Here is a 144179-nt window from a genome sequence, read left to right as displayed (position 1 = left end):
GGTGATACCTGTTGAGGTGAAGACAAGGTAGGAAGATCTTCAGGGGCTTAGTGTTAGGTTTATTTAAGGGGGGTTTGGGTTAGATTAGGGGTATGTGGGTGGTGGGTTGTAATGTTGGGGGGGGGTATTGTATGTTTTTTTTTACAGGCAAAAGAGCTGATTTTCTTGGGGCATGCCCCGCAAAGGGCCCTGTTCAGGGCTGGTAAGGTAAAAGAGCTTTTAAATTTATTAATTTAGAATAGGGTAGGGAATTTTTTTATTTTGGGGGTCTTTGTTATTTTATTAGGGGGCTTAGAGTAGGTGTAATTAGTTTAAAATTGTTGTAATATTTTTCTTATGTTTGTAAATATTTTTTTATTTTTTGTAACTTAGTTCTGTTTTATTTTTTGTACTTTAGTTAGTTTATGTAATTGTAGTTATTTGTAGAAATTGTATTTAATTAATTTATTGATAGTGTAGTGTTAGGTTTTATTGTAGGTAATTGTAGGTATTTTATTTAATTAATTTATTGATAGGGTAGTGTTAGGTTTAATTATAACTTAGGTTAGGACTTATTTTACAGGTAATTTTGTTATTATTTTAACTAGGTAACTATTAAATAGTTCTTAACTATTTAATAGCTATTGTACCTGGTTAAAATAATTACAAAGTTGCCTGTAAAATAAATATTAATCCTAAAATAGCTACAATGTAATTATAATTTATATTGTAGCTAAATTAGGATTTATTTTACAGGTAAGTATTTAGCTTTAAATAGGAATAATTTATTTAATAAGAGTTAATTAATTTCGTTAGATTTAAATTATATTTAACTTAGGGGGGTTTTAGTATTAGGGTTAGACTTAGCTTTAGGGGTTAATACATTTATTAGAATAGCGGCGAGATTCGGTCATCAGATTAGGGGTTAATAATTGAAGTTAGGTGTCGGCGATGTTAGGGAGGGCAGATTAGGGGTTAATACTATTTATTATAGGGTTAGTGAGGCGGATTAGGGGTTAATAACTTTATTATAGTAGCGCTCAGGTCCGCTCGGCAGATTAGGGGTTAATAAGTGTAGGCAGGTGTCGGCGACGTTGAGGGGGGCAGATTAGGGGTTAATAAATATAAAAGAGGGGTCGGCGGTGTTAGGGGCAGCAGATTAGGGGTACATAAGGATAACGTAGGTGGCGGCGCTTTGCGGTCGGCAGATTAGGGGTTAATTATTGTAGGTAGCTGGCGGCGACGTTGTGGGGGGCAGGTTAGGGGTTAATAAATATAATACAGGGGTCGGCGGGGTTAGGGGCAGCAGATTAGGGGTACATAAGTATAACGTAGGTGGCGGTCGGCAGATTAGGGGTTAAAAAAATTTGATCGAGTTGCGGCGATGTGGGGGGGCCTCAGTTTAGGGGTACATAGGTAGTTTATGGGTGTTAGTGTACTTTAGGGTACAGTAGTTAAGAGCTTTATGAACCAGCGTTAGCCCATAAAGCTCTTAACTCCTGCTTTTTTCCTGCGGCTGGAGTTTTGTCGTTAGAGTTCTAACGCTCACTTCAGCCACGACTCTAAATACCGGAGTTAGAAAGATCCCATTGAAAAGATAGGATACGCAAATGGCGTAGGGGGATCTGCGGTATGGAAAAGTCGCGGCTGAAAAGTGAGCGTTAGACCCTATTTTGAGTGACTCCAAATACCGGCGGTAGCCTAAAACCAGCGTTAGGAGCCTCTAACGCTGGTTTTCACGGCTAACGCCAAACTCTAAATCTAGGCCTAAGTGTATGACGAGCTCTTGCTGCCAGCATACTGTGTATGCAAGTAGAGTGGACTTTGTTGTCCCCTCTAACAAACCCCTAGCTAACTAGAGAGTGCCAGTGGGGAGTGATTTTGTGATACATAGTTTTTCAAATGGGGTGGGAGTTCGCAATAAGTCTTCTTTGTGGGGGGAATTTTGTATAAGGTGGTATAATTGCACGTATTTGAGTCACAAGGAGTCATTTCCCCCTGCTATGTCTGCTAACTCTTGTCTTTGTTTTAGTTTGCCGTTACTGGTCAGCGTTATAAACTGTACCAGTTCTCCAGTATTAAGTGTGAAAGGTTCTAACCCTCCCAAGAACTCAGCATTATATGATATAGGAGCCAGAGGGGCACTCTAGATGATATGCAATTATGTGTATCTCTCAGGCTATCCAAGCTGTTGAATATGTGGGAGTATAAATGTAATGTTTTCGCAATATTTGGTGTCACCGCTGGGCTTACCCAACATAACGCCCCCAAAGAGGGACTCCTTAAGATATGTGTGTCTATAGTTGTCCATGCTTTATGTCCTGCTTCCCTATGTCACTCTAAGATTTGTTGAAGAGTAACTGCCTTGTAATATTTCTCTATTTGTGGTACCCCCAATCCTCCCTCTCCCAATGGTCTGTAGATAGTTGTTTTATTTACTCTGGGTTTGATTTTGCCGCAAATGAATGAATTTATAGCCAATTGTGCTTTAACTAAATATGTTTTAGGTAGGTGAATTGGGACTGTTTGTAGAAGGTACAATAGCTAGTCATTTTAATGGCCTGTATACGACCCCACCAAGTTAGTGGTTTGTCTTTCCATTTTTGGAGATCACTATTCAATTTATTCAGAATAGGAATATAATTATATTGTTAAAGTAGGAAGGGTGAGGGTGTCAAGTCAACGCCTAAATAGCTAAGCTTTTGTTGTTGGATTCGATATGGGCATATTGATTTAAATAGGCCAAACTGTTCAATGTCCATGTTGATATTGAGGATTTCAGATTTTTGGGGATTTATCAGGAAATTTGATTATTTGTTGAATCGTGTGAACTCTGTTAAAAGGTGTGGAAGCGAAAAATTTGGAGATGTCATGGAAACCAGAACATCATCCGCATAAAGTGTAAGCTTATGTTTCTATTCTCCCTAATGTGCACTGCTAAGGTTTCTATTGATAACACAAAAAACAAAGGGGACAAAGGGCACCCCTGTCTTGTTCCATTATATAGCCAAAAGTTATTAGACAAAATGCCGTTAGCTTTGACCCAAGCTGAAGGATTACTATATACACTGAGAATTATTTTTACCATTAGATTCCCAAAACCAAATCTATCAAGGCATGCCCTGAGGAACCCCTAGTCCAGACGATCAGATGCTTTTTCGACATCTGTAGAATTAGATATCAGAACTGTGGGCTCCCCAGTCCTCCTAGCCTGTTCTATTAAATGCAGTGTTCTTATAGTGTTATCTTGCGCCTCCCGATTAGGCACGAACCCCGACTGATCCACGTGAATTTGTTTAGGAAGGATGGAATTTATTCATTTGGATAGAATCTTCGTGAAATATTTTACATAAAATGGGTGTTGGGTCTTTTCCCTTTTTTGGGAGTACTGTGATGTATGCTTACAATGATTGTATGGGCCAGCCAGTACTGGTATTAATCGCTTGGAACATAGTAGTAAGGAGTGGGGCCAGTATATGCTTAAATTGCTTATAATAGGCATTAGAGAACCCATCTGGGCCTAGGCTTTTGTGTAATGGCAATTTATCAATGGCGGACAGTACTTCGTATCATTATAGGATCCTCTATCGCTTTAGCAATGTCAGATGGTATTGTTAGGAGATCTATTTCACTAAGATATGTGGATATTATATCGGGATCCATCGCCGTCTCAGGCTGTGGAAGATTATACAGTTTTTTATAATAGGTTCTAAATTTATCAACTATGCCTCGAGAATCCTGTATAGAATTCCCTGTAGGATCTTTTGCTTTATGTATGTAAGTGTTAGTTCTTTTTGCCTGCAATAACTTTGCCAACATTGTTCCCGCCTTATTAGATTCTGCAAAATATAGTTTCCTAAGAAGGAACGCTCTATCCTGTGCTTCTTTATAAATAACGTGATTAAGATTTCCCCTAGCAATTTGGAGCTGTATACTAAGTTTTGAGTCACGCGGGTTTTGTTTATGTAATGAATTTACTAATTGTAGTTGTTTAGCAGCTGTTATATATTGTGTTATGTATTGTTTCTTTAGAATAGCTTTCTGTTTAATAAATCCCACCCCACAAAATTGCCTTATGCACTTCCCATATTATTGTGGGAGAAGATTGATCACATGTATTAAGACTAAAGTATTCCCATAAAGTAGTCATGAACTTTTCCAATATTGTTTTTTTTTTTTAAGAAGAGTCTCATCCAGTCTCCACACACAAGGAGAAGGCGTCCGATCTGTCCAATTTAATTTAGCGTCGACTGAAGCATGATCGGACCAGCTTATTGCTTCAATATCCATATCGGCCACTAAACTATAAATAAGTTGATCTACGAAAACGTAGTCAATACGTAAATAATTTTGATGTGGGCAGGAGTAATTTTTTTTTTTTTTTTACAAGGGTGTTTTGTTCGCCATTAGGGACAATTTGCATGGATTCTCACATATTTTATGGATTGTGGTGAGTGGGACTGAGCCCCTACCTATAGAACAGTCTATCTTTGGCTCTAATGCCACATTTAAATCCCCCGCTAATATCAAAGCTCCTTTTTGAACTTCCAGTATTCTATTAGTGAGAGATTGGTAGAATTTAGATTGTTTTGTCTGTGGAGCATAGACATTTACTAATGTGGTCAATCTATTATGTAGAGTGCCCACCAAGATAAGCCACCTCCCCTCCATATCTTCTAATCTTTGGTGTAACTGGAACTGTGTTGTTCTACTAAATATAATTCCGATACCATTTTGTTTTTTCACGTGTGGGAGGCAAAATAACCTATTGGGTAATCCTTGTAATGAAATTGGGGTGAGTTATTCCTAGGAAAATGGGTTTCCTGAATAAATATTATATTGCCCTCCTTTTTTTTTTAAGCTAGATAATGCCACTCATATTTTGGTTGGTGAGTTCAACCGTTTAACATTTTGTCTAATTATTTTTAGCTGGAGACTACAATCTAATTGTGTGTGTAAAGCTGCATTGACCCACCTGATAAGAGATAGGAAAAAGAATACAAAAGATGAGAGGAGGAATAGAGCCTGGACTTTTACTGCATCAGTAGGACTTCTGTAACAATAAGCAACAAGAAAACAATATTAACAAAAATTACAACAAACAAACAAACATTCAAAAACAATTGAAGCATTTTATGCATGTTAAATATTTCAGTGGAAACGGGATAATCCCATTTGAGAGAGGGTCGTATCTCTCATTAATGCATGGTAAGCAACCTAGCAATTCTTATACAATCCTATTAGGTTAACAAGTAAACCTGTTATACATACTTCATTTACTCTCTCATTTGAACTAATTTGATTGATTTTCCCAAGGTAAGATAATCATACCTTTTTTAACTATAGGTATTTATCTAAAACCAACATACCATTCCTTTTTAATGATAGGAAATACAGACTTAACCTTACCTTTCCAGTCCTTTTTGTATATTGATATACCACAGACTATTGAAAGAAAAGTCAAGTGGGTTCTGTTACTTCTCAAGGTGTTGAGGTTATAGCAGTAGGCTCTTTGTTTTTTCTCTTCCTAGCGACCTTATTCCAACTAGAGCAAAATTGCCTTTGCCCATCCTCCAGCGGATCTCTGATATCTTCGTTTGACTCCATAAGCTTGGGGAGTGCAAGGCACAGAATGCCCAATGATGAGCAATATTGATCAATATCTTCTGGAGAATTGTATATGGCCATAACATTTCCTTTAGCAACCCTTAAACTAAATGGGAACCCCCATCTATATTAAATTCCCAGTTCCTGGAGAGGAGTAGTAAGAAATTTGGCTTTTCTACGTTTGCTTAGAGTCATAGGACTAAGGTCTGCAAAGAAGGATATTGAGCTCCCCTCAAAAGATATAGGATGTTTCTTCCTGGCTGCTGATAAGAGATTTTGTTTATCCTTATAGCTGGAAAACTTTAGGATGATATCGCGGGGTGGAGCTTGGTCATTAGGAACAGGCCTGAGGGCCCTATGATATCTATCCATAAGGAATTCATTCTCCTCCTCGCCTCCTGAGATATAATTGAAAAGTCTTTGCAGATATGGAAGAAGCTGGGCACTTGTCACATTTTCAGGGATACCTATCAGCCTTATATTTTGTCGACATCCCCTATTATCAAGATCTTCCACTTGGTTCTGCAATAGTTGTATTTGATTTTGATGAAGTAAAGATTGCCTGGCGTGTAGGTCTAAATATTTATTGGTTTGTTCTGCATCTTCCTCCAGGAGTTCAATCCTATTACGAATCTTGTTTATATCCTTTTTAACCTCTGCCAGGCTGGATTGAATGAGCTGGCTCACTTGATTAATGAGGGATGAGAAATCCTCATTAGATAGTAGTGTTTTTAAGTCTGCTCTAGTAAGTTGAGCTTGATCCTCATATTCTTCAGTTATATCTGTGTCTTCATTTACATTGCTAACCACAACTTGCAACACTCCCTGAGCAGGGTCCACATTCTTAAAATAATTGTGTAATTTGGTGTTGGGTGTATTAGCACCCTTTTGTGGCGTATCTGCCCTAGGGAGCCTTCTGGATGCCATTTCTGACTGATGATGTTGCCCTATTTGTGCTCTATTCAAATCTGAACCGCTGCTGATGTGATATGCTTTGTACTATTACATATAACAAGCTTCCCTGTCTTTTATAGGGATCAACAGTAAGGAGTCCTATATTATTACAAACAGATGTCTCCAAATATTGTACACTCTTTGGTGCTTCTGCTATTGCTTCTATTATATGTGAGACTTCTGATTAGGGGCTTGTATCATTTGCATTGACAATAATGAAATGAAATGTCTCCCTTTACATGCTTCTATAAACAGAGCACCAGATCTCTTTCAGGTATGGCTGGTCATCAGGCCTTTTATAAAAAATAGTGTACTAGTTATATTATATGCTACTTCAATATCTCAGAACAAACAAACTTGTGTCACATTTTACAGGGAGTGCAGAATTATTAGGCAAATGAGTATTTTGACCACATCATCCCCTTTATGCATGTTGTCTTACTCCAAGCTGTATAGGCTCGAAAGCCTACTACCAATTAAGCATATTAGGTGATGTGCATCTCTGTAATGAGAAGGGGTGTGGTCCAATGACATCAACACCCTATATCAGTTGTGCATAATTATTAGGCAACTTCCTTTCCTTTGGCAAAATGGGTCAAAAGAAGGACTTGACAGGCTCAGAAAAGTCAAAAATAGTGAGATATCTTGCAGAGGGATGCAGCACTCTTAAAATTGCAAAGCTTCTGAAGCGTGATCATCGAACAATCAAGTGTTTCATTCAAAATAGTCAACAGGGTGGCAAGAAGCGTGTGGAAAAACCAAGGCGCAAAATAACTGCCCATGAACTGAGAAAAGTCAAGCATGCAGCTGCCAAGATGCCACTTGCCACCAGTTTGGCCATATTTCAGAGCTGCAACATCACTGGAGTGCCCAAAAGCACAAGGTGTGCAATACTCAGAGACATGGCCAAGGTAAGAAAGGCTGAAAGGCGACCACCACTGAACAAGACACACAAGCTGAAACGTCAAGACTGGGCCAAGAAATATCTCAAGACTGATTTTTCTAAAGTTTTATGGACTGATGAAATGAGAGTGAGTCTTGATGGGCCAGATGGATGGGCCCGTGGCTGGATTGGTAAAGGGCAGAGAGCTCCAGTCCGACTCAGACGCCAGCAAGGTGGAGGTGGAGTACTGGTTTGGGCTGGTATCATCAAAGATGAGCTTGTGGGGCCTTTTCGGGTTGAGGATGGAGTCAAGCTCAACTCCCAGTCCTACTGCCAGTTTCTGGAAGACACCTTCTTCAAGCAGTGGTACAGGAAGAAGTCTGCATCCTTCAAGAAAAACATGATTTTCATGCAGGACAATGCTCCATCACACGCGTCCAAGTACTCCACAGCGTGGCTGGCAAGAAAGGGTATAAAAGAAGAAAATCTAATGACATGGCCTCTTTGTTCACCTGATCTGAACCCCATTGAGAACCTGTGGTCCATCATCAAATGTGAGATTTACAAGGAGGGAAAACAGTACACCTCTCTGAACAGTGTCTGGGAGGCTGTGGTTGCTGCTGCACGCAATGTTGATGGTGAACAGATCAAAACACTGACAGAATCCATGGATGCAGGCTTTTGAGTGTCCTTGCAAAGAAAGGTGGCTATATTGGTCACTGATTTGTTTTTGTTTTCTTTTTGAATATCAGAAATGTATATTTGTGAATGTTGAGATGTTATATTGGTTTCACTGGTAAAAATAAATAATTGAAATGGGTATATATTTGTTTTTTGTTAAGTTGCCTAATAATTATGCACAGTAATAGTCACCTGCACACACAGATATCCCCCTAAAATAGCTATAACTAAAACCAAACTAAAAACTACTTCCAAAACTATTCAGCTTTGATATTAATGAGTTTTTTGGGTTCATTGAGAACATGGTTGTTGTTCAATAATAAAATTAATCCTCAAAAATACAACTTGCCTAATAATTCTGCACTCCCTGTATAGTGCCCAGCATGCCTCCTCCAGGTCAGCGTGATTGTCGCTATATTTGCGGTCCCGTGTCATATAGTGTACATATGGGGACCTGCTATAATACACTGCTTATTTCTCTTATTTTAATGTTAGTATTGAAAGACCCTCACCTGATCTTCTTGTCTGTGTCAATTTTCGCGCCGGGAGTTCATAAATCTAAGATGGTGCTGCTCCGTCTCTCTCCCCGGCCCTTCCCAAATTAGCAATATTGCACACAGTAGGCATCCAGCTCATTAGCGAGTCTCAGGCAAGTCCAGAGCTACCCCCAGGTATCCAAACCTCTTGCAGAGAAAGTTCACCTAATTTTCGTCAATTTTAAAGCATTTTTGGTTGCTTAATGCACGGAGCTCTCTTTCATGCGACCATTGCTCTTGTCGGTCGGCTCCGACCCCCCCCCCCCCATCATTCATTTTTTTAACCAATTTCCTCTAATTCTATTTCTTGAATTATTTGCTTTAAACTAGCAAAATATGAGTCTCTGTCCTTATAAAAAAAATTCAGATTATCCTAACTTTGTAATGGAAAAATCTAGATTTTATTAACGAGACATAGACGAGTATTTTCCCACCTCTCGAATATGTCCCGCCCTATTATATATAATTTATTTTTTATTTTATATGGCTTACATTTTTATATATTTTTCAGCACCAGTTCCTGCAAACCCAGGATTTTAAGAATTCCAAAGTTAAAGTGACATCATCTTCTAAGTTATAGATTTAAAGTCCTTCTTCTGCTAGCTTTTCTTCATCTTCAAGAATGGATTCTCAGTTTCAACTCAAGTTTTCCATCATCCTGGTTGTGTTATTCAGTTTATTTGCTTCTTGTTCGGACTTTTGTTTTCTCTTCATTCCTACCTTCTTTTGTCTTCTCGCAACAAAGATCAAAGAGGACGTTTTATAGTGGTTTGGACATTTATAACCTTTGATGTTATGCCATTGGTCACCTTATATCTGACCATTTATACTGTATTGTGATTGGTTATGCTTTTTTCTGTTATTACCTATGGCCTAGATTTAGAGTTTTGTCAGTAAAGACCCGCGTAGCTAACGTCGCTTTTTTTCCCAGCGCACCCTTAAGACAACGCTGTTATTTAGAGTTGTCTGAAGGGCTGCGTTAGGGTACAAAAAGGGTGCGTTGAGCCTAATGTACCGCCACTTCAACCCTCAATACCAGGGTTGCTTACGGTAGCGGTAAACTGGCAAAACGTGCTCGTGCACGATTCCCCCATAGGAAACAATGGGGCAGTTTGGGATGAAAAAAAAACTAACACCTGCAAAAAAGCAGTGTTCAGCTCCCAACGCAGCCCCATTTTTTCCTATGGGGAAACACTTTCTAAGTCTACACCTAACATCCTAACATAAACCCCGAGTCTAAACACCCCTAACCTTACACTTATTAACCTCTAATCTGCCGCCCCGCTATCGCTGACACCTGCATTATATTATTAACCCCTAATCTGCCGCTCCGTACACCGCCGCAACCTACATTATACCTATGTACCCCTAATCTGCTGCCCCTAACATCGCCGACCCCTATATTATATTTATTAACCCCTAATCTGCCCCCCCAACATCGCCGCTACCTTGCCTACACTTATTAACCCCAAATCTGCCGACCGGACCTCGCCGCTACTCTAATAAAGGTATTAACCCCTAAACCGCCACACTCCCGCCTCGCAAACCCTATAATAAATATTATTAACCCCTAATCTGCCCTCCCTAACATCTTCGCCACCTAACTTCAAGTATTAACCCCTAATCTGCCCACCCGACCTCGCCACAACTCTAATAAATGTATTAACCCTTAAAGCTAAGTCTAACCCTAACACCCCCCTAAGTTAAATATAATTTTAATATAACAAAATAAATTACATCTTATTAACTAAAGTATTCCTATTTAAAACTAAATACTTACCTGTAAAATAAACCCTAATATAGCTACAATATAACGAATAATTATATTGTAGCTGTTTTCGGATTTATATTTATTTTACAGGCAACTTTGTATTTATTTTATCTAGGTACAATAGCTATTAAATAGTTATTAACTATTTAATAGCTACCTAGTTAAAATAATTACAAAATTACCTGTAAAATAAATCCTAACCTAAGTTACAATTAAACCTAACACTACACTATCAATAAATTAATTAAATAAATTACCTACAATTACATACAATTGAATAAAATAAATTAAATTACAAAAAAAACCACTAAATTACAAAAAATAAAAAAAGATTTTTTACCAGCCCTTAAAAGGGCTTTTTGCGGGGCATGCCCCAAAGTAATCAGCTCTTTTGCCTGTAAAAAAAAACACAATACCACCCCCAACATTACAACCCACCACCCACATACCCCTACTCTAACCTAAACCCCCCTTAAATAAACCTAACACTACCCCCCTGAAGATCTCCCTACCTTGAGTCGTGTTCACCCAGCCGGGCACCGATGGACCAAAAGAGGACATCCGGAGTGGCAGAAGTCTTCATCCTATCCGGGCAGAAGAGGACATCCGGACCGGCAGACATCTTCATCCAAGCGGCATCTTCTATCTTCATCCATCCGGAGCAGAGCCATCTTCTTCCATCCAACGCGGATCCATCCTTCTTCCTCGATGCCTACTTGCCGAATGAAGGTTCCTTTAAATGACGTCATCCAAGATGGCGTCCCTCAAATTTCGATTGGCTGATAGGATTCTATCAGCCAATCGGAATTAAGGTAGGAAAAATCTGATTGGCTGATTGAATAAGCCAATCAGATTCAAGTTCAATCGGATTGGCTGATCCAATCAGCCAATCCGATTGATCTCGCATTCTATTGAGCTTGCATTCTATTGGCTCGCATTCTATCTTGGATGACGTCACTTAAAGGAACCTTCATTCGTCGGGTAGTTGTCGGGGAAGGAGGATGTTCCGCGCCGGAGGTCTTGAAGATGGAGCCACTCCTCGTCGGATGGATGAAGATAGAAGATGCCGCTTGGATGAAGATGTCTGCTGGTCCGGATGTCCTCTTCTGCCCGGATAGGATGAAGACTTCTGCCGCTCCGGATGTCCTCTTTTGGTCCATCGGTGCCCGGCTGGGTGAACACGGCTCAAGGTAGGGAGATCTTCAGGGGGGTAGTGTTAGGTTTATTTAAGGGTGGTTTGGGTTAGAGTAGGGGTATGTGGGTGGTGGGTTGTAATGTTGGGGGGTGGTATTGTGGGGTTTTTTTACAGGCAAAAGATTAACCTCTAATTACTTTGGGGCATGCCCCGCAGAAAGCCCTTTTAAGGGCTGGTAATAGAGTTGTTAACTCTTGTAATTTAGATTGGGGTAGGGAATTTTTGTTATTTTGGGGGGCTTTGTTATTTTATTAGGGGGCTTAGAGTAGGTGTAATTAGCTTAAAATTCTTGTAATCTTTTTTTATTTTTTGTAATTTAGTGTTTGTTTTTTTGTAATTTAGTTTAGTTTATTTAATTGTAGGTAATTGTAGGTAATTTATTTAATTTATTTAATGGTCGTGTAGTGTTAGGTTTAATTGTAACTTACACAGTATCCAAAACTTCCGGGCTTCACAGAGGAACAGGAAGAAGCAAGCAGCCAGGGTAACGTTTGTAGTAATAAAAAAGCTATTCTTTATTGGAAACAGGTAAAAACAACAAGAGCCTCAGCTCCACATAGGCAATCCAGGGTCTCTGGCGACAACTGCAGACATGTTTCGTGTGGCTCCTCCACACTTGATCACTGCTGTATGTTGTCGTTTCAGAGGCCTACTTATAACAGTTAAAAATCAATTATACAATTAATTACTTAAAAAAACATATTAACCCTATCATGCCTTTATATACATAGGTGAATATACACTGTAGAAGGGGCAAAAAGGGACACACAATAAAATACAATATAATATATTATACTTAATGTTAGTCTCACCTTTCTGTAATTGGTGAACATTTATCAGTATTTAAATGCATATTATTAATGCTGAATTCTTTGGAGTTATAAATATCTGCTACAACATAAGGACCTGGCACTGTCGTTTTAATTCATTACTTATGAATTATCTGGCTACCAGTGAAGAGATATATATGTTTATACATTTATATATTAATTAATTAAATGCTGTATTATTCCCATATATTAATTGTGTTGTACCCCAATTAAATCTATGTCTATTTGGAGATTTCAAATGAATAAATTCACATCACTTTCTTTGTTTATGCCAGTCGGGGAACTAGTGTGCAATAAGAAGATCCATTTCGCTTCTTTATAATCAAGTTTGTAAATTCTATCACCTCCTCTTTTATGTGGGGGGACAAAGTCTATAGCCTGAATAAAAAGAGAGGTGTCTCCAGAATGGACTGTTTTAAAATGTCTTGATACTGGGGTAAAAATATCAGGGTCCTCTATATCTCTGACATGTTCAAGGGCTTGTTTCCTTACAAGTGTATCAGAAATTACACATTTTCATACTGTTGAAAGCTATTCTGGTAACACGGACTGTACACTGATAAAGCTGGTGAAAATTGCACCTAATAAAATTGGAGTAACAGATTATAAAAATGTCAGAACCCACACAAGGATTCGTATTTAAAGACCTGGAAGCTACATTACAGGGCTATGATCAGGAGGTGGACAATATATTATTAGAAAATGAGAACTCATTAGATGGCCTTTTCTTTCAAATGGATAAACTCAAAAGAAAGGACATTAAATTAGATTTGGACATAAAGACTTTCCTAATGTATAAACGACAGAAAAGGATCCCAAGAGGGTTAAGAATAAAGAAATTCCCCTCATTTTTTGTAACAGATGTGGACTTTATTAAAAAATGGAACTTGATATTGGATGCATGTTCCTTTGCACTAATAGACCTGCTAGTAGAATATAAGAAACAGCAAAGGAGAGAGTCCATCGATCACATTAAAACTGTGCAAAGAGATTTACAAGTTTTTCAGATAGACAAAGATTTTAAAACCTATGATAAGAAATTTGAAGATAACATGGCAAAGTTTACTAGGGAACTTTGGGCTTTCAAAAAACAGAAACTAGCCAGGGACAAAAGGGATTATGAATTTGATAAGGTCTATAGGTGGCAAAGTGCTGGGAGAGGTCAACGTCATATTAGTATGCATCAGAAAAGTAAGATGGATGCCCAATCAAAGAAAAACAAAAAAGTGCAGTTCGCAGAGACAGAATATGACGTTGACACCTCCGAGCAGGACTCAAGTGAGGAAGTAATGGAATTGGAAGGGATGTCAGTATTGGATGCACCACCAGAAGTTAGTGAAAGCATGTCAAAAAACGAGTCACGCACAGGGACAAAACCTACAAGAAAAAAACCAGAAGGGGTAGTAGGGGGAGAAACAAGCAGAAGGGGGGGCAGAGGAAGGTATCAGACACGAAACCAAATAAAGAAATATGCGTAAAAAACGTTGTAAATTTATCCAAATATGACTTAACAACAACAGAGGTAGAGGTACTGGGCCTAGGTTTAGGCTTCGCTCCCACAGCACATTTTGACCTGTTCAGCACCGTCCATGATGTAAATAAATTTGTAAGAAAATTAACTCTCAAGAATCATTTTTCAGACTCAAAGGATGGTGCTGATCAGGCCGACTTGGCACCCCCTCAGGTACCACCTATTAATAATAAAAACCAACTCCCCTTTAATGAACAATGCCTAATCTTAGACTTAACAACAATGCTAAATGAGAACTTAATGGAAGATGAAACCAGAATGACACCACCTATCTTTATACCAAGTATGAAAAAAGTACCTTTTACCCTGTTAATAGCAGAAGTAAATGTATAGATGTATTTCAGCGCACAGTTGAAAACAAATTAAAAGTTTTGTCAGAGAGTGTTACAAAAAGCAAAGGCTCCAAAGATAGACATAACTTGACTTTTGAACAACATGAGGCCCTAAAATAACTGGGGAATAACACAAACATTGTAATAAAAGAATCAGACAAGGGAGGAAATGTAGTGATCATGGATCGAGACTACTATGTCTCAGAGGCCCACAGACAGCTACATGATGAGGATGTATATGCTAAATTAACTTTTAACCCGACGAATAAATTTAAATTACAATTAGCTGACATCCTCACATTAGGTAGACAAGCTGGAGCCTTCAAAGAGTCATATTTTGATACACTACTTCCCTCAACTCCGTATACACCAATCTTTTATTTTGTTCCCAAATTACATAAGGACAGTAAAACCCCCCCAGGACGTCCTATCATATCGGGAGTGGGATCACTCCTTGAACCTCTATCAGAATTGGTTGATACATATCTCCAGCCACTGGTAGGAGAGCTAATGAGCTATGTTCAAGATTCTACACAGATATTGAATCAAATGAAAGACCTCCAGTGGCAGGACACATACCGTTTCATTACCATAGATGTTACATCTTTGTATACATCTATCCCACACCACCAGGGGTTAGCTGCTATATCATATTTCCTCAATAATCACTCTAATTATTCAGAGGATATTAAATATTTTTTGCTAACAGCGGTTGAATTTCTGCTTACTCACAATTTTTTTATGTTCGAGGGGGGCTGCTATCTCCAGAGGCATGGGACAGCCATGGGGGCTAAATTTGCCCCCTCCTATGCCAACCTTTTCATGGGTTGGTGGGAGGCTGCCCACGTCTATGGAGATGGCAACCCCCTTAAGGAACATATTATCTACTATGGAAGATATATAGATGACCTTCTGGTGGTGTGGGATGGAGATGTAGAGACAATGAATCAATTTATAAATAACATTAATACAAATAACATGAATTTAAAATTTACATACGATCAAAGTACAACCAAAATAGTATTTTTGGATTTAGAATTGCAGGCTGATACAAATACAAACATTGTCAATACCACCTTGTATAGGAAACCCATGGGGGGCAACACTATTCTAAATTTTAAATCAAGCCATCCTGGGCACGTTAAAAAAGCAATACCCATGGGACAGTATATATGGACAAAAAGGACCTGCTCAAACACTCAAATATATGAGGAGCAGAGCAACATATTGGACCAGAGACTTCTAAATAGGGGGTACCCAGAGAGTTTGCTCAGAAAGACCAAAGAGGAGGTAGACTCTATACCAAGAGATAACCTCTTAAGATATAAAAAAGTATCTGCTTAACAAAAGTCAGTAAGTGAAAACAAAATTGTGTTCAGTACTCCATATAGCCTTGAATATAATAAAATCTGTAACATCATAAGGGAATGTCTTCCCGTTTTAACCACAGATTCAAATTTAGAAAAAATAGCAACACAAGGTTGCAAATTTGTAGCTAGAAAAAGTAAGACCATTGGGAATATGATAGCTCCCTCAGATTTGCCGATTGATAGAAAGACAACATGGTTACCAAACAGACTTGGTTTTCATAAATGCAAAGCTGCACGATGTAAAACTTGTAATCATGTAACGGAGGGTACTACCTTTACTTCAACAGTAACCAAACGTATATATGACATCAGATATAGACTAAATTGTAAATCCACCCATGTAATTTACTTACTCACCTGTAGGGGGTGCCAAATCCAATATGTGAGTAAAACGAAACGTTTTCTAAGAGATAGAGCCCTTGAACATGTCAGAGATATAGAGGACCCTGATATTTTTACCCCAGTATCAAGACATTTTAAAACAGTCCATTCTGGAGAAGCCTCTCTTTTTATTCAGGCTATAGACTTTGTCCCCCCACATAAAAGAGGAGGTGATAGAATTTACAAACTTGATTATAAAGAAGCGAAATGGATCTTCTTATTGCACACTAGTTCCCCGACTGGCATAAACAAAGAAAGTGATGTGAATTTATTCATTTGAAATCTCCAAATAGACATAGATTTAATTGGGGTACAACACAATTAATATATGGGAATAATACAGCATTTAATTAATTAATTAATATATAAATGTATAAACATATATATCTCTTCACTGGTAGCCAGATAATTCATAAGTAATGAATTAAAACGACAGTGCCAAGTCCTTATGTTGTAGCAGATATTTATAACTCCAAAGAATTCAGCATTAATAATATGCATTTAAATACTGATAAATGTTCACCAATTACAGAAAGGTGAGACTAACATTAAGTATAATATATTATATTGTATTTTATTGTGTGTCCCTTTTTGCCCCTTCTACAGTGTATATTCACCTATGTATATAAAGGCATGATAGGGTTAATATGTTTTTTAAGTAATTAATTGTATAATTGATTTTTAACTGGTATAAGTAGGCCTCTGAAACGACAACATACAGCAGTGATCAAGTGTGGAGGAGCCACACGTAACATGTCTGCAGTTGTCGCCAGAGACCCTGGATTGCCTATGTGGAGCTGAGGCTCTTGTTGTTTTTACCTGTTTCCAATAAAGAATAGCTTTTTTATTACTACAAACGTTACCCTGGCTGCTTGCTTCTTCCTGTTCCTCTGTGAAGCCCGGAAGTTTTGGATACTGTGCAGCATTTGGTTAAGCGTCCTGGACATAGGTGCTTTCTCTGGGCTCCAGACGACGGAAGTAGAGATACTAGGAGAAGTTCTCATGCTGAAGACACGCTGCTACAGGTCACGGATTTCCCCGGTTAGGTAAGCGCCACTTTTCCGCTTCTCTGTTAATTGTAACTTAGGTTAGGATTTATTTTACAGGTAATTTTGTAATTATTTTAACTAGGTAGCTATTAAATAGTAAATAACTATTTAATAGCTATTGTATCTAGTTAAAATAAATACAAAGTTGCCTGTAAAATAAATATAAATCCTAAAATAGCTACAATATAATTATTCGTTATATTGTAGCTATATTAGGGTTTATTTTACAGGTAAGTATTTAGTTTTAAATAGGAATACTTTAGTTAATAAGATTTAATTTATTTCGTTAGAATAAAATTATATTTAACTTAGGGGGGTGTTAGGGTTAAACTTAGCTTTAGGGGTTAATACATTTATAAGAGTAGCAGCGAGGTCCGGTGGACAGATTAGGGATTAATACTTGAAGTTAGGTGGCGGCGATGTTAGGGAGGGCAGATTAGGGGTTAATACTATTTATTATAGGGTTTGCGAGGCGGGAGTGTGGCGGTTTAGGGGTTAATAACTTTATTAGAGTAGTGGCGAGGTCCGGTCGGCAGATTAGGGGTTAATAAGTGTAGGTAGGTAGCGGCGACTTTGGGGGGGGCAGATTAGGGGTTAATAAATATTATGTAGGTGTCGGCAATGTTAGGGGCAGCAGATTAGGGGTTCATAGGGATAATGTAGGTGGCAGCGGTGTGCAGTCGGCAGATTAGGGGTTAAAAAAAAATATTATAGTGGCGGTGATGTGGAGGGACCTCGGTTTAGGGGTACATAGGTAGTTTATGGGTGTTAGTGTACTTTAGAGCACAGTAGTTAAGAGCTTTATCAAATGGCGTTAGCTGTTAGCTGACTTTTTTCTGCGGCTGGAGTCATGTCGGTAGAGGGTCTACTGCTCACTTCAGCCAAGACTCTAAATACCGGCGTTAGGAAGATCCCATTGAAAAGATAGGATACGCAATTGGCGTAAGGGGATCTGCGGTATGGAAAAGTCGCGGCTTGAAAGTGAGTGTTAGACCCTTTCCTGGCTGACTCTAAATACCAGTGGGCGGCCAAAAGCAGTGTTAGGACCCCTTAACGCTGCTTTTGATGGCTAACGCAGAACTCTAAATCTAGGCGTATATTTTTCTTATGTTTATCTATTGCTTTTAAGTGCTGTCCAGAGCAATAAAGAATAAGATTAGCAAAATACTCATCTCTGTATCTTTAATAAAATCTAGATTTTTCCATCACAAAGTTAGGATAAACAGAATTTCCACCAGTGTCTGTCTAGGGTTAGTAAATCTAGCCCAATTATATAATAAGACTATAGCGAGTGCCAGAATCAAATGGAGACTAGTGCGCATAAAATCCAACCTTATAATATGTGTATGTCTAAATTGTATTCTTTTCTTAATTCCAACACTACTACTGAAATATTTTGTGAGAAAGTGATCAAGTTGATTCGGGAGCTCCACCTTGCTTCAGATGGACAGCTGCCCATATTTAATGAGAATGGAATAAGGAAGGCTCTTAAAGAAATGAAAGCTATATTTGAGCAGAACCAAGCTAAAGTTAATTAAGCAAAAACTGAAGGATAGTTACTTGTAGTCTGCTTAAAAATTGGTGATGTGTTGTTGCATATTTATATGACCAATAACCAAGAATCCATGCATTCTGGTTGGAATATGGCAGTGTTCTTCCAAATGCCTTGAACTTCCATTTATATGTAGAAGACACAGACTGGTTCAACTAGTCATTGCCTACATACATGTGATCGTTGGGGGTGAGGAAGATTTAGCTATAACTCAAGACATGAAGGGGCCGATTTATCAAGGGCCGAATGGTCCCTGATGCCCTTTTTTCTTCACGATCCTTCAGGCTCGCTGGAAACAGCAGTTATGAAGCAGCGATCTTAAGACCGCTGCTCTATAACTGGTCCGCTGCCTCTGAGACTGCGGTCTGCAATCCGCCCGATCCTATATGATTGGGTTGATTGACACCCCCTGGTAGCAGCTTATTTTTTTACATTAAAATAATGTAAATAATGTAAATAATAATATTGACCGCGAATCTGCAGGGGGCGGCATTGCACAAGCAGTTCACCAGAACTGCTTGTGCAATGTTAAATGCAGAAAGCTTAGGCTGTCAGCATTCAGCAATGTCTGTCGGACATGATACGCTGCAGCATATCATGTCGAACAGACAATGATAAATCGGACCGAAGCCTCCTAAAAGCTTTTTCACATATGTGTGTTGCTTAAGGGACTATGTTGGGTTTGAAATTGATCAGGGTACAACAATCCCTCTAAAGAAAAACAGCAAGCATTTTTGCAAAGGTGGAAATGTGAACAGTTAATCAGACAAGGAATTCTGGAGCACATATTTTCATAAAACATTGAAAAACTTGAACCTGTTTTTGACTGAAAATCATAAAATAAAATGCCCTTAAATGTTTTATTCATATTAATGATTGTATATATTTATATCTATTCTAAATATATATTTGTATCATATTTCTCCTGTATTCTTTTTTGAAAATAAAAGTACCATATTGAGGGTGTAAAAACTAAATCTTGACCCTAATATTTAAGTCCCTCAATAGCACTGTTTCCCTTATATCTTGTACTTTGGGGCCAAATTATCAAGCTCTGCATGAAGCCTGATCCCCCTATTTCTGCGCAAACCTTCAGGCTCGCCAGAAACAGTAGTTATGAAGCAGCGGTCTTAAGATTGTTGCTCCATAACTTGTCCGCCTGCTCTGAGGCTGTGGACATCAATCGGACTGATTGACACCCCCTGCTAGCGGCCTGCAGGGGGCGGCATTGCACAAGCAGTTTACCAGAATTTATCGATGTGTGGTGGATATGATACGCTACATCTTATCATGTCCGTCTGCACTTTAGTAAATCGGCCCCTTTGTCTCCAGATACTCTCTCTTCCAATTTGCTCTTCTCATGACTTCCTCCTTTTTTGTTACCTCCTCCCATTCCCTTCTACATAACCTCTCCTTAATGGCCCCTATTTTGTGGAACTCCACAAGACTCTCCCCTAGTTTGGAAGGTTTCAAGCGCTTCTTAAAAACTCTTTTGTTCCAGGATGCATGCAATGTACACTAAGAAAAAACATTTCTTACCTCAATTATCTTCTACCCTTACCCCTATACTCACATTTTCAACCTCTCCCTCAGCACTGGTATAGTTCCCTCATCTCTAAAACATGCACTGGTCACACTTATCCTTAAAAAACCTTCTCTCGATCCAACCTACCCATCCAACTACCGCCCTATTTCCCTACTCCATCTTGCCTTAAAGCTTCTGAAAAGCTAGTACATGCATGCCTATCCCATTTCCTTACATTACACTCACTCCTTGACCCACTGCAATCGGGATTTCGCCCCCATCACTACACAGAGACAGCAATCGTTAAGGTTACCAAAGACCTACTCACAGCAAAATCCAAAGGCCGCTTCTCTCTGCTTATCCTCCTTGATCTGTCTATCGCCTTTGATACTGTTGACCACCCTCTTTTGCTCCAAACCCTCCAATCCTTCGGCATGTGTGACACAGCCCTCACGTGGTTCTCTTCCTACCTGTCTAACTGGTACCTTTACTGTAGCCTTCTCTGGGGCTTCCTCTGCCCTGTTACCACTTTCTGTTGGGGTACCACAAGGCTCTGTCCTCGGTCTCCTTCTCTTCTTTATCTACAAGTCATCATTAGGTTCCCTAATAAAGTCCCAGGGGTTTCAAAATCATTTGTATGCCAAAGACACTCAAATCTACATCTCTGCTCAGACCTATGTCCTTCCTTGCTAACCCGTGTCACTAACTGTCTTTCTCACATCTCTTCCTGGATGTTCTCTCACTACCTTAAGCTAAATCTCTCCAAAACTGAGCTCCTTATTTTCCCGCCGTCTAAAATCTCTACCCCCATATCTCTATAACTGTCGACAACTCCATCATTACCCCTATCCCGCATGCCTGATGTCTTGGGGTCACACTTGACTCAGATCTTTCTTTGGCTCCTCACATTCAGGCCTTGGCTAAATCCTGCCGCTTCCACCTTAAAAACATCTCTAAAATTAAACATTTCCTTACACAAGACACAAAAAAGATCTTAATCCACTCTATTATCCTTTCCTGCCTTGACTATTGCACCTCCGTCCTCTCTGGTCTCCCTAGCTGCCGTCTAGCTCCTTTACAATCCTCTGCCAGGCTCATCTTCCTTACACGTCACTCTTCATCTGCTGCACCTCTCTGCCAATCCCTTCACTGGCTTCCTCTTGCCTCCAGGATTAAACACAAAATTCTGACTCTGACATACAAAGCCCTCAACTGCACTGCTCCCCTCTATATCTTTGACCTTGTCTCAAGATACTCTCCCTCTGGTCCCCTTCACTCACAACCTTCTACTCTCCTCCTCTCTTGTTACCTCCTCACATTTCCATTTACAGGACTTCTCCAGACTGGCTACCATCTTGTGGATCCCTCTGCCTCACTCCACAAGACTCTAGTTTTTGAAAGCTTTGAACTGTTTTTGAAGCACTCCCTTAAGACTCTTCTGTTCAGGGATAAATACAACCCACACTAACCTTTCCTATACCACTTCCTCTCCTCCATTGCTATCCACCATGAACCTCCTTAGATTGTAAGCCTAAGAGCCCAACTGCTTGCAGATCACATTCACAAGAGCTGACTGAAACTGTGTGACTCTAGGCAGGGCCCTCTACCCATTTGATCCCAATAATTGCTACCTTGTATACCGCCTATGTTTATAGCACTGCGGAATCTGTTGGCACTCTTCAAATAACCGATAATAATAATAACAAATATAGTGGCAAACAGCAATAGAGGTGGTCAAGCGCATCACCTTTGCAATGGCATACAAGCAGCTAAGTCACAATATTTTTTTATATTTCTTACATAAGCAGTTGGAATTAAAAGACATTTTTGAAATGTTTGTGTTTTTCAAGATGGCTGCCACACCATATGGCCAATACTTTCAACATGAACAGATGTAACTCTATGTCACAATATATGGTAAATTGGTAATACAGCAAATTTCACAGCTTTAACATAAGTGGTTGGAAAGAAAAAACATTTTCAAAATTTTTGAATAAACCAATATGGCTGCCACAGCTTTTGGCCAATGCCTTCAACATGAACAACTGTGACTCTAGGTCACAATATACGGTTATACAGCAAGTTTCACAATTCTAACATAAGCGGTTGCGTAAAACAAAATGGCTGCCAGATCATATGATATACAGCACAATGGTTCTCACCGTAGATGTCAATAAACATGGCAAAAATAAAGCATTTTTGTAAAATGGTTTTTGTTTTATTATTAATTAAAAAGTATTGTTAAGCATTTTATTATTTTGAATAACTATTTTTTTCTTTATTTTTACTTTTTTATTTTTTGTAGCTTGGGGGTTTCATTTTTAACACACAGAGAGCAGTCTGTGTGTTAAAAATGAAACCCCCCAAGCTACAAAAAATAAAAAAGTAAAAATACAGACAAAAATAAACAAAGCTATTCAAAATAATAAAATTAAACATAAACTAATACCCCTATAAAAATAAAAAATCCCCCCAAAATAAAAACACCCCAAAATCTAATACTAAACTAATATAGCCCAATAGCCCTTAAAAGGGTTTTTTTTGTAGGGCATTGCCCTAAAGAAATCAGTTATTTTACATTAAAAATAAACAAAGTCCCCCCTAACAGTAAAACCCCCACCCACCAAACCCCCCAAAATAAAAAAAAACAATCTCTAATAAAACTAAACTACCCATTGCCCCAAAAGGGGCATTTTTATGGACATTGCCCTTAAAAGGGCATTCAGCTCTTTTTCGCTGGCCTTAAAAGGGCATTCAGCTCTTTTGCAATTTGCCCAAAAAAACCCTAATCTAAAAAAACAAACCCCCCCCAAAAATTTTAAAATAACCTAACACTAAAGCCCCAAATAGGTACTCATGGTTTCAGAAGTCTGGCGGAGAAGGTCTTCTTCCAGGCCGGTCTATCATCTTCATCCACAGCTAAGGTGGCACGGAGCAGAGGTCCGGAGCATTCTTCCCAGATGTTGCAATCCTCTGCGGTGGTCATCTGTGTCGGCAGCGGCGGTCCTCGGCGTGGATGCTCGTCTTCATCCGATTTCCGGTGTATACTGAATATTGAATGCAAGGTACCTCAATCAATTTGGGTTACCTTGCATTCCTATTGGCTAAATTTTTCAAAACAGCCAATAGAATTCGAGCTACTAAAATCCTATTGGCTGTTCAAATCAGCCAATAAGATTGTATTGGCTGATTTTGAAAATGTCTGCCAATAGGAATTCAAGGTACCCCAATAAATATAGGGTACCTTGAATTCAATCATCAGTGGGTGGCGGATGATCGCATGAAAAGGAACCTCCATGCCTTTGCTGAGGACCGCCACCGCCGAGGAGCACCACCGCTGCCGATGAATGCCGCCGAGGATTGCCACTTCTGAGAAGACCGCTCTGGACCTCAGCTCCGTGCCGCCTTCTCTTTGAATGAAGATAATGGACCCGCCTGGAAAAAGACCTTTTTCGCTGGACTTCTGAAACCGTGAGTACCTATTTGGGGCTTTCGTGTTAATTTTTTTGACATTTTTTTTTTTTAGATTAGGGTTTTTTTTGGGGCAAATTATAAAAGAGCTGAATGCCCTCTTAAGGGCAATGTCCATGCAAATGCCCCTTTAGGGGCAATGGGTAGTTTAGGATTATTAGTGTTAGTTTTTTATTTTTTGGGGGGTTTGGTAGGTGAGGGGGTTTACTCTTAGGGGGGGACTTGGTTTATTTGTAATGTAAAAGAGCTGATTTCTTTAGGGCAATGCCCTACAAAAAGCCCTTGTAAGGACTATTGGTAGTTTAGCATTAGATTAGGTGGGGGAGTTTTGGGGGGCGTTTTTTTATTTTCATAGTTATTAGGTTTAATTTTTTTTGGATAGTGTTGCTTATTATTTTTTGTAATGTTAGCGTTTTTTTATTTTCTGTAATTAGATTAATGTAATGTAATTTTTTTTTATTTTTTTTATAATGTAGTAATTTTTTTATTGTAATTAAGGGGTTTATTTAGGGGGTGTTAGGTTTGGGGGCTTAGTCATTAAATTAGTTTTTTGCATTGTGGGGGTTGGCGGTGTAGGAGTTAAAAGGTAAATTAGGTTTAATGTGTTGTGGGGTTGGCAGATTAGGGGTTAATAGATTTATTAGGTAGTTTGCGATGTTAGGGTTTGCAGATTTAAGGGTTAATAATTTTATTAGGTAGTTGGGGGTTTTTCTTAATACTTTGTGCCGGCAATTAGTTTATATTTTTGTTAATACTTAGTACAGGCGTTTCTTTGTTTTTTTTAATACTTATTGTGTGCAGTTAGGTTTTGTTTTTTATACTTATTGCGGGCGGTTTTGTTTTTTTCTAATGCTCCGTTTGTCTTCGCTGCATCCCGGTGGATTCCGAAAATGGCAGGGTGGTGAAAGAATCCACTAATAGGTTAGGAAGTTTATTGCAGTCAGCTAATGGCTGTTTAATGGTTAAATAGTGTAGGGTTAGTTTGCGGTGGTGGGTTTTGTCAGTTTAGGGGTACATAGGTATATTAATTAGGCTAGTTGCTATATATTACAAAGGGATTGTTTACTTTATATCACCAATGTCGGTGGCGATGCTGGGTGGAATATATCGAAAGTATTGTTGCCCATTTAAATGTATAGTTAAACGCCTCTCGCCAATGCAGCCTGTTAACTAGATGTCGGCAGCTTTAGATATTTTGCTGGCTTGCTCTAAATTGCGACGGATCCCTTTGGAATATATAGCCACATCACAAGACTTTTGATCATCAGGGCCTGAGAGATTTCACATAATACAGGTTTTAGTGGAAAAAATATTGCAACCTTGCAATAGTATTTGCACTTCTAGCAGTAACGATTGCGCTCCATGTATAACAAGCAGTTATGGCATCCTGGGAGAAGTTGTTTGCTGATTATAATGAACATTAGTTTTGTCTGAAGTAAAAGCTTGCTCTTACTCCTTTTTAATTTTGCTAAGCATTTGTGCTGTGCCATTACTAAGCCCAGTCTTGCATATATAGTTAAATATATACTTGTTTTCCCATCTTTTGTGTCTTATTGAAAATCTTATTTATTGCAGATGAAAAGGTCTGATCAGATGCTTGTTGAAGCCATGAAAAATGGATTTGCCCATACTAAAAGGTAGGTGAGGCATAGGTTGGTTTCTTAAAGGGATAGGGAAGTCACAATTTAATTTGCATGATTCAGATAGAGCATGTAATGTTAAAACATTGTTATGTTTATGTCTATTATGAAACACACTTTGTTCTCTTGGTAGCCTTTGTTCGAGAAGCATATGTACATATCCTCAGCAGGAATAATACTCTACTTAGAGCTAGAAGGTGATTGATGGCTATACACATTTGTATCTGGTCTATGGGACCTATTTATCAAAGTGTCAACTGTGCTGCATTCGCCGGCACCAATACGCTCGCCTAACATCGCCTAACATCGCGGCCACGGACTTGAATACGCTTTCCATAGTTACCAAAAAAACTGTCAAAAAGCCGCACACCAAGGAAGGGGGCGATAAGCAGCGGACTGTTGTTACAGTCATCGATCTCGCTGCTCTTCGGCTTTTCCCAGCTTTATTTGTATCCTGTCACTAAACACCGCCACTATACTTAACTGTTTAACCCCTATCCCGCCGCTCCCCGACCCCGCCGCAACTAAATAAAGTTATTAACCCCTAAACCGCCAGCCCCCCACATCGCCATAAACTAAATTAAACTATTAACCCCTAAACCTAACAACCCGCTAACTTTATATTAAATATTAACTAATGCCTATCTTATAATAAATTTAAACTTACCTTTAGATTTAAATTAAACAATATTAAACTATTAATTACCCTACCCTAACTATTATAATAAAATTACATTAAACTATATTAAATTAATAATTAATCTAACCTAACTATTATACTAAAATTATATTAAACTATATTAAAATAAAAATTAATCTAACCTAACTTTTAGCCTACAATTACATTAAACTATATTAAATTAATAATTAATCTTCCCTAACTTTTATACTAAAATTACATTAAACTACTAATTAAAATAACTATATTATATATTTAAACACCTAACCCTACTCAAATAATTTAAATATACACTTAAAAATTACTAAGTTACACAAAACTAACAACTAAGTTACAAAAAATAACAAACACTAAGTTAAACAAAAAAATATCAGCCAATCGGAATCTAAGGGACGCCATCTTGGATGACGTCATTTAAAGGAACCTTCATTCGCCGATAGTCGTCGGAAAGAAGAGGATGCTCCTTTTTTATTTTTTGTAATTTAGTGTTTCTTTTTTTGTGTAACTTAGTGTTTGTTATTTTTGGTTACTTAGTTGTTAGTTTATTGTAACTTAGTAATTTTTTAGTGTAGATTTAAATTATTTGAGTAGGGATAGGTGTTTAAATATATAATATAGATAATTTAATTTGTAGTTTTATGTAATTTTAGTATAAAAGTTAGGTTATTTTATTTTTTATTTTAATATAGTTTAATATAATTTTAGTATAATGGTTAGGGTAGGTTAATTATTCATTTAATATAGTTTAATGTAATTTTAGAATAATAGTTAGGGTAGGTTAATTATTAGTTTAATATAGTTTAATGTGATTTTAGTATAATAGTTAGGGTAGATTAATTATTAGTTTAATATAGTTTAATGTAATTTTAGTATAATAGGGTAGATTAATTATTAGTTTAATATAGTTTAATTTAATTTTTGTATAATAGTTAGGGTAGGTTAATTAATAGTTTAATATAGTTTCATTTAATTTTAAAGGTAAGTTTAAATTTATTATAAGATAGGGATGAGTTTATATTTAATATAAAGTTAGGGGGTTGTTAGGTTTAGGGGTTAATAGTTTAATTTAGTTTATAGCGATGTGGGGGGCTGGCAGTTTAGGGGTTAATAACTTTATTAGAGTGGCAGTGGGCTCTGGGAGCAATGGTTTAGGGATTAATAATTTTATGTAGGTGGCGGTGGTGTTGGGGTGGCAGATTAGGGGTTAATAAGTATGATGTAGGTGTCGGGGCGGCATATTAGGGGTTAATAAGTATAATGTAGGTGGCGGCGGTGTAGGGTGCGGCAGATTAGGGGTGTTTAGACTCGGGGTATATGTTAGGGTGTTAGGTGTAAACATTACTTTTATTCTCCCATAGGAATCAATGGGATATCTGGCAGCATTGAACATAAGATTTCGCTGCTTTCAGACTCCCATTGATTCCTATGGCATCTGCCGCCTCCAGGGCGGCGGATTGAAAACCAGGTATGCTGGGCCGGAATAGTGGCGAGCGTACCTGGTAGATTTTTGTTAACTTTCGAAAGCAATCAGATAGTGCCGAATTTGCATTCGGAACATCTGTAATGACGTAAGCATTGATCTGTGTCGGACTGAGACCGGCGGATCGTATGTTACGTCACAAAATTCTACTTTTGCCGGTCTGTAGGCTTTGATAAATAAGGCGAATCAAGCTCTCCACAATTACGCTGCAGAATTCCAGCATATTTGCGGTTGACGGCTTGATAAATAGGCCCCATTGGCTCACCAAATATACTCAGCTAGGTTTTAGTAGTGATGCTCTGGAGCTGATTTTAACTGTGTGTTTAATCCCTTTTGCAGGGGTTAAATGCGGAGGTATATGCAAGCAAAAGTGCAATATTGCTAGGCCTTATTATATCCCTTTAAGGCTTATTGTTCTGTTTTTCTTTCAGTCCTTATCTTAAAGACAGTTTTTAATCTTCTGATAGCCATGTGCATATTAAAATATGTGAAATGCGGGGGGCGGAGTTAGTCAGCAAGCTGAACGGACGTCCAAAGCTGCTGCTCCGCTAGCAAAGCCACATAAAGTTAGCAAAAACATGGGATATTTGGCCATTTAGGTTACCTTCAATCGACCAACTAGAGAGGTCACCTGCTAGACTGCCCAAAGGGATAGCAAACTGTCAGCACGGCTCGAGGGGAGCATTGGCTATGGGGTCCATAGCTGGGCAGACGAGGTGCCTTCTCAACTTGGCGGCTACATTGAGCCTCACAGCCAAACTGTCCAGGGCACACCTGCAGATAGGGCAGCTACTTTGTCCTAAGCTGCAGAGATGACACCGAGTGGCGGTGGGGCCTGTGCCAACCACGTGGTGACAGGACAGAGCCAGAGGAGGCCACACACTCTACCACAACCAAAGTTGAGTATACAGGGGCCCCAGTAGTACAGTTTGGGCACACAGCCAGACACCCGGTATTGGGACCGCTACAGGGCGGGCCTGCTCACTTCTGGTGCAAACCGCCATCTTAGCTTTTAATTAAGGGAGCTTACGCCACAGATACAGAGTGCTGGATTTGCTCTGAAGGCCTGTAAAGGGGCAAGAGGCTTCTAGAACTGAGCGGTGGGGACACTTTTATGTAAAGGGAGAGACACTCACTGAAATATAGCCCTGTAAGTTCCCTCAATACATGCTGCAGCATCTGCACATTAGAAAGAGGCCCACGGGACTGGTTAGGGGTATTATCATGCTGAGCTCTGTCAGATATCTGCCATTAGCAGAACAGGGAGAGGGCCCTAGCTGTGATACAGAAGTCTAACCCACTAGTCCTTAGAATCTGAGGCAGGAGCCAGGCCTAGCCAGATAGGTCATTACCAAGTTCATTTACAAAAAGTACTTGTGTGTAGGAAGTTAAACAACTAGAGACTAGCTTACTGTTACAGTGCCTATACACCTTGTGCTGACTATCCAAAAACTCTGTCTTACCCACAAGCATTCAACTAAGGTGACTTGGTGGAGGATCCCTAACCTCTCTCAGGCACATCCACCCTGGCACTAGGGGGTAATACCTAACAATCTACCCCTCAGCACCCTGTATGGGTACATCTTTCTAAGAGAAGTCAGTCTTCATAATAACTGCAGCAGATTTTCTTAAAAGTGGCCTTGGCATTCCATAGCATTTAATTACCACTTAAAAGCCTGATCCCCCGCCAGTCCCCACGCTCAAAACAGCATACTTCAGCATAGATAAGGTTCTCTACAAGACATACTTGCTTTACCAAATATATAATTTCTCACGAGTTCAAGCGAAAGCAGAAATCCCACTCCACTCCCAAAAAAACAGTAGTGGATCACGTCCAGCGCCTGTCAAGAATGACCCGCACAGTCTCAGATGAAGAAGGCTCGGACACGGGTAGCCTCTCAGATGCCCAGCTGAGCACAAAGTTATCCTAACAGATCTCTCACCTCCCATCATCTGATAGTCTCTCCAACAACATGACGGACTCCATCAAATCGCTATTAGCCTCCCACCATGAGTCCCTGTCAAGAAAATGTGACAGATCCCATGCTGACTTAAAGAGGGATACTGGTATTATTGGAGAGCATACAGAGGCACTGGAATGCAAACAAGAGGATCTGATGATAGATCATACCAATCTTTTAAGCTACTCACAGACTCTGGCTAGCCAAATCTCAGACCTGAAACTGTCCGATCTCGAAGATACACGTCAAAGGGGTCCCAGAGACAGTTCTACCTCAAGACCTAGAGACTTATCTGCAAGACCTCTTCAGGGTGGTTCTACTATTGGCAACAAAAACCTTATTGATAGAGCCCATCAGGCGTTAAGACCAAGATCAGCTGATGAGGGGAGGCCAAGAGATGTAATCGCCAGGCTCCACTATTATACCTTCCGTGAAAAATTACTCAGAGCCTTGGCTAAAGGTAAGGACTTGCCTGTTATTTGTTGAGCTCTAAGTCTACCCAGACCTTTCACCACACACACTCCAGCTCTGCAAGCACTACCAACCATACACCAAATTAATGAGAGATAAGAGCCTCAAATACAGATGGGGGTTTCCAATGAGGCTTTTTATAACAAGAGAAGGCCAACAATACACTGTCTCCACCCCACAACAAGCAAGAGAACTGCTTCAGAGGTGAGAGTATCTTCCATCAGACCCTGAAGGATCCTCTACAAGCACCACTACAGGCGGTGAACTGAGGGCATCAGCGGCAGCATGGAGGCCGCTGCCACAAAGATCTACTACTACCACTACTAAAACCCTTCCGGGGTCCATAGACCCTAATCTTACTGAGACAAGATAGAGAACCTTCCAGCAGATACACTGTATTCCCTTACAGAGGACAAATTACTTCTCTGTAGTTGGTCAACCATGTTACCCTCGGAAAGGACCTGAGAGAACAGATGAAGATGGGTGAGAACAGCAATATTTGAAAAGTGACTGATACACCTGAGACTTAGATAGTTGTTAGAGCAACTAGATATAAGTTAGAGAGATTATCTGTTATGGATGTAACTGTTTGAAATGTTAATCAGAATGGCGTTTCTGTGTGGAATTTTTAGCTGAATGTAACTTAAGAGTTAGTTGGTTCTCCCTCTCTCTGGGATTTAAGATTTTAAGAGGGTATCCCAAGAGTTAACAAAAGCTCACCATCTTATCCAATAGCTAGTGGGTCATGCTAGGGTGGGTACATATCGCAGTCAATATCAGATTAATTAAATGTTCCAAAGGGAGATACTTACTGGAGGTTACTAGGGATACCAGAGGGAGTTAAAAACTATCTTCATATTAAGCAGGTAGTACTGGGCCACAACCTACTAAAAAAAAAATAGCGAACCCGCACATCTCCGTGCTATGTTTTCCTGCAGAAACAGCAGTAATAGTTGCGAAATACTCACTAGACCAGAATATCGTACACTTAGTTAACTACCCGTACCCTTGCGGGAAGGATATCATGATTTGTCTGGGACTAGGTGAACTGCTTTTTAGTATAAGAAGCCCTAGCTTATACATCAAAATACAAACAAAACAAAAAAAAACCCCACTATGCATGGATACACTAGTGTCATACTTTTGTTCAGATTTAATTGTGGAACCCGCTAGAGATAGTTGTCAAATGTTTTGTATTCAATTGTTCTGTTTGGGTTAAATAGCCCTGTTTAATGTTTATGTTACAGTATGCTATATTATTATGTTATATGACTGGCGGGAGCAAGGCTCCTCTCTGCTAATCTCCCCCCCCCAATAATTCAGTTGTGTTCCTCTGGGTAAATCCCTGACGGAACACTCATTGCGAAAGTGTATATCACTTTTTAATAGTCTCTGAGACCACCTTGAGATACTCATATACCTAACTCTTTGCACCAAGCTCATACGAGATTTTTCAATCACTTTCTATAAGCCCTTCATAGATCTCTCTCCCCCCTCCCCTGATCACCTAACCGATAACATGAACCCAATCAGAATGGCCCACACTTAATACCCAGGGTTTGAACTCCCCTATGAAACAAAACCTCCTATTACACTACCTCCTAACGCACAAGATACACTTGACGTTTCTTCAAGAGACACACTGGACGGGGGGTTCCCAAGGCTTCAAGATCTCTCAATACTACACAATTTGTGAGTTAACCTCTCATGTTAAGGAAAAAAAAAGGGGGTGGCTATCCTGAGTAGTAGGGACCTAATATATAAGCCAGAATATATTGAGAGGGAGGAAGAAGGTCGCTTCCTCATAGTTGTATGTATCCTAGATGATGTTCTATTTACATTAGTTGCAGTCTACAGCCGAACACTAAGCAATTACCCTTTCTATGCAAATTCTTGAACCGCATTGATCATCTCAAAAGAGGGTACTTGATAATCAGGGAATACTTAAACTTAGTATGAGACCCAACACAGGACAAGCAATCTACTCTGACATCACAAACTGACAGAAATATATCCTCGACCTCCAATGCCTTCCACAAACTTATGTTTCAACATAACCTGTATGACATCTGGAGGTGTCTGTCACCCTCAGAGAAAGATTTTACACACTACTCTAAGGCCCACAACTTTTATTTTAAGGATAGATTACCTATTATGTGACTCGTGGACATTGGATAGTTTTAATAACCCTAGAATTAAGATGTGCACCTGGTCAGACCATGATACGGTCTGCATAGACTTCTCTTTGTTACAGTCAGTGATGGTTAGACCCCCTTGGAGGCTCCCTGAGCAGTGTTTATCAGAAACAGAAATCCCTGAACTCATTGAGACTATACAGGAGTTTCTATGGCACAACAATGTACGGAACACAAGTATAGACATAGTATGGGCAGCCCTGAAAGCTTACCTTTGAGGGCACTTCGTCAAAAAAATAGCAAGATCCCGTAGGGCGGGGAGACATCCCCTAGCTAAGCTCTACTAAGACCTCTGCACGCTTGAGACATCTAATAAGTTGAACCCCAGACCTTTAATAGCAGATATGACTTATTAGAGAGGAAATCTCTAGACGGGAAACCCAAAGGGTGCAGGAGAACCTGCATAGGCTTCGACAAATATATTACAGTAAAGGGAACAGAGCGGATAAGCTCCTAGCCCATAAACTTCGCAAGCACACGCAGCAGCAAAGGATAGCTCTAATTAAAATGCCCAGAGGTCTGGCCCACTCACCAAGAGAAATAGGTGAAGCGTTTGCAGACTATTAATGCTCCCTGTACACCATAGGCGAAGTAGAGACAACCGCTAGGGTAAATCCCAGCACCATGCAAAAATTCTTAGAGAGGCTTAACTTACCCATGCTGTCTGCAGAGGCTAGAAATGAGCTGGAAAGCCCATTCACTTTAGAAGAGATAAAAGCTGTAATAGACAATCTTACGCCTGGTAAAGTCCTGGGACCAGATGGGTTCACAGTCACCTTTTATCAAACTCTGTAATCAATTATATCCCCGCCCCTACTCAAACTATTTCCAAGTGTAGCCAATAGAGGTAACTTTATCCCAGAGTACCTAGAAGCAAGCATTATCACCATACACAAGGAGGGGAAGGACCTGTCGCTCTGTTCTAAACCCGGAACCAGTGGTTTAAGGATATGATCCACATATTCTGATAATTTCATGGTCAATCCTCCCATCCCCGACACTATCGGTCTCCCCTTTGGGTTAACTAACCCCTTATGAATTTTGGGGAGGTGATAAAAAATTGGCAGTACTCGATTTATCACTTCTAAATATTTGTATTCAATGCTATTCAATATGCTTCTCTCTCTCTCCCTTCCGAGATTAATCTCTTATATTCTTCCAGGAAATCGTAGGTCAGATTCTTGCCTAAAACCTTATAGGTTGTGTCATCTCTCAATAGTCTTAGTGCTTCAGCTACATAGCTACATATTCTTGTCTATCTTTTACAACGATTCCCCCACCTTTTCGGCACTATGAACCACTATAGAGCTATCATCCTCCAATGCCTTCAATGCTCTTTGTTCCCCCCGGAGAGATTCTTTGAATTAGTTATGCCACTCCTCCTCTACGTCCTCATCTCCGTTTCCTAGCCCTCTTTTCGGTCTCCTGTTTTTGCCAAAGTAAAGGAAGTTGCCTAATAATTATGCACACCTGATATAGGATGTTGATGTCATTAGACCACACCCCTTCTCATTACAGAAATGCACATCACCTAATATGCTTAATTGGTAGTAGGCTTTCGAGCCTATACAGCTTGGAGTAAGACAACATGCATAAAGACGATGATGTGGTCAAAATACTCATTTGCCTAATAATTCTGCACTCCCTGTATTGTCATTGTTTGTCCTATTCTTACTTTTGTTATTTTTGTTATAGTTCTTATTTTTATTATTATTTTTGTAATTGTTGTTATTCGATTTCTTTTATTGTTTTGGTTCGCTTTTAATATGATACCTTTTATTATCATACATTATCCCTTCATTTTCTGAAGGTTGTCTTTCTATAGAGCCACCCTCTTCTGTTGTGTTGTTACCACTATCATATAGTAAACTATTCAGTTTCTCTTTCTTACTTTTAATCATCTCTAACTCAAATTGTTTAATGGATGCTCTATTGCTCTCATCTAATTCTTTGTACAATACATCATCCCTATGCTCATTTAATACTGTCTCTATTTGGGTTATTTCATTGATCAATTTACTTACTTTTTTATCCCTGTATCTCTTCAAAATTGAAAAAAACTTCTTGGAGGGGGGGGGGGGGGGTCGGTTGGCCAAACTCAGGCAGCGTGAGACCTACTGAATCCATAGGTTGTGTGCCATGGAACCAGTAGGTCTAAATAGAGACATTTATTTGGCTGCTTTCAGAGAGGAATAGATGAAATAGGGCAGAGTAAATATATATAATTGAGGGACATACCATTTAAACCAACTATTATATACAATGTCTAATAGGATGTACCCTATAGAAGAAGTGATCCCCTTTTGAAATAACCATATCTCCCCAGACAATGTGGTGTTTTTTAAGTGTTTTTCTAAGGGTTGTTATATGAGGGGTTTTTTTAAGAATTTTTAAGAACTGTTTCCTAAGTTTTTATACTTAATTTTTGTAACTGAGTTTTTTAGTGAATTTTAACTATTTTAATTGATGAAATTGCGTGACTGTTTCATTAATTATATTTTTGTTTTTGTTTTTAATTATACTCTATGAGGCCTATTTATCAAGCTCCAAATGGAGCTTGAGGGCCCGTGTTTCTGGCGAGTCTTCAGACTCGCCAGAAACAGCAGTTATGAAGCAGCGGTCTAAAGACCGCTGCTCCATAACCCTGTCCGCCTGCTCTGAGCAGACGGACAGAGATCACCACAATTCAACCCGATCGAGTACAATTGGGTTGATTGACACCCCCCTGCTGGCGGCCCATTGGCCGCAAGTCTGCAGGGGGTGGCGTTGCACAGCAGCTCTTGTTAGCTGCTGGTGCAATGCTGAATATGGGGAGCGTATTGCTCTCCGCATTCAGCGATGTCTGACGGACCTGATCCGCACTGTCGGATCAGGTCCGACAGACATTTGATAAATAGGCCTCTATATTTTTATGTATTTACTTAACTATATATGTATGCACTAGTATTTCTGTTGGATATGAAATTGTTAGCATCTATAGGAAATAGAAGATGAAATCCACACCATAGGAAGAGGTGCTAGTAAGAGGTTTATGTATTTTTATGTCAATGGATTTAGAGTTGTAAGTAGTTTTTTTTATGTCATAGTCCCACATATGTGCGATTCAACTTTATTGTAAATAGAGCCGAGAGTGACTTTAAGGGGCTCGCTATGTAGCACTAACACAATTAGTATGTTATGTCATATTGACTGAGCAGCATTGAAGATATTGCACTAACTATACTATCACGTCACAATCACATACTGTCTATGGATAAATAGAGGGAGACAAGAATAGTGGGCATAGCCTCTGATGAAGCAGGAGGAATCCCGTGAAATGTGTAAGGCCACGCCCACATAGATGTACTGTTATGTCAGATCTCTAACTGGTTGGTGAGGAACCGTTGTTGGCAACACAGGTTTGCCATTCTGGATGAGGGACCTGCTCTGGGGAAATAGATCTCACTTGGATATTGCTCAATTTGTTATCTGACAGCTGCAATTGCAGACAGGAAGGTCTGGGGATACAAGGAGTGTTCCAGCACAGAGTAGGAGTCATCTGTACCTACGCTTCACACATAATTTATTATTATTATTATTGGTTATTTGTAGAGCGCCAACAGATTCCGCAGCGCTATTAACAAAGACGGAGTACAACAAAACAATTATAGGGATCAAATGGGTAGAGGGCCCTGCCAAGAGTTGCACTGTTGTAGTCAGCTCTTGAGAAGGTGATCAACAAACAGCTGGACTCTTAGGCTTACATGCTAAGGGGGTTCAGGGGATAGCAATGGAGGAGAGGAAGTGGTATAAAGAAAGGTTAGCGTAGGTTGTATGCATCCCTGAACAGTAGAGTCTTTAGGGAGCACTTGAAGCTTTTAAAACTAGAAGAGAGTCTTGTGGAGTGAGGCAGAGAGTTCCACAATATGGGAGCCAGTCTGGAGAAGTCCTGTAAATGGGAGTGTGATGAGGTGACAAGAGATGAGGAGAGTAGGAGGTCGTGAGCAGAGCGAAGGGGACGGGAGGGAGAGTATCTGGAGACAAGGTCTTAGATATAAGAGGGAGCAGTGCAGTTGAGGGCTTTGTATGTCAGAATGAGAATTTTGTGTTTGATCCTAGAGGCAAGAGGAAGCCAGTGAAGAGATTGGCAGAGAGGTGCAGCAGATGAAGAGCGACGTGTAAGGAAGATGAGTCTGGTAGAGGCATTCATTATGGATTGTAAAGGAGCTAGGCGGTATGTGGGGAGACCAGAGAGGACAGAGTTGCAGTAATCGAGGCGGGAGAGAATGAGAGAGTGGATTCAAATCTTAGTTGTGTCTTGTGTAAGGAAGTGTCTAATTTTAGAGATGTTTTTAAGGTGGAAGCGGCAGGCTTTAGCCAATGACTGAATGTGAGGAGTGAAAGAAAGTGAGTCAAATGTGACCCCGAGACATTGAGCATGCGGGGTAGGGGTAATGATGGAGTTGTCGACAGTTATAGAGAGATTGGGGGTGGAAAGTTTAGAAGAAGGGGGGAAAATAAGGAGCTCAGTTTTGGAGAGATTTAGCTTGAGGTAGTGAGAGGACATCCAGTTGGAGATGTGAGAAAGACAGTTAGTGACACGGGTTAGCAAGGAAGGAGAAAGGTCTGGTGCAGAGAAGTAGATTTGGGTGTCATCGGCATACAAATGATATTGTTTGAGGTCACATTGTTTGAGGTCATACTTGTGAATTGGTTTTTTTGTGTATATAATAAACAAATTATTTTTATTTGGATATACTGCACCATGATGGTTCTTCTTTTTTCCTTTCCTTTGCACTCCATGTTTTCTCACTTCTAGTTCCAATTGTTTATCATTCACTGATATCACACCAGTGATTCAAAAGGGAGCTGCATATCAAGGAGAAACGACTTGCAGTGTTTGGACATTGTGATACGTTTTCACAGAAAGACTCTATTCTACAGCAAAGTAGGAACATTATATGATTCTTGGAATACTATTATAGTTGCTATTTGATTGTATTGTGTTTATATTGTATTCAGTTTTATTCATGCATTTTGTAGGATATATTTTTAACCCCTTGTAGTACTTGGCGCTTCTTAAGCTGTTTGTTTAATTTGTTTTTTTTAAGAAGTTAATATCTATCTTTTCTTTAATACATGTGTGATTGATTATTTGTGAAATTAAGAATTGTCATTTTTTTTGGAGGGTTTTATCAATATATACGAAGATGTATGTAAATCCGTTTGCACAAGGCTCAATATTGATAATATTGTATGGTAAATAGCTTGTTGCAATAGAACTATTGGTTTTAAGTGTATTTTGTTACATATGTGATTAAGTAGAAATTAGTGATTCCATCTAAATCTTTTGAAAATTCCCATGTAGCTTTGATCCCAACCCAGGTATTTATTCTCATTATATGCCATCTAAAGTGCATCTGATTGAATTAGTTGGCCCCATTAAATTATTTATGCAATAATTACAGAACATTAGTGATGTCACAAATAGTTCGCCGGCGAATAGTTCCCGGCGAACATAGCTTGTTTGCGTTCGCAGTGGCGGGCGAACATATGTGATGTTCGATCCGCCCCTATTCATCATCGAGTAAACTTTGACCCTGTACCTCACAGTCAGCAGACACATTCCAGCCAATCAGCAGCAGACACTCCCAGACCCTCCTACCTCCTATACAGCATCCATTTTAGATTCATTTGGAAGCTGCATTCTTAGTGAGAGGAGGGACAGTGTAGCTGCTGCTGATTTAATAGGGAAATTGATAGCTAGGCTAGTGTATTCAGTGTCCACTACAGTCCTGAAGGACTCATCTGATCTCTGCTATAAGGACAGCACCCCAAAAAGCCCTTTTTAGGGCTAGAACATCAGTCTGCTTTTTTTTTTTCCTGTGTAATCTAATTGCAGTTGCCTGCCTGCCAGCGTGTGTGTCAGGTTCACAGCGTATACTGTGCCCACTTGCCCAGTGCAACCACTCATATCTGGTGTGGCAGGTGGTGGGGGTTGGTCTGTGGGGGGAAGCTACACTACAGAAAAAAAAAAAAAAACAGAAAAAAATACTTTTTTTTGCAAACTGGGTACTGGCAGACAGCTGCCAGTACCCAAGATGGCCACCAATAAGGCAGATGGGGAGGGTTAGAGAGCTGTTTTGGGGGGGATCAGGGAGGTTGGGGGCTAAGGGGGGATGCTACACCACAGCATATGTAAATATGCTAAAAATAATTTAAAAATCTTTTATTTTAGTACTGGCAGACTTTCTTCCAGTACTTAAGATGGCGGGGACAATTGTGGGGTGGGGGAGAGAAGGGAGCTGTTTGGGAGGGATCAGGGGGTCTGATGTGTCAGGTGGGAGGCTGATCTCTACACTAAAGCTAACATTAACCCTGCAAGCTCCCTACAAACTACCTAATTAACCCCTTCACTGCTAGCCATAATACACGTGTGATGCGCAGCAGCATTTAGTGGCCTTATAATTACCAGAAAGCAACGCCAAAGTCATATATGTCTGCTATTTCTGAACAAAGGGGATCCCAGAGAAGCATTTACAACCATTTGTACCATAATTGCACAAGCTATTTGTAAATAATTTCAGTGAGAAACCTAAAATTGCGAAAAAATTTGTTTTTAAAATTTGATCGTATTTGGCGGTGAAATGGTGGCATTAAATATACCAAAATGGGCCTAGATCAATACTTTGGGTTGTCTACTACACTACACTTAAGCTAAAATTAACTCTACAAGCTCCCGACATGCTCCCTAATTAACCCCTTCACTGCTGGGCATAAAACACGTGTGGTGCGCAGTGGCATTTAGCAGCCTTCTAATTACCAAAAAGTAACGCCAAAGCCATATAAGTCTGCTATTTCTGAACAAAGGGGATCCCAGAGAAGCATTTACAACCATTTATGCCATAATTGCATAAGTTGTTTGTAAATAATTTCTGTGAGAAACCAAAAGTTTGTGAAAAAGTGAACAATTTTCTTTTATTTGATCGCATTTGGCGGTGAAATGGTGGCATGAAATATACCAAAATGGGCCTAGATCAATACTTTGGGTTGTCTACTACACTACACTTAAGCTAAAATTAACTCTACAAGCTCCCTACATGCTCCCTAATTAACCTCTTCACTGATGGGCATAAAACACATGTGGTGCGCAGTGGCATTTAGCAGCCTTCTAATTACCAAAAAGTAACGCCAAAGCCATATAAGTCTGCTATTTCTGAACAAAGGGGATCCCAGAGAAGCATTTACAACCATTTATGCCATAATTGCATAAGTTATTTGTAAATAATTTCTGTGAGAAACCTAAAGTTTGTGAAAAAGTGAACAATTTTTTTTTATTTGATCGCATTTGGCAGTGAAATGGTGGCATGAAATGTACCAAAATGGGCCTAGATCAATACTTTGGGTTGTCTACTACACTACACTTAAGCTAAAATTAACTCTACAAGCTCCCGACATGCTCCCTAATTAACCCCTTCACTGCTGGGCATAAAACACGTGTGGTGCGCAGTGGCATTTAGCAGCCTTCTAATTACCAAAAAGTAACGCCAAAGCCATATAAGTCTGCTATTTCTGAACAAAGGGGATCCCAGAGAAGCATTTACAACCATTTATGCCATAATTGCATAAGTTGTTTGTAAATAATTTCTGTGAGAAACCAAAAGTTTGTGAAAAAGTGAACAATTTTCTTTTATTTGATCGCATTTGGCGGTGAAATGGTGGCATGAAATATACCAAAATGGGCCTAGATCAATACTTTGGGTTGTCTACTACACTACACTTAAGCTAAAATTAACTCTACAAGCTCCCTACATGCTCCCTAATTAACCTCTTCACTGATGGGCATAAAACACATGTGGTGCGCAGTGGCATTTAGCAGCCTTCTAATTACCAAAAAGTAACGCCAAAGCCATATAAGTCTGCTATTTCTGAACAAAGGGGATCCCAGAGAAGCATTTACAACCATTTATGCCATAATTGCATAAGTTATTTGTAAATAATTTCTGTGAGAAACCTAAAGTTTGTGAAAAAGTGAACAATTTTTTTTTATTTGATCGCATTTGGCAGTGAAATGGTGGCATGAAATGTACCAAAATGGGCCTAGATCAATACTTTGGGATGTCTTCTAAAAAAAAATATATACATGTCAAGGGATATTCAGGGATTCCTGACAGATATCAGGGTTCCAATGTAACTAGCGCTCATTTTGAAAAAAAGTGGTTTTGAAATAGCAAAGTGCTTCTTGTATTTATTTCCCTATAACTTGCAAAAAAAGCAAAGAACATGTTAACATTGGGTATTTCTAAACTCAGGACAAAATTTAGAAACTATTTAGATGTTGTACCCGCTGCGGGAGTTTGGTCTGTCACTGTGAAGCGGGCGTAACCCTTACACTACCTGATCGATACAACATCATACCTGATGTTTTAAAGCATGTTATTCCAAACAATTTAGGAATGTTAGGTGATTTATGCCCTTTATGGATTAAAACCAGACTCTGCATCAACTATGTAATTTTCCGTGGGAGTTTTGCCATGGATCGCCCTCCGGCATGCCACAGTCCAGGTGTTAGTCCCCTTGAAACAACTTTTCCATCACTATTGTGGCCAGAAAGAGTCCCTGTGGGTTTTAAAATTCGCCTCCCTATTGAAGTCTATGGCGGTTCGCCCGGTTCGCCCGTTCGCGAACATTTGCGGAGGTTCGCGTTCGCCGTTCACGAACCGAAAATGTTATGTTCGCGACATCCCTACAGAACATATTAATTCATTACATTTAGAATGAGGAAACATGTAAACCAATAAGAACAGACTTTTTTTCAGGCTTTATATGGGATGGAACAAGAACTAAACCCACCCATGTTAACTGATTATTGTGGATGATTATAGTTTTTTTTTATTATTGCATGTGGATATCCTTCATTACATGTGTGCATGTTGAGGAATGTTAGTTTTTGGTCAGATGCAATAAAAAGAAGAGTAATCAGACATATATCATAAAAATGTAATTTATTCAGTGTTTTATTAATACTTGTAGCTTTTAGTAGCTCCCACAACACAAGATCAGTATAACTCTCACTACCAGAGGAACTCTGGAATTATTGGCTACTGCTGAAACTGCATACTGAGAATGATAAGACCAAGCAATTCCATTGCTTTTACTATATGTTACTAATACAATAAGCATGTGAATTAGTGCAAAACATGGTTTATAGAAAATGGCAGCATTTGTAGGAAAAGTCCAACAAAAAGAAAATGTATGCATATCTGATAAATGTATTTCTTTTTTGACACGATGAGTCCACGGATCATCTAATTACTATTGTGTATATCACTCCTGCCCTGCACCACAGCAAAGCTGTTAAATATCACCTCCTTTCCCTCCCACCCCAGTCATTTGACTGAAGTAAAGGAGAGAAAGGAAGTAACAAGGTGCAGAGGTGTCTGAAGTTTATAAAAAAAAAAACAACCTGTCTATAGAACAGGGTGGGCTGTGGACTCATTGTGTCAAAAAAGAAATAATTTTATCAAGTAAGCATAAATGTTCTTTTCTTTTTAATGACACAATGAGTCCACGGATCATCTAATTACTATTGGGAATCAATACCCAAGCTAGAGTACATAAATGATAAGGGAGGGACAAGACAGGGAACCTAAACGGAATGCACCACTACTTGAAGAACCTTTCTCCCAAAAGCGGCCTCAGCTGAGGCAAAAGTTTCAAATTCATAGAATTTTGAAAAAGTGTGAAGAGAGGACCAAGTTGCAGCCTTGCAAATCTGTTCCACAGAAGCTTTATTCTTGAATGCCCATGAGGAAGCAACAGCCCTGGTGGAATGAGCTGTAACACTCTCTGGAGGATGCTGTCCAGCAGTTTCATAGGCAAAACGAATAATACTCTTCAGCCAAAAGGAAAAAGAAGTAGCCGTAGCTTTCTGTCCCTTACGTTTTCCGGAGAAAACCACAAACAAAGCAGAAGACTGACGAAAGTCCTTAGTCGCCTGTATGTAAAATTTTAAGGCACGTATCAGGTCTAAATTGTGCAGAAGCCGTTCCTTCTAAGAAGGATTAGGACATAAGGAAGGAACAACAATCTCCTGATTAATGTTCCTGTCAGAAACTACCTTAGGTAGAAATCCTAACTTTGTACGTAAAACTACCTTATCCAAATGAAAAATAAGGTAAGGAGACTCATACAGCAATGCTGAGAGTTCTGACACTCTACGCGCAGAAGAAATAGCAACAAGAAACAAAACTTTACAAGATAACAACTTAATATCTAAGGAATGCATAGGCTCAAACGGAGCCCCTTGAAGAACCTTAAGAACTAAATTAAGACTCCATGGAGGAGTAACTGGTTTGAACACAGGCCTGATCCTAACCAAGGCCTGGCAAAAAGATTGCACGTCTGGTACGTCCGCCAGACACTTGCGTAACAAAATAGACAAGGCAGATTTTTGACCCTTTAGGGAACTAGCCAATAATCCTTTCTCCAAAACCTCTTGGAGAAAAGACAAAATTCTAGGAATCCTAACTCTACTCCAAGAGTAGGCCTTGGATTCACATCAATAAAGATATTTACGCCATATCTTGTAGTACATTTTCCTAGTTACAGGTTTATTAGCCTGAATCATGGTCTCTATGACCGATTCTAAAAACCCAGCTTGGATAAAATGAAGCGTTCAATCTCCAAGCAGTCAGCTTCAGAGAAACTAGATTTGGATGAAGGAAGGGTCCTTGAAGAAGAAGGTCCTTCCTGAATGGAAGTCTCCAAGGTGGACAAGATGATATGTTCACCAGATCTGCATACCAAATCCTGCGAGGCCAAGCCGGTGCAATGAGGATCACTGATGCCCTCTCCAATTTGATTCGAGCAATGACCCGAAGAAGAAGTGTGAACGGAGGAAATAGGTATGCTAGGATGAAGGTCCAAGGTACCACCAGGGCATCTATCAGTACAGCCTGAGGGTCCCTGGACCATGATCCGTACCTCAGAAGTTTGGCATTCTGACGAGATGCCATGAGATACAATTCCGGCTGACCCCATCTGAGAATCAGGCTGGAAAACACTTCCGGATGGAGTTCCCACTCCCCCGGGTGAAAGGTCTGCCTGCTCAGGAAGTCCGCCTCCCAGTTGTCCACCCCTGGGATGTGGATTGCCGACAGATAACAAGAGTCAGTTTCTGCCCACCAAAGTATTTTGGCTACCTCTTTCTTTGCTAAGGAACTCCGTGTTCCTCCCTGATGATTGATGTAAGCCACTGAAGTTATGTTGTCCGACTGGAACCTGCTAAACTGGGCCGAGGCTAACTGGGGCCAGGCCAGAAGAGCATTGAAGATTGCTCTTAGTTCCAGAATGTTGATTGGTAGACAGACTCTGACTGAGTCCAAACTCCCTGAGTCCTTAGAGAGCCCCAGACTGCTCCCCATCCCAGAAGGCTGGCGTCTGTTGTCACAATTACCCAAGAGGGTCTGCGAAAGCAGGATCCCTGGGAGAGGGGATCCTGAGACAACCACCTTTGAAGAGAATCCCTTGTCTCCTGCTTCAGTAGTATTTGAGGAGACAAATCTGCATAATCTCTGTTCCATTGACTGAGCATGTCTAGCTGCAGAGGTCTGAGATGGAAACGAGCGAACGGGATAATGTCCATTGCTGCTACCATCAGCCCAACTACCTCCATGCACTGAGCCACTGATGGCCGAGGAGCAGACTGAAGTGCTAGGCAAGAATATAAAATCTTTGATTTCCTGTCTTCATTGAGAGGGAATCAATTATGGCTCCCAAGAAGGTTACCCTTGTAGTTGGAACTAAGGAGCTCTTTTTCAAATTTATCTTTCATCCATGAGATCGCAGGAAGGATAACAACATTTCTGTGTGGGACCTTGCTTGTTGAAAGGATGGCGCCTGGACCAGGATGTCATGCAGATAGGGCGCTACTGCAATGCCCCGTAACCGAAGCACCACCAACAGAGATTCCAGAATATTTAAAAAAATTCTGGGAGCTGTGGCAAGACTGACAAGAAGAGCTACGAATTGGAAGTGTTTGTCTAGAAAGGCAAACCTTAGAAACTTGTGATGATCCCTGTGAATGGGGACATGAAGGTACGCATTCTTTAAATCCACAGTTGTTATAAATTCACCCTCTTGGACCAAAGGAAGAATGGAACGAATAGTTTCCATCTTGAAGGACGGTACTCTGAGGAATTTGTTTAGACTCTTGAGATCTAAAATTGGTCTGAAGGTTCCCTCTTTTTTGGGAACCACAAACAGATTGGAATAAAATACCAGACCTCGTTCCTGCATCGGAACAGGAACTATCACTCCCAGGTTGGAGAGGTCCCGTACACTTTGTAACAACGCCTCTCTTTTTGTCTGGTCTACAGATAATCTTGAAAGCAGAAACCTGCCTCTGGGAGGAAAACTTTTGTATCCCTGGGACACTATTTCTACTGCCCAGGGATCCTGAACATCTCAAGCCCAAGCTTGAGCGAAAAGGGAAAGTCTGCCCCCTACAAGATCCGGTCCCAGATCGGGGGCCTGACCTTCATGCTGTCTTGGATTATCAGGCTTCTTGGATTGTTTTTCTTTATTGCAAGACTGATTGGGCCTCCAGGAGGGTTTGGGCTGTTCCTGCTTGGAGGCGGAAGCGGAAGAATTTCCTTTGAAATTTCGAAAGGAACGAAAATTACTCTGATGTCCCTTTTGCTTGTTTCTCTTATCCTGAAGGGAGAAGATGACCCTTTCCTCCCATGATGTCAGAGATTATTTCCGTCAAGCCCGGTCCAAACAAGGTCTTCCCCTTGTAAGGAATCGCTAGAAGTTTAGACTTAGATGACACATCCGCAGACCAAGGTTTTAACCATAAGGCTCTGCGAGCTAAGATGGCAAAGCCTGAAATCTTTGCTCCCAGCTTGCTAACCTGTAGGGAAGCATCAGTAATAAAGAAATTAGCCAATTTAAGGGCTTTTATCCTATCCTGAATTTCATCAAGGGGAGTGTCTGTCCTAATAGCATCAGACAACACATAAAAACCAGTATGCCGCTGCGCTAGTGACAGTAGCAATGCACACTGCAGGTTGCCATTATAACCCTTGGTGTACGTGCATCTTCTTGAGTAACCCCTCTAATTTTTTATCCAACGAATCCATAAAGGTACAACTATCCTCTATGGGTATAGTAGTTCTCTTGGCCAGAGTGGAAACTGCTCCTTCCACTTTGAGTACTGTTTGCTAAGACTCCTTGATAGAGTCTGCTATGGGAAACATCTTTTTAAATATAGGAGATGGAGAGAAAGGGATACCTGGTCTCTCCCACTCCTTAGCAATGATCTCAGAAGCTTGATCTGGTACTGGAAAAACCTCTATCGAGGAAGGTACTTTAAAATATTTGTTTATCTTACTGGATTTCTTCAGATTAACTACGACCATAGTGTCGCTGTTGTCTAATGTATCTAAAACCTCCTTAAGTAACAGACGTAGGTGCTCAAGCTTAAACCTGAAGGATACAACTTCAGTATCAGCAGTAGGAATTACACTGTCAGAGTCTGAGATTTCACCCTCAGATGCTACCAAAGGATCCCCCTCCTCAGGTTTCTGAGAGGGGATATCCGAAATAGCAACGACTGCATCAGTAACCTCACCTACTGAATGTCTACTCTTCCTCTTGCGCTTCCCTTGCAGCATAGGAAAAGCAGATAATGCATCAAAAACCACAGAAAACATGAGAGAAGTGATGTCTTGCAACTTAACTCCTAGGGGAGTTAAAGAGGAAGCGCAGGCATGTGTGGGCGAAACAGGATGGGACGCTTGTGGAGAAAGCTGCGGCATATATTGAACATTGACATTAGACTCCTGAACAACATCCTCCTTAGAAAATAATGGCTCAGAAAAAAGTCTATCCCTGAAATTTAAAGTTCTCTCAATGCATGAGGAACAGAAAGGGATTAGTGGTTCCACATTGGCATTAAAACACAAAGTACAAGTTACATTTTGCACAGCCTCTTGGTCCATTCTGACTCACAATGGTTACAAATATCAATTAAAATGATCACATTTTTATTCAAAATATAAGGCAGAAAAAAACGTTACTCTTACTTTAAGGTTTAAACGATAACTTTTTTATTTCTAAACTGCAGTAAAAAGCTGCAAGCCTAAACAGATCACATCTGCACCTCAGCAACTTAGCTGAGGTTACACAAAAAAATAGGGGGAACAGCGTTATATTGAACAGGTAATTCAATTATATTACTTCCCTGTCATAGGATATAAATTGTATTCTCACAATATTTGTGATAATATGAATTAAACCTGTCGTAGATGCCCAAACTGGGACCAGATAACAACTAGAAAACTAATTGTAAACAAGTATACAATGTAGTAAGAAGAGTTGGGGTCTGCGAAAATAATTATTATCAAACTCTGCAAAAATGATATAGGTTACAAAAGATATTATTCCATACCATTCATACTATTAATCTTTATTGGAAAAACTAGGAATAATCATTGATACATAAGCTTAGGCTAAGTTAAAAACACTTAAACCAGGAGGCAGAAGTTGCATGTCTGTTAAAGTAATATAATGATATAGTCAGCCAGCAAAGTATTTTAAAGGTAAGCTAAGCCCTTACAATCCGAGGGCTGATTTAAGATTACTATTATATTTTAACTGCTGAGCTGAGGCTAACATAAGCGATGGATAACAGACACTAATTTTACATGACCCAGGTAAGCAGATTAAAAAGGACAAGGAGAGACAAAGCTAATCCTAGGGACCCCTGACGCGCGTCTCACAAAAAACGCTTCCTCAGAGGGGGTGCGGGCTGCTGATTGTGTACGATATTTAAGGCTGTGTAAATCCCACGTCAAAACGTGATAGGAGCCAGACGGTATATTGCTGCTATGCAAATGGTTCTAAGGTATGTCAATCAACGGCATAACCAGGTGTTTAGAAGGTATTAGGCTTGACACATGACATCATTATGGGCATGAAATGTGGGACGGGATCATGTGAATCGGTCAGCGAATCAAAACAGATTGAAAATCTGACGACAGTAGGAGGTGTGTATGTTGAGTGACAGCATGACATGCTGTTGAATTTAATTGGCTGATCATGTTTACAAACGGAGGCTCATAATATGACTGAAAATATGTTAGCGTTATATGTACAGCAAGGATAAAGATAGAAGAAGTCTGCTAAATTGTATATATTATCTTCAATCATTCCGTGGGCAATTCAACAAGTGAATCTATTTCAATAGTAACAATGTAGGTTTTTAATACGATGTGCTCACTGACAGATTTGTGACAATATAATGTATTTACTGAAACATGAGTGGCCGATATACCGACATGTATATGCATTTTAGTATAATTACTTGTGGACACTGCACATATAACTAGTATATAGAAATGGGTAATCAGATTACAAAATTGCTCTTAACCTAATATCATATAGTAATATTTTTACTAGATAGTGGCATGTCAGATCCGTTACCATTAATAGAGGATCGTATTAATATACAGCATTAGTAACTTCAGTAGTAATTGAGGAGGATAATATAGATTAGGAGACGAAGGTAATAGACTCTTTGTCCAAATTTATCTTGCCAGAGTGGATTATAAATTATAATGTTACAAAATGTAACACCACAGTGTGTACATTGATATTAGTTTATCTATATACCATGTTAAAGGGACACTAAACCCAAATATTTTCTTTTATGATTCAAGTAGAGAATACAATTTTAAACAATATTCCAATTTACTTCTATTATCTAATTTGCTTCATTCTATAGATATCCTTGATTGAAGAAATAGCAGTGCATATGGGGGAGCCAATCACACGAGGCATCTATGTGCAGCAACCAATCAGCAGCTACTGAGCATATCTAGATATGCTTTTCAGCAAAGTATGTCAAGAGAATTAAGCAAATGAGATAATAGAAGTAAATTACAAAGTGGTTTAAAATGGCATACTCTTTTTAAATCACAAAAGAAAAGATTTCGGTTTCATGCCCCTGTAAATTTATATATGCATCATGTTCAACAGTCCTATCATGCTTGACTGTGAGGATTAATTTATTAGTTCAGTGTTGCTGTCAGGCAATTTATACCTAATAAATAATTAAGCATTAAAGGATAACAAATGTCTAATGAAGTTGTTGGGGATAGAATACATGAGACATATTCTTGAGGAGTGTAGGTGAGACAAAGGGGCATATTTATCAAGCTCCGAATGGAGCTTGATGCCCGTGTTTCTGGCGAGCCTGCAGGAAACAGCAGTTATGAAGCAGCAGTCACAAAGGCCGCTGCTCCATAACCTGTCCGCCTGCTCTGAGCAGGCGGACAGACATCGCCGGAAATCAACCCGATCGAGTACGACCGGGTTGATTGACACCCCCCTGCTGGAGGCCTATTGGCCATGAGTCTGCAGGGGGCGGCGTTGCGAGGTCTGTCGGACCTGATCCGCACTGTCGGATCAGATAAATATGGGCCAAAATCTATGAAATAAATCTCTGCTGTTACGATTCATTACTGAGATATACAGAGTCTATAGCCAATGAAATCTGCACAAATTAAATTTGCAATTTCGGTGCCATAAAAGACCAGTCATATTCCGTCCTTATACAAGACTATTAGATTGTAGATGTATTGTAATAAAACTGATAATCATTATACATTTTTATGGGTATTACTTCCTAGAATCACTATCCCCTACCTACTCGTCGAGATAATGTTAAGTACTGGGCATGAACTTCCATTTAGAAATGTCAATGTATGAATGAACTCAAGAAGATAAATAAATGTGTGGTAGGAAGGGTGGACAATGTGGATGTGATTTAAAGTTTTTGAATCATAACTCAAATGTACAATATTTAAGGTGGTGCATTCCTTATCTTGATATTTATACAGATCAAAATAGCTGATCCATACTGGGAGTATTGTGACATATATAAGGTAAAAAAGGGGGAAAAACAGTGAAAATTAATTGTGACATAATAATTGGAATAACGTGATAGAGTGATATAAATCAGGTGAACATGTGCTGTAAATTAAGGTGTATGAAGTGAGGTTAAGCATTTTTCGCTATTATCAAAAAAACATTTAATTCAATGTGAATGATATTAAGTTTATATATATATATATATATATATATATATATATATATATATATACAAAAAAATTGTTAAAGTCATTCATGCCATTAAGTTTTACTGAGTTAAGTAGATAAATCCACCTACACTCCATTTTAAGTAAAGTCTTTTCAATATTGCCCCCTCTTATACCTAAAGATGCTTTTTGGATTACTGTATATTGTAATCCAGTAGTTGTACTGTTTTGATACAATTGAAAGTGTTTGGCCAACGATGTAATTTTCTTGCCTTTATTCTCATCTCTGTTAGCATTCTTGATGTTATTAGCATGTTCTAGAATACGTACTCTGACCTCTCTTGTGGTCATCCCAATGTATGCCATTTTACATGAACAAAAAAGTACATATATAACTCCTATCATCCTACAGGAGAAGTGTGATGTTAGTTTGTATGTTTCTCCAGTTTTTCTAACATCACGCTTCTCCTGTAGGACGATAGAAGTTATATATGTACTTTTTTGTTCATGTAAAATGGCATACGTTGAGATGACCACAAGAGAGGTTAGAGTACGTATTCTAGCGTAGGCAAAGAGAATGACTAGGGTGGGAGGGAAGGGAGGTGATATTTAACAGCTTTGCTGTGGTGCTCTTTGCCGCCTCCTGCAGGGGAGGAGTAATATTCCCAATAGTAATTAGATGATCCGAGGACTCATCGTGTCATTAAAAAGAAAAGCTATAATGTGAAAAACATAGTAAAACTGCTTTAGATGTATGATTTGCTTCAATGCTAAATCAGGATATCAAGGGCATTTTACTTATTCTAGAATACTCCCCACAGTATAAATATTAACCATTTCATATTATTTTGTATATTTTATAAGTAAGTACGTAAGCATACGTGGTAAAGTGGTAAACTTTACATGTTTTAAAATCAGGTCCGGAATTTAAGCAAAATTTTACAGGGACTTTAACCCCTTAAGGACCAGCGACGTACCCTGTATGTCATTGGCCTTTTTTTGGGACTTAATTGTTTTATAGCGCGGTCTTGCCACCAGCGTTGAGACTGCTCTATTCCACAAAGCCTGCTGGAGGGAGGGCATTAATAGCGTGTTCTTTCTAGACTTGTGCTATTATGTCCTGAAAAAAAACCTTAACGACCAGTGACATACAGGGTACATTGTGGTCATTAAGGGGTTAAGTTATCACTTCTAATAAAGATGCAATATAACTTATTTTTTAATCTAGCTGTGCTATTCTAATACCCTGCGCTCTGGCCACCCACTTCAAAAGTCATTTTTTTTAGAGCTAACACTTTGAATAATTACCCAATCGGCACTCTAGCCGTAGGGCGTTTTTTGTTTTTGTAGCTAGAGCGCTGATTAGAGAACAATTTCAAATGTTAGCTCACAAAACATATGAGTTTTGAAGTGGGCGACTGGAGCACAGGGTATTAGAATGGCACAGCATAATTAAAAAGTAAATTACAATGCATCTTCATTACAAGTTATCAAAGTCCATCTAAAATATTGATTAGATTCTGGACCTGATTACCATCGCTTTAAATAAGTTTGAGTAGTAACATTCAAGCAAACTAAAAAAAAAATGTCAGGAAAAAAGACAAAATTCTATTCTATAAAATATATGCTTCTGTGCTCTTTTTTTTTTTTTTTTGGTCTATAGCAAATAGACAAAAAACAGCCCCAATATTAGATTAACATTTATGTCAGCTCTATGGAGAAATATACTTGCCCATGAAGATAATGGTTTTGGATTCATTATGCAAAATAAAAAAGAGGAATGGATGATTAACCTTAAATATTTCAGGAATTGTAAGCTTTTTTGGAACTATGGTTATTCCAGTTGCTGCAGCTGCCTCTGTTCCTTCTTCATTTATTTCAAGAAAAGCTTTATGAACCACCTTTGACACATATAAACCCACTTCTGATATACCAGATAAATTAGCTTTCTGTCGACTAAAAGCATCCACCATTCCCATATTTTGCAAGTTTGTACCAAGATCATAGCTCTCTTCAAGCTTAAAACGTGGAAGGTGTAATTCAACTTTTGTCTTCATCATATTTTCAGAACTTGTCCAACTGGCCAAAGACTTCGAACTTAACTGTTGCTCTACCTAATAAAACAAAATAATAATTAGTAAGTAAATACTGAATAGTATATATATATATATATATATATATATATATATATATATATATATATATATATATATATATTAATAATATTATTATATTATTTCCAATGCATCATCCACATGCGAAAACACAGTGGTGTCTATTACAATTCTTTAGAAAAGTTTATCTAATGGTTCTTCTACAGAATATACCGTTAGTCTATGGGAATATTTGGGGACAAATTATTTGATCATCATTTTCAAAGGATTGTGATCAATCCCATTGCATGTAAATTCAGATTATTTTAGTTTCTATTTAAATCCATTCAATGCAAATGATATAACACATATTTATGAAACAGAGGTATTGGATGCTTTTCAAGATTTTTTTTGTTTTGCGAGAACTTATAAAAAGATGCGCACAAGCAAAAGAAAACAAAAAGAAACAGAGGGAGCCTGCCAGTGCTGAACAGCCACAAACTCCACAGAATGTACTCAAACTGAGGAGAACATTTATAGAAAATAAAAGTAATGGTTGAGTTGATTATATATACTTGATTGACACATAAGTATCTTTTACATCTAAGGGTAAGTAGGGTATCACACACCTTATTGAGAAGTGTATCTTATATATATATATATATATATATATATATATATATATATATATATATATATATATAAATATAACTATTATATCCCACATTAGGGATACAGATTTTCAATATATTATTTGAATACATTGTAGGAGCCTATATGCTGCTTGGGGTATACAACTCTAACATAAGTTTTACATTTTGTGCACGTTATGTTGTCTGATTGGATTTGAGGTTTCCATAGCAACAGCTTTCCATTGGTTGGTAATAATCTAGTCTTGGATTGTTAGATGTTTCTTTTAATAATTTGGCTCCACCTGTTTGCTATAGTATGCATGAGGAAACAGTGTTTGGCGCTGAGAAACGCGTAGTATTTGTAACGTGTGTAAGTGAAAATGAAGCTTTTATTTTTAATAGTCTTAAAGTGTTTTAACAAAAGTCATTAGCCACACACGAGTTGGAGTTGTTTATAGTCATAAGCGGGAGTGCAAAGAGCTTTTCGTAAGCTGTTGCATGGGGCCAGTGAGCTGAGATACTGCAATTACGCAGCACATCTGTAACAGCACGTCGGAGTGCTACTCCCATTGTGAGTACCTGTTTTTTGGGGGTTTTGGGGCATGGAGTCTGTGGATGTTTTGCACTTTTGGTTTTGTTTGCTTTAACTTTAATCTTTTCATTATTATTGCTAGGAGTGAGACATCGTATACACCTGTATTATCATTATAGGATGATGCCATTTATTGCAAGATATATAGATGTGTGGGTTTAACCTCTAATTTGGCACCTCCCTAGAATCTGTATTTTTCTTGAGAACACAAGCAAAAGATACACGGCCAAAGTGTAGGTAAAACAACTAATCCATTTGCTTTAAAGGGGTGTAACATTGCTAAAATGCTGCAATGTTTAGACTATTTTATTATTGCACTGTTACATGTAGCTATGCTTGCAAATAATACAAACTTCAATGTTGAATCAATTCGCTATAAACCATTAATTCAGTTCAGTAAATTGCTTTGTAAGTAAATAGAGAATTACAAAAATATTGCCACTGCAAACATGTATGACAAATAACAAACGCATGCCCATTCCATCCACTTATCTGTTTAAACTACAGATAATTTGTGTCTGTAAATGTGAATTCAAATGAGAACTAAAGAAAACCTATGGAATATAAACATTGTTCTGCTTTATTAGTTACTGCATTTAACTGAGTTAATGCTTATGTAGTTAGACATTCTGATGGCTCAATCCTTCTATACAGAGGGCAAGTTACATGTTGTTAATGCTTTAACTAAACGATAGGTATTAAAGGCTGATAATGTTTATCCAAGACACATGAAACGTAAAAATAATGGTTCAAATAGATTATGCAGTTTTCCCTCAAATGTACTTAATTTTCTAGGTATCCTTTGTTGAAAAGCAAATGTACTACTGAGAAGAACTAGCTGGTGACTAGTGGCTACACACATATGCCTCTTGTCATTGGTTCACCATATGTGTTCAGCTAGCTACCATTAGTGCATGGCTGCTCTGGAGCTTATTTTCACTACATTTGTGAATTCAAGCGCTACCTTTGAACTCCTATTAGTTCCGTAAATCTGACAGCTCATAGCTCCATATTGTTAGTAGCAATCAGCTTCAGTACAGCGTGTGATTAGAAGCATCACAATAAGGACAATAAGAATGCAATAGCTCTTAATGCACACGTGCAAGTGGCCCCCCAGGCTAATAGTGGTTTATTTACATATGGATGATTGGATTACATCAACAGCATAAAGAAAAAGAAAAAAAAAGTGTTTCTGAGGGGCGTTTTGGAAGTTGCTGTGACGACTTGAAAATGACAATTTCTTTTGTATGCCATACTATTTAGTTTTGGGAATGCCACTATCAGTCTAGTTATATGTGGTTTCTGTGCAATAGATATTATTATGGTGGAATATCCCTTTAATATACTTTTTACCTCCAGTTACAGAATAATGACCAAATAATGACCTCAATAAGCACTGGCACTTAATCCAAACCGACCTGTTAATTAGTAATAAAGTTGTAGGAGATCACCCTAGAATGATGTATAGAAAAGCTCAAAACTTTAAAAACATGTTGGCCCCAAGTGATGGAAACAGGAGAAGAGTAGAGGCCATGAGCGGTCTAGATGGAAACCTACTTCAGGGCTTCTTCCCATGTTTCGGCTGTAGAGCATGTCAGTTTACTTGCAAAATTAAAACTTAATAATTACAAATTGACAATCAAGGATATCATAAGATGTCAAGATAAAGGGGTTATCTATGCTATAAAATGTTCCTGCAACAAATTATATTTAGGTGAAACTACAAGAACTCTTAGAGAGCGAATAAGGGAACACATCTCCTGTATAGATAGAGGAAAATTAGACACCCAATTATATAGTCACTTTAGGGAAATTCATAACAACCTTAAAGATTTAAAATACTGGGGAATTATGAAAGTTAGTCCAAACTGGAGAGGGGGTAACTGCTCAAACTAGAGGCAGAACTTCTCTACAAAATGGATACATTGTACCCTTCAGAACTTAATTCTGAAATAGATGTCTCACCTGTAATGCGCGTGGGATATTCCTGTATCAAACCAAACTTGGCCAGTAGTCTTCTTATCCTGGCGTCAAGTGGAGTGATAGGAAATAACCCAGAGCAGAGAAAGTGTAAAATGACGTAAGCAGTACTCACAGTAGGCAGGGAATTCCTTAGCGGCAATTGGAAGTAAATCCGCAGAATAGCAGTTCAGGGGTAAACCAATAGAAGGACCAGAAACAGGCGGTAGTCAGCAACAAAGGTAATCCAACAATATAACAGTTCAGGGGTAAACCAATAGAATGGTCAGACAAGCATAGTTCAGCAACAGTATAACAATCCAGCAGTTTTAGGCAGGCAGAGTTGTCAGACAAGCAGAGTTCAGCAAGTATATCAATCCAGCAGTTTAGGGGTTAACAGGCAGAGTTGTCAGACAAGCAGAGTTCAGCAACAGTATATCAATCCAGCAGTTTAGGGTTTAACAGGCAGAGTGGTCAGACAAGCAGAGTTTAACAGCAGTATGTCAATCCATCATTTTAGGGGTTATCAGGCAGAGTGGTCAAACAAGCAGAGGTCAGCAAAAATATAACAGTCCAGCATACAGCAACAATAACACCCAGGAGAACACTAAGTAACACCTATAATTGGGCAGTGCATGTAAGCACTGCAGGTACTTGCATAGGAGCCGATCCCCGACAAGGAGTACAAACAGGTGTACACAGGAGCGGCATCCGGTTTGGAGAGGCAGTGTGTGGCAATGATGTCATTGCTGAATGCTCTGAAGCACCGCCTGCATCTATAGCAATGGCCATAGCAACAAGTTACCACCGCCGTGCCTATGGCAACAGCCATAGCGAGTAGCGGCGCAGCAGCATGACATAGCCCCCTTCCAAGGGGTTACCTCTGGGAACCAATGTCGGCTTGTAGGGATGAGCAGCCTGAAACCTGGAGACCAAAGAAGGAGCATGCACATCACGGGCAGGAATCCAGGAATGATCTGCTACATGGTAACCCTTCCAATGCACAAGGTACTGCAGTTGCCTGCGCCTGTATCTGGAATCCAGGATCTTAGCAACCTCGTACTCAGGTTCACCATGAATTAAAAGCGGAGGAGGTCTGAGTCCAGTATATCTGTTCTTGATGCAGGGCTTGAGCAGTGAGATGTGGAAGACTGGGTGTATACGCAGGGTTCTGGACAAGGCCACTTTGTAGGCAACAGGAGACTTTTAAGGACCTTGTAAGGGCCGATAAACCAAGGCCCTAGTTTGTAACTGGGTTAACATAGACGAATATGTCGAGTAGAGACCCAAACACGTTCACCTACTAAAAAGGCACGAGCAGAAGCTCTATGATGATCAGCAAACCTCTTGTATATGGAGACAGCTAAACGTAACTGAGAATGAATATGTTGCCAATGAGTAGTGATGTCAGTGATGTGGTTAGTGATGTGTAGGTCTGCAGCGGGGACCCCTGTGGACTGAGCAGAAAGAGGAAAGACACAAGGTTGGTAACCTGCCGCGACTTGGAATGAAGAACATTGTAGAGAAGAGTGACAGTGAGTATTCTTTGCAGCTATGGCTTCGAGATCTTTATTAACTCTCTCAGTCAGCCCATTAGTCTGAGGATGGTAGCCAGAAGACAAGGAAACAGTGGTTCCAATCGAGTTGCAAAAGGCTTTACAAAAAGTAGAGATAAATTGCGGACCTCTGTCGGAAACAATATTCATGGAAATGCCATGTAATCGTACCACATGTAAGAGATAAAGAGATAAAGTGATAAAGAAACCGCCATCTGCCCAAGAATTAAGGGTACAAAATGAGCCATCAGACTTCATGGTAGGCCATCATAAATGTTGGGAAAGAAGCTTGAAAGTTCTTGTCAAACCAGGATGTGCTGACAGTTTACTATCATGAGCCCAGGATAGTACAGGAGTGTGTAGGTTTAGAGGTACAAAGAAGGCATCAGGAGCCGTGGGAGGCTTCAGGAGGCTTTCTAGACTGGGCACGTTGCAGTCTTTGAAGAAGAGAGGTGTTAAGTTGAGAAACCACACAGGAGGGGGTATGATGTGTTCAATAGGCGCTTTAGAAGAATCACTAGACTAAGGAAACTGATGGAAAAGTGCATCAGCCTTTTTATTTTTGGTCCCAGGAAGATAAGAGACCATGAAGTTAAAACGGGAAAAGAACAAGACCCACCTGGCCTGTCGAGAATTGAGTCGATGAGCAGTCTCTAGGTAAGTCAGATTTTTGTGGTCAGTGAGAATTTGAATGGGGTTGGCGGTACCCTCTAGCCAATGATGCCATTCGGTCAGGGCCATCTTAATGGCTAAGAGTTCATGATTATCCACATCGTAATTCCTCTCTGCAGGAGTAAAGCATTTAGAGAAAAAGGCTACAGGGCGCAACTTGGAAGTTTAAGGATCCCTTTAGTTAAGACTGCCCCACCCACAACTTTGAAGGCATCAACCTTGAAAGTGAACTGCAGGTCAGGATCAGGATGGCGGAGCACAGGAGCAGAACAAAAGGCTTTTTTCACTTTTTTTCAAGAAGAGATAAGGCATTCATGGCTTCAGGAGGCCAATTTTTACAGTCTTTGTTCCGCTTAGTCAACTCAGTGAGTGGAGCAACTATCTGGGAAACGTTCTTCATAAACTTGGGGTAATAATTGGAAAACCCCAAGAATCTCTGTAGTTCCTTTAATGAAGTTGGTTGAGGCTATTCCAGAACTGCTTTGAGCTTAGAAGGATCCATGGCAAAACCCTCCTTCGAGATGACAAGCCAAGGAACTGGATCTGGACTTGATCAAACTTATATTTCTCCAGTTTGGCTACCAGAGAATTGTCTCTGAGGCAGAGAAGTATCTGTCTCATGTGTTCATGATGCTCCTCAAGGGTGGAAGAGAAAATAAGGATATCATCCAGGTAGACAATGACAGTGCGATTGAGGAGGTCATGGAAGACATTGTTGACAAATGCTTGAAAGACTGCAGGGGCATTACACAGCCCAAAGGGCATTACAAGGTATTTGTAATGCCCTGATCTTGTGTTGAAGGCAGTCTTCCATTCATGCCCTGGGAAGATACGGCTAGGATTGTACGCCCCATGTAGGTACAACTTGGTGCAGTAGCGAGCATTCTGAAGTAAATTTTTAAGTTCAGTGATCAAAGCAATGGGATAGCGATTCTTGATAGTGATGTTGTGTAGGGCTCTGTAGTCAATACATGGTCTGAGCCCACTGTCCTTTTTACTGACAAAAAAGAAGCCAGCCCCGGCAGGAGAGGAGGAAGGGCGAATAAAGCCTTTAGCTAGGTTTTCTTGAATATAGTCCTCCATGGACTTGGTTTTAGCTTTGGAGAGTGGTTAAGTCCTCCCTTTAGGAAGTGGGGCTCCAGGAAAGTGGTCAATTTTGCAGTCGTAAGGACGGTGGGGTGGCAGCACATCAGCTGCTTTCATTTCAAAGACGTCTGTGAAATCCGCATATACTGAGGGAAGGTTTGAAGGGGTCTGTAGACTGGCTATGGGAATGCGGAGAAGAGGAGTAACCTTAGCAAGGCAGGAGTGGAAGCAGGATGTACTCCAGGAGGCCAACTGTCCCTCGGCCCAGCCAAACTGTGGATTGTGTATACAAAGCAAAGGAAGACCAAGGATGACAAGTTGTGCTGGAGAATGAATGACATCAAACTGCAACTGTTCGGTTTGAAGGACTCTCACAGTCAGGGTTAGGGGTATTGATTAAAAATGGATTAGCCTGATCCAAGGGGAGTGCCATCTAGAGTAGTTATCTTGAGACATTGTTTTTTCTGCAGAAGAGGTAAGCCTGCCTGAATCATAAAACGGTGATCAAGAAAATTTCCAGCTGCCCCTGAATCAATATAGGATTGAGCATGGACAGAATTCTGAAGGAAGGTCATGGTAACAGGTACCAGGATCCGAGAGTATTGAGGGGATTTAGTAGTGACCACGCTTAGAGGTACCCCAATATTATCCTCTAAGCATTGGCTTTTCCCGGAAGAATATCACAGTTCTTAAGCTGCTGTGAGTTAGAACCACAATAGAAACATAGTCTCAATCTCCTTCTCTGTCTTTCGGATTTAGAGGGCTTGAGGGAGGAGAGATCCATGGGTTCCTCTACAGAGGCATTTGGAGGTGCTGAAGGGGTAGAGGATAGTCTAGAAACTGGACAAGTAAGAGGACCCTTGTCTCTCCTGGAAGTGAGAATCTAGACTGATACAAAGTGATACAAATTCATCAAGGAAAGAAGGAACATCACGATAAGTAAGTTCGTCCTTGAGGTGTTCATGCAAACCTCTCCTAAAAGCCGCCTTGAGGGCACTGCCGTCCCAACTGGTCTCAAATGCCAAGGTGCAAAACTCAATGGCATATTGTGCCACAATCCTATTGCTCTAGCGGAGATCCAAGATTCTGCAGCAAAAGCATGGCCAGAAGTCCCAAACATAGAAGATAATGCAGTAATGAAAGCATCAGCATTGTTCAGGAGTTGAGTGCTCTGTTCCAAAAGGGGATAGAACCAGGCCAGGGCCTTGTCTTTCAATAAAGAAATGATAAAGGTGACCTTTGACTGATGAGACTGGAAGGTGTGAGGATGATTGAAAAAGTGCAGCCTGCACTGGTTAAGAAAACCCATATAGTCAGTAGTACCATCGTACTTGTTAGGCAAAGGTATCCGGGGTATGTTTCCAGAAGCAGGGGAAGAGGATACAGCACTGGCAACTGGGACTGGCTGCGCAACAACAGTAGTAGTATTCTTTTCTGCAACCAATAAGGAGAGCATAGCGGATATAGCTTCTAGTTTAGAGTCCACATTCTGCAAGTGTACAGTATGGGTTCCCAGCATCTGTCCCTGAAGATGGACTGCTCTTGCAACCTCATTTGGATCCATGACCCAAGTATAATGTAATACTTGTGGGATATTACTCTATCAACCAAACTTGGCCAGTGGTCTTCTTATCCAGGCATCGAGTGGAGTGATAGGAAATAAAACCTCATTGTAAAATGAGGTAAGCAGTACTCACAGTAGGCAGGGAAGTCCTTAGCGGCAATAGGAAGGAAATCCGGCAGAATAGAAGTTCAGGGGTAAACCAATAGAAGGACCAGGAACAGGCATATTCAGCAACAAAGAGAAATCCAACAGTATAACAGTTCAGGGGTAAACCATTAGAATGGTCAGACAAGCAGAGTTCAGCAACTGTATAACAATCCAGCAGTTTTAGGCAGGCAGCGTGATCAGACAAGCAGAGTTCAGCAATAGTATATCAATCCAGCAGTTTAGGGCTTAACAGGCAGAGTGGTCAGACAAGCAGAGTTCAGCAGCAGTATATCAACCCAGCAGTTTAGGGGTTAACAGGCAGAGTGGTCAGAAAAGCAGAGTTCAGCAGCAGTATATCAATCCATCAGTTTAGAGGTTAACAGGCAGAGTGGTCAAACAAGCAGAGGTCAGCAACAATATAACAGTCCAGCATACAGCAACAATAACACCCAGGAGAACACTAAGTAACACCTATACTTGGGCAGTGCATGTAAGCACTGCAGGTACTTACATAGGTGCCGATTACAAAGAGGACACACAGGTGTACACAGGAGCGGCATCCAGGATGGAGATGCAGCATGTGGCGATGATGTCATCACCGCACACTCTGAAGTACCACCTGCATCTATGGCAATGGCCATAGCAACAAGTCACCACCGCAATAGTGAGAAGCGGTTCGGCGGCGTGACATCACCTTTCTTATAAAAACGATCCAAAACTATACAAAATTGCTGATATCTGCTATTATTATATGTACTATCCTGAACTCTAGTCTTCCACTTATATCTAACTTACGCATGTAGTTTGAGGAATACATTTTTTAGTTTTAATATAAATGTTTGTGTTTTATAATATTGGCGCTTAATGTACGAATGAATATAGAAGGGCTATATGTTTTTTGTTATTTTTGCTACAGCATCCACTTATAACAATAAAGATGCTTTTAGGCATATTTATATAGTATTTATATGTGTTTATTATAAAACATGAATAGGCACTTTAACCATTACCTCTGAACGTATAAAGGACATGAATATAAAATTCCACCTTTAATTTTCCTTGAATTTTTTTCCAGCCAATTGGAAAGAAGGGAGGCCTTTATAGGGTGCAAAGTAATTCACAAATGTATGTCTTGATAAAGATTAGAGTAGGGCGAAATGCATTGACCGGGACCCATACATTACTTTGCAACAGTGGACATAGCCATATCTGTTTGGAAGTACACCCACCCTGAGGAGTTCATAGTTTGAATGGAGGGAGGTGTATATGAAACACAAGGACCCACTGGAATGATACGTTGAAGTTAAATTGCATCTAGCGTAAGTGGCTACTGTAACTCTTTTTACCAATAGCGCTATTGAACTTTTCAAATTGACAGCTACGACCTTTGACCATTAATGGCAGTCACGTGATCCAATTCCAGTCGAGGAAATCAACTGGCTGCACCTTCCCTCTGGACGCGGGGAGATCCACTGAGGGAAAACAAAGTGTGCTAGCTACACAACGAAGGTATAGAATCTAACCATCTTCCATCCTCTAGTCATCCCTCTGGATGCGGTGAGATACGCTGAGAGGGATACCGAGCTTGCGAGTTCGACAACGAAGGTAACCAATTAACCACCTTCCTTCTTCCAGCCTAAGTTCACTGCTAACCTATTTAAACCATAACGGTTCTTATACCATCTTTTGCATTGCACATATCGGGTGGACATAAGCCCATGGGACACCAGACAATGTGCAGAGACTTTTAGCAAATATTAACCTATTATTAATTAATTGTGGCATAAGCCTCCTATTTGACTCACTAAGCATTAGGGTGGACTTTTTCATGTTGTTTTAAAGCTACTGTTAATTGTGATTAGCGCTGCCATTTTTCACTTTTTTATACATTTTTTTTTGTTTATCTTAGAGGGATATTCTTAGTAGCAGCATGATCTGTATAACTCTTGGGAGCTTTTAACCTTTATTTTTACATTTGAGCGGTTGTCATGACAATATCAGTGCAAATGTTGTAGGATACGGCATTAACTAGTAGAAATTCTGGGCAGCTTTTTGCTATGATAGGTAGCCGGATGAAGTGATTTACTATCTGACCTGTGTTTCTATGATGCTAATGGTATTTTGTATTTGTGTAATTATGTTTGCACTGATTTTAAATGGCACTAGGGAGACCGGTAGAGAGGTTTTAAGGCAAGCTATGGGTGAGTAAATGTTTGATATCACTTTTGTGGTGTCTGACGAAGGGGCTAAAACCCAGAAACGTTACTAAATAAAAAAGTGACAATACTACAAACTCTGGAGAGTGCGTCTGTTTTTGCTGAGTATGTATATACATATATATTTATGTGACAAGATCCACTTACAGTTTTTGAAGTCCCGCTTGAAAAATCTTCATCCCGGCGGCGAAGTCCTCATCCAAGTGGCCTCTTCATACGGTCACCGTCGTACACTGATCTTTAATGCAAGGTACGCGATTCAAGATGGCGTCCCTTGCATTCCTATTGGCTGAAAAATTTGAATCAGCCAATAGAACGAGAACTGCTTAAATCAGCCATTAGGATTTTAGCAGCTCTAATTCCTATTGGCTGATTCAAAATTTTCAGCCAATAGGAATGCAAGGGACACCATCTTGAATCGCATACCTTGCATTGAAGATTCAGTGTACGGCGGCGACCGTATGAAGAGGATGCTTTGCATCGGATGTCTTCAGGATGGACCCGCTCCGCCGGGATCAAGATAGATGATACTTCCTGAATGAAGATAGAAGTGGCCGTCTTTATGAAGACTTCTCGCCACTTGGATGAGGGCTTCGCCACCGGGATGAAGATTGAAGAGGCCGCCTGGATGAATACTTCTTGCCGCCTGGATGAGAACTTTGCCGCCAGGATGAAGATTGAAGTTCAAGCAGGACTTCAAAAACTGTAAGTGGATCTTCAGGGGTTAGTGATAGGTTTTTTTAAGGATTTTTGGTTGGGTTTTTTTTAGTTTAGGGTTTGCGCATGTAAAAGGGCTATATGCCCTTTTAAGGGCAATGCCCATCCAAATGCCCTTTTCAGGGCAATGGGACGCTTAGAATTTTTTTGAGTTAGGTTTTTTTATTTTGAGGGGTTGGTTGGTGGGTTTTACTGTCGGGGGTTTTTTTGTATTTTTTGTTCAGGGAAAAGAGCTGATATCTTTTGGGCAATGCTCCACAAAAAGCCCTTTTAAGGGGTATTGGTACTTTACTATAGGCTAGTTTTTTTTTTATTTTGGGTGGGCTTTTTTATTTTGATAGGGCTATTAGATTAGGTGTAATTCTTTTTTATTTTTGATCATTTCGTTTGTTATTTTCCGTAATTTAGCGTTTGTTATTTTTTATAATTTAGTAAAAAAAATTTGTTGTAATTATATACTTTGTAATGTTAGGATTAGAAGTTAATATTTTTTTAATGTGGTTGTGATATCGGGAGCGGCAGATTACGGGTTAATAAACATAATATAGTATTTGCAAGGAGGGAAGGCCTTGGTTTAGGGGTTAATAGGTAGTTTATGGGTGTTTAGTGTAGTTTGTAGCAGTTTAGTTATGAGTTTTATGTTACAGATTTGCAGCGTAAAATTCATAACTACTGCTTTTAGATGGCGGTACAGATCTTGTTATTTTAGAACGTAACGCTGTTTTTTCAGCCAGAACGCAAAACTTGCAATGGCAGCGCTATTAAAATCCCATTAAAAAAAGTAATTTTTTAGAGTGCGGTACGAAACATTGCGTTACAGGCTAAAAGGCTTGTGGTACACCTATACCGACAAGACTTGTAATGGCTGCGTTGCTGTTTTGACGCTGAAAATACCAAATTTTCAGCGTCAAAAGACGAACGCACAGACTAGCACAGATCTAGCTGAGTGTTTGTTATTTTTTGTAATGTTAGGTTTTAGTGTAAAGCAGGTTAGGTTTTATTTTACATGCCTAAACCCTAATCTAAAAATAAAACCCACCCAAAAAAAGCCTTTAAAAAAACCTAACACTAATCCTCGATGCTCCACTTACAGTTTTCGAAGTCCTGCTTGAACGATCTTCATCCCGGCGGAGAAGTCCTCATCCAGGCCGCAGAAGTCTTCATTCAGGCGGCCTTTTCATTCTTCATCCCGGCTGCAAAGTCCTCATCCAAGGGGCGAGAAGTCTTTATCCAGCGGCCTCTTCAATCTTCATCCAGACGACATCTTCTATCTTGATCCTTGGAGGTGATGGTCCTTGGCGGTGGTGATCCTCGGCGGTGTGGAGGCTCCTCTTCATGCGATCATCCGCCGCACACTGAAGATTAAATCCAAAGTACACCATGCATTCCTATTGGCTGACATTTTCACATCAGCCAATAGGATGATAGCAAGTGAAATCCTATTGACTCTTAACCAGCCAATAAGATTTCACTTGCTCTCATCCTATTGGCTAATGTGAAAATGTCAGCCAATAGGAATTTCAAGGTACCCCAATAAATATAGGGTACCTTGGATTTAATCTTCAGTGTGCGGTGGAGGATCGCATGAAGAGGAATCTCCACGCCGCCAAGGAGCACCACCACCGGGGACCGCGGCCAAGGACCATCTCGGCCTCCGAGGATCGCCACATCTAGAAACACCACTCCGCATCTCTGCTTCATGCTGCCTTCTCTGTGGATGAAGATGATGGACCCGTATGGAAGAAGTTTTTCTCCGCCGGACTTCAGGACCTGTGAGTGTCTATTTGGGGCTTTGGTATTAGGCTTTTTTTTTATTTTTATGTTTTTTTTTTTTTTTTTAACTTAGGTTTTTTTGGGCACTTTGCAAAAGAGCTAAATTCCATTTTAAGGGCAGTGCCAAAGAGCTAAATGCCCTTTTGACCATACAAATGCCTTTTTCAGGGCAATGGGTAGTTTAGGTTTTTTTTTAGTGTTAGTTTTTTATTTTGGGGGGTTTGGTGGGTGGGGGTTTTACTGTTAGGGGATCTTAGTATGTTTAATTCTTAAAAGAGCTGTTTAACTTAGGGCAATGCCCTACAAAAAGCCCTTATGAGGGCTATTGGTAGTTTAGCATTAGATTAGGGGATGTTTTTATTTTGGGGGAATTTGGTTTTTTATTTTCTGTAATGTTAGCCTTTTTTATTTTTTGTAATCGTAGCTTTTTTTGTCAACTTAGATTTTTTTATTTTGCAAGTAATGTAGTTGTTTATTATTTTAAGAAATTAAGGGGTTAATTTAAGGGTTGTTAGGTGAGGGGATTTAATATTTCATTTATTTATGTGCGTTGTGGGATTGGCGGAGTAGGAGTTAATAGTTAAGATTAGATTACTGCGTTAGTGGTGGATGGCGGTTTAGGAGTTAATAGATTTAGTTAGTAGTTTGCAGTGTTAGGGTTGATAGATTTAGGGGTTAATAATTGTATTTGCTTTGAAGGGTTGGCGGTGTAGGAGTTAATAATTAAATTAGTTGACTGCGTTGGTGGTGGATGGCGGTTTAGGGGTTAATAATTTTTTTTTTTTTTTTATTAAAACTTAGTGCGGGCGATTGTTGTTTTTTTAATACTTGATGCGGGTGGTTAGTTTTTGCTTTTGTAATGCTCCGTTTGCCTTCGCTGCATCCCGGTGGATTCCGAAAATGGCATTGTGGTGGCTGGAATTCTTTTGGCCTCACTCTGCCAACATTCCATTGAGGATGCGTGCACAACTGCCGATGGACATTACAAACGCAATTATAGTATTGATGTATTGCATAAATATGTTTTACATTTTACTTTACTGCAAAGGGCTCTAATGCACTTCTAAATATGTGTACATATGTATTTATGTGTTTATATGTGTATATATGTCTGTAAATACATATATACACATATAAATACATAAATACATATGTACACATATATAGATATTTATATATACATCTTTAGAGAAGTATATGTATGTCTATGTTAAAGCCTTTTCACACCTGAGATCTCATATCTTTGAGTGCTTATAACTTTTTTGTGCAATATATTTTTTAAATAATTTTTATTAGATGGTGTTATTATGAGTGTAAGTGTACTTTGTAATGTATTTTTTATGTGTTTTGTTACTTTTTTTTGTTTCACGAAACAGTTAACCAGAGTTCTAAGGTCGCACTAACCCGACGAGCGTTAACTTCATCTGCACTCAATTGATCTTGGTCACTTTTAACTTGTAATACCAGTGCAATTTAATCTGAGCGCAAAAGAAAGCGAAAACCAGACATCGCTCGCACTCAAACGTTTGCGCTCCACACGCGCTCAAACGTTTGCGCTCCACGCGTAATCTAGCCCTTAAATGGTAAGAATGCCAACTAATGAAACATTGGGAAGATAGGCGGAGAGATGTTCAATAAGATTTAGAACATGATATCTTTATAATAATATTCTTTAGCAACCATACGGGTGTCTATCAATCATGTCACTACTGGTTGGGTTCTTGCCCAGTCATCTTTCTCACTTTTTTTTACAGTAAAAGGACCTGATACAACACAATAGGTTGGTGAAATCAAATATTTTTATAATTAATTGGATAATAATTACCTACACAATAAATTAAATTGGTTAAAAAATGAAAAAAATCACAAACATTTAAACTTATACAAAAATGTTTTGTAAAATCAGATATGATAAAAATGGAAAACAAATCTAGTGATTGTTAGCAAAGCAAATCACTTTTATATATATTGTATAAAATAATGAAAGGATGGAGAGCCATTCTGCATGTTTGTGATGGCACTCTGTGACATCATTTAATATTAGCTTATATATATTATGATATTTTAAGAAAACAATTTAGCAAAATAAATTACCAAAATGAATATAACTGCATTTTAAGTTTAATAATTTTGTAACTTGTTATTTTAGGGAAAGATTGCAAGTGGAGCGCTAAATATCTCTTAAATGAAAGCGATATTTGTGTCCCACTGTGTAATACCAGCGCTCGCTAATGTGCGCTGGTATTACAAGTTCAGAGCAATGTGAACGCGAACTCACACAAGAGCGCATCCATAGGTAACTTTAGCGCCAGCAAAGGGGGTAAGTAGCGCAACAATGGCAGCAAATGTAAATAAATGTGTATATGCTAATATACATATATATTTATGTGTTAATATGAGTATATACACATATTAACACATAAATATATATTAATATAAGTATATACTTATATATTGACTAAAAACACAGTTCCCTTAAACCATTATGTAAAGGTAGTTTTCAGTGCCGTTTTTTTTTTTTTTTTAAAAACACCACTCTCACCAACTTTAACCCCAAAATACTGCCTAGTGCAGTAATATTATTAAAAAAAATAAAGATGCTGCTATCTTTATTTTTTAATAAAATACACTAGAAAGTATTTGGGGGGCATTTGGGGCATATTTATCAAATTAACCAGAGGTCTGACCTCTGGTTAATTTTATAAGTGCTAATTGCTACCGCAAGCTCGCCACTTGTAAAGGCTGATTAATTATTGAGAACCCGCAAATGGGCAAATTTGCCCATATGCGTGCATGCAATAATTTAGAGCTCCACTTATAATCTAAACCCTTAATGTGTGAGTCAAATAATATAAAAACACACTTTAGAAGCTTTAAACACAAGTGGCAAATCTTTATTACAGTTAATTAATTTGACGTTAATGTAGCCAAACCTTTTTAAAGAACCCTAAGCGCCAACTTTAAAAAAAAAATAATTGAATAAAATAATTTTATTTAGCAGGATTGTCAATTCTAAAAGCCTGCCAACTAGCCAAAGAAATGGAGGGGTTGGTACTGCCTGCTGTATAGCAGGAAAAAAACTGCCATAGATATGTGGCATCACAGTGGATTGGGGAGGTAAATGCTGGCCAGGGGCTAAAAATCCTTTCAGTTTTGCAAATTCATCTTCCATAGTCAGACAGTACTTTAGGAAATTCTTTAACAAAATATTTTTTAAAGGGACACTAAACCCAAAAATTTTCTTTCATGATTCAGGTAGAGAATACAATTTTAAACAACATTCCAATATAATTCTATTATCTAATTTGCTTCATTCTTTAGATATACTTTGTTGAAGAAATAGCAATGTACATGTGTGAACCAATCACCCAAGGCATCTATGTGCAGCACCCAATCAGCAGCTACTGAGCCTATCTAGATATGCTTTTCAGCAAAGAATATCAAGAGAATGAAGCAAATTAGATAACAGAAGTAAATTAGAAAATTGTTTAAAATTGCACGCTCTATCTGAAGCATGAAAGAAAAAAAATGGGCTTTATGTCCCTTTAAACAATAGTGAGTTTAGTATTTATTTAAGAAGGACAACACTTAAAGAATACATTTGTAGCAAGTGTTAATAAATCACATGGTATTTTAAAGTCTATATGGTCACTTACCTTTTTCAGTCCAGAAATTTCATCTGGTAAAAGGATGAACAGGCTCATGTCACCCTTTCCATATGGTAACTCAATTACTTTGGCATTCAAATTTTCTATAATTCCAATTTTAAAATCTTCTTTTTGGGTCATCATTTGAACTGGTTTGAAATTTTTCTAAAAATAAAGAAAGCTTTAATGTATTAATAAAATATGGAATGTGGTCAATATCTTTCATAAATAACCGTTGCCTTTATATATACAGTGGGTATTGAAAAGCATCACCCCCCCCCTTGAAAATAATCACATTTTGTTGCTTTGCAGCCTGAAATAAAGACAGCCACAGTTTTTGTCTATCCAGTTGTATTTACTCAGTGCAACTTATAACATGTGAAAGATATAACACCAATGTGTCAGGCAAAAATAAAGACAATTAAAAAACAGAATCACTGAGTTGCAAAAAGGATCACCCCCTCCTAAAATAACTTGTAAACTCAATCAGGTGTAGCTAATCGCTTTCTCAATGGCACACGCAAAGCCATTTGACCTTCAACTGTAATCAGCTGTGGGCATATTGATTAGCTCAGCAGAAAAAGAGCTTTACTGGAGCATCTCAGTCCCTGGTAGTGCAACTAAAGCAAACAATCAACTATGGGTGGCAAGGCACTGTCAAAAGATCTCTGGGATAAAGTTGTGGACAGGCGCAAGTCAGGAGAGGGATACAAAAAAATAGCTAAGGCTTTATCAAAGCATATATTAGCACAGTGAATTCTATTATTAGGAAGTGGAAGGTATTTGGTACAACACAGATCCTCTCTGGATCAGGACATCGAGAATATAATCGTGACCAATTATAGAGCCAGGATTACTATGCAATATTTCTTAATACATACTTTCTTTCCATATGTTCTAGGTACTCATTGTGTATATATTATGTAAATTATGTATACATAATACTGATCTTACTTCGAAGTATTGCTTTTTCTACTTACAAACCTTGACCTAGATTACGAGTTTTGCTAACAAGCAGCTTTCTCTCACTGCTCACTTACATGCAGCCCTGGTATTACGAGTTTTTCTAAACCCGGCGTTAAAAGACAAGAAGTGAGCGTAGAGCAAAATTTTGCTCCAAATCTCACTTCAATACCAGCGCTGCTTAAGTCAGCGGTGAGCTGGTGTAACGTGCTGGTGCACGATTTCCCCATAGGAATCAATGGGGAGAGCCGGCTAAAAAAAAGTCTAACACCTGCAAAAAAGCAGCGTAAAACTCAGTAACGCAGCCCCATTGATTCCTATGGGGAAATAAAATTTATGTTTACACCTAACACCCTAACATGAACCCGAGTCTAAACACCCCTAATCTTACACTTATTAACCCCTAATCTGCCACCCCCAACATTGCTGACGCCTACATTATATTTATTAACCCCTAATCTGCTGCCCCCAATGTCGCCGCAACCTACCTACACTTATTAACCCCTAATATGCCGCCCCCAACGTCACTGCCACTATAATAAACATATTAACCCCTAAATCTAAGTCTAACCCTAACCCTAACACCCCCTAACTTAAATATAATTACAATAAATCTAAATAAAATTACTATAGTTAACTAAATTATTCTTATTTAAAACTAAATACTTACCTATAAAATAAACCCTAAGCTAGCTACAATATAACTAATAGTTACATTGTATCTAGCTTAGGCTTTATTTTTATTTTACAGGCAAGTTTGTATTTATTTTAACTAGGTAGAATAGTTATTAAATAGTTAACTATTTAATAACTATCCAGCTAAAATAAATACAAATTTACCTGTAAAATAAAACCTAACCTAAGTTACACTAACACCTAACACTACACTATAGTTAAATAAATTAACTAAATTAAATACAATTACCTAAATTAAATTAAATTAGCTAAAGTACAAAAAAAACCACTAAATCACAGAAAATAATAAACAAATTACAGATATTTAAACTAATTACACCTAATCTAATAGCCCTATCAAAATAAAAAGCCCCCCCAAAATAAAAAAAACCTAGCCTAAAAGGGGGCATTTAAAGGGCCTTTTGCGGGGCATTGTCCCAAAGTAATCAACTCTTTTACTTTAAAACAAAATACAAACAACCCCCCCCAACAGTAAAACCCACCACCCACACAACCAACCCCCCAAATAAATTACTATCTAAAAAAAAACTAAGCTCCCCATTGCCCTGAAAAAGGCATTTGGATGGCCCAAAGTCCCTAACCTTTAAAATAAAACTCACCCAATACACCCTTAAAAAAACCTAACTCTAACCCCCTGAAGATCGTTTTACCGGGAGAAGTCTTCATCCAAGCTGTTCCAAAGTCCTCAACAAAGCCGAGAGAAGTCTTCATCCAAGCCAGGCGAAGTGGTCCTCCAGACGGGCAAAAGTCTTCATCCAGACGGCATCTTCTATCTTCATCCATCCGGTGCGGAGCGGGTCCATCTTGTAGACATCCAACGCGGAACATCCTCTTCATCCGATGACTAACACAGAATGAAGGTACCTTTAAGTGACGTCATCCAATATGGCGTCCCTTAGATTTTGATTAAAACAATAGAATGCGAGCTCAATCCTATTGGCTGATTAGATCAGCCAATAGGATTGAACTTTAATCCTATTGGCTGATTGCATCAGCCAATAAGATTTTTTCTACCTTAATTCCGATTGGCTGATAGAATTCTATCAGCCAATCAGAATCTAAGGGATGCCATCTTGGATGACGTCACTTAAAGGTACCTTAATTCAACTTTAGTCGTCGGATGAAGAGGATGCTCTGCGTCAGATGTCTTGAAGATGAACCCGCTTCGCGCAGGATGGATGAAGATAGAAGATGCCATGTGGATGAAGACTTCTGCCCGTCTGAAGGACCACTTCGCCCGGCTTGGATAAAGACTTCTCCTGGCTTTGTTAAGGACTTCGGCCCGGCTTAGATGAAGACTTCTCCCGGTAAGTCGATCTTCAGGGGGTTAGTGTTAGGTTTTTTTAAGGGTTTATTGGGTGGGTTTTATTTTTAGGTTAGGGACTTTGGGCCTGCAAAAGAGCTAACTGCCCTTTTAAGGGCAATGCCCATCCAAATGCCCTTTTCAGGGCAATGGGAAGCTTAGGTTTTTTTAGATATTATTTTATTTGGGGGGCTGGTTGTGTGGGTGGTGGGTTTTACTGTTGGGGGGGTTGTTTGTATTTTTTTCAGGTAAAAAAGCTGATTACTTTGGGGCAATGCCCCGCAAAAGGCCCTTTTAAGGGCTATTGGTAGTTTAGGCTAGGGTTTTTTTTTTGGGGGGGGGGCTTTTTTATTTTGATAGGGCTATTAGATTTGGTGTAATTAGTTTAAATATCTGTAATTTGTTTATTATTTTCTGTAATTTAGTGTTTGATTTTTTTTGTACTTTAGCTAATTTAATTTAATTTAGGTAATTGTATTTAATTTAGTTAATTTATTTAATTATAGTGTAGTGTTAGGTGTTAGTGTAACTTAGGCTAGGTTTTATTTTACAGGTAATTTTTTATTTATTTTAGCTAGGTAGTTAGTAAATAGTTAATAACTATTTACTAACTATTCTATCTAGTTAAAATAAATACAAACTTGCCTGTAAAATCAAAATAAACCCTAAGATAGATACAATGGCCTCTAGTTATCAAGCCATCAACCTCAAATATGCTTGAATTCTGCAGCGTATTTGTGGCGAGGCTGATTTGCTGTAGTTATCAAGCACTACAGCCTGGCAAGAGTAGAATATAGTGACGTAAGCAAGGATCCACTGGACTCAGTCCGACACAGATCGATTCTTACGTCACTCCAGATGTTCCGAACGCAAGTTTGGCACAATCTGACTACTTTTGGGAGTTATCAAAAAACTAGCAGGTAGGCTCGGCACTTTTCCGGCCCAGCGTACCTGGTTTTCAATCTGCCGCCCTGGAGGTGGCGGATCCCATAGGAATCAATGGGAGTCTGACCATAGCGAAAGCTCATGTTCGCTGCTGCCCGACATCCCATTGATTCCTATGGGAAACATCTGCACCTAACACCCTAACATGTACCCCTAGTCTAAACACCCCTAATCTGCCCCCCTACACCGCCGCCACTTATATTAAACATGGTAACCCCTTAACCGCCGCTCCCGGAGCCCACCGCCACTCTAATAAACTTATTAATCCCTAATCCGCCGCTCCCGGACCCCGCCGCAACTATACTAATTATATTAACCCCTAAACCACCGCTCCCGGGCCCCGCCACCACCTACATAATACCTATTAACCCATATCCTGCCCCCCCTGCACTGCCGCCACCTATAATAAATTTATTAACCCCTATCCTGCCCCCCTACACCGCTGCCACTATAATAAATTTATTAACCCCTAAACCTAAGTCTAACCCTAACCCTAACACCCCCATTACTTAAATATTAATTAAATACATCTAATAAATATTATTCTTATTAACTAAATTAATCCTATTTAAAACGAAATACTTACCTTTAAAATAAACCCTAATATAGCTACAATCTAACTAATAATTATATTGTAGCTATTTTAGGATTTATTTTTATTTTACAGGCAAGTTTGTATTTATTTTAACTAGGTAGAATAGCTATTAAATAGTTATTAACTATTTAATAGATACCTAGTTAAAATAAAAACAAATTTACATGTAAAATAAAAACTAACCTAAGTTACAATTACACCTAACACTACACTATCATTAAATAAATTATTCCTATTTAAAACTAAATACTTACCTGTAAAATAAGCCCTAATATAGCTACAATGTAATTAATAATTACATTGTAGCTATTTTAGCATTTAAATTTATTTTACAGGTAACTTTGTATTTATTTTAACTAGGTACAATAGTTATTAAATAGTTATTAACTATTTAATAACTACCTAGATAAAAGAAATACAAATTTACCTGTAAAATAAATCCTAACCTAAGTAACAATTAAACACTACACTATCATTAAATAAATTAAATTAATTAACTACAAATACCTACAATTAAATAGAATTAAATAAACTAACTAAAGTACAAAAAACAAAAAAACCTGTTACAAAAAATAAAAAAAATAAGTTAAAAAAATAAAAAATTATTACAAGATTTTTAAGCTAATTACACCTAATCTAAGCCTCCTGATAAAATAACAAAGCCCCCCAAAATAAAAAAATGCCCTACCCTATTCTAAATTACAAAAGTTAACAGCTCTATTACCAGCCCTTAAAAGGGCCTTTTGCGGGGCATGCCCGAAAGTAATCAGCTCTTTTGCGTGTAAAAAAAATACAACCCCCAACATTAAAACCCACCACCCACATACCCCTACTCTAACCCACCCAAACCCCCCTTAAAAAAAACTAAGATCTCCCTACCTTGAGTTGTCTTCAGCCAGCCGGCCACCGATGGAACAGAAGATGACATCCGGAGCGGCTGAAGTCATCATCCAAGGGGCGCTGAAGAGGTCTTCCATCCGATAGAAGTCTTCATCCATGCGGCATCTTCAATCTTCATCCAACTGGAGCGGAGCCTTCTTCAAACGAGCCGACGCAGAGCCTTCCTCTTCAAACGACGCCTACACGACGAATGGATATTCCTTTAAGTGACGTCATCCAAGATGGTGTCCCTCGAATTCCGATTGGCTGATAGGATTCTATCAGCCAATCGGAATTAAGGTAGGAAAAATCTGATTGGCTGATGCAATCACCCAATCAGATTGAGCTTGCATTCTATTGGCTGATTGGAACAGCCAATAGAATGCAAGCTCAATCTGATTGGCTGATTGGATCAGCCAATCGGATTGAACTTCAATCTGATTGGCTGATTGCATCAGCCAATCAGATTTTTCCTACCTTAATTCCGATTGGCTGATAGAATCCTATCAGCCAATCGGAATTTGAGGGACTCCATCTTGGATGACATCACTTAAAGGAATATCCATTTGTCGGGTAGGAGTCGCTGGAAGAGGATGGCTCCGCGTTGGCTCGTTTGAAGAAGTCTCCGCTCCGCTCCGGATGGATGAAGATTGAAGACGCCGCATGGATGAAAACTTCTATCGGATGGAAGACCTCTTCAGCCCCCTTTGGATGATGACTTTGGACGCTCCGGATGTCCTCTTCTGTTCCATCGGTGGCCGGCTGGCTGAAGACTACTCAAGGTAGGGAGATCTTCAGGGGGGTTAGTGTTAGGTGTTTTTAAGGGGGGTTTGGGTGGGTTAGAGTAGGGGTATGTGGGTGGTGGGTTTTAATGTTGGGGGGGTTGTATTTTTTTTACATGCAAAAGAGCTGATTACTTTGGGGCATGCCCCGCAAAAGGCCCTTTTAAGGGCTGGTAATAGAGCTGTTAACTTTTGTAATTTAGAATAAGGTATGGTATATTTTTATTTTGGGGGCTTTGTTATTTTATTAGGGGGCTTAGATTAGGTGTAATAAGCTTAAAAATCTTGTAAATTCTTTTATTTTTTGTAATTTTTATTTTTTTATTTTTTGTAACTTATTTTTTTTTATTTTTTGTACTTTAGTTAGTTTATTTAATTGTATTTAATTGTAGGTATTTGTAGTTAATTAATTTAATTTATTTAATGATAGTGTAGTGTTAGGTTTAATTGTAACTTAGGTTAGGATTTATTTTACAGGTAAATTTGTATTTCTTTTAGCTAGGTAGTTATTAAATAGTTAATAACTATTTAATAACTATTGTACCTAGTTAAAATAAATACAAAGTTACCTGTAAAATAAATTTAAATGCTAAAATAGCTACAATGTAATTATTAATTACATTGTAGCTATATTAGGGTTTATTTTACAGGTAAGTATTTAGTTTTAGATAGGAATAATTAATTTAATGATAGTGTAGTGTTAGGTGTAATTGTAACTTAGGTTAGTTTTATTTTACAGGTAAATTTGTCTTTATTTTAACTAGGTAGCTATTAAATAGTTAATAACTATTTAATAGCTATTGTACTTAGTTAAAATAAATTGAAATTTGCCTGTAAAATAAAAATAAATCCTAAAATAGCTACAATATAATTATTACTTATATTGTAGCTATATTAGGGTTTATTTTAAAGGTAAGTTTTTAGTTTTAAATAGGATTAATTTAGTTAATAATGGTAATTTTATTTAGATTTATTTAATTAATTAATATTTAAGTTAGGGTTAGGGTTAGACTTAGGTTTAGGGGTTAATAATTTTATTATAGGTTGCGGCGGTATAGGGGGGCAAGATAGGGGTTAATTAATTTAATATAGGTGGTGGCGGTGTAGGGGGGCAGATTAGGGGTTAATAAATTTATTATAAGTGGCGACGTGTAGGGGGGTCAGATTAGGGGTTAATAAGTTTAATATAGGTGGCGGTGAGGTCCGGGATCCGCAGGATAGGGGTTAATAAATTTATTATGGGTGGCGGCGGTATAGGGGGGGCAGGATAGGGGTTAATAGGTATAATGTAGGTTGCTGCAGGGTCCGGGAGCGGCGGTTTAGGGGTTAATACATTTATTATAGTTGCGGCGGAGTCTAGGAGCGGAGGTTTAGGGGGTAATAACTTTATTTAGTTGCAGGGTCGGGGTCTAGGAGCGGAGGTTTAGGGGGTAATAACTTTATTTAGTTGCGGGGGGCTCCGGGGGCGCTTGTATAGGAGGTAGAACAGTATAGTATAGTGTGAGTGCTTAGTGACAGGGGTATTAATAAAGCTGTAGAAAAGCCGAAGAGCAGCGAGATCGATGTGTGATAACTATCACAGTCCGCTGCTCATTGCCCTGTACTTGGTGCGCAGCTTTTTGACAGCTTTTTTAATAACTTTGGCGAGCGTATTCAGGTCCGCGGCGGCGATGTGAGGTGAGCTTAGGCGGGCGTATTGGGCCGGCGAATGCAAGCAAATTATGGAGGTTGATAACTAGAGGCCAATGTATCTATTAGTTATATTGTAGCTAGCTTAGGGTTTATTTTATAGGTAAGTATTTATTTTTAAATAGGAATAATTTAGTTAATTATAGTAATTTTATTTAGATTTACTTTAATTATATTTAAGTTAGGGGGTGTTAGGGTTAGGGTTAGACTTAGATTTAGGGGTTAATATGTTTATTATAGTGGCGGCGATGCTGGGGGCGGCAGATTAGGGTTTAATAAGTGTAGGTAGGTTGCGGCGACATTGGCGGTGGCAGATTAGGGGTTAATAGATTAGGGTTTTAGCCTTAGTGTTAAAACTTTTCCTAAAAAGTTTTATCAAGTGGAGTTTGTTCATCATTTAACACTTACAATTGAATACTAAGATGTTGGTATATTCCATCCTCCACCTTTCTTTCGCCTAGATTTAGAGTTCTGCGTTAGCCGTCAAAACCAGCATTAAGGGGTCCTAACGCTGCTTTTTACCGCCCGCTGGTATTTAGAGTCAGCCAGGAAAGGGTCTAACGCTCACTTTCCAGCAGCGACTTTTCCATACCGCAGATCCCCTTACGCTAATTGCGTATCCTATCTTTTCAATGGGATCTTCCCAACGCCGGTATTTAGAGTCTTGGCTGAAGTGAGTGGTAGACCCTCTACCGACAAGACTCCAGCAGCAGAAAAAAGTCAGGAGTTAAGAGCTTTATGGGCTAACGCCGGTTTATAAATCTCTTAACTACTGTGCTCTAAAATACACTAACACCCATAAACTACCTATGTACCCCTAAACCGAGGCCCCCCACATCGCCGCCACTCTAATACATTTTTTTTAACCCCTAATCTGCCGACCGGACACCTCCGCCACCTACATTATCCCTATGTACCCCTAATCTGCTGCCCCTAACATCGCCGACACCTACATAATATTTATTAACCCCTAATCTGCCACACCCAATGTTGCCGCTACCTTACCTACACTTATTAACCCCTAATCTGTCGACCGGACCTCGCTGCCACTATAATAAATGTATTAACCCCTAAACCGCCTCACTCCCGCCTTGCAAACCCTATAATAAATTTTATTAACCCCTAATCTGCCCTCCCTAACATCTGCGACACCTAACTTCAAGTATTAACCCCTAATCTGCCGACCGGACCTCGCTGCTACTCTAATAAATGTATTAACCCCTAAAGCTAAGTCTAACCCTAACTTTAACACCCCCCTAAGTTAAATATAATTTTATTCTAACAAAATAAATTAAATCTTATTAAAAAAATTAATCCTATTTAAAGCTAAATAGTTACCTGTAAAATAAACCCTAATATAGCTACAATATAATAATTACATTGCTATTTTAGGATTTATATTTATTTTACAGGCAACTTTGTATTTATTTTAACCAGGTACAATAGCTATTAACAGGGTACGTCGCACACAACCTGGTCTTAAAAGACCAGTGACGTACCCTGTATGACTTTGGGGATTAAAGCGGCTGGAAGCGATCCTGATCGCTTCCAGCCGCTTTACAGTTATTGCAGTGATGCCTCGGCATCGATGGCCGCAATCGTTGGTGGGTGGGAGCTGAAGTGGGAGGCGGGTGGGCGGCCATCGATGAAAGGCTGAAGACAGAGGGGGGCGGGATCGCGGGCGGGGTTGTCGGGAGCGCGCACCAGTGCGTGCGCGTGCACGGGGGGCGGCGGGCACGTGCACGGGGAGGGAGCGGGTGGGAACCGCTTCACTACAGAAAAAACGTAACCGTAAGGGGGGATAAAATCCCTAGTAAAAGTAAATCCAAGGGATCTAGGAGCGGTGGGGGATTGGTCTGTGGGGGTGGGGGAAAGCTACACTACAGAAAAAAGGGGAAAAAAAATAAAAAATAAAAAAAATACATTTTTATTTGCAAACCTAGGTACTGGCAGACAGCTGCCAGTACCCAAGATGGCTCCCAGTAAGTGAGAGTTGGAGGGTAGAGAGCTGTTTGGGGGGGGGGGATCAGGGAGGTTGGGGGACAAAATTTAGAAACTATTTAGCATGGGTGTTTTTTGGTGGTTTTAGATGTGTAACAGATTGTGGGGGTCAAAGTTAGAAAAAGTGTGTTTTTTTCCATTTTTTCCTCATATTTTATCATTTTTTTAAAGTAAATGATAAGATATGATAAAAATAATGGTATCTTTAGAAAGTCCATTTAATGGCGAGAAAAACGGTATATAATATGTATGGGTACAGTAAATGAGTAAAATGAAAATTACAGCTAAACACAAACACTGCAGAAATTTAAAAATAGCCATGGTCCTTCAGGGAAAGAAATTGAAAAATGGCCTTGTCATAAAGGGGTTAAATAGTTATTTACTATTTAATAGCTAATCCTAACCTAAGTTATAATTAAACCTAATACTACACTATCAATAAATTCATTAACTAAACTACCTACAATTACCTACAATTAAATCAACTAAGCTAAACTACAAAAACCCCCCACTAAATTACAAAAAATAAAAAAAATTACAAGAATTTTAAACTAATTACACCTACTCTAAGCCCCCTAAAAAAATAACAAAGTCCCCCAAAATAAAAAAATGCCCTACCCTAATTTTTTTTAATAAGATTTAATTTATTTCGTTAGAATAAAATTATATTTAACTTAGGGGGTGTTAAGGTTAGGGTTAGACTTAGCTTTAGGGGTTAATACATTTATTAGAGTAGCGGCGAGGTCTGGTCGGCAGATTAGGGGTTAATACTTGAAGTTAGGTGTCGCAGATGTTAGGGAGGGCAGATTAGGGGTTAATAATTAGGGGTAAATACAATTTATTATAGGGTTTGCGAGGCGGGAGTGAGGCGGTTTAGGGGTTAATACATTTATTATAGTGGCGGCGTGGTCCGGTCGGCAGATTAGGGGTTAATAAGTGTAGGTAAGGTAGCAGCGACATTGGGGGGGACAGATTAGGGGTTAATAAATATAATATAGGGGTCAGCGATGTTGTGGGCAGCAGATTAGGGGTACATAGGGATAATGTAGGTTGCGGCGGTGTCCGGAGCGGCAGATTAGGGGTTAATAATAATATGCAGGGGTCAGCGATAGCGGGGGCGGCAGATTAGGGGTTAATAAGTGTAAGGTTAGGGGTGTTTAGACTCGGGGTGTTAGGAGCTGAACGCTGCTTTTTTGCAGGTGTTAGGTTTTTTTTTCAGCCCAAACTGCCCCATTGTTTCTTATGGGGGAATTGTGCACGCGCACGTTTTTCAAGCTAGCCGCTACCATAAGCAACGCTGGTATTGAGAGTTGAAGTGGCGGTAAATATGCCTGTACGTTCCCTTTTTGGAGCCTAACGCAGCCCTTCAGAGAACTCTCAATACCAGCGTTATTTAAAAGGTGCAGGGGGAAAAAACACGTGTAGCTAAAGCACCCCTTTGGCCGCAAAACTCTAAATCTAGCCATTTGTTTTTAAAATCTATTGTTTTTTATATAAAAAAAATTCCTCTTGTTATTGCTCCGTTTGGGACTGCAAGGGTTAATTTATTTACAATTAAGGGTATAAATGTACTATGTGCATCCCTATACTCTAGTCTATGAATAAGCACCACTAGAGTGCGTGAAATGCGTCAGACTGTTTCTAATTATGCCTGCCCTCTGTTTGGGAACCTCTCTTGTTTTAATTGTACAATAAAAGGTACATTTTATTTTTATTACTTAACCTAAGTGCCTGCATCCATTATTCTTCCCTCAGTTAATAAATATAATGCAGGTGTCGGCGATGTTGGGGGCAGCAGATTAGGGGTTCATAAATATAATGTAGGTGGCGGCGGTGTCCGTAGCGGCAGATTAGGGGTTAAAAATGTTATTATAGTGTTTGCAATGCAGGAGGGCCTCGGTTTAGGGGTGTTAGTGTACTTTTTAGCACTTTAGTTATGAGTTTTATGCTACGGCGTTGTAGTGTACAACTCATAACTACTGGTAGGACTCTTGACAGGGTAGGGTGTACCCCTCACTTTTTGGCCTCCCAGGACAGACTCGTAATACCGGCGCTATGGAAGTCCCATAGAAAAAAGACTTTACGAAGTTTACGTAAGTCGTTTTGCAGTAAGGCCAAAAATGTGTGCGGTGACCCTAAACCTTCAAGACTCTTAATACTAGCGGTCAGAACCTCTTAATGCTGCTTTTTTACCCTAATCCGATATGAATGTTTATACATATCAATGTTAACACAATTGAACATTATATCTGTGTGGAAAGAGCTTGTTAAGGGTTAAAAGTGGGGTGTTAACACTAACCAATAACCTATTGAGGTGTTCGTTTTAAACAGCACTAACCTATATCTATTTAGGTCTATCATTTTGGCTTTCGCTGAAACGAGTAAGACCGTTTAAGCACCTCTGCTTGTGTGTTATCATTTTAATGGTTTGAATAAATGTTTGTTTTGTTTACGAAAATAGGATTGCTTTTCTTTTTTTCTATATCATAACAGAAATCTGTTGGTAGTAGGAGTAAATAATCGGTAGTTGGTTACATCTCCCGCATAAATGGGAGCAGTCCGGGATGGTGTCTTCGCCAACAATACAAGCGCAACAACTGAAAACTTTAGGCTGCAGATCCGGAAGGTATTTTAATTGATTTTCACTCTGTTTTTTATTGTCTAGAATATGTTATATTCTTATTTGTATAAATGTTATGATGTTCTACCAGGATGACTTCTTTACATCACATGACACACAGTGCATTTTATACTTATTATGACATATTTTTACTTTGTTGTAGTCATTGCAAATGTTTTTGTTGATGAATGTGATATATTGCTGTCCAGGTGGCTGACCCGGCATGTGGTGGGTAGGGTTGCCACCCAGACGGTATTTTACTGACATGGCCGGTATTTTTAAGGTTCATGTCAATGTAGAAAATAAAGAATAAATATTGAAATAAAGCCCCTGTCAAAGTGAAACTTCTTCTGAGTGTGATGAATACCACTTATAAACAAATAAGCATTTAAAATCAGTCCTATCAGCTTTAGTTTTTGAGTTATGCTGTTTAATTATTTATGCAAATTTATGTTAATTTGCATGGCCGGTATTTTCTTCCAAGAAAGGTGGCAACCCTATTGGTGGGAGGGATCTATTGAGTGTATTTCTTTGCACTTGTACACATTTTTGGTTGTCTGAGGAAGGGGTGGCTACCTTGAAACATACAATAAATTGCCACTGCATTTGTTAAACCCAGCGAGTGCAGAAGACTCTCTTTTGATATTTATATACTCTCTTCAACCTGGTATTGAGGCTATCAGTCAGTGTGCACCTGACTCTGGATTTTATGTGATAAATTTATATGTATATGTATATATATATATATATATATATATATATATACACACACACACATATATTTAGACATGTATATGTATGCATATATACTGTATGTAAAACCCTTTGCTGCCCTTTTTTTGTCAAATGCTGTATACCATATATCTTTGAGCCCTTAACTTTTTTTAAGTCATTTTTAGCAGATTGTTTAAATGAATGCAATTGTACTTTTAAGTCTATTTATGTTGTGTTTAATGCAACTTTATGCTAGCTTTCAAGTTGCACTAATCCGATGAGCGTAAATCATGATTGTGCTCGAGGGAACACGTTTACTTTCAACTTGTAATATGCGCGCTATTGCCAACGGTTGCAAAATACTGAAAAAAGCTGATATCACTCATGCACAAACAATAGCTCTCCACTTGCAATCTAGCCCTAAATGATTAAAAAAAATGAAATTCTCTGAATGTAGATAAAGATTGAATAAAATAATTTAAATTCATTTAAAAAGTTGTAAAGTATGTAAAAAAAAGAACAAGATAAAGGCCCCATTTATTAAGCTGCTAAAAGTGATGGCAAATTCACATAAATGAGATTACTTTATATACATTATAATATTACATATATATTGATGGCAAAATTATTGTCCAATTTGCATTATTTTCATAAAAATCATATTTTTCAATCCTGCTCCGTTACCTGTGCTCCGGTCTCCTCTGTGGATAGAGTAATTTATATTTTCAACTTGTTTGTTTATTAGTTTACCTCTGTTACATAGAATGGAGCTTCATTTGTATCTTCTTCCTTAAATTGCTTACTCCATTTTCCTTTAAAATAGATTGCATTCACCAGGATTAGGGAAGTATCGGGCTCAATTGAATTTTCAGGAAATAGATCCGTGATTTTGCCTACATTCAAAAATATACATAATAATTTATTTTAACTACGCCTTCACCCCATACATCATTGGTATACAGCAGTTACAAATAATTACTATACATTATATAAAAAACTTACGCCTAGATTACGAGTCTTGCGTTAGCCTTAAAAAGCAGCGTTGAGGGGTCCCAACACTGCTTTTTAACGCATCACAATTTCTGGACCACTTTGAAGCCTGGCTTCCACATTTTCTCTCTTCTAATGTCCCTTCTCTCATATTAGGGGACTTCAACATACCCCTTGATAAGCCTAACATGCCTGCTGCCTCTAAACTACTATCCCTTACCACATCTTTAGGCCTGTCCCAGTGGACAACGTCTCCATCACATTGTGAAGGCAACTCCATAGACCTGGTCTTCACAAATCTCTGTGCTGTTTCCAACTCCCTTAACTTCCCCTTTCCTCTCTCTGACCACCATCTATTAACTTTCTCTCTCACTCTACCTGCTACATCTTTGAAAGCCCCCAAAAAACTGCTACCTCACAGGAATTTAAATGACTTGGATCTCACAGACTTTTCCACTCAACTGAGTCCTCTGCTCTCGGACATTTCATCCCTCTCTTGTCCAAACCTCGTGACTCTACAGTATAATTCGGCACTAAAATCAACACTTGACAAAACTGCACCCTCCACTCTTCGACGTACATCAATCACTCGACGGCAACCGTGGCACACTAAACAGACCAGATATCTTCAGCGATACTCACGGTCCGCTGAACGGCAGTGGAGGAAATAACGCACCTTTGCTGATTTCCAACATTATAAATTCACCCTTAAGTCCTACAACTCTGCGCTCAGCCTGGCAAAACAAGTCTATTTCTCCTCCCTTGTGTCACCTCACGCATCCAACCCCAGAAAACTTTTCTCAACCTTTAACTCCCTTCTATGTCCGCCTGCCCCCCCGCCCACTACCAACCTCACTGCTCAAATTATTGCTGATCACTTAAAAAATAAAATTGACACCATTAAAAAAGAGATCTGCACCTCGCACCCCGCAAACCCAGCAATCCTACCCACCCCTTCTATTAACAAAAATCTATGCTATTTCCCTCCTGTAACAGAGGAAGAAGTTTCTGCACTCCTATCCTCGGCTCATCTCACAACCTGCCCACTTGACCCTATTCCTTCACGACTTATTCCCTCTCTCTCTGCTTCACTAACCCCTACCCTAACTCATCTCTTTAACCAATCTCTCACTGCTGGCACATTTCCTGACACTTTCAAGTATGCATCAATCATACCAATCCTAAAAAAGCCCTCGCTTGACCCCTCCACACCTTCTAACTATCGACCGGTCTCCTTACTTCCCTTTGCTTCAAAATTATTGGAACGAGTAGTCTATAATCGGCTAACTCAATTTCTCACAACTAACGCCTTACTTCATCCACTACAATCTGGTTTCCGCCCTAAACACTCAACAGAAACCGCTCTTGCTAAAGTAACAAATGACCTGTTATCAGCTAAAGCAAAAGGCCATTACTTCTTACTAATTCTTCTTTACCTGTCCGCAGCTTTTGATACAGTTGACCATCTCCTACTAAAAATACTACACTCATTTGGCATCCAAGACACAGCCCTCTCCTGGTTTGCATCATATCTTTCAAACCGCTCGTTTTCAGTTTCCTTTAACAACATATCTTGTGATCCTATGCCTCTCTCAGTTGGAGTACCGCAAGGCTCTGTCTTGGGTCCCTTGCTTTTCTCTCTTTATACATCCTGCCTTGGAAAACTTATAGCCCCTTTTGGATTCCAGTACCACCTATATGCTGATGATACCCAAATCTATCTTTCCTCTCCTGATATCTCTCCCTCTTTACTCAACCAGATTTCTGACTGCCTCTCTGCAATTTTCTCTTGGATGTCTTCACACTACCTCCAACTCAATCTGTCCAAAACTGAGCTGTTTCTTATTCCCCCCTCTTCGAGACATACGACACCTGACATTTCTCTGATGGTTGGAGACTCTATTCTCAACACCTCATCCCAGGTCCGTTGCCTTGGGGTCACACTAGACTCAGAACTCACATTCAACCCACATATACAAATGCTTACCAAATCCTGCCGTTCACACCTACGCAACATTTCCAGAATTCGTCCCTTCCTTACTCAAAAAACTACAAAAATACTTATTCATTCCCTCATCCTGTCACGCATTGATTATTGCAATCTACTCTTAATTGGCCTTCCAAAACACTGCCTCTCCTCCCTCCAATCTATTATGAATGCTTCTACTAGACTTATCCACCTAAGTCGACAATCTACATCAGCTGCTCCGCTCTGTCAGTCTCTACACTGGCTCCCCATACACTCCAGAATACAATTTAAAGTATTAGCCCTAACCTACAAAGCACTCAACAGTCTAACTCCCAACTATATTTCCTCTCTCATCGTGAAATACTTCCCATCCCGTCCTCTTCAATCAACCTCTGACCTACATCTCTACACTCCTGTTATCTCTACATCCCACTCCCGCCTCCAAGACTTCGCATGTGCTGCTCCTGTCCTCTGGAACTCTCTACCTCGCTCCATCAGACTGTCTCCAACCTTGTATAGCTTCAGACGATCCTTGAAAACCCAAATATTCAGAGAGGCTTACCATCTCTCCTCCATCCTGCATCCGAACCAAGCTAATACATGTACATGAACTGCCTGACTCACTGCTGCAAATACAACTGATGTAACAAGCTACCCCAACCTTATGTCTCTGCACCCTAAAGCTATAGACTGTGAGCTCTCTGGAGCAGGGCCCTCTTCCTCCTGTGCTAGATTTGTTTAGTCTTGTTATGTTTTGTATTGTATCCAAAATCTTTGTCATTGTATACCCCTATCATTGTACCCAGTGCTACGGAATTTGGCAGCGCTATACAAATAAATGATAATAATAATAATAATAATTAGCACCGCACACCATTACCGACAAAAACTTGTAATCTCGCCGTTAGAATTTAAGTCACAGAAAATAACCTTGCAAACATTCAAGGGTAAAAGAAAATACAATGTTAGGATTGAGTGAATATTCCGACACAGGAAAAAAAAATATTTGGAATGTACAATTATAGATAAGTACACATTTGGATCTTCAAAATGTATTGGTCTTTTTTTCAATTTTGATATAAAATTTCCAGTTGTTTGCATTCTCTCTAGTGCAGTAATAGATAATTATGAAATATTTCCTCATTTGTTTAATGTCCTTTTTTTTTTTTAAGAGAGAAATTAGTCAATTGCATATTAAAAGGGTTTGAAGCCCATTTTTTTTCTTTCATGATTCAGATAGAGCATACTATTTTAAGCAACTTTCTAATTTACTCCTATTATCAATTTTTTTCGTTCTCTTGGTGTCTTTAATTGAAAAACAGGAATGTAAGCTTAGGAGCCAGCTAATTTTGGCTCAGCACCTGGGTATTGCTTGCTGATTGGTGGCTAAATGTAGCCCCAAATCAGCAAGTGCTACCCAGGTGCTGAACCAATAATGGGCCGGCTCCAAGGCTTCCATTCCTGCATTTTCAAATAAAGATACCAAGAGAACAAATCAAAATTGATAATAGGAGTAAATTAAAAATGATGCTTAAAATTGCATGCTCTATCTCAATCATGAAAGCAAAAATTTGGGTTTTATATCCCTTTGAAGTTCAACCAGTGAAACAGACCAGTGGCAGGTAGAGGATTGGTTGGTTGGGTCAGCTTGTTAACTAGTGTGGAAGTTACTTAAGTGTCTGATGCTTCTTACAAACTTCAAAGTAGTAAGGTTTTTAGTTTGGAGTCAAGCAGTAAATAAATAGGATTAGTAGTTGCTGGAGTAAGTCAACTCTGATTTATCGTCACTTAAAAGGACGTTGAACCCACATTTTTTCTTTTGTGATTCAGATAGTGCATGAACTTTTAAGCAACTTTATAATTTACTCCTATTATCAAATTTTTTTCATTCTCTTGGTATCTTTATTTGAAATGCAAGAATGTAAGTTTAGACTCCGGCCCATTGTTGGTGAACAACCTGGATTGTTCTTGCTGATTGGGGGATAAATTCATCCACCAATAAAAAAGTGCTGTCCAGAGTTCTGAACTAATAAAAAAGCTTAGATGCCTTCGTTTTTAAATAAAGATAGCAAGAGAACGAAGAAAAATTGATAATTGGAGTAAATTAAAGAGTTTCTTAAAATTGCATCTGAATCACGAAAGAAAAAAATTGGGTTCAGTGTCCCTTTAAGGACATTGGAATCCTTAACCCAGCTCTTGAAAAATGTCCCATTATTAGATAAACTGAATTATTATTATTATGATTATTTTTGTGATTATTAGTATTATACAGATAGTAATATTTGTGTTAATGGGATACTAAACCCATTTTTTTTTCTTTCATGATTCAGATAGAGCATGAGATTTTAAGCACCTTTCTAATTTACTCCTATTATCAATTTTTCTTTGTTCTCATGCTATCTTGATTTGAAAAAGCAGTACTGTAAGCTTTAGAGCCTGACTATTTTTTGTTCAGCACCTGGGAAGCACTTGCTGATTTGTGGCTAAATGTAGCAAACCAATCAGCAAGCTCTACCAAGGTGCTGAACTAAAAATGGGCCGGTTCCTAATCTTTTATTACTGCTTTTTCAAATCAAGATAACATGAGAACAAAGAAAAATTGATAATAGGAGTAAATTAGAAAGTTGCTTAAAATTGCATGCGCTATCTGAATAATGAAAGAAAAAATGTGGGGTTAGTATCCCTTTAATGGTATTGTAATGCATTTAATTTCACATACATGGCAAATGATGGAACAAATAAGAATTGTATAAGAAAATGTGTTATTCTTAGAGCATTGCATCAAGTGTATACCTTGAGTTTGATTTTCAACCCATGAATTTATCTTTTTCCGGGTCTCATCCTTTTTAAAATCCACAGATTCCAGCTCTGCATCATACAGCTGTTTAGCACATACTAAGTACTCCTATATGAATGAATGATTAAATGATTAATTGACAGAATAGTAAGTTTGTGTTTCAATTAAATCTATGCTGCTTTTTAACACCCGCTGGTATTACGAGTCTTGCAGGTACAGGTGTACCGCTCACTTTTTTGGCCAGACTTGGCAATACCGCAAATCCACTTACGTAAATTGCGTATCCTCTTTTTTCAATGGGACTTGCATTCTGCCAAAAAGTGAGTGGTACACCCTCTCCTGTCAAGACTGGTACCACATTTTAAAGTCAGTAGTTAAGAGTTTTACACTACAAAGCCGTAGCATAAAACTCTTAACTAAAGTGCTAAAAAGTACACTAACACCCATAAACTACATATTAACCCCTAAACCGAGGCCCTCCCACATCACAAACACTAAAAGAAAAATGTTAACCCCTAATCTGCCGAACCGGACATCTCTGCCACTATAATAAATATATTAACCCCTAAACCTCCGCACTCCCGCCTCGCAAACACTAGTTAAATATTATTTACCCCTAATCTGCCGTCCCTAACATTGCCGCCACCTACCTAAATTTATTAACCCTAATCTGCTGCCCCCAACGTCGCCGCCACTATATTAAAGTTATTAACCCATAAATCTAAGTCTAACCCTAACCCTAACACCCCCTAACTTAAATATAATTAAAAGAAATCTAACTAAAAATTCCTATCATTAACTAAATTATTCCTATTTAAAACTAAATACTTACCTGTAAAATAAACCCTAAGCTAGCTACAAAATAACTAATAGTTACATTGTAGCTATTTTAGGATTTATTTTTATTTTACAGGCAATTTTGTATTTATTTTAACTAGGTAGAATAGTTATTAAATAGTCATTAACTATTTAATAACTACCTAGCTAAAATACATACAAAAGTACCTGTAAAATAAAACCTAATCTAATTTACAATTACACCTAACACTACACTATCATTAAATAAATTAACTAAATTAAATACAATTAAATAAATTATCTAAAGTACAAAAAAAAAAAAACACTAAATTACAGAAAATGATAAACAAATTACAGATATTTAAACTAATTACACCTAATCTAATAGCCCTATTAAAATAAAAAAAGCATTTAGGGGTTAACACATTTAATATAGTGGCGGCGACATTTGGGGCGGCAGATTAGGGGTTAATAAGTGTAGATAGGTTGCGGCGACATTCGGGTCAGCAGATTAGGGGTTAATAAATATAATGTAGGTGTTGGCGATGTTGGGGGTAGCCGATTAATGGTTCATAAGTATAATGTAGGTGGCTGCGGTGTCCGGAGCAGCAGATTAGGGGTTAATAATATAATGTAGGTGTCGGCGATATCAGGGGTCGCAGATTAGGGGTTAATAAGTGTAAGATTAGGGGTGTTTAGACTCGGGGTTCATGTTAGGGTGAAAGGTGTAGAAATAAATTTTATTTCCCCATAGGAATAAATGGGGCTGCGTTAGGGAGCTTTACGCTGCTTTTTGGCAGGTGTTACACATTTTTTCAGCCGGCTCTCCCCATTGATTCCTATGGGGAAGTCGAACACAAGCACGTTACACCAGCTCACCGCTGACTTAAGCAGCGCTGGTATTGGAGTGCGGTAATGAGCAAAATCTTGCTCAACGCTCACTTCTTGTCTTTTAACGACGGGTTTCTGAAAACTCGTAATACCAGCGTTGCATGTAACTGAGCGGTGAGTGAAAACTGCTTGTTAGCACCGCAAAACTCATAATATAGGCGTAAAGTTGTAAAAAGACAGAACCCCTAGTATAGATTACTAAAATAGTAAAACATTCTAAAAGCTAGAAACCCTAGTATAAATTATTAAAATAGTAAGAAACACTAAAAGCCAGAACCCCTAAAATAGATTACTAAAATAGTAAGAAGCACTAAAAGCCAGAACTCCTATTAAAGATTACTAAATAGTAAGAAGTACTAAAAGCCCAAACCCATAGTATAGATAACTAAAATAGTAAGAAGTACTAAAAGCCAGAACCCCAAGTGTGGATTACTAAAATAGTAATAAGCACTAAAAGCCAGAACCCCTAGTATAGATTACTAAAATAGTAAGAAGCTCTAAAAGCCAGAACCCCTAGTATAGATTACTAAAATAATAAGAAGTACAAAAAGCCAGAACCCCTAGTATAAATTACTAAAACAGTAAGAAGCACTGAATGTCAGAACCCCTAGTAATGATTACTAAAATGTTTAAAAGCTCTAAAAGCCAGTATAGATTACTAAAACAGTACAAAAAAACTCTAAAAGCCAGAACACATAGTAAAGACTACTAAAATAGTAAGAAGCTATAATAGCCAGAACCTGTAGTATAGATTACTAAAATAGTAAAAAGTACTAAAATCCAGAACCCCTAGTATAGATTACTAAAATAGTAAAAAGCACTAAAAGCCAGAACCCCTAGTATAGATTACTAAAATAGTAAAAAGCACTAAAAGCCAGAACCCCTAGTAAAGATTACTAAAATAGTAAGAAGTACTAAAATCCAGAACCCCTAGTATAGATTACTAAAATAGTAAGAATCTATAAAAGCCAGAACCCTTAGTATAGATTACTAAAATAGTAAGAAGCACTAAAAGCCAGAACCCCTAGTAAAGATTACTAAAATAGTAAGAAGCACTGAAAGCCAGAACCCCTACTATAGATTACTAAAAAAAAGTAGAAGTACTAAAAGCCAGAACCCATAGTATAGATTACTAAAATAGCAAAAAGCACTAAAAGCCAGAACCCCTAGTAAAGATTACTAAAATAGTAAGAAGCTATAAAAGCCAGAACCCCTAGAAAAGATTACTAAAATAGTAAGAACTACTAAAAGCCAGAACCCCTAGTATAGATTACTAAAATAGTAAGAAGCTATAAAAGCCAGAACCCCTAGTATAGATTACTAAAATAGTAAGAAGCACTAAAAGCCAGAACCGCTAGTAAAGATTACTAAAATAGTAAGAAGCACTAAAAGCCAGAACACCTAGTAAAGACTACTAAAATAGTAAGCAGCTTTAAAAGCCAGAACCCCTAGTATAGATTACTAAAATAGTAAGAAGTACTAAAATCCACAACCCCTAGTATAGATTACTAAAATAGTAAGAATCTATAAAAGCCAGAACCCTTAGTATAGATTACTGAAATAGTAAGAAGCACTAAAAGCCAGAACCCCTAGTAAAGATTACTAAAATAGTAAGAAGCACTGAAAGCCAGAACCCCTAGTATAGATTACTAAAAAAGTAGAAGTACTAAAAGCCAGAACCCATAGTATAGATTACTAAAATAGTAAGAAGCACTAAAAGCCAGAACCCCTAGTAAAGATTACTAAAATAGTAAGAAGCTTAAAAGCCAGAACCCCTATTATAGATTACTAAAATGGTAAGAATCTATCAAAGCCAGAACCCCTAGTATAGATTACTAAAAAGGTAAGAAGCACTAAAAGCCAGAACCCCTAGTAAAGATGACTAAAATAGTAAGAAGCACTGAAAGCCAGAACCCCTAGTATAGATTACTAAAATAGTAAGAATCTATAAAAGCCAGAACCGCTAGTAAAGATTACTAAAATAGTAAGAAGCTTAAAAGCCAGAACCCCTAGTATAGATTACTAAAATGGTAAGAATCTATAAAAGCCAGAACCCCTAGTATAGATTACTAAAAAAGTAAGAAGCACTAAAAGCCAGAACCCCTAGTAAAGATGACTAAAATAGTAAGAAGCACTGAAAGCCAGAACCCCTAGTATAGATTATTAAAAAAGTAGAAGTACTAAAAGCCAGAACCCATAGTATAGATTACTAAAATAGTAAGAAGCACTAAAATCCAGAACCCCTAGTAAAGATTACTAAAATAGTAAGAAGCACTGAAAGCCAGAACCCCTAGTATAGATTACTAAAAAAGTAGAAGTACTAAAAGCCAGAACCCCTAGTATAGATTACTAAAAAGTAAGAAGCACTAAAAGCCAGAACCCCTAGTAAAGATTACTAAAATAGTAAGAAGCACTGAAAGCCAGAACTCCTAGTATAGATTACTAAAAAAGTAGAAGTACTAAAAGCCAGAAACCATAGTATAGATTACTAAAATAGTAAGAAACACTAAAAGCCAGAACCCCTAGTAAAGATTACTAAAATAGTAAGAAGCTTAAAAGCCAGAACTCCTAGCTTAGATAACTAAAATAGTAAGAATATAAAAGCCAGAACCCCTAGTATAGATTACTAAAAAAGTAGAAGTACTTAAAGCCAGAACCCCTAGTATAGATTACTAAAAAGTCGCACTAAAAGCCAGAACCCCTAGTATAGTTTACTAAAATAGTAAGAAGTACTAAAAACCAGAACCCCTAGTATAGATTACTAAACTAGTAGGAAGCACTAAAAGCCAGAACCGCTAGTAAAGATTACTAAAATAGTAAGAAGCACTAAAAGCCAGAACACCTAGTAAAGACTACTAAAATAGTAAGAAGCTATAAAAGCCAGAACCCCTAGTATAAATTACTAATATAGTAAGAAGTACTAAAATCCAGAACCCCTAGTATAGATTACTAAAATAGTAAGAATCTATAAAAGCCAGAACCCCTAGTAAAGATTACTAAAATAATAAGAAGCACTGAAAGCCAGAACACCTACTATAGATTACTAAAAAAGTAGAAGTACTAAAAGCCAGAACCCATAGTATAGATTACTAAAATAGTAAGAAGCACTAAAAGCCAGAACCCCTAGTAAATATTACTAAAACAGTAAGAAGCATAAAAGCCAGAACCCCTAGTATAGATTACTAAAATAGTAAGAATGTATAAAAGCCAGAACCCCTAGTATAGATTACTAAAAAAGTAAGAAGCACTAAAAGCCAGAACCCCTAGTAAAGATGACTAAAATAGTAAGAAGCACTGAAAGCCAGAACCCCTAGTATAGATTACTAAAAAAGTAGAAGTACTAAAAGCCAGAACCCATAGTATAGATTACTAAAATAGTAAGAAGCACTAAAAGCCAGAACCCCTAGTAAAAATTACTAAAATAGTAAGAAGCTTAAAAGCCAGAACCCCTAGTATAGATTATTAAAATAGTAAGAATATAAAAGCCAGAACCCCTAGTATAGATTACTAAAAAAGTAAGAAGCACTAAAAGCCAGAATCCCTAGTAAAGATTACTAAAATAGTAAGAAGCACTGAAAGCCAGAACCCCTAGTATAGATTACTAAAAACGTAGAAGTACTAAAAGCCAGAACCCATAGTATAGATTACTAAAATAGTAAGAAGCACTTAAAGCCAAAACCCCTAATAAAGATTACTAAAATAGTAAGAATATAAAAGCCAGAACCCCTAGTATAGATTACTAAAAAAGTAGAAGTACTAAAAGCCAGAACCCCTAGTATAGATTACTAAAAAAAAGTAGTACTAAAAGCCAGAACCCCTAGTATAGATTACTAAAATAGTAAGAAGTACTAAAAACCAGAACCCATAGTATAGATTACTAAAATAGTAAGAAACACTACAAGTCAGAACCCCTAGTAAAGACTACTAAAATAGTTAAAAGCTCTAAAAGCCAGGATTCATAGTTTATTACTATTAATACATTTTAGTCACTGTTTTAGTGAGGGAACAGTGTGTAAGAATATGATAGAACTCTGTGGGTGTATATTTTTTTTCTTTGACATTGAGTATAAACAAAAGGGCAAACTGTTATTTGAGGTGTAACAGTATGAAGAAAGATCCAATACTGAAATCTTCACTACTGTTCAACAGAGACATTCTCAACTGCATAAATCTCCACCTCTATTTTATTTGTAAAATTCCTACCCCCTCTTATTTATCTTTATTAACTATATCATAGCAAAAAAATGTGAAGTATAATTAAGAAAAACTTACAAATAGAAAAGGAAACATTTTTTGAGTGTATACTCCATTGGCAATATTCAGTTGAGTTCCACTTGACTGTGACATGAGCTTGGACAGTAGAGACTGAAGCTCAGAATGCACAGGTGCAACCTGGTTACATAGAGATGCCTGTAGAAAAAAAAAATATGTTAAAAAAATGTGATAAAGTGATACTATGGAGATGAAAAAATATGCAATGTTTATGTACAGTGCTGTGATATAATGGTTTAAAAAAACTGCATAACATGTTTTCAATAAACTATGTATTCTCTACAAATCCATTTATTAGCTTTATTTTACATTTATCTTAGTAGCAACATGTTATCTATAAGGGGACTATATAAACTTTGGTTTACAAGTTTTATTCCTTAATTTGTTGTAATACTGATCTGTATCTTGCATTATTGGGTACTTCTCAGATGCACATACGTAACAAGTGATAATGAAATAATAATTGTATTGTCAGATGCAATACATAAATGCATAAAAAGTTCCAAAATTAAATGTGCATGGGTTAATTTCAATTATTAATCGAATTTTGTAATATATTTCCAACAGCAAATGTTTCTACAGGGAGTGCAGAATTATTAGGCAAGTTGTATTTTTGAGGATTAATTTTATTATTGAACAACAACCATGTTCTCAATGAACCCAAAAAACTCATTAATATCAAAGCTGAATAGTTTTGGAAGTAGTTTTTAGTTTGTTTTTAGTTATAGCTATTTTAGGGGGATATCTGTGTGTGCAGGTGACTATTACTGTGCATAATTATTAGGCAACTTAACAAAAAACAAATATATACCCATTTCAATTATTTATTTTTACCAGTGAAACCAATATAACATCTCAACATTCACAAATATACATTTCTGACATTCAAAAACAAAACAAAAACAAATCAGTGACAATATAGCCACCTTTCTTTGCAAGGACACTCAAAAGCCTGCCATCCATGGATTCTGTCAGTGTTTTGATCTGTTCACCATCAACATTGCGTGCAGCAGCAACCACAGCCTCCCATACACTGTTCAGAGAGGTGTACTGTTTTCCCTCCTTGTAAATCTCACATTTGATGATGGACCACAGGTTCTCAATGGGGTTCAGATCAGGTGAACAAGGAGGCCATGTCATTAGATTTTCTTCTTTTATACCCTTTCTTGCCAGCCACGCTGTGGAGTACTTGGACGCGTGTGATGGAGCATTGTACTGCATGAAAATCATGTTTTTCTTGAAGGATGCAGACTTCTTCCTGTACCACTGCTTGAAGAAGGTGTCTTCCAGAAACTGGCAGTAGGACTGGGAGTTGAGCTTGACTCCACCCTCAACCCGAAAAGGCCCCACAAGCTCATCTTTGATGATACCAGCCCAAACCAGTACTCCACCTCCACCTTGCTGGCGTCTGAGTCGGACTGGAGCTCTCTGCCCTTTACCAATCCAGCCACGGGCCCATCCATCTGGCCCATCAAGACTCACTCTCATTTCATCAGTCCATAAAACCTTAGAAAAATCAGTCTTGAGATATTTCTTGGCCCAGTCTTGACGTTTCAGCTTGTGTGTCTTGTTCAGTGGTGGTCGTCTTTCAGCCTTTCTTACCTTGGCCATGTCTCTGAGTATTGCACACCTTGTGCTTTTGGGCACTCCAGTGATGTTGCAGCTCTGAAATATGGCCAAACTGGTGGCAAGTGGCATCTTGGCAGCTGCACGCTTGACTTTTCTCAGTTCATGGGCAGTTATTTTGCGCCTTGGTTTTTCCACACGCTTCTTGCGACCCTGTTGACTATTTTGAATGAAACGCTTGATTGTTCGATGATCGCGCTTCAGAAGCTTTGCAATTTTAAGAGTGCTGCATCCCTCTGCAAGATATCTCACTATTTTTGACTTTTCTGAGCCTGTCAAGTCCTTCTTTTGACCCATTTTGCCAAAGGAAAGGAAGTTGCCTAATAATTATGCACACCTGATATAGGGTGTTGATGTCATTAGACCATACCCCTTCTCATTACAGAGATGCACATCACCTAATATGCTTAATTGGTAGCAGGCTTTTCGAGCCTATACAGCTTGGAGTAAGACAACATGCATAAAGAGGATGATGTGGTCAAAATACTAATTTGCCTAATAATTCTGCACATAGTGTAGTAAAAGTTATAACTGTTTTTCAGTAACATATGCACATATCCTGTGAGTGACCCATGCACTAGTTATCAAGTTGAGAGAGCTGACAGTGGTGTGTATTATGTCTCCCACCTCTCTTTTGTGCTCTCTCCCCCTTCTCTTTTGCTCTCTCTCTCTCCCCCCTCTCTTTTGCTCTCTCTCTCCCCCCTTTTGCTCTCTCTCTCTCTCCCCCCTCTCTTTTGATCTCTCTCTCCCCCCTCTCTTTTGCTCTCACCCCCTCTCTTTTGCTCTCTCTCTCCCTCTCCTTTGCTCTCCCTTTCTCTCTCTCCCCTCTCTTTTGCGCTCTATCTCTCCCCCTCTCTTTTGCTCTCTCTCTCTCCCCCTCTCTTTTGCTCTCTCTCCCCCCATATTTGTTTTGCTCTCTCCCCACTACTTTAGCTCTCTCTCCCCCTCTCTTGCTCTCTCTCTTCCCCCTATCTTTTGTGCTTTGTCTCCCCCTCTCTTTTGCAATCTCTCTCTCCCCTCTCTTTTGCGCTCTCTTTCTCCTCCTCTCTTTTGCTCTCTCTCCCCCCTCTATTTTGCTCTCTCTCTTCCCCTCTCTTTTGCTCTCTCTCTCCCCCTCTTTTGCCCTCTCTCCCCCCTCTCTTTTGCTCTCTCTTCCCCTCTCTTTTGCTCTCTCTCTCCCCCTCTTTTGCCCTCTCTCCCCCCTCTCTTTTGCTCTCTCTCCCCCTCTCTTTTGCTCTCTCTCCCTCCCTCTCTTTTGCTCTCTCTCTCCCTCTCTTTTGCTCTCTCTCTTTCCCCCTCTCTTTTGCTCCCCCCTCTTTTGCTCTCTCTTCCTCTCTTTTGCTCTCTCTCCCCTCTTTTGCTCTCTCTCACCTCTCTTTTGCTCTCTCTCCCCTCTCTACCTCTTTTGCTCACTCTCTTTCTTCCCCCTCTATTTTTCTCTCTCTGCCCCTCTCTTTTGCTCTCTCTCTCCTCCTATATTTGTCCCTCCCCCCTCTCTCTTTTGCTCTCTCCCCCCTCTCTTTTGCTTTCTCTCCCCCCTCTCTTTTGCTTTATCTCCCCGCTTTTTTTGGCTCTCTCCCTCCCCTCTCTTTTGCATGCTCTCTCTCACTGCCACATTAAATATTTAATTTGTTGAGATGACAATCATTTGTGAATTTGAGGTACCCTTCCCCAAATAACAAGGACACAAAATGATTGCAAACTTCTTCCCACCATGGTATTACAATCTGAATTCAGTTTATGCCCATTAAGTATCTTGCACCAAATCACAGTTTCCATTATACTGCATCTATTTCCTAATCACTTCCTCTTCTTCTGCCATGTTCCTTTACCACACTGCAACCAGAACTTCACATTAATCCTTGTATATAGCATAATAATACAAATGATTTTACCTGCTGTTTCTGAGGTCTTTGTTCATGATGCTGGCTATAATCTGTTGCAGTCCTAAGCCCAGTTAATTTGCTTTTGGCATTTTTAAGTTCAGAATAATTAAGCAACTGTAATATAGAATGTTAAAATATTTTTGCATTAAAACATTTTTAAAAGGGTTATTAGTAGTATCATCATTAACATCATCAATATCCTTATTCAATGTAAATGATTAAGGGCCAGATTATGAGTGGTGCGCTAACAGTTATGCGCAAGTGATATCGGGTTTATCAAAGCTGTTTGCACGTGTCGGAAGGAGCACTCATATTACAAGTTTACAAGTAAATGTGAACGTATTAGCAAAATCACGATTTCTTCTAGAATGATTACCGCGACCTCAGAGCTCTAGTTAGCTGTTTTACAAAACAGAACAAGTGCCACAAAACACATTAAAATACATTAGTACAGTTATACTCATAATAACAACATCTAATAAAAATTATTTTAAAAATAAAATTGCATTAAAAAGTTATATGGGCTCAAAGATATGAGGAAGACAAAGTGCTTTAACATAGAGATACTTCAGTATACATGTCTAAAGATGGATGTTTATATGTGTGCACGCACATATGTATTTTTAAGTGTATATATGTATTTACAGATATACTTTAGATACACATTTAAAAAAATAAATACATAGTATACATATATATATTTATTTATTTATATATATGCATTGGAGCCCTTTGCAGTCAAGTAGATGAAAACATGTAAAAGCATATTAAATTATTTTGTTTCATTAAAAGTTATATATATATATTTCATATACATATATATTTAATAAAAAAAATCTGCACTTTAGCTTTATTGAACATTTACTTTAAATACATTTAACTTGTCTTTATAACACACTCTACCTCTGCAGTAGAGAGCGGGTGCTTTTAAAATCTAGTATAAAAAGATATAACTCCTAATAGAAACCTGTAGTCTTCTAGGGCGAGATTACATATGCGGCGCAAGCGTCAGTGCAACTGCTGAAACTCGCGCCACCCATAATTTCACTTTGCACATCGGGGTATCATATAAACCCCGCCGGCAATTCATAAAGTGCCATAAGTCTGATAAACTAGCGATGTCCAGAAATGTGTGTAAATACAAATTTCTGGAGTCGCCAGTAACTTACGGCACTTTAGGAACTGCCAACACCTAAGAAAATAAAAAAAAGGCAAATCTCCCGTAAAAGTCTAACCCGTCTCCCAAAAATAAACCCGACACTTAAAACCCCTATATCCACCATCAAACCCACATCGGAACTAATACATGAAAGAATTAACACCTAAACCAACAACCCCCACAATGCAATATGTCCACTTAAACTATTAACCCCTAATCTACCATTTATCCGCATCGCAATCTACCTAATAAAAGTATTAACCCCTAAATCCGCCTACCCCAACATCGCAAACTACCTAATAAATGTATTTACCCGTAATCCGCCATTCACCCACATCACAAAGTCCCTATTTTAACTATTAACCCCTAATCTGCCATTAACCCACATCGCAAAGTACCTATTAATACTATTAACCCCTAATCCACCATTAACCTACATTGCAACAAACCTTATAAATCTATTAACCCCTAAACCGCCAAACCCACACAACACAATAATCCTAATAAAACTATTAACCCCTAAAACTCCAAACCCCGACAACGTAACTAACTAATTAAATTACTAAAATACTAAAGCCCATTAAATCCCTAATCTAAAAAAAAATAAAAACCCCCAAAATTAAAAAAAGCCTAAATCTAACCACTAGATAGATACCGGCGGTGCAGTCTTCTTCCAAGCGGCGATATCTTCTCTCTTCTTCTGAGGAACTGAAGACCGGTGACCACAGAACTGTAGACTGGCGAAGGCGGAACTGAAGACCAGCAACCGCGGAGCCATGGAGCGTGGAGATCCTCTTTGTGCGATCAACACAACACACTGAGGATTGAATTCAAGGCATGTGTTTAAATATGGGGTACCTTGCTGAAATACTATTGGCTGTTCAAATCAGCCAATAGGATTTCAGTAGCTCTCATCCTATTGGCTGATTTGAATTTGAAGACTCAAATCAGTCAATAAGAATGCAAGGTACCCCATATTTAAATGCGTACCTTGAATTCAATCTTCAGTGTGCGGTGGTGATCATATGAAGAGGATCTCCACGCTCCATGGCTCCGCAGTCGCCAGTCTTCAGTTCTTCTGTTTTGTGGTCACCGGTCTTCAGTTCCTTGGAAGAAGAGAGAAGATATCGCCGCTTGGAAGAAGACTGCACCGCTGGACTTCAGGAACCGTGAGTACCTTTTTAGGTATCTAGGGGTTAGATTTAGGATTTTTTTTAATTTTGGGGGCTTTGTTTTTTTTAGATTAGGGATTTAATGGGCCTTTGAAAAAGAGCTGAATGTCCTTTTAAGGGCAGTAAAAGTGCTGAATGCCCTCTTAAAGGCAATGCCCATTCAAATGCCCCTTTATGGGCAATGGGTAGTTTATAATTTTTTAGTGTTAGTTTTTTTTATTTGGGGGGTTTGGTGGGTGGGGGGTTTACTGTTAGAGGGAGGACTTAGTATTTTTTAAGGTAAAATAGCTGTTTAATTTAGGGCAATGCCCTACAAAAGGACCTTTTAAGGGCTATTGGTAGTTTAGCATTAGATTAAGGGCTGTTTTTATTTTGGAGGGGCTTCTTTATTTTCATAGGGATTAGGTTTAATTTTTTTAATTTTTGATAATTTGGTTTATTACATTTTTTTTGTAATCTTAGAATTTTTTTATTTTTGTAATCTTAGATTAATTTAATATTAGATTTTTTTTATTTTTAAGTAATCTTATCTTTTTTATTTGAATTTTTTGTAACATAGTATTTTTTAATTTAAGTAATTGGGGTTAATTTAGGGGGGAGGGGGTAGATTAGGAGTCTTAGTAATTGAATTAGTTATTTTTGTTGGGGGGGTTTGTGGATTAGGGGTTAATAGATTTATTAGTTTTGTTGCAGTGTAGGTTAATGGCAGATTAGGGGTTAATAGGTTAATTAAGTTTATTGCGTTGTGGGGATGGCGGTTTAGGGGTTAATAGTTTTAATAGGTACTTTGCGATATGGTTGAATGACGAATTAGGAATTAATAGTTTATTAAGGTATATTACGTTGTGGGTTGATAGCGGTTTAGGGGTTAATCACTTTATTAGGTATATAGCGTTGTGGGGTTTGGCAGATTAGGGGTTAATAGGTTAATTAGATGTTTTGTGATGTGGGTTTGGCAGATTAGGGGTTAATATAGTTTATTAGTTATTGCAGTGGTGGTTGGCGGTTGACAGGTAGATAGATATTGTGCATGCGTTAGGTGTTAGTTACTATTTTCAGGGGTTTACGGTGCTCACATACTCAGAGCAAGGCTTGCTGCACCTGCCTATGTGTGGCGAGGTAAAAATGGAGTAAAATTTCTCCATTTTCGCAGCTTAAGTCCTTGCGCTGAATATTTGATACCGATTTGCAACGCGGTGCTATGTTAGCTTATCGGAGTAAAAATTGCGGGCGACGGGCAAAATATATGCGCCACATTTATATGCGGTGCTTTATATGTGATACCAAAACCGCGTAAAAAACGGCATTGCCAGCTTTTGCAGGCGACGCCGCATATGTAATCTTGCCCCTATTGTTTTCAGATCACTTAAAAATAATATACACTGTGCACAAGTCAAAGGGAATAAATCTCCCTGAATAATAAAATAATGCATTTCTCTTAAAGGATTTGATCTAAAAAAAAAATGTTTTTTATTCTTCAAAATAAAAAATTAATGGATCTTTTTACGGATGTTTAATTATACATATTACTACATTTTTGCAATTTTACAACATAAAACATAAAACCCCAAAAATTATTTCATGATTCAGATATAGCATACAATTTTAAACAACTTTACAATTTACTTCTGAAAAGCAGGGATCTAAGCTCAGGAATGTGCATGTGTCTGCAACATTTTATGGCAGCAGTTTTGCAACAATGTTATACATTAGCAGGAGCACTAGATGGCAGCACTATTTCCTGTCATGTAGTGCTTCAGGCATGTGCATGCTACCTACCTTGGTATCTCTTCAACAAAGAATAACTTGATAACAAAGTAAGTTTGATAATAGAAGTACATGTGAAACTTTTTTAAATTTTTAAACTGAACAATGAAAGAAAATGTTGGGGTTTAATATCCTTTCAAGTATAATAGCTTAAGTGGTGCATATTGGCTCAGTGGTGTCGTCTTTTTTCTTTCTTCTTAGAACACAGAGCTATGGGCTCGATTCCCAAGTAAGCTTTTTTTTATTGCTTTATTATACAACATGACTCTTTTATTCATCTTTTATGAAAAATAATATTATTATTTATAATTTGAAAGAGAGTTTTTATACTCTGTGAATGTATCTGTGGATTATATTATATTGTGACCAAAAAGTTTATATCCAAACGACATGGCATAGAGCTAATTGTCAATCATGTATTAGCCAATCAGGAAGGACTTAGCTTGTTTATAAGGAATACGTTCAAATGAGGAGGTCATCCTTGGAAAAGCCAAGAGAGTTTGGTGAAACGTACGTTGGAGTTGTGGTGAAGTGAAGTCATGGTTTGGGGCAGGTTTAACTAAAGTGTTTGAACTTCATAACAAGCCCTAAACAGGACTCATAACTGTCTAGCAGGAGTTCTCTTGGGACTCTGCAAAGTTTTTATATTGTAATACTGTTGCCCTACCTTGTGACATAACGCCTTGTTATTACATATTGTACAATAATTGTTTTTAAATAAAAGCCATTTCAGAGAGAAACATGTTTGCTGACTAACATTCCTGAAGCCATCTGATATATCTGTAACACATGCTGTAAATACCTAGAGCTGGGTTCAAATCTCAGAAGAATGTGACTAATATTCCTTAAAAGCAAATTAAAAGGAACTGTGATTGTATTGCAAAAAGTTGTGTTGATCTATGGAGACCAGAAGAGAAGTTACCTGTATTCCTGGGCATTTATATCCTTTGGCTTGTACACAGGGTGTATTATTTTTTAGTTATTCACTATTGTTGTATTGACTGTTTTACTTCACTTTGTTTTTTTTATTTGGATTTGTTTTCAGATCACAACAAACTGGAAACTGTGTTTTTTCAATTAACTAATTTAAATATTGTAAAAAAAAAAAAAAAAAAAAAAAAAAAAAAAATACTTGTTAAAAATTAAAAAGTGACAATATAGTCCCTGAGCAATCGTGCATAGCATTCTCATCATGCCTGCATACAACTGGTATTTAGATGGTGAGGCAGTGTTGAGGATAGATTTTGTTTGTAATAGGTTAATCTCACACATGTAAATGAGCATTTCCCTTCCACAGTGAACAAAGGGGTTCAATTTAAAAGCTCTTTACTGCAACCTTAACAGGTGTTATATGGCTATTATACATGACAGATTCAGGTGACTTCACAGCTCCTATCCGGAAAGCAAAGGATTTTAACTCACTGATCCATTTTGCACTGTGATTAGTTTTAGTAGGTTGACCAATTTGGCTTGAAAGCAAAAAAAATATTTCTGGATCATATTGCTGATAAGTTACGTTTGATCATTGTGCTACAATGTATTGTGTACAAAGATTTACTTACCTTCTCCATTTGAGATGCAGTGTTTTCTTTGGCACCCAGAAGTAATAAGGAAATGCAAACTGATGTGCTCAAAGGTGAACAGAACACATTTTTTTCACTGTTTGAGCTGCTTAGCTCTTTAAGGAGGTTAATTGAATATTCATTGATAGCTTCATTGATGGATTCCATTGTCAGACTGCATTAATGAAATATGAAGAGTATTATTCTGGATTTAAACAAAATTGTTAAAAGCATTGGGCTGATGCCTAAAACAAGATACATTTTTTTAATTTAAAAACAATATGCTGCAAAGTAAAAGTAAAATAGAGTTGAAGGAAAGAACCAATGCAAAGCAACATAAAAATGTGGGTAGTAGTAATGGTTAGGGGTCAGGTTGTTTCAAAGGAGGAAAAGTATTAGGATGCAGGTGTTCGATAAGGGAGATAACCTTGAGGAGTAGGTGTCTGATGATGGACTTACTACTAGTAATCAGGGGTTAAGGCAGCAGGAAGATGCTAAAGGATTACATGTTAATTGCATGGAAAGTTTTAAAGGTTTTAGAGATAAACTAATGTAGTGATTCTGGAATTGGTGAGGTTAGTTTTATTTTTATCTAATAGGTGGTTTTGGGGTGAAAAGCTCATTAGTTCAATTCATTTGCTGCTACAGAATTCTATAACATGTTTGGGTAATGTCTCAATGTTAAGTACCTAACAAGTTATTACGGTCCAAGTGCATTCTTTTAATGGTAAAACAATTGCTTTACAAATGGTTAGTGATGTCACTGAAAAACATCAACTTTACAATTTGCTTCTATTATCTAATTGTCTTTATTTTCTCAATATATTTTGCTGAAAAGCACACTTTGGCTCAGAACATGATTAGAGCTATATGCTTCACATATATGCCCCTTCTCGTTGGTTATCTTGATGTGATTAGCTAGCTCCCAGTAGTGCATTGCTACTCCTACAACAAAAGATACCAATAGAATGAAGCAAATTTAATAATAGAAGAAAAGTGGATAGTTGTTTAAAATTGTATGCTTTATCTGAATTATGCAAACAAAATTGTTTTTCATAACCCTTTAAGTTTTTTTATGACTGCAGCCTTCTCCTGAAAACCATAATTTAAAGGGCCATGATACCAAAATGTTGAAACACTTGAAAGTGATGCAGCATAGCTGTAAAAAGCTGACTATAAAATATCACCTGAACATCTCTGTGTAAAAAAGAAAGATATTTTACCTCAAAAATTCCTCAGTAGCCACACCCCATTGTAAAGGACTTCTAAGCAGCAAATCAGTATATCTGTCCCGGGACAGCTAAGGGAGTGAGCTTTCGTGCACACTCATCATATTTCCCTATTCAGTTTAAGGAAGTTTACTATGAAATCTCATGAGAGTTAATTGAAATCTTATGAGATCACAGTAAAATAGTTCATGACCTCAGCACTGTTGATGCTGATTGGCTGCTGTTCATTTCTTCTTTTTTTTTTTTTTTTTACCTGCAGCTGGGCAGCAGCCGAGTATAACTTTTTTACAGAACTTACTCTGCTGAGCTGAGGAGAATGTGAGGTAAAATATCTTCCTTTTTTACATAGAGATATTTTCTGGTAAGCTTGTTACAGTTATACTGCATCCGTTTCAAGTGATTTAGCATATGAGTATTATGAGTATTATGTCCCTTTAAGAATCATACGTGTGTATTTCTGCATGTTATTCTTTGCTATAAACTGCCTGTTACCTAATGTAGAATTTTCTAATCCAGTTAAAAAGTTAATTGCAGATTTTATCCACAAATAATGTCAATACAAAATTTAGACAAATTAGTTGAAACAGTGTTAACTTCTGCAGCACAAAATATCCCACTTCCCTTGATAATTACCTTGTTTTAATTGTGCATAATTTAGCATTTGATTTATAGTGCAATTTCACAGTGTTTTATGTTTATTGTCATTCCCTGTTCTAGTGCAATTGGATGGCCTGTGTAGTGTCGAAATCTGCGACCCGACGGAATGTGCGACCATGACGTCACCACATTCCTGAGCGCACATGTGACTGGTTGACCACCAATCACCTGCTAGAGACACATCCTTCTGTCATGGTCGCACATTCCGTCGGCTCACCTGATTCGCACTACTCTCACTAAGCGACCTACACATTGTTTTACAAATAGTGGCCTGCAGCCACTTATACAAAAGTCATAAAGAGACTAGGTAAGAGAGGCCCAAAGCTGAATACGCGTATTTACAAGATCTCCTGCAGGGAGGACTCACATATCTCAGGAGCGCTAATGCGCTCTAGGTCAGTCCAGCACAGGTGCATGGAAAAGTACAGTTTGTAGGAAAACATTGTTAAACTCGCAATCTCAGGATTTATGTCAAGTATATAAAATTATGGCACTAGCGCTCCTGATATAAGAGGGGCCCACCAAGTTGAATACGCGTATTTACTAGATCTTCTGTGTGGATGCCTCACATATCTCAGGAGTGCTAGTGCCATAATTTTATATACTTGAAATAAATCCTGAGATTGCGAGTTTAGCAATGTTTACAATCTGAACTTTTCCATGCACCTGTGCTGGACTGACCTAGAAATAACATTATGGCACTAGTGCTCCTGAGATATGTGAGTTCTCCCGGCAGGAGAACTTGTAAATATGCGTATTCAGCTTGGTGGGCTCCTCTTACCTGGTCTCTTTATGGCCTTTGTATAAGTGGCTGCAAGCCACTATTTGTAAAACAATGTGTAGGTCTCTTAGTGACAGTAGTGCGAGTCAGGCGAGCCGATGGAATGTGCGACCATGACGGAAGAAGGTGTCTCTAGCAGGTGATTGGTGGTCAACCAGTCACGTGTGCGCTCAGAAATGTGGTGACGTCATGGTCGCACATTCCGTCGGGTCGCAGATTTCGACACTACAAAGCTCCCAGACATTCTGCATTGTGTTGGATTGTCATTGACTAGAAGTTTAGTTCTGTATCCTCTCACGTTATTTCAATGCCCAATTTATCTTCGGGTTTCCTACATAGGACTAACCAATCCCTGTGCCCAGGAAAACTAGAATCCTTCCATCTTTGGACCTTCTAAATGCCACCACTTGTAGAGCTGCCATTTTGCAACTTTAAATAAGAATTTTTATTTTTAAATGCCCCTAATTTAAAGTAGCAAGATTGCAACCCTTCCCCCTTTTAACCCATTCCCTCTAAGCTTCTCTTGCTCTGCCCAATAGATCGCCCTTTCCCAACCTAGGGCGAGATTACATATACGTCACAGGTTTCAGCGCAAGCCCTGAAGCCCGCACCACCCGTACTTTTACCTTGCACATCAGGGTATTACATATACGGTGCCGGCAGTTCATCAAGTGCCGTAAGTCGAACAAACGATGTCCAGAAATGAGCGTAAATACAAATTTCTGGAGTCGCTAGTGACTTACGGCACTTTAGAAACTGCCGGAGCCTAAGAAAATAAACAACATAAATCTCCCGTAGAAGTCTAACACACCTCCTAAAAATAAACCCGACACGTAAAGCCCCTATATTCGCCATCAAACCCACATCAGAACTAACAATAAATGTATTGACCCCTAAACCAACAACCCTCCATAATGCAATATGCCTAATTAAACTATTTACCCCTAATCTGCAATTCACCCACATTGTGATCTACCTAATAAAAGTATTAACCCCTAAATCTGCCAACCCCAGCATTGCAAACTACCTATTAAAACTATTAACCCCTAATCTGCCATTAAACCACAATGCAATAAACCTATAAAACTATTAACCCCTAATCTGCCAAACCCATACAACGCAATGCAAATTAATCTATTAACCCCTAAACTGTCAAAGCCCACAACGCAAATAACTAATCACTAAGCACCCTAACATAACTCCCCTTAAATTAACACCATTACATAAATTACAATAAAACTAAATTACAATTAAATCTTTTAACCCTAAACTGCCAAAGCCCACAATGCAAATAACTAATCACTAAGCCCCCTAACCTAACACCCCCTAAATTAACCCTATTGCATAAATTTAAATAAAACTAAATTATAATTAAAATAATAAACCTAACATTACTTTAAAAATAAAAAATACTAAGTTAAAATTAAGCTAAAATTACAGAAAAAAACAACAAACAAAAAATAATCAAAAATAAAAAAATTATACCTAATCCCTATGAAAATAAAAAAGCCCCCCAAAATGAAAACACCCCCTAATCTAATACTAAACTACCAATAGCCCTTTAAAGGGCCTGTTGTAGGGCATTGCCCTAAAGAAACCAGCTCTTTTCCTTAAAAAAAATACTAAGTCCCCCTCTAATAGTAAAACCCCCAACCCACCAAACCCCCCAAAATAAATAAATCTAACACTAAAAAACCTAAACTACCTATTGCCCCTAAAGGGGCATTTGTATGGGCATTCAGCTCTTTTAAGAAGGCCCATAACCCTAATCTAAAAAAAAAAATCTAACCCCCAGGTTGGTACTCACGGTTCCTGAAGTCCGGTGGAGAAAGTCCTGTTCCAGGCAGTGAAGTCTTCTTCCAAGCAGCGACTGGTTCCTGAAGTCCGGCGGTGAAGTCTTCTTCCAAGCGGCCACCCACCTCTTCTATCTTCATCAAGAACTGCGGAACCGAAGACCGAAGACCGCGGAGCCATGGAGCATGAAGGATCCTCTTTGTACGATCTCTGCCGTACACTGAATAGTAAATTCAATGTACACGATTAAAAATGGTGTCCCTTGAATTCCTATTGGCTGATTTGATTCTTCAAATTCAAATCAGCCAATAGGATTAGAGCTACTGAAATCCTATTGGCTGATTTGAACATTGGCTGATGTTAGGTTTTTTTATTTTAATTGTAATTTAGTTTTATTTTAATTTATGTAATGGGTTAATTTAGGGGGTGTTAGGTTAGGGGGCTTAGTGATTAGTTATTTGCGTTGTGGGCTTTGGCGGTTTAGGGGTTAATACATTTATTAGGTAGTTTACAATGTTGGGGTTGGCGGATTTAGGGGTTAATACTTTAATTATTAATTGCAATATGGGTTTGATGGCGGATATATTGGTTAATATACTTTATTAGTTATTGCGGTGGGGGATTGCGATTGACAGGTAGATAGATATTGCGCATATGTTAGGTGTTAGTTAATATTTTCAGGCAGTTACAGGAGTTGCGATGCTCACATACTGCCTTTGTGTGGCGAGGTGAAAATGGAGTAACATTTTCACCACCTAAGTCCTTGCGCTGAATATGTGATACAGATTTGCGACGCGGTTCTATGTTAGCTTATGTGAGTAAAAATTGTGAGTGACGGGTGAAATATACGTGCCGCATTTATAGATATGCGGAGCCGTATATGTAATACCGAAATCGTGTAAAAAATGGTGGCGGCGTCTTTTGCAGGCGATGCCGCATATGTAATGGCGCCCCTAGTGCCTACAGCACTGTCAGAATGAGTAAAGTCGCCATTCTGTGTATAATTTAGTGTAGTTTTAAAATGTATCCTACTCATTTTTGCTGTGTAACAAAAATATGTTTTGTGTTCTAATTTTTAAGATAAACCATCAAGTCAAGTGTTTGTAATGTTAAGGAGATAATTATTTCCATGCTGTTTTATACCATATAATATAGAAAATAAAAAATAAAATATATATGTGTTTTTACCGGGTTGGTATATTTTTATTAATGTGTTTGGCTTGCTAATAAAAACAACATGATTTGTAAGGGTAACTCACATAAATAATGAGATTTTTAGAATAAAAATGCTTTCAGCCAGGTGTATGCAATGACTTAGCAGTGAAGGGGTTACATAGTTTTCCCATGTAACATCTCAGTGGTATTGGCTTTAGAGTAAATAAATAAATAAATAACTACTGTTTTACTTACTCTGTGTTGCTTTGTCTCTTCTTCAGTATCAAGGACAGATAATTCCTTATCTTCACCAAATTAAAGGGACATTAATCACCTCTTGCTTTTCTGTACAATTTGTGCTTTTCCCACACTCTCTAGAGTAATTGAAAAGTAAAGTTTACAACCTAGTTTTCCTTCATAATGCTGCAGATGACCTAAACCAGCAACAGACTACACAGTGATGCCAATAGCAGAGTATTTCCAGCTAGCCCTAATTTTCCACATATAAATGATATAAGGTAGAATTTACACACCAGGGTTTTAAATCTGTTTAGCAAATTTTAACATCAAACAAGCAACAGTTTTAATATATGATACGTGCTATGCATATAAAAATGACTTTAACATGACATTACAAGGAGGCTCCACGATGTCTCTTGCTCAGTTAAAAAAATATTTTAACATACAATAGACAAGAACATTCTTGTTTTCTTTATCTCTCAGGTTAAATAGACAAGATCAATAAAATTCACAATTGAATCAGCTCCAGGCTGTGAAGAGAACTGGTTTAGATGTGATGAATCACAGATTAAGGGGATTAGTGGAGTTACACCCATCCATTTTAACGCTTTAAGGAAGATAAATTTCAACACATTGTTCTGTAAAAATCAGAAATATTCTTATATTTCTATAAGCACCAACCCGTTGTGCTGATGGGCAAATTTATTGGCATACTTATGGGCAAACCCTCTTTCTACTGGAATTGTTCCATATAAATTACTATTTTAGAGAAAAAATTCAGAAAAATATAAAACCAAGAACAAATTCTCATTGCATAATAGAAAATGGGAACGGTGTAAAAGCCGGAACGGAACGGAACAGGTCGGAACAGGCCTTTTATGAAGGAAATTGATTTAAAATATAATGGGATGTGTTAGAGACTCTTGGGAACAATTTTAGGAACAAGAATTTTTGTGATATAATAATTAATTAACCCTTTAACTACCAAAATAGTGTCCGGACAAACCATCCACAGAAACCACATTATAATATCTGCTCTGGCCTTTAATACACTTTTTTATAAAAAGTGACGGAACGGCACCTTCCCAGCAAAATATAGAGACCAAATTCACTCTTTTGCTGGGAAGGTGCCGTTCCGTCACTTTTTATAAAAAAACCTACCCAGCAAAATATACAGACCAAATTCACCAGCCACACATAACTAGATGTGATAAGTGTAATCAACCACAAACCATCCACAGAAACCAAGTTCCGGCCTGTAAAATGCTTTTTCATGAAAAGTGACGGAACGGTACCTTACCAGCAAACCAGATACACCAAATTCACCAGTCACACATAACTAAATGTTATAAGTGTAATCAGCCACAAACCATCCACAGAAACCACATTATGACAACTGTTCTGGCCTTTAATACACTTTTTTATAAAAAGTGACGGAACGGCACCTACTTAGTAAAATATACAGACCAAATTCACCAGCCACACATAAATAGATGTGATAAGTGTAATCAACCACAAACCATCCACAGAAACCACGTTCCAATACCCGTTCTGGCATGTAAAACACTTTTTCATGAAAAGTGATGGAACGGCACCTTACCAGCAAAATATACAGACCAAATTCACCAGCCACACATAACTAGATGTGATAAGTGTAATCAACCACAAACCATCCACAGAAACCACGTTCCAATACCCGTTCCGGGCTGTAAAACGATTTTTTTTACGAAAAAGCGTTTTACAGGCCAGAACGGGTATTGGAACGTGGTTTCTGTGGATGGTTTGTGGTTGATTACACTTACCACATCTAGTTATGTGTGGCTGGTGAATTTGGTCTCTATATTTTGCCGGGTAGGTGCCGTTCCGTCACTTTTTATAAAAAGTGTATTAAAGGCTGGAACAGATATCATAATGTGGTTTCTGTGGATATTTTGTGGCTGATTACAATTATTACATTTAGTCACATGTGACTTGTGAATTTGGTGTATCTGGTTTTCTGGGAAGGTGCTGTTCCGGGCTGTTATGTTTGGTTCCGGACACTAATTTGGTAGTTAAAGGGTTAATTAATTATTATATCACAAATATTCTTGTTCCTAAAATTGTTCTCAAGAGTCTCTAACACATCCCATTATATTTTAAACCAATTTCCTTCATAAAAGGTCTCTTCCGGCCTGTTCCGTTCCGTTCCAGCTTTTACACCGTTCCAAATTGTAACATCTAATAGAAATGTGCAGATTCCCAGAGACATTAAAGATTCTTTTAAAATCATAACTTTCATAAGTGTATGCATATTACTTAACCGTTAAGTAGCTGTCTCATGTTCATGAAAAAGAATGATTTGTCCAGATGAAGTAGTTGTATAATAAAATAACAAACACACACACATAATATATATATATATATATATATATATATATATATATATACACACACACACACACATACATACTCACACACACATACACACGTGCATACACTCACATACTCACATACATACACAATCAAACACATACACACACTTAAATACACACGCACACATTGCACACATAAACTCACATACATATACACACCCACACACATTAAGGCCTAGATTTGGAGTTCGGCGGTAGCCGTCAAAACCAGCGTTAGAGGCTCCTAACGCTGGTTTTGGCCGCCCGCTGGTATTTGGAGTCAGTGATTAAAGGGTCTAACGCTCACTTTACAGCCGCGACTTTTCCATACCGCAGATCCCCCTACGCCATTTGCGTAGCCTATATTTTCAATGGGATCTTTCTAACGCTGGTATTTAGAGTCGTTTCTGAAGTGAGCGTTAGAGCTCTAACGACAAGATTCCAGCCGCCTGAAAATAGCAGGAGTTAAGAGCTTTCTGGCTAACGCCGGTTCATAAAGCTCTTAACTACTGTACCCTAAAGTACACTAACACCCATAAACTACCTATGTACCCCTAAACCGAGGTCCCCCCACACCGCCGCCACTCGATTAAAATTTTTAACCCCTAATCTGCCGACCGCCACCTACGTTATATTTATGTACCCCTAATCTGCTGCCCCTAACCCCGCCGACCCCTGTATTACATTTATTAAACCCTAACTTGCCCCCCACAACGTCGCCGCCAGCTACTTAAAATAATTAACCCCTAATCTTCCGACCGCAAATCGCCGCCACCTACGTTATCCCTATGTACCCCTAATCTGCTGCCCCTAACATCGCCGACCCCTATATTATATTTATTAACCCCTAGTCTGCCCCCCTCAACGTCGCCGACACCTGCCTACACTTATTAACCCCTAATCTGCCGAGCGGACCTGAGCGCTACTATAATAAATGTATTAACCCCTAATCCGCCTCACTAACCCTATCATAAATAGTATTAACCCCTAATCTGCCCTCCCTAACATCGCCGACACCTAACTTCAATTATTAACCCCTAATCTGCCGACCGGAGCTCACCGCTATTCTAATAAATGTATTAACCCCTAAAGCTAAGTCTAACCCTAACACTAACACCCCCCTAAGTTAAATATAATTTTTATCTAACGAAATAAATTAACTCTTATTAAATAACTTATTCCTATTTAAAGCTAAATACTTACCTGTAAAATAAATCCTAATATAGCTACAATATAAATTATAATTATATTATAGCTATTTTAGGATTAATATTTATTTTACAGGCAACTTTGTAATTATTTTAACCAGGTACAATAGCTATTAAATAGTTAATAACTATTTAATAGTTACCTAGTTAAAATAATAACAAATTTACCTGTAAAATAAATCCTAACCTAAGTTATAATTAAACCTAACACTACCCTATCAATAAAATAATTAAATAAACTACCTACAATTACCTACAATTAACCTAACACTACACTATCAATAAATTAATTAAACACAATTCCTACAAATAAATACAATTAAATAAACTAGCTAAAGTACAAAAAATAAAAAAGAACTAAGTTACAGAAAATAAAAAAATATTTACAAACATAAGAAAAATATTACAACAATTTTAAACTAATTACACCTACTCTAAGCCCCCTAATAAAATAACAAAGCCCCCCAAAATAAAAAATTCCCTACCCTATTCTAAATTAAAAAAGTTACAAGCTCTTTTACCTTACCAGCCCTGAACAGGGCCCTTTGCGGGGCATGCCCCAAGAATTTCAGCTCTTTTGCCTGTAAAAAAAAACATACAATACCCCCCCCCCAACATTACAACCCACCACCCACATACCCCTAATCTAACCCAAACCCCCCTTAAATAAACCTAACACTAAGCCCCTGAAGATCTTCCTACCTTGTCTTCACCATCCAGGTATCACCGATCCGTCCTGGCTCCAAGATCTTCATCCAACCCAAGCGGGGGTTGGCGATCCATAATCCGGTCCAGAAGAGGCTCCAAAGTCTTCCTCCTATCCGGCAAGAAGAGGACATCCGGACCGGCAAACATCTTCTCCAAGCGGCATCTTCGATCTTCTTCCATCCGGAGCGAAGCGGCAGGATCCTGAAGACATCCAGCGCGGAACATCCATCCTGTTCCGATCAGCCAATAGAATGCGAGCTCAATCTGATTGGCTGATTGGATCGGCCAATCGGATTGAACTAGATTCTGATTGGCTGATTCCATCAGCCAATCAGAAAATTCCTACTTTAATTCCGATTGGCTGATAGAATCCTATCAGCCAATCGGAATTCGAGGGACGCCATCTTGGATGACGTCCCTTAAAGGAACAGTCATTCGTCGTTCAGTCGTCGGTCCGGATGGATGTTCCGCGCTGGATGTCTTCAGGATCCTGCCGCTTCGCTTCGGATGGAAGAAGATCGAAGATGCCGCTTGGAGAAGATGTTTGCCGGTCCGGATGTCCTCTTCTTGCCGGATAGGAGGAAGACTTTGGAGCCTCTTCTGGACCGGATTATGGATCGCCAACCCCCGCTTGGGTTGGATGAAGATCTTGGAGCCAGGACGGATCGGTGATACCTGGATGGTGAAGACAAGGTAGGAAGATCTTCAGGGGCTTAGTGTTAGGTTTATTTAAGGGGGGTTTGGGTTAGATTAGGGGTATGTGGGTGGTGGGTTGTAATGTTGGGGGTGGGTATTGTATGTTTTTTTTTACAGGCAAAAGAGCTGAAATTCTTGGGGCATGCCCCGCAAAGGGCCCTGTTCAGGGCTGGTAAGGTAAAAGAGCTTGTAACTTTTTTAATTTAGAATAGGGTAGGGAATTTTTTATTTTGGGGGGCTTTGTTATTTTATTAGGGGGCTTAGAGTAGGTGTAATTAGTTTAAAATTGTTGTAATATTTTTCTTATGTTTGTAAATATTTTTTTATTTTCTGTAACTTAGTTCTTTTTTATTTTTTGTACTTTAGCTAGTTTATTTAATTGTATTTATTTGTAGGAATTGTGTTTAATTAATTTATTGATAGTGTAGTGTTAGGTTAATTGTAGGTAATTGTAGGTAGTTTATTTAATTATTTTATTGATAGGGTAGTGTTAGGTTTAATTATAACTTAGGTTAGGATTTATTTTACAGGTAAATTTGTTATTATTTTAACTAGGTAACTATTAAATAGTTCTTAACTATTTAATAGCTATTGTACCTGGTTAAAATAAATACAAAGTTACCTGTAAAATAAATATTAATCCTGAAATAGCTATAATATAATTATAATTTATATTGTAGCTATATTAGGATTTATTTTACAGGTAAGTATTTAGCTTTAAATAGAAATAAGTTATTTAATAAGAGTTAATTTATTTCGTTAGATAAATATTATATTTAACTTAGGGGGGTGTTAGTGTTAGGGTTAGACTTAGCTTTAGGGGTTAATCCATTTATTAGAATAGCGGTGAGCTCCGATCGGAAGATTAGGGGTTAATAATTGAAGTTAGGTGTCGGCGATGTTAGGGAGGGCAGATTAGGGGTTAATACTATTTATGATAGGGTTAGTGAGGCGGATTAGGGGTTAATAACTTTATTATAGTAGCGCTCAGGTCCGCTCGGCAGATTAGGGGTTAATAAGTGTAGGCAGGTGTCGGCGACGTTGTGGGGGGCAGGTTAGGGGTTAATAAATATAATATAGGGGTCGGCGGTGTTAGGGCAGCAGATTAGGGGTACATAGGGATAACGTAGGTTGCGGCGGTTTAGGGAGCGGCAGATTAGGGGTTAAAAATAATATGCAGGGTTCAGCGATAGCGGGGGCGGCAGATTAGGGGTTAATAAGTGTAAGGTTAGGGGCGTTTAGACTCGGGGTACATGTTAGAGTGTTAGGTGCAGACGTAGGAAGTGTTTCCCCATAGGAAACAATGGGGCTGCGTTAGGAGCTGAACGCTGCTTTTTTGCAGGTGTTAGGTTTTTTTTCAGCTCAAACAGCCCCATTGTTTCCTATGGGGGAATCGTGCACGAGCACGTTTTTGAGGCCGGCCGCGTCCGTAAGCAACTCTGGTATCGAGAGTTGTATTTGCGGTAAAAATGCTCTACGCTCCTTTTTTGGAGCCTAACGCAGCATTTGTTTGAACTCTCGATACCAGAGTTAATTTTATGGTGCGGCCAGAAAAAAGCCCGCGGAGCGTTAACAGCCCTTTTACCGCCGAACTCCAAATCTAGGCCTCCAAATCTAGGCCTTATTTTGGTTTACGACTAATAAGAGAGATATTTCTCTAGGTTCAATAAAATTAGAAATAGCTTTTGCAGTTCCCCGTTCCATAGTTTCTTGACCAAATCGGCCCATTTCCCAGCCCCCCCCTGCTTAAAGAGGACATTAAAAGTAATTTTTTACTTTTGCATCCAAGATCCTCCTATAGAGTTGTGGGAGTAGTTCTCATCAGTCATGTTAAGAATGAATACAAATTATATTGCATGTTTCTAACCTTTCTCTGGTAAATCAGTTTTGCCATAGACTTGTAATATCAAATTGCTCACTAATGTTGTGATGCGGTCCAGCAAAGTTGTGTATAGCATACTGGACTATCATTAGTGCACCACTTGTAGTTTTGTCCTATATTTTTATTCTTCTGTAGTGGTGGATCCAGAGGGTGGGGGCAACAGGTCGATTGCTCCCCCCGAAAGCAGAGCCAGACTGGCTGCTGTCACAGCCAGTGTATTAGTGATCAGACAACTATCAGAACTCAGAGAGAGAAAAGTGAGGCACATGGAGCTAAACTGAACCTTTCGGATAATTTTTTAATATTAGAAGTCAGCAGATGGCGCTACTAGATGAAGAGGTCCCTTGTTCTGATGCTCTCTAAGCACCAGCCTAACCTCTGGCACTGCAGGCACATGACTTCACATGAAGATGATATGCTGCTGCATGTACAGGATTCTATTTCATTAGCTTAGTGGAATTAGGATGGCTATGCTGCAGGGCCGGACTGGAAAATCAGACCAGCCCTGGATGGAAATGTGTATAGACCGGCCCAGCCACGCCCCATCCAGACCAGTCACACCCCCTCCAGCCCAGCCACGTCCCCTCCAGCCCAGCCATATTCATTATTCACCAAATTAAAATCAGTTCAGTAGATAGTAGTTCCTGCAAGCCATTATTATCTTGTTTAATGCGTTTATAGAATGAGCCTATGGGAAGCCTTCCAGCTGGTGTAACTGTTACTGGCATACATACAACCCATCACATAGTTGTCATGTATTTGATTAGGGGAGTAGAAAAATATTGGTTGGCATTAGAAGAGATAAATATTACCATCATGTATTTTATTAGGGGAGTATTATAAGCAAAATTTAAATCACAAGAGTTGAAGTAAAATTTAAAAATTACCTCCCTATAACAGTTGGCATTGCAACTTAAACAAATGAGGTCAGGACAGTCGGGACTCACACAAACTAGTCACTACTAGCCGTTCTCGCAAGTTGAAGTAACATTTACCTCCAGTTCCAGTTGGCAACTTAAATAAAGAATTATGCAGTCAGTGAGGACAGCCGGCACTCACACTCACTAGCCGTCGTCTGTCCACTTCACTCTCTACTCTAGCCGCCCTCGTCAGAGCCCTCCTACTTGCTCAGCTGCCAGTCTGCCCCCGACTGCACCAGGCCCTGCTACATAGGTCTGCCCCGCCCTCTGACTTCTTTCCTAATGCCGTTGCCTAGCTATTGGAGTTGAGGCGGAGCAGTGGTGGCGGCCACATCTGCAGCTAAGTTGCTTGAGCCTGAGCCTCTATCTTGTTTATCTGTCTGTGGCGGCCCAATCAGGCCCTGTGCAGCTACCGGCCCACCAGGATTTTTCTCGATATTCTGGTGGCCCAATCCGGCCCTGCTGTGCTGTAGTGTGCAAGGTTAGGAAAACAAAGCATTGTAAAGGAATCAGCATAATTGTATTGTAAATTATTATGTGTGTGTTTGTATGCGTGTGTATGTGTATTGTGTGTGTGAGAGTGTATATGTGTGCATGTGTGAGTGTATATGTATGTTTGTGTGCATGTGTGTGTGTATATATGTGTAGATGTGTTGTTTGTGTGCATGTGTGTGTATGTGTATATGTGTGCGTATATATGTGGTTGTGTGCATGTGTGTGTATGTGTAGGTGTGTCTGCGTGCATGTGTGTCTGTGTGCATGTGTGTGTATATGTGCATCTGTTTGTGCGTATGTGTGTATTTTTTATGCGTGTTTGTGTATATTTGTGGTTATGTGTATATATGTGTGTATATGTATATGTGTGTGTGTGTGTATATGTGTGTGTGTTTATTTTAACCCTTTCATGACAGAACTAATTTGTATACATCAGAACAAAGTTCCAATGTAAACAAATTGAAATCATGCAATAGTTCATGCAATCGTGTGATTTCAATGATGGGATCGGGTCAGTGAGGGATTGCCTATGATATTTGGCATGCCCTCAAGCCCGTTATCCAACTTATCATGCCTCAACGGCTTCAGGATAGCCAAACAGCTAGGACGATCCCTTCCGTTCTAAAGGTGCTAAAGCCCAGCGCAATTAGGACAGCATGGAATGTCCTTACTATGGGAAGGGGTTAATGTGAGTGTATGTGCATGTTTGTACTTGTGTATAAGTGCATGTGTGTGTATGGTTGTGTATATATGTGTGTGTTTGCTGTGAGTGGCAGAGTAGTGAACAAACAACTGTTGTTCTACGCCTCTTTACCTCAGTCCTGCATAATATTAACTGTAAAATGAATACTTTTCTTTTATACCATTGATCATTTTCTTTAATGTGCAGAACCCATACTTTCCAGGGTCAGAACTAAAAGTGGTGCAAGCGGTGCCACTGCACTGGGGCCCTGTGCGACCGCGTGACATTATCTTTGCAGAATCCAACAGAACACCCTGCCTTTTTCGGATTTTGCTGACTTCACAGAAGCACCGCTGTTCTACACCCATCAGATTTTTGCCTTGATAGGGATCACGTTTTTCTACTGTGTACACTATACAGTCGACCCCAGTCATGCCAAAGAAAGAAGCTAAGCCGGTTAGTGGCACTTTGCACACAACGCAGTTCAAAGCAGGCGCCAAGATTTTATAAAGTGCAGAGTTGGAAGCTGAGTCAGTAGTGTGTAACCCTTTAGCTACCAGAGTGGGGTTGAAGACCCTTTTGGCAGGTAAGGGACTACAGACCTCCTGGATCCTATTTAAATAATGTAATTTATATGTTGTCACATGAAAAGATATAATAAAATATTTACAAAAATGTGATGAGGGGTGTACTCACTTTTGTGGGATACTGTATATATATATATATATATATATATATATATATATATATATATTATATATATATATATATATATATATATATATATATATACAGTATCCCACAAAAGTGAGTACACCCCTCATCACATTTTTGTAAATATTTTATTATATCTTTTCATGTGACAACACTGAAGAAATTACACTTTGCTACAATGTAAAGTAGTGAGTGTACAGCCTGTATAATAGTGTACATTTGCTGTCCTCTCAAAAGAACTCAACACACAGCCATTAATGTCTAGACCATTGGCAATAAAAGTGAGTACACCCCTAAGTGGATATGTCCAAATTGGGCCCAATTAGCCATTTTCCCTCCCCGGTGTCATGTGACTCGTTATTGTTACAAGGTCTCAGGTGTGAATGGGGAGCAGGTGTGTTAAATTTGGTGTTATCGCTCTCACACTCTCTCATACTGGTCACTGGAGGTTTAAAATGGCACCTCATGGCAAAGAACTCTGAGGATCTGAAAAAAAATTGTTGCTCTACATAAAGATGGCCTAGGCTATAACAAGATTGCCAAAACCCTAAAACTAAGCTGCAACACAGTGGGCAAGACCATACAGTGGTTTCAGAGGACAGGTAGCACTCAGAACAGGCCTCGCTATGGTTGACCAAAGAAGTTGAGTGCATGTGCTCAGCGTCATATCCAGAGGTTGTCCTTTGGGAAATAGACGTATGAGTGCTGCCAGCATTGCTGCAGAGATTGAAGGGGTGGGGGTGAGCCTGTCAGTGCTCAGACCATATGCCGCACACTGCATCATATTGGTCTGCATGACTGTCGTCTCGGAAGGAAGCCCCTTCTAAATCCTGTGGACTCCTGTGGTCCAATGAGACCAAGATAAACTTATTTGGTTAAGATGGTGTCAAGCGTGTGTGGTGGCAACCAGTTGAGGAGTACAAAGACAAGTGTGTCTTGCCTACAGTCAAGCATGGTGGTGGGAGTGTCATGGTCTGGGCATGCATGAGTGCTGCCGGCACTGGGGAGCTACAGTTCATTGAGGGAACCATGAATGCCAACATGTACTGTGACATGCTGAAGCAGAGCATGTTCCCCTCCCTTCTGAGACTGGGCTGCAGGGCAGTATTCCAACATGATAACAACCCCAAACACACCTCCAAGACAACCACTGCCTTGCTAAAGAAGCTGAGGGTAAATGTGATGGACTGGCCAAGCATGTCTCCAGACCTAAACCCTATTGAGCATCTGTAGGGCATCCTCAAACGGAAGGTGGGGGAGCGCAAGGTCTCTAACATCCACCAGCTCCGTGATGTCATTATGGAGGAGTGGAAGAGGACTCCAGTGGCAACCTGTGAAGCTGTGAACTCCATGCCCAATAGGGTTAAGGCAGTACTGGAAAATAATGGTGACCACACAAAATATTGAAACTTTTGGCCCAATTTGTAAATTTCCACATAGGGGTGTACTCACTTTTGTTGCCAAAGGTTTAGACATTAATGGCTGTGTGTTAAGTTATTTTGAGGGGACAGCAAATTTACACTGTTATACAGGCTGTACACTCACTACTTTTCATTGTAGCAAAGTATAATTTCTTCAGTGTTGTCACATGAAAAGATATAATAAAATATTTACAAAAATGTGAGGGGTGTACTCACTTTTGTGAGATACTGTATATATATATAATATACTTATATACACACACACACACACACACACACATATATATATATATATATATATATATATATATATATATATATATATACAGGGGTTGAAAAACCCAGTCGTCCAGTGGTCCAGGATGACTTAGGAATTTCATGGGATGATATAGGAATATTGGCAAAAAAGGTTTGTGTTATATATTTTTTTTTTAATTTCCCATTTATTATTATCTTTTTTATTTCCTGATCACAATTAATTTTAAACACTGCGCGCAAGCTTCTAAAACAAAGGGGTGGAGCTGGAAGGACCTTGTATAGCGGCTGGCTAGAGAGTGTGAGGAACTATGCCTAAACACCAGGGGCCACAGCTGCAATATATAGGCATTCGGCTCACAAGGTAAGGGCTAGAGACTGCTTCTTCCTGTGCATCCCCTCCGTGACACCTCTCCCCTCTATTCCTTCTCTCCTCTCTGCAACTCTCCCCTGTGACACTTCTCCCATCTATGGCTCCCTTCTCCTCTGTGGCTCCCCTCTGTGACACCTCTCTCCTCTGTGGCTCCCTTCCCCCTCCTTCTGTAGCCTACCTCCTCTCCCCTCTGTGGCTCCCCTTCTCCCTCTGTGGCTCCCCTTCTCCCTCTGTGGCTCCCCTCTTCCCCTCCTTTGTGGCTCCCAACCCTTTCCCCTCTGTGGCTCCCCTTCTCCCTCTGTGGCTCCCCTCTTCCCCTCCTTTGTGGCTCCCAACCCTTTCCCCTCTGTGGCTCCCCACCATTTCCCCTCTTTGGCTCCCCGCCCTTTCACCTCTGTGGCTCCCCTTCCTGTGTGTCTCTGTGGCTCCCCTTCCTCTGTGGTTCCCCTTCCTCTGTGGCTTCCCTTCCTCTGTGTCTCTGTGGCTCCCCTTCCTCTGTGACTCCCCTTCCTCTGTTGCTCCCCTTCCTCTGTGGCTCCCCTTCCTCTGTTCCTCTGTGACTCTGTGGCTCCCATTTTTCTTTGGCTCCCCTTCCTCTGCGGCTCCCCCTTCCTCTGTGTCTCTGTCTCCCCCCCCTTCCTCTATGTCTCTGTCTCCCCCCTTCCTCTGTGTCCCTGTCTTCCCTCTTCCTCTGTGTCCGTGTCACCCCCTTTCCACTGTGTCTCTGTATCTCCACTTCCTCTGTGTCCCTGTCTCTCCCCTTCCTCTGTGTCTGTCCTTCTCTCTCCCCTTCCTCTGTGTCTCTGTCTCTCCCCTACCTCTATGTCTGTCTCTCTCACTCCCCTTCCTCTGTTTCTCTCTCTCCCCTTAATATCTATCTCTTCAATTCCTCTGTCTCTCTTTCTCTCTCCCCTTCCTCTGTCTCTCTTTCTCTCTCCCTCTCTCCCCTTCCTCTGTGTCTCTGTCTCCCACTTCCTCTGTGTCTCTCTCTGTCTCTCACCTCTACCTCTGTGTGTCTCTCTCTCTGTCTTTCTCCTCTACCTCTGTGTGTCTCTCTCTTCTACCTCTGTGTGTCTCTCTCCTCTACCTCTGTGTAGGCTTACCATAATTTTTAGAGGTGAAACTGGGACCACCTGGTGCGGTGCCAGTGGGGGTGTGGTCAGGAGCGTGGTCAAGGGGGCGTGGCAATTACAGGTCCTTTTAAAGTAGTAGCTTTTATGTGTGTAATGTTTTGTGGATGATCTACCCTTCCACAAGTGAATCACACAGTTTAAATAGACCATACCACCACCCCCTAGTGAAAAAGGCACCATTACGTTGTCATGGCAAATAAATCATTAATCTAAATCTCAGATTCTAAATAATGCCAAACATCAAGCATAATTATCACTTTCATAATTATCAATTTCACAATTTAATATCTGCAGTGTAATATGTGTTTTATGTGTCTAATTAATGAACAGAGCCAAATACTGATAAGGCATAAATACAACATTGAATGAAAGTAAAAAAAGAAACACGTACCTGCTAAAACTGTTTAAGAGGCTAATCTATACCATAATGCAGGAAGATTATAGCCAAAATGCTATCCTGCATGAAGTAAAGCAAGATCCAGGCCAAAACTCCTGCCTGTCTGTACTTCCTAGTCATACCCATATGATTCCCCTAAAGGTGTATTACCGGCAATGACACCAGGGGTCGGGGGGTGTTACATTCTTAGAAAAATAAACCAAGTAGTACTACAACATTAAAAAACCCTATGCTGCTCACTCAGCCTGTATTACTAAATGTAAACTTTGAAGGACACGAACATTAAGCTAAGCAGGGCTGTATGTAACAAAGTACCAGCATTCAGCTATGCTGGAGAGCCACAGTCCAGTCATTTTGAATAATGTGTCTGGGTTTCAGGTGGTCTGAAACCCGGACACATGATTTGAAACCTGGAGGTGGCAACCCTACTGGGACAGAATGAACAACTGGGTGGGACACTGGGACAGCGCCTCCAAACCCAGTAAAAGTGGGACTTCTGGTAAGCCTACCTCTGTGTGTCTCTCTCTGTCCCTCTCCTCTACCTCTTTGTGTCTCTCTCTCTGTCTGTCTCTCTCTCTCTCTCTCTCTCTCTGTCTCTGTCTCTCTCCCCTTCCTCTGTGTCTCTGTCTCTCTTCCCCTTCCTCTGTGTCTCTGTCTCCCCCTTCCTATCATATGTGTGTCTTTCTACTCTACCTATGTGTGTCTCTCTACTCTACCTCTGTGTGTGTCTCTCTCCTCTACCTCTGTGTGTGTCTTTCTCCTCTACCTCTGTGTCTGTCTCTATCCTCTACCTCTTTGTGTCTCTCTCTGTCTGTCTCTGTCTCTCTCTCTGTCTCTCTCCCCTTCCTCTGTGTCTCTGTCTCTCCCCTTTCTTTGTGACTCTGTCTCTCTACCTGAACTGGCGCAGAGGAGAGAGAAGAACTGGCCCAGAGGTAGATGCAGATCTGCTGAAACCCCGGCACTCAGGGGACCCTGCGCCACTGACAGAATTAAATGCTGGACCTAACATGACTGTTTGTGCAGTGTGTGGGGGTCTAGAGCAGCTCTCAACTGTCAGCAAGTCCTAGGCTGCAATATGTGAAGACTGATAGGCTAGTCATGGGCATTGGCTAGCATGGTTAGGTCTGGAGTCTGTAGATTAATTACATTTTTTTAAATGCCTTGCATGCGGTCTCTTTCTCTCTCCCCCTCCTTTCTCTTACTCTCTCCCCCTCCTTTCTCTTTCTCTCTCCCCCTCCTTTCTCTTCCTCTCTCCCCCTCCTGTCTCTCTCTTTCTTGATTCCTCTGTCTCTCTCTCCCTTTCTCTGTCTCTCTCTTTCCCACTTTCTCTGTCTCTATCTGTCTCCCTTTTCTCTCTCTCTCTCTCTTTCTCTCTCTCTCTCAAAAATTGAAGGGACATTAAAAGGGCAGTATACACCAATTGCCACTATAAAGAAGAATATGCACAGAAAATGATATAAAAATCCAGTTTTAAACCTTTTAAAAACTTACTTAGAAGCTCCCAATTTCTAGGGGGAAAAAAAATCTAGTGTATAATGTTCATTTTAAAGTGAATGTCAACTTTCAAGAATGAGTCCCCGGTTTTTAAAAATATTAATAAAAACAGGTGCACTTTCATTCATGAAAGTTTACATTTCACCCGTTTTGTTAAAATACTCACCTTTACTTCTTGAAGCCGGAGAAGCGATTCCCCCTCCTGCCGCTCGTCACTCCATATGTCAGCAATGACGAATTTGTCTTCCTCCTATCACGGCGTTGCCTCAGATAATGATTCCCCTTGGGGGAAGCCGTGATTGGAGGATGCCGTATTCTTGCCCAAAATACCAGAGCATTTGCTATCACTCCATTTAAACAGAAATAGAGCCTTGTTTTTGTTTATTTACCTATCAAATCTATATATATTTTAAGTAGACAACCCAAGGTATTGATCTAGGCATATTTTGGTATATTTCATGCCACCATTTCACCGCCAAATGCCATAAAAAAAAAAAAATGGTATTTTTTCACAAACTTTGGGGTTCTCACAGAAATTATTTACATGCTGCTTGTGCTATCATGGCACACATGATTGTAAACATTTCTCTGGGATCCCCTTTGTTCAAAAATAGCAGACATATGGCTTTGCCATTTCTTTATGGTAAATAGAAGAACGATAATTGCAGCTGTGCACCACACTTCTATTATTCCCCGCAGTGAAAGGGTTAATTAGGTATCTTAAAAGATTAATGTTAGCTTTAGTGTAGAGATTTGCCTCCTACCTGACACTCCCCACCCCCTGATCCCTACCTGATCCCTCCCAAACAGATCTTTCCCTCCCCCACCTCCCACTGGCAACCCCCACCTAAGGTACTGGCAGACTTTTTTTTTTTTTTTTTTAAATAAATTTTTTTTAATATTTCTCCAGTGTAGGATCTTACCTTACCCCCCAACCACCATGATCCCCCCCAAACAGCTCTCTAAATCTCCCCCTCTGACTGTTAGGCGCCATCTTATTACTGGCAGTTACCTGCCATTCCTTTTAAAACCATTTTTTTAATCAAATTTTTTAATTTTTTAAAAAAATATTTAATGTGGTAGTGTAAACCCCCCCACCCGTGATCTCTAGTTATGGGGGCCCCACACCCCCAGATCCCCTTTTCTGTAGCATAGCTGCCCCATCCCTCCCTGTCCCTTTACTTAAATTTTTCCGTAGCCTAGGGCCCCTCACACATCCTCCCGCCTCCCCTGCTGGGCCGGCCACTAAACTTCCACCCACACCTCCTGCCAGCTCCAGCAGAAGATCGTTACAGCTCTCCGGCTCCATATGCGGCAGATGCCTGAAGCTTCAGGAGTTCCAAATCTCGGCTGTAACTTAACAGCCGAGAGTGCTGGAGCATCCTGAAGCGACAACGTATATATACATTGTGCGGTACGATAGCCAAAGTACCGCACAATGTATATATAAGTCATGTTGTGTGAAGGGGTTAAAGGGACAGTTAACCCCAACATTTTTTTCATAATTGGGAGAGAAAATACAATTTTTAACAACTTTTAACTTTACTTTTATTATCAAATTTGATTAAATCTCTTATATGATAGCAACAAATGATGTGCATCTACATGACAGGGTAAAGCCAGCACCTTAGCTTTGTGTAAAGTCTTGAAAGTGATGGAGAACTCTCCCCTTTTTTAAAATCAGATCCGCAATGTAAGTGATATTTTGGGTGGAGTTTAATTCATCAGATGAAATTAAGATGAGCTATAACTTACTTTTTAATATTGATATGAAATTCTAATACCTCGCGGTCCGCCACCCACTTCAAACGTAAATTTTTCTGTAAGATAAAGATTTGAATTGTTCAAATCAGCGCTCTCCCCTTTGGTTGCCTTTTGTTGTAACTAGAGCGCTGATTAGACAACATTTCAAACTGTTAGCTCATAGAAAAATGTACTTTTGAAGTGGGCGGCAGAGCACAAGGTATTTAAATGTTATAACTATATTAAAAGGCAAGTTATAGCGCATCTTCATTACAACTGATTAATTAAACTCCATCTAAAATATCACTAACATTCCGGATTTGATTTTATAAAGGGGAGAGTTTACCATCACTTTAAAGGACATTCTAATATAAAAAAATGTCAGCATTTACGTTTATGATGGGGGATTCTATTTCTAAATTGCACAGACAATTTCATGCTGTTTCTAATGAGGTTTAACATTTTGTTCTTGAATTTAAACCAATGGTTTTTAAACTAGCAGTTACCAATCTGTCAGTTTTATAAACAACATTATTTTTTTATATGGGTCGTGTTGCGACACAATAATATGGCACACTGCCCCTCCCGCTTGGTGTTAAAATTCTTATACATACAACATTTCCTAAAGAAATATCACATTACATAACATCTGAATGACTTTATTCTAAAACCAAAGTGAATTAGTACTCACATTAACATCTAATACAAAATTAAATTTCTATTGTGCAAAACAAAATTGAAAAAGAAACTGAAAAAAAAAATAGTATGCATCTTTGTGATTATATTTGGGATAAAAACCACTGAAAAGCCTTTACCTGTCAACATAATACAATTCACATATGGTTAAGAAAAATAAACAGTATATGTTCCCCCTTATTCATGTGTTATTACTGTAAAGTGCATAAATCGTAATAGCTGAGGGATTAGTTCTGCATTCCCTTTGTTGTTGTCTTTTAACCTTCATTAGGCTTAGCAAATATTTATAAAACAGTACATTGTAGACAAACAATTCCTATGTAGTTTAGAGATTGAAAAACAATGGTAAACATAATTTACGATCCCAGGAACTCAAGAACACATCCCACAAAACTCAAATTGCAAGGAGCAATAGACTATGTTCACTTTCACTCCACAGTAGCAGTGAGAATAAAATATGCTTTCTAAGGTTTTTTTTTACATAAACCTTACTATAAAAATGCATAGACAAAATTAGCTGAACATGTAATTAATATTGACCATCTCCATGCTACTGTGGATAATGTATGTATAATACTACCACTATCACAATCAGACCAGACAAGAACACAGTTATATTACCTTCTCCTGTGTGCATCCGAAGTAAGATGAAATATGTTCCTACCTTTAAGCATTTATTGTGCAATGCTGCCACTCCCACATGCAGTGAGATTTGTGGTCTTTAGAATTTATCATCCAACATATAATAATTGGTGTACCCTATTATTATATGCTACTTTGTAAAAAAGTTTTTTTTAGTTTCAGCTCGTTGGATGAAATACTGCACATTGATTTCTACAAAAAATAATTTGATATTTTGCAATAGGAAACAATCGGCTAGATTACAAGTTGTGCGTTAAGCTGAAAAAGCAGCGTTAACAGGTCCTAACGCTGCTTTTTCACTGCTATTACGAGTCTTGCAGGTTTAGGGCACAGCACACTTCTTTGGCCTTACCGCAAAACGACTTGCGTAAACGTTGTAAACCCTTTTTTCTATGGGACTTCCATAGCGCTGGTATTTCGAGTCTGTCCTGGGAGGCCAAAAAGTGAGCGGTACACCCTCTACCTCCAAGATCCCTAACGCATCCTAAATTCAGTAGTTATGAGTTTTACACTACAACGACGTAGCATAAAACTCATAACTTAAGTGCTAAAAAGTACACTAACACCCGTAAACTACCTGTTGACCCCTAAACCAAGGCCCTCCCGCATCGCAAACACTATAATAAAATGTTTAACCCATAATCTGCCGCTCCAGACATCGCCGCCATTATAATAAACATATTAGCCCCTAAATCGCCGCACTCCCGCCTCGCAAACAATAGTTAAATAATATTAACCCCTAATATTCCGTCCCTAGCATCGCCGCAACCTACATTATATTTATTAACCCCTAATCTGCCACCCCTAACATTGCCGACACCTACCTACATTTATTAACCCCTAATCTGCCGTCCCCAACGTCGCCACCACTATATTAAATGTATTAACCCCTAAATCTAAGTCTAACCCTAACCCCCCTAACTTAAAGGGACAGTCTGGTCAAAATTAAACTTTCATGATTCAGATAGGGCATGCAATTTTAAACAACTTTCCAATTTACTTTTATCATCAAATTTGCTTTGTTTCCCTTGATATTTTTTAAAAGCTAAACCTAGGTAGCCTCAAACTGATTTCTAAACCGCTGAAAACCGCCTCCTAGCTCAGAGCATTTTGAAAGTTTTTCACAGTTAGACAGTACTAGTTCATGTGTGTCATATAGATAACATTGTGCTCACTCCCGTGGAGTTATTTAGGAGTCTGCACTGGTTGGCTAAGCTGCATGTCTGTCAAAAGCACTGATATAAGGGGGCAGTCTGCATAGGCTTAGATACAGGGTAATCACAGAGGTAAAAATGATATTAATATAAACGTGTTGGTTGTGCAAAACTGGGGAATGGGTAATAAAGGAATTATCTATCTTTTTAAATAAAAATTCTGGTGAATAAAAATTCTGGTGTAGACTGTCCCTTTAAATATAATTTAAATAAATCTAAATAAAATTACTATCATTAACTACATTATTCCTATTTAAAACTAAATACATACCTATAAAATAAACCCTAAGATAGCTACAATATAACTAATAGTTACATTGTAGCTAGCTTAGGGTTTATTTTTATTTTACAGGCAAGTTTGTATTTATTTTAACTAGGTAGAATAGTTATTAAATAGTTATTAACTATTTAATAACTACCTAGCTAAAATAAATACAAATTTACCTGTAAAATAAAACCTAACCTAAGTTACACTAACTATGTACATTTAGGCGAGCACCAACAATAAAAGAAAAATTGGCACCAAGTAAAATAGTGATGTGTAACAGAGAAATAGACCCTCCATTAAATAGAAATCTATCACCATTAGGAACCACACATAGTGCTAAGATGGGTTTCTATAGATGTAATAAGAGTAGATACAGATGTAATAAGAGTAGATGTAGTATGTGCAAATACACAATCAATGGACAGAGTACCATTGAAGCTAACAACACAGGGGAAATTTTTACACTAACACAAAAAATAACATGCAGCTCCTTGTATGTGGTCTACTGTATCACCTGCATTTGTGGCCTACAATATATAGGCTGTACCTGTAGGATGATAAGACAAAGATGGTCAGAACACTTTAGATGTATTATGAAAGGACTAGATAAATACAGCACTTCTAGACACCATACAACTACACATGGTACTAATAAATGTCTTATGAAGATTACTCCATTGGAGATAGTAACTGCCAGCAATTCACAAAATAGGATGACAAAACTCCGTCAAAGAGAGACCTTCTGGATTTATAAATTTTCGACTCTGTATCCAGAAGGTCTAAATGAAGTTATAGATACAGCAGCATTTTAATTATAGGATAATGTATAGTCTTATCATATATTCCAACACTGTTAGTGACATTTAGGTATTATCTTTCTTGTATGATAAATATTATGTTTATAATTTATACCAGTTCATATTAACACAGACTCATTTATTTTTCTTATGAATAGGTTTCACGTTTATCACACCGGTATGGTGATACAGTATGGTGATATAGGTATCTTTCATGATATGTCCTAGGATACCATAGACACACTACAGTTATTTGTCCATTTTAACATAGGTAGAACATTTATACCACTATTTTCAAACTTATTACATTAGAATATCACAGATACACTTTGGTATATGTCTATTAAAACAGAGGTAGAATATCTTTCCACTATCACACACACTACTAGTATATATATAATAAATGTTCACCCCTTTAACAATTCACTATCATAATATTTACACTGTATTTATATATAATTACACATGCTATATACAGTAAGGTATCAATAAATATCACACAAGCCCATTATAATAGGGTAATAATCACACATTAGGTCACCATAATTGTTCGTTATATATTAATACACTTTATACACATGTATATTTATCACTATATATTTTAGCTTATAGACAACATGATCATAAATAGCTAGTGCTTACTGTTAGTAGTTATGAATTGGGTTAGTTACCATTCAATAACTTGGTTAGTCCAACTCATTATCATGCACAAAATAATCACTTTGTCATTATATATTTTTTTATTTTTTTATTAGGATTTATATATCATATTCATAAACAACGATTATATATAACATGGTAGATTATTCTTTTTCGGGAAGTGACCGTCATTAAGTCTAAAAGTAACTCACATATGAATTTTATAAAATAACATAGTCAATACCACATTTGCAATGCAGCTTTAAAGAAACTTAGCAGACGCTCTATTGGTAGTAGAGTCAAGTTAACATCATAAGATTAGCTCATGAGCACATTTAATTCATATATATAACTGTCATTGATAACCACAAAAGACCATTGGTTGACACGGACACACCTCTATGAAAAGGGCAAATAAAAACATTTTTTAGTTTAGTACTAACATTGAGATTACAACATATTTGTCCTTTATTCAGTTTATGACTCAAATTTGAAAATTAATTTGACTCAATCTTATGAAAGTTTTTTACTTTAGATGCAGTAAGGAACTTTACGATTAGCATTAGCAATAACATGGCCGGATATTCAGTCAGTCTTATGACAGCTATACAGGCTAAAGGCTACACGGATAAAGATCAGCATGTACTACAAACACAGAGAACGATAAATCTACACTGATTGGCCAAATCTAAAATAGATAGAGTAATTGGATAACATGCACACACCTCTGTATCTGATTGGTCATTGAGCGTACAACACTGCAGTTATGGACTAGCATCGGTTTATACCGAAACTACTTATGACTATTTCCGGTAGGAAGCGTATTAAATTTAAAGAGTATTACTTTAGAATGATATAGAAAATTTCGTCAATTGTAAAAGACAATACAAGAAACCAAAGGTTGAGCGAAAAATGACATGCACCTATAAGTTATGTTTTATACATATTGCAACACAAGATGGGTCTAACGCTACGAATAAGAAGATTAAGTTAAGTCCCATATATTTATGCTTATTTGGAGAAAATCTATATGACAAATAAACATACAGTTTTCTTATATTGGGATACATAAGGATTTTGGTTGATAGATCAAGTTATATAAATGTATGGGTTCTTTATTTATATAGGATGATGTTCTGTTACATTGTACAAATAATTTAACTAATGTTACATTATGTACGAAGTTATTTCACCAGATCTCTGTAGAAAATGTATCAAACATGTTGTATATTCCATTCAAGAAATGTTAGGTGGAGTTAGAAGGGTTGCTATGGTAACATTAGCATGAGCTAATTAAAAGGGTGTGTAATGGGTGTAACTGACATCCCAATTAGTCTTTTGGGTATAAATAGGAGACTTCAGTCACAGTTCAGTATAAGTTGCCTGAGGAAACAGAGTGGTGAGCTCTGAGAAACGCGTAGCGTGTTTTACTGATTGTTTTTATGTTCATTTATTTATTTTTATAAAAACATATTTTGATATACTTCTGAAGTCTCCTATCTTCTATTTGCTACATTGATCCATTGCTTGCCAGAGTGTTATGTGCGCTGGGCCACTACAATATACCCAGCTTGCCTCATTAGCACTATAGTGTGCTCCATAATATGTGAGTATCTCTCTAAAGGGATTAGTTGGGGGTAAAAATTGTATCAACTGATCTGCACTAGGAGTCGCCCTCTGTATACCATTCCATTTTTTAAAACCTAACCTAAGTTACACTAACACCTAACCTAACCCTACAATTAAATAAATTCCCTAAATTAAATACAATTAAATAAATTAAATTAGCTAAATCACAAAGAAAACACCAAATTACAGAAAATAAAAAACAAATTACAGATCTTTAAACTAATTACACCTAATCTAATAGCCCTATCAAAATAAAAAAAATCCCCCCAAAATTAAAAAAAACCCTAGCATAAACTAAACTACCAATAGCCCTTAAAAGGGCCTTTTGTGGGGCATTGCCCCAAAGTAATCTTTTACCTGTAAAAAAAAAATACAAACAACCCCCCCAACAGTAAAATTCACCACCCACACAACCAACCCCCCAAATAAAAAACTAACTAAAAAAACCTAAGCTCCCCATTGCCCTGAAAAGGGCATTTGGATGGGCATTGCCCTTAAAAGGGCATTTAGCTCTATTGCGGCCCAAAGTCCCTAACCTAAAAAATAAACCCACCCAATACACCCTTAAAAAAATCACAACACTAACCACCGAAGATTCACATACCGGGAGAAGTCTTCATCTAAGCGGCAAGATGTCCTCAAAGAAGCCAGCAGAAGTGGTCCTACAGACAGGCAGAAGTCGTCCTGCAGACGGCAAGAAGTGTTCATCCAGTCGGCATCTTCTATCTTCATCCTTCCGACGTGGAGCGGCTCCATCTTCAAGGCAACCGGCGCAGAGCATCCTCTTCAAACGACGTCTTCTTCCGAATGAATATCACTTTAAGTGACGTCATCCAAGATGGCGTCCCTTAGATTCCGAATGGCTGATAGAATTCTATCAGCCAATCGGAATTAAGGTAGAAAAAATCCTATTGGCTGATTGGATCAGCCAATAGGATTGAACTTCAATCCTATTGGCCGATCCAATCAGCCAATAGGATTGAGCTTGCATTCTATTGGCTGATTGGAACAGCCAATAAAATGCCAGCTCAATCCTATTGGCTGATTGCATCAGCTAATAGGATTTTTTCAACCTTAATTCCGATTGGCTAATTCTATCAGCCAATCGGAATCTAAGGGATGCCATCTTGGATGACGTACCTTAAAGTGATATTCATTCAGAAGAAGCCGTCGTTTGAAGAGGATGCTCCGCGCCGGATGTCTTAAAGATGAACCCGCTCCGCGTTGGAAGGATGAAGATAAAAGATACCATCTGGATGAAGACTTCTGCCCATCTGGAGGACCACTTCTGCCCGTCTGGAGGACCACTTCTGCCGGCTTCGTTGAGGACATCTTGCCGCTTGGATGAAGACTTCTCCCGGTAAGTGAATCTTTGGAGGTTAGTGTTAGGATTTTTTTAAGGGTGTATTGGGTGGGTTTATTTTTTAGGTTAGGGACTTTGGGCTGCAATAGAGCTAAATGCCCTTTTAAGGGCAATGCCCATCCAAATGCCCTTTTCAGGGCAATGGGGAGCTTAGTTTTTTTTAGTTAGCTTTTTATTTGGGGGGTTGGTTGTGTGGGTGGTGGGTTTAACTGTTGGGGGGTTGTTTTTATTTTATTTTTTATGGTAAAAGAGCTGATTACTTTGGGGCAATGCCCCGCAAAAGGCTCTTTTAAGGGCTATTGATAGTTTAGTTTAGACTAGGTTTTATTTATTTTGGGGAGGGCTTTTTTATTTTGATAGGGCTCTTAGATTAGGTGTAATTAGTTTAAAGATCTGTAATTTGTTTTTTATTTTCTGTAATTTAGTGTTTTTTTGTGATTTAGCTAATTTAATTTAATTTATTTAATTGTATTTAATTTAGTTAATTTATTTAATTGTAGTGTGGTGTTAGGTGTTAGTGTAACATACGTTAGGTTTTATTTTACAGGTAAATTTGTATTTATTTTAGCTAGGTAGTTATTAAATAGTTAATAACTATTTAATAAGTATTCTACCTAGTTAAAATAAATACAAACTTGCCTGTAAAATAAAAATAAACCCTAAGCTAGATACAATGTAACTATTAGTTATATTGTAGCTAGCTTAAGGTTTATTTTATAGGTAAGTATTTAGTTTTAAATAGGAATAAATTAGTTAATTATAGTAATTGTATTTAGATTTGTTTAAATTATATTTAAGTTAGGGGGTGTTAGGGTTAGGGTTAGACTTAGATTTAGAGGTTAATACATTTAATATAGTGGCGGCGACGTTGGGGGGGGGCAGATTAGGGGTTAATAAGTGTAGGTAGGTTGCAGTGATATTGGGGGCAGTAGATTAGGGGTTAATAAAAATAATGTAGGTGTCGGCGATGTTGGGGTCAGCTGATTAGGGGTTAATAAGTATAATGTAGGTGGCGGAGATGTCCGGAGCCGCAGATTAGGGGTTAATAAATATATGCAGATGTTGGCAATGTTGGGGTTGGCAGATTAGGGGTTAATAAGTGTAAGATTAGGGTTGTTTAGACTCGGGGTTCATGTTAGGGTGTAAGGTGTAAACATAGATAGGAATTAAGAGGGCTGCGTTACTGAGTTTTACGCTGCTTTTTGGCAGGTGTTAGACTTTTTCTCAGCCGGCTCTCCCCATTGATGTCTATGGGGAAATCATGCACGAGCACGTATAACCAGCTTACTGCTGACTTAAGCAGCGCTGGTATTGGAGTGAGATATGGAGCTAAATTTTGCTCTACGCTTATTTCTTGCCTTTTAACGCTTGGTTTCAGAAAACCCGTAATACCAGCGCTACAGGTAAGTGAGCGGTGAGAAAAAAATGCTCGTTAGCACCGCATAGCTCCTAACTAGTGATGTCGCGAACCTAAAATTTTCGGTTCGCGAACCGCCATTGACTTCAATAGGCAGGCAAACTTTAAAACCTACAAGGACTCTTTCTGGCCACAATAGTGATGGAAAAGAATTCTATCAGCCAATCGGAATTAAGGTAGAAACAGCCAATAGAATGCCAGCTCAATCCTCAATCCTATTGGTTAATTGCATCAGCCAATAGGATTTTTTCTACCTTAATTCCGATTGGCTGATAGATGGACCCGCTCCGCACCGGATGGATGAAGATAGAAGATGCCGTCTGGATGAAGACTTCTGCCCGTCTGGAGGACCATTTCTGCCCGGCTTGGATGAAGACGTCTGCCCGTCTGGAGGACCACTTCTGCCCGGTTGGATGAAGATGTCTCCCTGTAGGGTGATCTTAAGGGGGATAGTGTTAGGTTTTTAGAAAGGGGATTGGGTGGGTTTTAGAGTAGGGTTGGTTGTGTGGGTGGTGGGTTTTAATGTTGGGGGGGGATCTGTAATTTTTTTTACATGTAAAAGAGCTGATTACTTTGGGGCAATGCCTCACAAAATGCCCTTTTAAGGGCTATTTGTAATTTTGTGTAGGGTAGGGCTTTTTTTATTTTGTTAGGGGGATTAGATTAGGTGTAATTAGTTTAAAAATCTTGTAATTTTTTGTTTTTTTTGTTCTTTAGATTAGGGAATTAATTTCATAATAGTGGTAGACTTTTGTCTTTATTTTAGCTAGGTAGTTATTAAATAGTTAATAACTATTTAATAACCATTGTACCTAGTTTAAAAAAAACTTGCCTGTAAAATAAAAATAAACCCTAAGCTAGCTACAATGTAACTATTAGTTATATTGTAGCTATTTTAGGGTTTATTTTATAGGTTTTAAATAGGAATAATTTTGTTAATGATAGTAATTTTATTTAGATTTATTTAAATTATATTTAAGTTAGGGGTTGTTAGGGTTAGACTTAGATTTAGGGGTTAATACATTTAATATAGTGGCGGCAATGTTGGGGGGCAGATTAGGGGTTAATAAGTGTAGGAAGGTTGCAGCGATATTGGGGGCGGTAGATTAGGGGTTAATAAAAATAATGTAGGTGTCGGCGATGTTGGGGTCAGCAGATTAGGGGTTAATAAGTATAATGTAGGTGGCGGAGATGTCCGGAGCCGTAGATTAGGGGTTAATAAATATATGCAGGTGTCGGCAACGTCGGGGTTGGCAGATTAGGGTTAGGGTTAGTAATAACTTTAATATAGTGGCGGCGACGTTGGGGGCGGCAGATTATGGGTCCATAAGTGTAGGTAGGTTGCGGCGACATTGGGGGCTGCAGATTAGGGGTTAATAAATATAATGTAGGTGTCGGCGATGTTGGGGGTAGCAGATTAGGGGTTCATAAGTATAATGTAGGTGGCGGCAGTGTCCGGAGCTGCAGATTAGGGGTTAATTATACAATGCAGGTGTCGGCGATGTCGGGGGCGGCAGATTAGGGGTTAATAAGTGTAAGATTAGGGGTGTTTAGACTTGGCAATCATGTTAGGGTGTTAGGTGTAGACATAAATGTATTTTCCCCATAGGAATTAATGGGGCTGCGTTAGGAGCTGAACGCTGCTTTTTTGCAGGTGTTAGGTTTTTTTCAGCCAGCTCTCCCCCATTGATTCATATGGGGAAATTGTGCATGAGCACATTCAGCCAGCTCACCGCTAACGTAAGCAGCGCTGGTATTGAGTTGAGATGTGGAGCAAAATTTTGCTCTACGCTCATTTTTTTGCGGTTAACGCCGGGTTTATAAAAAACCATAATACCAGCGCTGTCTGTAAGTGAGCGGTGAGCATAAACAGCTCATTAGCACCGTACAGCTCCAAACACAAAACTCATAATCTAGGCCTTTATGTTTATTAAATAGTTTGCATATATTTTATGAGCAGGTTACAGAGAACAGAAATATTATTGGAACATTTTTTCGCTTAAGAAAGTTAGTTACTGTGATTGGGGTAGATTTAATGTAGATAATAAGCTCCTATCTGATCCCCCCCCCCCCCCCCCCGAAGTTTCCGGCTTGAAGGAAACATATGTTAAGAAGCAGCTTGCATAAGACCGCTGCTCCTTAACTTGTCCACCACCTTTAGTGATGTCGGGATTAGTTCGCCGGCGAATAGTTCCGAGCGAACATAGCTTGTTCGCGTTTGCCACGTCAGGCAAACATATGCGATGTTCGATCCGCCCCCTATTCGTCATCATTGATTAAACTTTGACCCTGTATCTCACAGTCTGCAGACACATTTCAGCCAATCAGCAGCAGACACTCCCTCCCAGACCCTCCCAGCTCCTGGACAGCAGCCATTTTAGATTCATTCTGATCCTGCATTCTTAGTAAGAGGAGTGATAGTGTAGCTGCTGCTAATTTTATAGGGAAATTGATAGCTAGGCTAGTGTATTCAGTGTCCACTACAGTCCTGAAGGCCTCATCTGATCTCTGCTGTAAGAACAGCACCCCAAAAAGCCCTTTTTAGGGCTAGAACATCTTTTTTTTTTTTTGCCTGTGTAATTTTGACTGTGAAACATCAGTCTGCTAGTGTAATCTAATTGCAGTTGCCTGCATGCAGTACCAACACTCATATCTGTTGTAACAGTAGTGTAAATTTTGTAAAAAAAAAAACTTTTTGACTGTGAAACATCAGTCTGCTAGTGTAATCAAATTGCAGTTGCCTGCCTGCCAGCGTGTGTGCCAGGCCCACTTGCCAACTAGTGCCACCACTCATATCTGTTGTAACAGTAGTGTAAATTTAAAAAAATAAAAATAAATTTTGACTGTGAAACATCAGTCTGCTAGTGTAATCTAATTGCAGTTGCCTGCCTGCCAGCGTGTGTGCCAGGCCCACTTGCCAACTAGTGCCACCACTCATATCTGTTGTAACAGTAGTGTAAATTTAAAAAAAAAAACATTTTTGACTGTGAAACATCAGTCTGCTAGTGTAATCTAATAGCAGTTGCCTGCCTGCCAGCGTGTGTGCCAGGCCCACTTGCCAACTAGTGCCACGACTCATATCTGTTGTAACAGTAGTGTAAATTTTTTTTAAAAAAACTTTTTGACTGTGAAACATCAGTCTGCTAGTGTAATCTAATTGCAGTTGCCTGTGTGCCAGGCCCACTTGCTAAGTGCCACCACTCATATCTGTTGTAACAGTAGTGTAATTTTTAAAAAAAAAAAACTTTTTTGACTGTGAAATATCAGTCTGCTAGTGTAATCTAATAGCAGTTGCCTGCCTGCCAGCGTGTGTGCCAGGCCAACTTGCTAAGTGCCATCACTCATATCTGTTGTAACAGTAGTGTACATTTAAAAAAAAAAAAAAAATTTTTTGACTGTGAAACATCAGTCTGCTAGTGTAATCTAATTGCAGTTGCCTGCCTGCCAGCATGTGTGCCAGGCCCACTTGCTAAGTGCCACCACTCATATCTGTTGTAACAGTAGTGTAATTTAAAAAAAAAAAAAAACTTTTTTGACTGTGAAACATCAGTCTGCTAGTGTAATCTAATTGCAGTTGCCTGCCTGCCTGCCAGTGTGTGTGCCAGGCCCACTTGCCAACTAGTGCCACCACTCATATCTGTTGTAACAGTAGTGTAATTTAAAAAAAAAAAAAAACTTTTTTGACTGTGAAACATATCTGCTAGTGTAATCTAATTGCAGTTGCCTGCCTGCCAGCGTGTGTGCCAGGCCCACTTGCTAAGTTCCACCACTCATATCTGTTGTAACAGTAGTGTAAATTTTTTAAAAAAAAAACTTTTTTGACTGTGAAACATCAGTCTGCTAGTGTAATCTAATAGCAGTTGCCTGCCTGCCAACGTGTGTGCCAGGCCCACTTGCCAACTAGTGCCACCACTCATATCTGTTGTAACAGTAGTGTAATTTTAAAAAAAACAAAACTTTTTTGACTGTGAAACATATCTGCTAGTGTAATCTAATTGCAGTTGCCTGCCTGCCAGCGTGTGTGCCAGGCCCACTTGCTAAGTTCCACCACTCATATCTGTTGTAACAGTAGTGTAATTTAAAAAAAAAAAAAAAACTTTTTTGACTGTGAAACATGTCTGCTAGTGTAATCTAATTGCAGTTACCTGCCTGCCAGCGTGTGTGCCAGGCCCACTTGCCAACTAGTGCCACTACTCATATCTGTTGTAACAGTAGTGTAAAATTTTTTTTAAAAAACTTTTTGACTGAAACATCAGTCTGCTAGTGTAATCTAATTGCAGTTGCTTGTGTGCCAGGCCCACTTGCTAAGTGCCACCACTCATATCTGTTGTAACAGTAGTGTAAATTTTTAAAAAAAAAAAAAATTTTGACTGTGAAATATCAGTCTGCTAGTGTAATCTAATAGCAGTTGCCTGCCTGCCAGCGTGTGTGCCAGGCCCACTTGCTAAGTGCCATCACTCATATCTGTTGTAACAGTAGTGTACATTTTTTTTAAAAAAAACATTTTTGACTGTGAAACATCAGTCTGCTAGTGTAATCTAATAGCAGTTGCCTGCCTGCCAGCGTATGTGCCAGGCCCACTTGCCAACTAGTGCCACCACTCATATCTGTTGTAACAGTAGTGTAAATTTAAAAAAAAAAAACTTTTTTGACTGTGAAACATCAGTCTGCTAGTGTAATCTAATTGCAGTTGCCTGCCTGCCAGCGTGTGTGCCAGGCCCACTTGCTAAGTGCCACCACTCATATCTGTTGTAACAGTAGTGTAATTTAAAAAAAAAAAAACTTTTTTGACTGTGAAACATCAGTCTGCTAGTGTAATCTAATTGCAGTTGCCTGCCTGCCAGTGTGTGTGCCAGGCCCACTTGCCAACTAGTGCCACCACTCATATCTGTTGTAACAGTAGTGTACATTTTTTTAAAAAAAAACTTTTTTGACTGTGAAACATTAGTCTGCTAGTGTAATCTAATAGCAGTTGCCTGCCTGCCAGTGTATGTGCCAGGCCCACTTGCCAACTAGTGCCACCACTCATATCTGTTGTAACAGTAGTGTAAATTTAAAAAAAATAAGCTTTTTTGACTGTGAAACATCAGTCTGCTAGTGTAATCTAATTGCAGTTGCCTGCCTGCCAGCGTGTGTGCCAGGCCCACTTGCTAAGTGCCACCACTCATATCTGTTGTAACAGTAGTGTAATTTAAAAAAAAAAAAAAACTTTTTTGACTGTGAAACATCAGTCTGCTAGTGTAATCTAATTGCAGTTGCCTGCCTGCCAGTGTGTGTGCCAGGCCCACTTGCCAACTAGTGCCACCACTCATATCTGTTGTAACAGTAGTGTAATTTAAAAAAAAAAAAACTTTTTTGACTGTGAAACATATCTGCTAGTGTAATCTAATTGCAGTTGCCTGCCTGCCAGCGTGTGTGCCAGGCCCACTTGCTAAGTTCCACCACTCATATCTGTTGTAACAGTAGTGTAATTTAAAAAAAAAAAAAAACTTTTTTGACTGTGAAACATGTCTGCTAGTGTAATCTAATTGCAGTTACCTGCCTGCCAGCGTGTGTGCCAGGCCCACTTGCCAACTAGTGCCACCACTCATATCTGTTGTAACAGTAGTGTAAAAATTTTTAAAAAAAACTTTTTGACTGAAACATCAGTCTGCTAGTGTAATCTAATTGCAGTTGCCTGTGTGTCAGGCCCACTTGCTAAGTGCCACCACTCATATCTGTTTTAACAGTAGTGTAATTTAAAAAAAAAAAAAACTTTTTTGACTGTGAAATATCAGTCTGCTAGTGTAATCTAATAGCAGTTGCCTGCCTGCCAGCGTGTGTGCCAGGCCCACTTGCTAAGTGCCATCACTCATATCTGTTGTAACAGTAGTGTAAATTAAAAAAAAAAAAAACTTTTTTGACTGTGAAACATCAGTCTGCTAGTGTAATCTAATTGTAGTTGCCTGCCTGCCAGCGTGTGTGCCAGGCCCACTTGCTAAGTGCCACCACTCATATCTGTTGTAACAGTAGTGTAATTTAAAAAAAAAAAAAAAACTTTTTTGACTGTGAAACATCAGTCTGCTAGTGTAATCTAATTGCAGTTGCCTGCCTGCCTGCCAGTGTGTGTGCCAGGCCCACTTGCCAACTAGTGCCACCACTCATATCTGTTGTAACAGTAGTGTAAATTTTAAAAAAAAATTTGACTGTGAAACATCAGTCTGCTAGTGTTATCTAATTGCAGTTGCCTGCCTGCCAGCATGTGTGCCAGGCCCACTTGCCAACTAGTGCCACCACTCATATTTGTTGTAACAGTAGTGTAAATTTTTTTTAAAAAAACTTTTTGGACTGTGAAACATCAGTCTGCTAGTGTAATCTAATAGCAGTTGCCTGCCAGCGTGTATGCCAGGCCCACTTGCCAACTAGTGCCACCACTCATATCTGTTGTAACAGTAGTGTAATTTAAAAAAAAAAAAAATCTTTTTTGACTGTGAAACATGTCTGCTAGTGTAATCTAATTGCAGTTGCCTGCCTGCCAGCGTGTGTGCCAGGCCCACTTGCCAATTAGTGCCACCACTCATATCTGTTGTAACAGTAGTGTAAATTTTAAAAAAAATGTTTTGACTGTGAAACATCAGTCTGCTAGTGTTATCTAATTGCAGTTGCCTGCCTGCCTGCCAGCATGTGTGCCAGGTCCACTTGCCAACTAGTGCCACCACTCATATTTGTTGTAACAGTAGTGTAAAAATTTTTAAAAAAAACTTTTTTGACTGTGAAACATCAGTCTGCTAGTGTAATCTAATTGCAGTTGCCTGCCTGTCAGCATGTGTGCCAGGCCCACTTGCTAAGTGCCACCACTCATATCTGTTGTAACAGTAGTGTAAATTTAAAAAAACAAAACTTTTTTGACTGTGAAACATCAGTCGGCTAGTGTAATCTAATAGCAGTTGCCTGCCTGCCAGCGTGTGTGCCAGGCCCACTTGCCAACTAGTGCCACCACTCATATCTGTTGTAACAGTAGTGTAAATTTTAAAAAAAAAAACTTTTTTGACTGTGAAAAATCAGTCTGCTAGTGTAATCTAATTGCAGTTGCCTGTGTGCCAGGCCCACTTGCTAAGTGCCACCACTCATATCTGTTGTAACAGTAGTGTAATTTTTAAAAAAAAAAACTTTTTTGACTGTGAAACATCAGTCTGCTAATGTAATCTAATTGCAGTTGCCTGCCTGCCAGCGTGTGTGCCAGGCCCACTTGCCAACTAGTGCCACCACTCATATCTGTTGTAACAGTAGTGTAAATTTAAAAAAATAAAAATACATTTTGACTGTGAAACATCAGTCTGCTAGTGTAATCTAATTGCAGTTGCCTGCCTGCCAGCGTGTGTGCCAGGCCCACTTGCCAACTAGTGCCACCACTCATATCTGTTTTAACAGTAGAGTAAATTTAAAAAAAAAAACTTTTTTGACTGTGAAACATCAGTCTGCTAGTGTAATCTAATAGCAGTTGCCTGCCTGCCAGCGTGTGTGCCAGGCCCACTTGCCAACTAGTGCCACCACTCATATCTGTTGTAACAGTAGTGTAAATTTAAAAAAAAAAACTTTTTTGACTGTGAAACATCAGTCTGCTAGTGCAATCTAATTGCAGTTGCCTGCCTGCCAGCGTGTGTGCCAGGCCCACTTGCCTTACTTTGAAGTAGGAGGACCGACCAAGCATCTTTTTCCATCTCTCGGTTCCTAAAATCCATGCCATATACACCTCCCCCGATAGGGAGAGTAACAGGTATTAAACTGATCAGAATAGTACTACTAACACACCACTCATATCTGGTGCCACAGTAGCTTGCACGTGCAGTGCCCCAAATTTGAAGTAGCAGGACCGACCAAGCATCTTTTTCCATCTCCCCATTCCTAAAATCCATGCCATATACACGTCCCCTCCCTGGCACCACAACTGCCTCTGGGAACCTTACCATGGGTCCCAGCCGCACGTCTTGTAATTCTGTGTCTGGGAAATTATATATCTATTAAATCTATCTATGTATCTATCAAATCTATCTAACTATCTAGCGTATCTATCAAATGTATATTGCATCTATTGATTTATGTAATCTATGTATCTATCTATCAAATCTATCTATCTCATGGCCGGACTGTTTTGTGACAGCCACTTGTGTTTCAGCCAAATGTCCGTCGGACAAATGGCCGTCGGATAAATGTCCGGCCATGATTGCACGTGCAGTTCCCCAAATTTGAAATAGGAGGACCGACCAAGCATCTTTTTCCATCTCTCGGTTCCTAAAATCCATGCCATATACACCTTCCCCGATAGAGGGAGTAACAGGTATTAAACTGATCAGAATAGTACTACTTAAAGGGACACTCAGGTTAAATAAAATTTTCATGATTCAGATACAGCATGTAATTTTAAACAACTTTACAATTTACTTTCATAAAAAAAAATGTGCACAGTCTTTTATATTTACATTTTTTGAGTCACCAGATCCTACTGAGCATGTGCAAGAATTCACAGACTATACGTATATGCATTTGTGATTGGCTGATTGCTATCACATGGTACAAGGGGAGTGGAAATATACATAACTTTGAAATTTGCTATAAAAAAATCTACTACTCATTTGAAGTTCAGACTAAGTGCTATTGCATTGTATTGTTATCTTGCATTTATTGATTATGCAAATCTAATGTGTTGACTGGTCCTCACACCACTTATATCTGGTGGCACAGTAGATTACACGCGCAGTACCCCAAATTTGAAGTAGGAGGACCGACCAAGCATCTTTTTCCATCTCCCGGTTCCTAAAATCCATGCCATATACACGTCCCCTGGCGCCGCAACTGCCTATGGGAACCTTACCATGGGTCTCAGACCGCACGTCTTGTAATTCTCTGTCTGGGAAATTATATATCTATCAAATCTATCTATTTATCTATCAAATCTATCTATCGTATCTATCAAATGTATATTGCATCTATTGATCTATCTATCTAATCTATGTATCTATCAAATCTATCTATCTCGTGGTTGTGCAGATGGACTGTTTGCGGTTGTTTGCGGTGCGTTAAACGGGGAGTTTGGTCTGTCACTGTGAAGCGGGCGTAACCCTTACACTACTTGATCGATACAACATCATACCTGATGTTTTAAAGCACGTTATTCCAAACAATTTAGGAATGTTAGGTGATTTATGCCCTTTATGGCTTAAAACCAGACTCTGCATCAACTATGTAATTTTACGTGGGAGTTTTGCCATGGATCCCCCTCCGGTATGCCACAGTCCAGGTGTTAGTCCCCTTGAAACAACTTTTCCATCACTATTATGGCCAGAAAGAGTCCCTGTGGGTTTTAAAATTCGCCTGCCTTTTGAAGTCAATGGCGGTTCGCCCGGTTCGCCCGTTCGTGAACAGTTGCGGAAGTTTGAGTCCGCCATTCTCAAATGGAAAATTTTAAGTTCGCGACATCACTACTTTTAGGTAGCGGAATGCTTGTGCAATGTTAAATGGCTGACAGCATATGCTGTCGGCATTTAGCGAGGTCGGGCCGACATAATTCGCTACAGTGAATCATGTCCGCTTACCTCTTGTTAAATTGACCCCATTGTCTCTTTCTGGAAAATGTAGCAGTCCAGCTTAGTAAATCAGGTTACCCAAACAGGACTGTGAATATAAGGGCTAACTGTAAAAACTGAGCCTGAACACTCTTCTGAATAGCTAATGTAAGTAATTAAATTGACTTAATTTATAAATAATTGCTATAATTCTAAATAATTTGTGGGACCACCAGGAGGATGAATTTTAAAGGGTCATTGTATTCAAAAAATTACATGCTGTAATTCTTTAGAGCATGCAATTTTTTGACTATCGATCCTGCTATACTGTGTATTTAACCACCACAAAGGGGAGCAAATATATATATATATATATATATATATATATATGTATGTATGTATATATATATATATATATATATATATATATATATATATATATTTGTAATAGATTAAAACATACTCAAATCAACTTACTTGAATTTTTCAGCATTTCTACCCACCAATGTTGCCTAAAAACTGATGTTTTAAGGAAATTGGTTAACCCAGTGTAAAGTTATAAGCACCTAAAAAACAGGGTTTAATACTGAACTGTATGTCCCAGAATAGTCAGAAATGGTAGGCAACTTGTAGTTACTCACTACCAGGAATGCACAAGGGAATGTTTTTGATTTGAGGATTATGACTAATTTGGGCGTTTTCTAAAAAATAGGTTTATTATGTATGCCTTAAAGGTACTTCTTTATGCTACCTAGAAGACGCAGTGTCTGCAAAGTAATAAACTCACTTTATCCCTTCCTCTTCTCCCTGAGACTGGAAGTGTCTAGAATAAATTCCACAGCACCACAGAATATCTTAATAGCTTATTCTTTTATTTCACAATACATCATGCAACATTTCGGCCCCACTGGCCTTAATCATGCATATGATAGAAGCTTACCCATACTAGCCTATAAATCACAGGTATAAGTTAGCTTGTATCATATCAGTTGTAAGCAGTAACCCCTTCTACGTGCACCATAACATTATAAGGAACTTTTTTAAGACTGTTTCACACAGTGCTGTGCCCAATTTGAACATTACTGAGACTGGAAGAGTATAATCTTCCTCTGCACCAGGGCTGGTTTAGCAACATTATCAGTAAAAATAAAAGCGATCACAACTGCGACTCAAGTTAAAATATTATATATATAAATATATATATATAGTGCTAGATTACAAGTGTTTTCGTTTTTAAAGCTCAAATCCATATTACAACCCCTTAACCCCACATTGCAAGCTACTACTCTACACTATTAACCCCTAAATTTCACCACCTCCTCATTTGAAAATACTCAATAACATATATCTAACTCTAACCAGCTATCCACCTTAAACTAACACCCCCAAAGTTACCCATAAAAAACATTACCTTACCTGAAAATAAAAAACCCTAACATTACATGAAAAAAGTTACCATTACACAAAAAAACTACTATTACAAAAAAAAAATCAGTTATGCCTATTCTAAAACGAAAGCCCTAATTAAATAAAAAAAACCTCTCCCCACCATAAAAAGTATATACTAACACTACACTATGGGGCATATTAAATTCAAATTATCCAATAGGATTTCAGTAGCTCTCATCCTATTGGCTGATTTGAAAATGTCAGCCAATAGGAATGCAAGGTACCTCATTTGTAAACGGGTTCCTTGCATTCAATCTTCAGTGTACGGC

At 38.8% G+C, this 144179-nt stretch overlaps 1 protein-coding gene and 1 pseudogene across 1 annotated transcript; one reads left to right on the top strand and one right to left on the bottom strand.

Annotated features, from left to right (window-relative positions):
- The first annotated feature begins 18439 nt into the window (after positions 1–18439).
- On the top strand, positions 18440–19448 carry LOC128661592 (DNA replication complex GINS protein PSF1-like; annotated as a pseudogene).
- Positions 19449–49698: 30250 nt separating this feature from the next.
- On the bottom strand, positions 49699–107879 carry LOC128660691 (ovalbumin-related protein X-like). Its single transcript, XM_053714646.1, has 8 exons — positions 107759–107879; positions 101888–102062; positions 96237–96341; positions 92716–92853; positions 86751–86862; positions 81749–81891; positions 67821–67976; positions 49699–51271 (listed from the first exon to the last, which is right to left on the bottom strand). The coding sequence occupies exons 2-8, from the start codon at positions 102053–102055 to the stop codon at positions 50870–50872; spliced, it is 1224 nt and encodes a 407-aa protein (XP_053570621.1). The 5' UTR covers positions 102056–102062; positions 107759–107879; the 3' UTR covers positions 49699–50869.
- Between the last annotated feature and the right edge of the window lie 36300 nt (positions 107880–144179).

This window comes from Bombina bombina, chromosome 5 (assembly GCF_027579735.1).
Source record: "Bombina bombina isolate aBomBom1 chromosome 5, aBomBom1.pri, whole genome shotgun sequence".
In the NCBI taxonomy this organism is placed as follows: Eukaryota; Metazoa; Chordata; class Amphibia; order Anura; family Bombinatoridae; genus Bombina; species Bombina bombina.
This window is presented reverse-complemented; position numbering and strand designations above follow the sequence as displayed.

Coding starts and splice junctions, on each gene's coding strand:
- LOC128660691 (XM_053714646.1), bottom strand. CDS start 102,055: ATGGAATCCATCAATGAAGCTATCAATGAATATTCAATTAACCTCCTT. Junction 96,342..101,887: donor CTGCATCTCAAATGGAGAAG/GTAAGTAAATCT, acceptor TCTATATTACAG/TTGCTTAATTATTCTGAACT. Junction 81,892..86,750: donor GGTTGAAAATCAAACTCAAG/GTATACACTTGA, acceptor TTTTGAATGTAG/GCAAAATCACGGATCTATTT.